Genomic DNA, 112,489 nt, shown 5'->3' on the forward strand with positions numbered 1-112,489 from the left:
TGCTTGGTTTAATATGTTCCAATATTGCTATGCTCTCTTTCATACAAACATTTAAAAACAAGAAGCTATTGCTGGACTATAATCAAGAGGTTCGACAAGCTACCCACGAAACAATGACTAATTTTGTCATTGCCATCGGGTTTGAACTTATTTTCCTTTTTATTTGCTAATGAATATTATTTTCATACCTTCTTGTGTTTGACTACTTAATGGATATGGTGTAGTGAAGGATATTAAATTATTAATCATAAAAGTTTGAACGAATGAAAGGTGAATGACATATAAGTTTTGGTCTTCTAGATGCTTATCGTGTGAACATATTTTGTTTGGTAATTTAGAAACAAATACAAATCTCAAACAACTAAGATATGTTAGTTCTCTTCATTAATGTTTTGAAAAATGATTTTCATGAAAGATTAGAAACTAATAAACATGTTATTTATTTTCAAAAATCGTACCTATTGAGTCAAAAGAAGTGAGAGGTAAGAAAGATGACTTCCTTTATGAGGAGAAGCAAAGTAAAATGAGCATGATGTTATTTTCCCTCATATTTCTTTGGTACAACACTTTCCTTATTTTTGTTATGCAATAAAAACTTGATTGTTGATCTCTTATATGTTTTCTCATAAGAGATTTGGCTCTGCACTTGAAATCTTTGATGGGACTATGATGGTTCTCCCAATTTGATCCAAGTTCTAAAGTTTCCCAAGCTGCAAAGCATTCATTACAAGTTTGAATCAAATTCATGTTTTCTAAAGGTTTATGCTTCTTGACATCTTTTAAGCTATTAAATAGAATTTTAATGTAGCCTATGCATGAGGTATAGTTAGAACCTTTTGAGAATTTTAATGAGTAAAGATGTAGGCTTTGGACAATTAGTTTTAATCAATTTAAGCATTCGATTGTGAACAACAGGCTGCCTTCCCTGCTAAGAAAAAGAGATTAAATGCTATAATCTTATACACAACTTAGATTTTTGTGTATTTGGAAGAAAATTTGAAGCTCACACCATAAAATTTATCTGATAATGCAGTTGGTTTAGATGAATTGTAAGAGATGCATCAGCAGGTATGCACCAAATGATCTATTTTAAAAATGGTTTGGTTAGGGAAAATAGTAGTAATCCATTTTTCTTAACCTTATCATTCTAAACAATCTCACATTCACTTTTTCCCTATTAATTGAATTGATAATAAGTTGCAATAATTATCTCATCCTGAACTATACAATTTTTTTCCTTAATTTTCCCACTTTGGCATTGCTCAGGTAAAAAAAATGAGCTATCACCTACTTTAATTTGTGTTTTTTTTTAATTTTTAATTTTCACTTTTTAATTTTTTGGGTTTTATTCTTGATTGAGTGGCTTCACTTATTTGTGAAGAACTATAACCATATAGTTTTTTGAGGCTACCCAGTGGAAAATAATAAGGTGTTTAATCTTTCTTCACCATTTTCATATGTTCCCAATCCCTAAAAATATCCAAGCAAACATCCACATTATATGGTTACATGTACATGAATGCTTGTATGATAATATCAAAGTCACACGTTTTAATATGAGTTATCACACATCTAATGAATATCAAATATCCTGTAGTCTTATATTCAAGTTGGACCCATCTACTTAATATTAATTGGTTTTAAGTTGAATGCTTAACAATACGCACAATTCATGCTAATGCATCCATGCATTTTCAAACATAAAAATGTACAAGGCTTGATTTATGTTGAAATCACTATTTGAAGAATGTAAACATTAGCAGATTTTTGATGTAGTATCTTGAGTTTTTTTGCTATGTGTCCATGAATTTTTTTTGCAAGATCCTTCTATGTCTTTAATTATAGGTGATGTCTTTTTCATTGTTGTCTTTGGCCACACTTTTTAATGTTTTGGTCTCTGTGCAAATAGAAAAACTTGCTTTTGAAATGTATTTACAGAACTAAAACATGCTTCTAAAGCTAAGGCGACTGCCATTTCTTTTGAGAAACTCTTTTATGCTTATAAATGTTTTCTGGAGTTTTTGAAGTCTTAAAGCCTTACTGTTTGGTCAGCTATTTACTCGGTGTTAAGAAGTTTCATTAAAAACATTCCTTAGGCTTTTAGTGGTGGAAATATGAAAACTCTTGCTACAGCAGTTCTTGGTGCTTTCCAAGAAAAAGATCATGCTTGTCATTCTTCTATGTGGGACATAATATTGCTATTTTGAAGAGGTTTTCGAACAGTTGGACACAATTTGTATTCAATCAATTTTGATTTTTTATTAGGAATTGATGCTTTTTATCTTGGCATTTCTCTTCTTAAATGCTAGTCCTTCTAAAGCATTTCTCTTTTTAGATGCTAATCCTTCTAAAGCATTGGGAGGCGATTTTTTTCTTGACTTTTACCATAAGCTATGGGCTTGAGTGAACCTAATTCATTCTTCAAACACACATCGACTAGAATTTTTTAGGGCATTTAGAAAGTGTTTTCTTTGAGGATTACATAATGCCTCTAAGTATGAGTTATAAATAAGGCCTAGTTATTATCTGACAGAGCCCAATTTCAATTTGATAGATTCTTGGTTTTACCTTTGGGCTGAATATTTAGGTCACTGATGTATCCAAAGCCCGATAAAAAATGTTAGGCCTGTCGTGAGTTTAACATAATTGTTACGTTAATTAGTGTATGTGTTTGTATATATATATATATATATATATATATATATATATTTAAAAATGTGAATCCAAGGATTAAATTTCAAGTAAAGATTTGCCATAGATTATATTATCAAAAAAAAATTTTAAGCCATTTTAGTGTTATATCTCAACTTCATATCTTTTTAAATTGCTTGGATATATTAACATAACTGATATCGATTAAAATTTATTTTCATCATTCTTGGCCAATTATTAATCAAAATCTAACTCTCACTGCAACAACTTCAAAAGATTGTTAATTATGCACAATTACTCAAATTTAACATTTTTTTCCTAAAATTCACCTCACTTTTACCATTTTAGCTCAATCCCAATTTTAAGCTAAACCCAATGACTATACTATTAGTGTTACTTATTATAACCCAATTCACTTCACTTGTCCAAATACCCAAAAAAAAAAAAAAAATCTTTTATTTGTTGACAAACCCAATGACCATTAATATCCAAACTCATCCCCAATAGGAGGACAACAAGAAAAACAGCCAAAGCCCAATTTATATAAGCCCAATAAGTGGCTAACAAGAGTTGGAGGCTCACCGAGCGCTTCATGCTGGCTAATCCTTGAACACATTTCCCCTCCTCGCAAATAATTGAAAATTTCCTTTCTTCTCGCTCTCGCTCTCTCATTGTTTACTTGATTGGGGCGAAGCCAGCGATAATGCTAACTGGAGATATACCTCCAAATCAAACTATTTATATCAAGAACCTCAACGAGAAGATCAAAAAAGAAGGTACCTCTCTCTCTCTCTCTCTCTCTCTCTCTCTCTCTCTTAATTATTTGTCTCACGTTTTGTTTCGTTGTTTTGAATCCGAGGCAAAATAAGACAAACTACAAGCTGCTTAACGCTCTACTGATCCTTAGCCCCGAGTACTTGTATTTGCTAGATGTAAGGCCTAGGTTGTTTTAGGGTTTAACTGAAAAAAAAAAAAAAAAAAGAAAGGGTTTTCCCCCTTTTTTAGGGTTTAATCCAAACGGTCTCCTTTTCCTTAAGACATTCAAGTTAACATTTTTTTTAGAAATATCCAACTGATTGTTATTGGTTTGAACTTTGGAATGGGATTGATTTGGAATTAACATTTTTCCTCTTCCTGTGTTAGAATTAAAGAGATCCCTTTATGCTTTATTCTCTCAATATGGAAGGATTTTGGATGTTGTTGCGTTGAAGACGCCCAAGCTTCGTGGACAGGCATGGCTTGTGTTTGATGAGTTGACTGCTGCCAGTAACGCCTTTCGTCAAATGCAAAATTTTCCATTTTATGATAAACCCATGGTGAGTATATTAATATGTGTGCGTTATTGCCTAAAAATCAAACTGAACATTGTCTCTTTTCTTTCAATTTTAATTGATTTAGGTTTGTTTTTGTTTTGAGGTTTCACAGTTTCTATGTTCCATTGTAGTGAAATTATTCTTGTTGGTTCATCCTAATGTTATTGGAATTATTCTGTCATTTACTGAGAATTTTCTGCTTCTCATTATTCCATTATGATATGATGCTCAATGGTGTATGTATACTTTTTATGATGTGTGGTTCTTCTGAAGTAAGCTTAAACCACCTGAAAATTGTAAATTTCAACTTAAATTGCTGACATTTTCAGACCCTTTTTATTTTTATTATAAATCAGGGCTATTGTTTCTGCTGCATCCATGGAAGACTTTTGCTATGTTTCTAATTGCAACTATACCTTATCTTCCTCCCCATGTTCATAAAATTTCCTTCATTCTCTAGGCATCACTTGTGATTGCAATAAAAAAATTTTCAGGGATCAATGTTTAGATTATATGTGTTTTTAGTTGCTAATGATGCTTAGATTTGACTGTCTATATGATTAATTTGGTGCAGCGGATACAATATGCAAAAACAAAGTCAGATTGTATTGCCAAAAATGATGGAAGCTTTGTTCCCAGAGAAAAGAAGAAGAAGCAAGAAGAAAAAGGTGACTACCTCATTTTTTTGCTCTTTAAATTTCCATACCTGTAATGGTTGGTCCTGATTTACTTAAGCAAAAAGATTTCACCTGTATTTCATTATTTCATCATGTGAAGGTACTTCATGCTATTATGCATTTATATATTTTAGCACTAATCTGCCCCTTTGACCAAAAGAAAAACAGAAAGAGTAACAGAATGATGGTTTTTAAATGAATTGTGCTTTTTTGGGGGTACAGTTAGACAAAATCCTCGGAGGAGGGGTTAGAACTTAGATGTTTCAGTTATCTTAACCAGTTTTAATTTCATATTTCTGTAATTGATGCATTTGTGGTGCAATGGGGCTGGAAAATATGAATTCCTTGCGTAATATCCTAATGTCCCGGACCTAAGGAGGAGTCCTGAATTCCATATCAAACATAAAATGAGGGTCATTGAGGTATATAAGGGTTCACACCACTTCTGCCTTGTGAGGTGCCTTTTATAGGACAAAACCGTGAGGCCAGAGGGGCTAGAGCAGATAATATCTCACAAGGGTGTGAATCGTGTCAGGTAGGCTGATCTAAGACGCCAGATGAGTGCATACTCTGGTCCTGGAGCCGCACAGGTCGAAATTTAAGTTTCGACTCGTGACAAGTGGTATCAGAGCCAGCCCTAAATTGTTTAATCTAAGCCAAGCGCCTCGAGGGAGGTAGGCAAGGTGGCCAACTTTTGTGACGAGGGCGTCACAAGGTTAGGTGAGAGAGAATATCACGGACCTAAGGAGGAGTCCTAAATCCCACATCGAACATAAAAGGAGGGTCACTAGGATATATAAGGGTTCAAACCACTTTTGTCTTGTGAGACGTCTTTTGTAGGACAAAACCGTGAGGTCAGAGGGGACAATACCTCACAAGGGTGTGAACCGTGGCAGGTAAGCTGATTTGAGACGCCGGATGAGTGTATGCTAGGGTCCTGGAGCCGCAAGGGTCGAAACTTAAGTTTTGATCCATAACACTAGCACCTTGTTAATTTCAGTGGGGAATAAATGCCTTTACCTAACTACGGGCTGCTTGTTTCATGGTGCTATTCAGGTACCAGATATTTGGACTTATGGATTTACTGTTTGTAAAGAAAATTGCTAAAAATGCAAAAAAAAAAGGCACAAGCTGTCTATGTAGTTGCCTTTTTGGGGCTGAGAATTTTAATTTTGCTTTTTTCTTTGGTTTTCCTGAATAATGTGCATCCAAGATGCAAACTTCTTTTGGTTTAGTTTAACTGCTCTCATATTTGTTGACATTCTTTGGATCCTATATGCTATTTTCAGCTGAAAGGAAGCGACGTGCAGAGGAAGGACAGCAACCTGCAATGTCAAATGGCACAGATTCTCAAAGTAATGGAGATCCAAAGGTAATTTGCAGGACTATTTTTGATTTGATAGTTGCTTCCTCTCTCTCTCTCTCTCCCTCTTAACCCTATACCTTTACCTATGTGAATGGCAGCTCTTGTAATATGATTGCAGTTCTTGGATAGTATATAAGATATACCTTTACACTGCTTCTGGCTGTTTCTTGACCTAGAGGGATCAAGTTTTGTGACATGCTATTTGTCTATGCCTTGGATAAATTTTGTCTGATCATGTGTAGGCTACTTTCCATCATGGAAACCTAGAGCAGGCTGCACCGAACAACATTCTGTTCATACAGAATTTACCTCATGAGACAACAAGCATGATGCTGCAGCTGCTTTTTGAACAGTACCCTGGATTCAGGGAAGTTAGAATGATTGAAGCAAAGCCAGGTATTGCTTTTGTAGAGTATGAAGATGAAGAGCAGTCTTCTACAGCCATGCAGCACCTTCAGGGATTCAAAATTGCCCCTCAATATCCCATGGCTATCACTTTTGCTAAGAAGTAACCCACCCTTTTGTCAGTGATGTTTTGTTTCTTTTCTTGTTATAACAATGTATGGATACATTGTTATGTAGATCTCAGAGAAACTAATCCCGGCAGCATTCTCTCATCTTTTTGATGTTTAAAAGTAGCCAAGGAATGAGATCGCATTTTGTGATAACTTATTCTATTCCTGCAAGTATTTTGGTTGAAGAGACATTTGAGATACGTTTCTAGTCATTTAAGCAGAAACCTGTAAAAAACTTTTGCCCTATCTGTAGCTTTAATATGGTTAATGATCATAACATGATAGTTAAGTCAACAGTAGATGCACCAATTCCCCCTTGATTTTTCCTGTGAGTTCCCTGGAGAGGCATTAACTTGTAAACTAATTATTTTCCCCATCGGGTATGTGCTTCTGCTTTCGGTTTTGGTTTTATGCACGCACGTTTTCACAGGTTGATTTAAGCATTGAAAGTTCATTTTTAGTTTAATACCTCACCAAATTTGACTTAAGACTAAAGCCCGTTACATTATGCCTATGCCAAAGGATTAATTTAACCCCCAAAAAAAAAAAAAAAAAAACCAAAGGAATTAAAATAAAAATAGGAGAAAAGAAGAGTAAGAGAGAGAGAGAGAGAATGGTTTAGATGGGATGTGCGGTTGGCATCCAGTGATTGCGATTTGCGAGGCTCTAGCCTTCATAATAATGATAATAATATATAAAAGTTAAAAAAGAAAAATGAGCCTGAAAATGAAAGACATGGAATGTACACGGCACTCGGTGACTAGACATGGAATGGGCTGGATAAGTTGTTGGACTACACATGAAAGCTTATAAAAAATGTATATTGCCAAAGCTTTTTAGAGTTATCTAAAACTCTATTCTCTGTTATTTATATTTAATAATCCAAATCTAGAAAAAAAAATTTATTTTTATTTAAATTAACTTTTTTAAATTTTTGGAATTTTTTATTTTATTAGATTTTTAAAATTTTTATTTTTTTAATTTTCATATATTTTCTAAAAATTCAGTGAATATATTAGTAAAATTAACAAAGATTAATTTATTGCATTAATATTTAGACGAATATTACCAAATCTAACTTGTATGAAAAAAAATTTACTAAAATGTAATTTTTTTATGAGTACAGGAATTATTTATTTAGTTTGATAATTAATTTCATTTATTTAAGTTATTATTTCAAATCAATATCATGTCAATAAAATTTCATCAAATCAGCGATACATTAATACTTTTAAAGGTAGAATTTTAATGAAATTAGTTATTAGACTTAAATTAAGACTATTAAAATAATATGATGATTAAATTTGTATGAATTATAATAAATGAGTTAAATTTTAAATTTTTATGAAATATAGGGATCATTGACATAATTTGAAAAAAAAGTGTTTCTTTCCTTTCTAAATTTTAGCCCACAAAATGATGTATAATTATCGAAGGCTTTTATTAAAAAATCAACAGAAAAGAAGGAAAACAAAAAAAAAAAAAGGGAAATACACACAATTGACAATGCAGTATGCTGTTCTCTATTATTGCATTGGCACACGAATTGATTTTTTATGTTACATTTACGACAATACATTTTCTAAATAAAAAAATTGTCAATTACATTCTGTTTAATTAGTTTGAAAATTCACCTGATCATTGCCACATTGACAAATTCATTGGTCATTTTCACGGATAAAACTTGAACACAGGTGTCAATGTCGGACTTGTGTTTACGTTTTCATCGCCAAAGAAAAACTAACAAATGCAAATCGACAATCAAATGCAGAAAGTTGACATGCAGTTAGTGGGAAAAAAAAAAAAACAAAAAAACAAAACAAAACATGTACCAGGATTTCTACGACCGTTTGGAAGATATTGCAAAGAATGAGGAAGGAAGTAGCCAAATTAATTCCAACGAAACAGTGAATCCCATAATTGGTTAGGAGACCGGTCTTCTAATCCTCAGACTCCCAAAAATGAGGTTATCCGTAGCAGATAGAGCTGCTAGCCCTACCACTAGGTTGATCTTGATGGCTTCGACGAAGATAGACAATGTCCCCCCGGCCTCTACACGTTAGAGTATGAGTGTGAGGCCGATGTTGATGCTTCTCCTAGATTGCAACTTGCAAAGCTTTTAAAAATTATTTTGGGCCGGTCACTGCAGGAAAACACATTTATCATTGTAAATGTTTTCCTCTTTTTCTTTTTCTTCTTCCATATAATTATATAAGAATATTTAAATGATTTTCATAAATTGATTGGAGATGGAAATCTGAAATTTAACTTTTTCAAAAAACAAAACTGATGCTTTGGGGATGACAGAGTTTTGAACATGATGATAACATATTGAAAATAGTAAGTAATTTATTCCCAATTCATATATACATACATATATATATATACATATATATGTATATATATAAATTATTTATTGTTTTTAATTTGATGGATTTATGTACACATATATTTCTTTAAGAAGTGGAAAGCAGTAGGCTAGTAGCTGTGAAGGGCTCATTTTAGTTTTTCTTTTAAGAAAATACATGAAAATGTAATGAACAATGAGAAGAAGTGAACTTGTTCTTGTTCAACTAATGATTTTCAATATAAATATATTAAACAAAAACCATCCAAATCCACACAACCCTAAGATCATTGAAGATATAATAATTAATTTCACACTCACATCATCATATTCCAGAAAAATATCATCGCACCTTCCTCACATTATCATTTTGCCTTGGGATGAAAACTTTCTTTTCAAATCTAAGCTCCCTTTTTCCATTTTAATTTGTCTCTCACACTTTTTAAGTTCATTATGGGTCAATCAGAGAGAGCAGAAGATCAGATGATGGATAAAACTGGAGAAAATATGGGCAAAAACAAGTGAAAGGAAGTGAAAACCCAAGAAGTTACTATAAGTGCACATATCCCAACTGCCAAACAAAGAAGAAGGTTGAGAGGTCTTTAGATGGGCAGATAACGGAGATAGTTTACAACGGTAGTCATAACCATCCCATACCTCAGTCCACTAGGAGATCATCATCATCATCTTCTTCTCTTCACCTTCTATTGCTATTCAGACTTCGACTACTGCTATCTCCGAAATTCCTAATCAGTCATTTGCAATTCATGGCATTGGAGAGATGGATTCTGCTGCAACACCAGAAAATTCCTCTATATCGGTCGGGGATGATGATTTAGGTCAGGGTTCCAGAAGAGTAAATCAGGAGGAGACGAGTTTGATGAAGACGAACCTGGGGCCAAAAGATGGTAAGTTTAATTTATTAAATTCTTGACTACTATCTTTCTATGGTCAAAGATTATTAACATGGATATAGTATATTGTTTTTTTCTGCTCAACTAACATTGATATTACTTGCTTCCGGAAGAAGTGAAGGTGAAAAAGAAGGAATTTCAGCACCTGGGAGTAGAACTGTGAGGGAACCTAGAGTTGCAGTTCAAACAACCAGTGACGTTGATATCTTGGAAGATGGATACAGACGGAGAAATATGGGCAAAAAGTGGTCAAGGGAAATCCAAATCCAAGGTAAATTTGAGCTTCATGAAACTGTTTATACCTTTTAAACTTTTGAAATGTGTGCTCTTTTCAAAGTTCTGGAAGTAGAATTATATTAGAACTTTGATTTTATATACGGTTTATTTTATTCAAGATTGTTACCTTTCGATCATCCGTTACACTTAAACACATCATCCATAGGATGTCCTAGGTTTTTTATGCCTTAAAAAGTGGGTTCTATCTCTCTGTCTGTCTTTCTCTCTCTCTCTTTTGGATACATTAATTTAGACTCGTTTAAAGAAAGATAAGTTCTAGCTTCAAAGTTTTTTTGGTGGGGGAATGCTTTAATTTAGCACTCATGTTCTTTGGTTAAATACTAAGTTTCAAGCTGCAATCCTTTTCTCTTTTTTGGTCTTAAACTTTGGAGTCTTCTGGCTCTTTATTGGTTTTCTAGTTAAAAGTGTTAGTCGTGCGTTTTAACTGCTGGTGCTGACAGGAGCTACTACAAGCGCACACATCCAGGATGTCCAGTGAGATTATGTCTTAAACACTCCAATTACAAAATATAGATGATCCATCATGCTTCATAAATGTCTTCAATAACATCTTCGCGAATCCATTAAACGTAGGTATTGGAGATATTTTCATCCAAGTTTTGTTCAGTAAAAAGATAACATTCAGTTCCATGTTTAACATCATCTTTGGTATCTAACCCCATATCAAATAAGTCTCTAAGTGTGTTTCGAAGAATAACAAACCAACCCAATTCTTTGAAATCTTCAAAATAAAAAACTTGTTTGACTTGAGATGAAAAAACATAAAGCTCATCGATGAGTTATTGTCTAGTATGAATTAATCAAGAAAAATTCACAAATGTAAATCCATACTGATTTTTCTTAATACCTCTTGCACTATTCACATTAGCCCAATCACACCAAAATAAGATAACTTTTCGCTTGCCATAATAATACAACTCAATGATGTCATTAATCATGCCACAATAGTCAACATTTTCTTCTAAAGGGTTTGTGTCCCTAGCACTAGCATAGCTAGTAGTTGATTAACAACTCTTGAATTTTGTATATTTCTAAATCTCTCATGGGATTTGGTGTGAAATCTAAATCCATTGATGATGAAATCTTTGTATCATTTTACAATCCTGCTCGAACCTTGTGAAAGACACTTCACCTCTTCACTAACAAGTCTTCCACTCCAAACCTATAAAAATGGAGTATAAATTATACTTAATGTAATGAATAATTTCCCTACTAAAAAACTTAATGCAAAACGATTCAATAGAGTCATGATGAAAAAGAAAATATCGATGTGCTTGTACCCAAAATTTATCATCTAACTTCACTATTTCAGCTTTGTCTATTGGTTGTCCAAAACTTTGAAAAAGATAATTATAGGCAGAGTCAGTATGCTGCATATCAACATTTCTTGATGGTCTATTAAATCTCATTTCAACATCTTTCAAATAACGAGAATAAGATGTCATACACTCTTCTGCTAAATATCCTTTAGCAATAAAACCTTTCGGATAGCGTTTATTGCGACAATAAGACTTTAACATCCCCAAAAACCAATTGCATGAAACATGAATCATATATCTTTTTAACTAGAGTGGCATGATCATCAACAAAAACCTAATCAATCTATTAAAATAATACATTTCGATAGGATACATCCATCGATAATAAATCGACCCACTAAGTAATCATGGCTCGATCTTGAAGTTTGTCAAGCTCTTCCACATTCATACATTTTTCACATAGAGATTTAAATATTTTACTCAATTCAATTACCACAAAAGTGACTTGCTTTAACATTGATAAATGTAAAACAATTAAAAGTAAGTCTTGCATCAAAATGTGATAATCATGTGACTTCAATGAAAAAAGTTTTTGCTCCTTCAGATTCACACATCTCGATATATTTGACACATAGTCATCCAAAACTTTGACATTTTTTAAAACCTTGCAAAACACATCTTTTCAGCTTTAGAAATCCCAAAACAAATAGTAAGCAATTGATATTTACCATTAGGAAGTAACTTCAAATGAAGATCAAGGTGAATCCCCATATCAACTAGGTCAAGCCGACTCTTTAAGTCATCTTTTGATCTTTTATTCACATTGGAAATTGTCCTGATAAAATTTTCGTAAATATTCTTCTCTATGTGCATCAAATCAAGATTATGGCATAATAAATTATATTCCTAATAAAACAACTTTAAAAAGATACTTCTTTTTTTTCACAACTCAGACTCATTGAAGTTATCTTTTTCATCATCCTTTTCATCACTTTGAATATTAAGATCACCAACTTAAGTATCAGTATCACCAACTTAAGTAATATGAGGCCAAACACCTTCAAATATGTCCATCACTCTTTTTCTTGATGAAGTCATTTTTTCATAAATGAAATTGATATCTTTTAACTTTGACAAGATATTAGACCCACTAATTGGTAACGACGATCTCTTCAACTTTTCAGTTCCATCAAAAAGATATTTTTGGAATCTAAATCAATGATTATCATTTAACCATCGATGATGTCCCATATAACAGAACTTCCTATCATTAGGTAATCACTCTGAACATGTCTGTGTAGCATAACATGCACAAGCATAATTACCTTTTGTACTCCAATCAGATAAATTTGTATAAGCAAAAAAATCATTGATAATCCATAATAAAGCAGCACGTATATTGAAGTTTTTTTTTATGCATCATAAGTCCCAACTCCTTCTTATAATTATTTTAACTCTTTAATAAGAGGTTGTAAGTAGATGTCTATATCATCACCCGAACCTTTTTCTCTGAAAATTATCATAGACAATATAAAAAACTGTTGCTTCATAGCAATCCATGGTAGCAAATTGGAATGAATCAATATAACTGGCCAAGCACTATAAAAAGTACTCATCATTTTGAATAGGTTGAATCCATCAGATGCTAGTCCAAGCATAACATTTCGAGGATCGGTTGCAAAGTCTAAAAACCTAAAATGAAATTATTTTCGTGCCAAAGAATCCGTAAGATGCCTCAATGATCCATCATCCATCCACTTCTTATGATGCCACCTCATTGAATCTGTAATTTTAGAAGATATGAAGAGTCGTTGAAGTCATGGTATTAATGAAAAATAGCGTAAAACCTTAACAGACTTTTTTTTGACACAGACTTCATCACCATCCTCATTCAACCTTTCATCAGGATTTTATCCACCCAATGAGAAATACCACACAAATGACAAAATTCTTGATTTTTTCTATCACCCTAATACAACATGCAATCATTGGGATAACTATGAATTTTCTCATATTTAATACCTAAATCCTTGATTATCTTCTTTGATTTCTTACAAGATTCAGATATCTTTGTAAAAGAAAATATTTCTTTTATAAACTCTAATAATAAAGTCAAAGAGTTTCTCATCCATCCACATAAGCATTTCAAGTGAAAAAGACGAACACAAAAAGAAAACCTTAAATGCTTCGATCTCTTATAAAGTTCTTCATTCATATCCTCAAGCAACCCATAAAACATTGATGCTTCTTCTCTAGGTTGTTGGTCATCTACACCTATCTCAAGTTCACCAAATTCATTCATTTCGACATTGGATTGATTAAATCCATCATTTTAGGGAGAAAGATTATGAAAATACTGGTTATAAATGTTAAAAGCATCTCGTAACATACTTTCAATGTCATCTGCTATAAAAGTATCATATTGGTGTTGGAAAGCTCTTGAAGTTGAAAGAACTCTAATGGAAGACCTTGACGGTACAAACTCTTTATGAAAATACTAATTAACATATCCCGAAAGAAATCCAATACAAATTAAATGTTCAAAATCAACTTTACGTAATTGTCAATCGATATTAACACACTTCACACATGTGCATAATATCATATTATCTTTATTTGTATTCTCAAATACAAAATTTAAAAAAAAATTTCACTCTATCTCTATACTCTTGAATTAATCTTAACTTTTACATCTAATTCTTATCCATTTAGTACTTGCTACATTATCAAACTAAATGTATATAAATAACTTATATGAAAACGAACATGTAAAATACTTAAGTTTACTATATTTTAAACAAAAGATACTATATTTTAAATAAAAGATAATAATAAGATAAGTACTTACAGAACACCAAAACTCCTTGTTGTGAAGTATTTTATTAACTACCTGATATTATGAATATTAAAACTTTGCTGCTAATGTAGACAATACCCAAGAGTATTTGTAGTTGGGGTTAAAATAAGGTACAATAGGTACAAAAAAAACCTAGAAAAAGAAAAAAATGAAAGGGAAAGGGAAGTGGATGATGGATTACAAATGGGTACTTAAAAAGGGTGGGTTTTGGAGAAAATTGTTTAAACTAAAAAGAAAATCGTGAATTGCAAAAGCTAAAGGAATAGTCGAATGAAGTAAAAGCTAAAGTAAATAACTAATGAATAGTCAAAATAGAGTTTTAAAAGACAATGCTTGAATACTAACAGTTGAAAGAAAGTGAAAGTAAATTCTAGTTGGTTTAAAAAGAGAAATAGTAAAATAATAAAGATGAAGCTTAAAGTTGGTGCTTGGATGCGCTAAGTTTGGGGACAATTTTATTAGACTGAATTATTGAAGGCATTTACTAAGAAAAACACCTTTAATAATTTCTTCCTAAATATTTTTTGAATATATTATAAGCACATTCAACAAAGTCGTACTAAAATTGTTTGAGATTATTAAAGGCATTTACGTCCCAAAAACACCTTCACTAATTTCATCTAATTTTTATGGTGTATTTATTGAAGAAATTTTTTGCATAATACACCTTCAATAATTCCCTCAATTTAATCTGTGAATATCAATGAAGGCGATTTTCTATTAAAAATACCTTCAATAATTTTTTTTTTAAAATTGTTTGAGATTATTAAAGGCGCCTTTTGTACAAAATGCCTTTAATATTATACTACTAAAATTTTAAAGGATTATTGAAGGCGTTTATTCCATAAAAATGCCTTGACTAATTCATTTTATTTTTTGAAAGAATTTATTAAAGGTATTTTTTGCATTAACTCCTTTAATAATTTTAAAAAAATTATTGAAGGCGTTTTCTAGTAAAAAATACCTTCAATGTTTCACTACTCAAATTTTAAGACGGTTAGGGAAGACGTTTATTATAGGAAAATGCCTTCAATAATTTTTGTTTAAAAATTTTTGAGATTATTAAATGAGTTTTCTAGTGAAAAATACATTTGATATTTCACTACTCAAATTTTAAAACGGTTAGTAAAGGCATTTATTCTAAAAAAAATGTCTTCACTATTTCCTTTTAATTTATGTACATAATTATTAAAGGTATTTTTTGAGAATAAATGCCTTCAATAATTTTCTTTTCAAAATTTTTGAGATTATTAAAGATGTCTTCTAGTGAAAAACACATTCAATATTTCACTACTCAAATTTAAATATGGTTAGCAAATGCATTTATTCTAGAAAAACGTCTTCAATAATTCTTTTTAATTTATGTACATAATTATTGAAGGTATTTTTTTATAACAAACGCCTTCAATAATTTTTTTTAAAAATTTTTGAGATTATTAAAGGCATCTTTTAGTAAAAATACCTTCAATATACCAGCACTCAAATTTTAAGACAGTTAGTGAAGGCATTTTATTTCAAAAAAATACCTTCAATAATTTCTTTTAATTTTTGTACATAATTATTGAAGGTATTTTTTTAGAACAAACACCTTCAATAACTTTTTTTAAAAAATTTTTAGGATTATTAAAGGCATTTTCTAATGAAAAATGCCTTCAATATTTCAATACTCAAATTTTAAGACGGTTAGTGAAGTTGTTTATTCTAAAAAAATACCTTCACTAATTCATTTTAGTTTATGTACATAATTATTACAAGTATTTTTTGAGAACAAATGCCTTCAATAATTTCTTTTTAAAAATTTTTAAGATTATTAAAAGCTTCTTATAATGAAAAACGCCTTCAATATTTTATTACTCAAATTTTAAAATGGTTAATAAAGGCATTTATTCTAGAAAAATACCTTCATTAATTCTTTTTAATTTATGTACATAATTATTGAAGGCATTTTTTTATAACAAATGCCTTCAATAATTTTCTTTTAAAAATTTTTGAGATTATTAAAGGCATCTTCTAATGAAAAACACCTTTAATATACTAGTACTCAAATTTTAAGATGGTTAGTAAAGGCGTTTATTCCACAAATATACCTTCAATAATTTTTTTAATTTTTGTACATAATTATTGAAGGCTTTTTTTTAGAACAAATGCCTTTAATAATTTTCTTTTAAAAATTTTTGAGATTATTAAAGGCGTCTTCTAGTAAAAAATGCCTTCAATATTTCAATACTCAAATTTTAAGATAGTTAGTGAAAGCATTTGTTCTAGAAAAATACATTCACTAATTCCTTTTAGTTTATGTACATAATTATTGCAGGTATTTTTTGAGAACAAACACCTTCAATAATTTTTTTTTTAAAATTTTTAGGATTATTAAAGGTGTTTTCTAATGAAAAATACCTTCAATATTTCACTACTCAAATTTTGAGACAATTAGTGAAGGTGTTTATTCTAGAAAAATGCCTTCATTAATTTCTTTTAATTTTTGTACATAATTATTGAAGGTATTTTTTGAGAACAAATGCCTTCAATAATTTTCTTTTAAAAATTTTTTAGATTATTAAAGGTATTTTTTAGTGAAAAATGGCTTCAATATTTCAATATTAAAATTTTAAGATGGTTAGTGAAGGTGTTTATTCTAGGAAAACACCTTCACTAATTCCTTTTAGTTTATGTTCATATTTATTGAAGGCATCTTTTTAGAACAAACGCCTTCAAAAATTTTTAGGATTATTAAAGGTGTTTTCTAGTAAAAAACACATTTAATACTCCACTACTCAAAATTTGAGATGGTTAATGAAGGCGTTTATTCTAGAAAAACACATTCTCTAATTCTTTTTAATTTTTGTACATAATTAGTGAAGGTAATTTTCTGCTAAAAATACCTTCAATCATTTTTGTTTAGAATTATCAAAGACATTTTTTGAGAAAAAATACCTTTAATAATTTCCTTTGAAAATTATTTTTTGGATTACTAAAGGTGTCTTTTAGTAAAAAACACCTTTAATAATCTTCAACTAAAATTTTAAGGGGATTATTAAAGGTATTTTTTCCAGAAAAATGCCTTCACTTATAATTTTTATATTCATTCCCCTATCTTGAACATCGAAATCACAAATTGTTAGTACAAAAAATGATTAAAAGCTGCATTAATCAATTAAACCAAACCCATAAACACATTTCTATCAAACTTTTGGTTTCTTTATCCCTATCGTCAACACTAACCTTTAACAAATCAACGGCATGCACCTCTCTATTTACCAATATGTATTTTTTTTGTTTATTATATTATTTATATTATTCGATAGAGGTTTTTTTTTTCGATTCTTTAGTATTTAAATATGCATATATTTTTTTATTAATTTCATCGTAAACATAGTCGTCCAAATACCTTACATTGCATGTATGCTGTTTTTATGTAGTTGTCTTTAAATATTGTGGTTTGATGAATCTTGTTATGTGATATTGTTTTGCTAAATGGTATTGTATGATATTGGCATGCTGAATCATATGCCGAATGGTTTGCTGAATGGTATTTTTGAATGGTTTGCTAAAGGGTGTGTCTGAACACATTGCTGATTGGTTTGCTGAATGGTGTTTCTGTATGTAGTATGGTATTAGTTGTTTTTAATTACATACAGTGTTAAATTTAGACAGTCATTTTGTGTAACTCATATAATTATGATCAAAATCATAGGTATTATGAACTCCAAACAACATCATTCTCCTTTTATTGAACATGCACAAAACATACCTATAGGTCAAAAAAGAAAGGAAAGGGGCTCAAATAAACAAATTAAAGTGAGTGACACAAAAATTCACATTGACTTCAATCAAAATGGGCAGCCAGTGTCTGAAAGAGTTGTCAAGTTAGCTACTCATATTCGAGCCATCTTTTGTAGTAGGATTTAAATTATGTACACCAATTGGCGATAAGTTTCTGATGACCTAAAAGATGATATATGGCAATTGGTTGTGGTATGTTTATTCAACTATTTTGTAAAATTTGTTAATTAATCATTTAATTAAAATTCAATGTGTTCATACTAAATGTGTTAAATTATTTAGGAACAGTTCGATGTCTCAATTATCTGTAAAAAGATTGTGTTGCAATTTATAGAAAAATCATTCAAAGACTTTAAAAGCAGATTGACAACCCAATATATTTTACCATTGGCTGATCAAGGTGATGTATTGGTTGTTCCACCTGTATCATATGCAGATGTAATAAGTATTGAAGATTGCATAAATTTTGTTTGATATTGGCTTTTAGAAGATTTCTCAATATGCAAACCCATTACTAAAAAATTATTTATAAGTCTTTATGCAATATGTCCTTTGATCTTCATATGTGATTGACGTAAGTTTTTTTTTTTTGTAGAAAATCAAAGAAAACCAACGGAACATTTAGGCTAAACAACAATATCACCATCGGACAGTGAGAAAATGATATACAAATGTGAAGTATAAACTTGTATGTATTCACACACTTGTTTTATACTTATTAATGAATATTTATGAACATTCATTTCATACATTCTGATTCTTATATTACGCTAATTTAATAAGAATTAACGAGCTTTGGCACCAAAGTTTTCAGATGGGATGTTTAGAAATAAAGACATCTACAGAAGGATAGATCCTTTACAGATGAAGCAACTGAATAAATGGTAAAAAAGAGTATATGATTGGCATTATGTATAACTATTTTTTTAATATCATATATGATTGGCATTATGGTTGTAAGCATGACTATATATTAGCTTGTATAGATTTGTTGTTACAGCCTATCTTATTATTATATTTCAGGATGATTATGTTGTCAAAGTCAAATCTGATGAATTGGCAACCCAGTATGGTGAAGATCCATTGTCTTTAGCATTAGACGCTAAAGAAAGGCTTACTCGGATTCGTGGGGTTGGTAAATTTGTCTTGCCATCAAAGTTTTTTAGTAATCAACCCAAAACCTCGCAAATGACAAATGCACAATATAAAGCAATTATTAAGCAACAATAGCAACGACTTGATGACTAAAATCAATGCCTCAATGACCAACAGTAAAGACTCACTGCTTTGGAGGCCATATTTACAACAATGCAACCTAGCATGCCAGTAAGCCAGTCGAATAGCATTGTCCACATAGGACAAGCTTCCGTTGCAAGTCAAGCAGTGAACCCAACCTCCGTTACCACCCATGAAGTATGATTTTGTTTATAAGTTTAATATTAGTTTGTTTATTATATTTATTGATTTGGTTTTAATACTTATATTTCATTAAATATTGTAGCAAGATGTTGGGACTCAGAATAAGACCTTTGCTCAGGCTACCATGGATAAGTAATCTAATTATTCACTGAAACATTTATCCGAAGGAAACTTCATAACCATTAAGTCTGAGGAAGGGTTATTTGATAAACCATCATTTTCTTTTATTAGTGTGGAGGAGGTTAAAGAATTTTGTGAACTTGATGAATTATCAGCTGTTGATATTATTGCTTATATGAGATTAGCTTATAAATACAAATATACACACTCAATATGTATTAATCTATATTACGGTGTAATAGTAACTAGTATCGTTGATTGTTATCGTGCAGCTTCTTATATAGAGAGCTCAAGAGGAAACAGTTGACCAACATATTTAGATTCATTGACCCCAACTTCATTAGTGAACATAGTTACACAGTCGCTTATCATGCTAATCATATGATTGAATGCATAAAAAGATCGACTGATTATTATTTGCTCTCGTATAATATGCAGTAAGTTATATTCATACAAATAATTATTTCAACTTTACCCAAATCTGATATGATGCATAATCTGAGTATATCATTGTTATTATTTTGCAATCGTCATTAGGTGCTTATTGTGATTAACACCAAATCTTTAACGCCATACTTACTTAATTTAGTTAATCCAACGGTGATGCCTAACCCTGATATTCAAACTTTTATAAAGAGATATTACATTTTATTATATTATATATCTTATGTTTCTTCATAAGTAATTTTATTTATGTATTAAGTAATTTTTTTTTATTTAGGATAATATCTACATTCGATAAGAAGGCAAAGAAATTGAAATAGGAGTCATTACCGATAAATGTGAAATTTATTCTTTTATGCCAAGTTTGTGCAGATAAATGTTTCCTAAACCCACTCAATTTAATTTTTAGGTACCTCGTCAACCTGGTAATACGAAATGTGGTTATTATGTCCTTTGTTTTATGCGGGAAATAGTTTTATATGATTTTATGACCACACCATTCAAGGTTAGTATAAATTTCATAAACTCATTATATCTTCAAAAAAATAAAAAGTTAAATTATGTTCTTATTTATTAACATTTACTTCTTTTTTTTTTTAGTGGAAGAGTAAAAAAAGTTTCATGATAAAAGAATTGGATGAAGTCCGTAAAGAATGGTGTGAGATGTATTATTATTTTTCAATATTGATAAACTTTGAGGTTAGACATTGTTAGTTGAATGTAAATATATGAGGAACAAATTGTCATAATATTTTTAACATGCCATGTTAAATGAAAATTTTAAGTTTGTAGATTGGGGTATTAGTTTAATATTATTGGTATATATTTGTTTTATATGAATACACTATGTGTACTTAATATATTATTGAGTACAATTATTTCATTAAAGTATATTAATATGGCAACGTTATCAATTTTAAATTCGGATGTGTGGTCAATTTATTAAAATACAAAAATGTTCATTATGTAAATTTCAAAATGTAATTTATATCACATATATAAACCAAATGTTTTCTGGGCATAAATATACAATTGACTTTAAATGTTTTATGAGCATAAACCTACAACTGACTTGACATATACAATATCAAAAATATTTTTTTGATGGGATTAATGAAGGTATTTTTATCAAGAAAATGCCTTGAATCATCCCTAACAAAATGTTATTGAAGGCATTTTTAATTGAAAGTCCCTTCAATAATCCTACCTAAAAATATACTATGTGGAATATTAAAGGTGTTTTGAGACAAAAATCCCTTTTCAAATAATTTGTATGGATTATTGAAGGTATTTTTGACAAAAATTACCTTCAATAATGTCTGTTAAAAATTTATTGATTGGATTATTGAAGGTGCTTTCACCAAAAAATGCCTTTAAGAATCCATTTCATATTTTTTCTATAGATTATTAAAGGCATATTTAGCAAGAAAACACCTTGAATTATCCCTAAAAAAATGTTAATAAAGGCATTTTTTATCAAAACTGCCTTCAATAATTTTATCCAAAAATTTATTGTGTGGAATATTAAAGGCATTTTTGGCTAAAAACGCCTTTAAGAATCCATTTCAACTTTTTTGTATAGATTATTGATGGTATTTTTTAAAAAAATTACCGTCAATAATACCAACTAAAAATTAATTGAATTGATTATTGAATGTGCTTTCAGCCAAAAATGCCTTCAAGAATCCGTTTCATATTTTTCCTATGAATTATTAAGGATGTTTTTCTACCGAAAATACCTTGAATAATCCTTAATAAAATGTTATTGAAGGCGTTTTTTATAAAAAATCACCTTCAATAATCCTGTCATTCAAATTTATCGTGTGAAATATTAAAAGCGTTTTGAGCCAAAAACACCTTCGAGAATCCATTATAACTTTTGTGTATGAATTATTGAAGGCATTTTTGAAAAAAACTACCTTTAATAATCCAAACTAAAAATTTATTGATTGAATTATTGAAGGCAAGTTTGGCCAAAAACACTTTCAAGAATCAGTTTCATATTTTTTCTGTGGATTATTAAAGGTGTTTCTCTACCAAAGACGCCTTCAATATTTTCTCCAAAATTTTTAAAATCGATTAGTGAAGGTGTTTTTGCCTAGAAAATATCTAGAATAATCAATTACAAATAATCTCTATAAAAATTCAAAAAAGGCTAAATTGAGGGATTGAACCTACAACTTTATGGTTAACATCTGTACGATCCTAAAATTTTGATAGGATATTTATTGAAGGTATTTTTTAGCAAAAACGCCTTCAATAAGCCTGTGAAATTTGTTTGTGTAATTATTAAAGGCGTTTCTTATAGAAAATGCCTTCAATAATCGTATACATTTTTTTATGAGGGGATTATTGAAGGTATTATGTGTCAAAAACGCCTTCAGTAATTCCCTATCAATTTTTTTAATGGAATTATTCAAGTCATTTTCTATCAAAAATACCTTTAGTATTTACTCAAATTTTTAAAACAGAATTATTCAAGGCGTTTTAGTTGATAAACACTGCTAATATCAAGTTTTTAGTGGCATTTATAAATAATAATGCCTTATTTGAATATTTAGTGGCGTTTTGATAATAAATGCATTAAGTTTTATAAAAATACAGAAGTTAGAGGCATTTGTAAATGAAATACCATTATAAAATTATCACTAATCTTTCATTTTCTTGTAGTATCCGTTCTAAGGCAGTCAAAATTGCTCTGTCATCCCTTGTCGACATTATCATAAAAATGAATCAAAGCATTTGAGGAAGGGCAAATTAGTATAAATATCAAAAGCTCTTATAAAACTTCTGTGTATTTTATATCCACGAACAACCAGGCAAAGAGGTGGTGGGACATTGCCGTGGTGCACACGGTCCATTTAAAGAAAAGTGATGGCGAATGGCCCCCTAACAACACAACAATGTCTATCTATTTAGTGTCCTGTTCCTTAATTCATTTCTTATGCTTTGTTAATTAGGTGTGTACTGCGCTGTTTTCTTCCTTAATTTAGTATTAATCATCTCGAAATAGTTTAAGCTTCCCAACTTTCAAGTTAAGCCTATGATCACAATTGTAAAAAAAAAAAAAAAAAAGTTCAGAATATGATATCATAATTTTGGAAAATGTTTGGTTGAAGTTAATTTTAGTCCTTAATTGTCATCTGCAATATATATATATATATATATATATATATATATATATATATATATATATTCTGAACATTGTAAGAAGCCTTCAAAATATTTTTTTTCCAATAATGTTCATGGAAAGAAATCAAATCACAGTATAGGTTAACAAAATTAGAAATAAGGTTAGAGCATGTGACTGTGGTAAATATATATCATGCAATAAGTTTAATAAAGTAATTTGAATATTGATTTCTTATCTGTGTTGAGTTAAAATTTTAAAATGTGAGTGAGTAATGCATTCATTCAAGCATCTTGCACAGATTAATTAAACCTGACATTAAAAGGAAGAGAGAACATTTTAAGCAATGCATACGTCAAGAATTAATTGTGGATATATTGGTATAGCTAGAGTAATGTGGTGAATATAATAACATTTTTAGTAATTAATCATAACAAAAAATTAGCACATAAATAATAGTTATACGGAAAAGTGATTGAAACTGTGGCTGATAAATGGCAACTAAGACCTTTTTTAATAAAGGTCTTTTAAGGATTAGCGTAGAAAAAAGTGGGTGAACGAGAAACATTATAGGTTATTGCAACCCCGCACGATTCTGTTGTACGTCCATTCAGCTTTTATCAACCTTAATTCCAAAGCCTTTCTCTCAGCCATGCAAGCCTAAACTTTAATCTCCCTAGCTAGCGATCGAAGAAACATATTTTTCTCCGCTGGATTAATTGGCCATAACTCATTCTGACCTAATTGCAAGTTTCTTCTGCTGCCTGCTACAATAATGGCTAATGTAACAGTTATTGATGGCCTCTTATGCCAGGGAAAACACGATGTAAGTTCAAGAGGTCTCTTCCTTGGGGATAATCCACTCCACTTTACGACTCCTGTCTTCTGTTGCAACTCTATTTGTGGAGGCTCGCACCCAACTTATGAGATATTATTCGTTTTGATCTGAAAATCTCATGGTTTTATTTCACAAAAAACGTCTCACAAGTTAAGATTAAATCTCTACATATATATCATTCCTTATCCACACATCATCTTGATAACGTTCCTGTCAAGCCGAATCCATCCACATGACCAAGATCACACCAGACCATCATGTAACATTTAATGACTCTCATGACTGCAAACTAGTGATCACTTTGATACCATTTGTGGAGACCCGCATTCAACTTGTAAAATATTGTCTACTTTAACCCGAAAGTCTCACGGTTTTATCTCACAAAAGACACCTCACAAGTTGAAATTAAGTCTCTACATATATATCATTCTTTATGCACACATCATCCTGATATGAGATCGGGGGCGTTACACTATCCACCGCCACATTCCAATTATTTCTCAATCCTCTCGGTGAGCTCACAGATGTTGATGAGCATTAATTCTTTTTTTTTTTTTTTGTCATTTTCCATCCAATTCATAATTTCTTGTTTTATATATATATATATATATATATATATATATATATATATATATATTATATGCGAGAGAAAGTGTTTTAAATAATTTAATTTCTAAAGTTTTGTTATTGTTTAATACTGCAATAACCTGCATGCAGACCGGTATTGTAATGGGACCAACATTTTGGGGAGAGAACAATCCTATCATGAAAGCGATTTATCCCTACAAGTATTTATGTCAACCGAACATTCGCCCTTTTTGGGTGCACACTGTTCCTGTTTTTAGTTGGAGTAAAAACAGATTTAAGCATGGTTAAGAGAACAGGAAAGAAAGCAGTGATCATTGGCTTTCTATCTTTTGCGGTGCCCATTACTCCGAACACAATCGTTGCAGCCATTTTAAAGAATAATGTTAAATTGGATCTAGAACTACAGAAATCCATATTTTTCATCACAATGTTTCTTGCTTTAAATTCCTTTCATGACTTAGTCTGCCTTCTAGCTGATCTGAATCTACTCAGTGCTCGGCCGGTTAGCCACGTCTTCTTCTTTGGTTAGAGGGATGCTTTCTTGGTGTTCGGCAATTGTAATGTTCACAATTATACAAGGTACCGTAGGAAAACAGGATACTGTGATATGGATGTTCCTATCTCTTTGCTGCCTGCTGATGATCATAATATACATCTTGCGGCCTGTGATGTTGATGATGGTTAGGCATACAACTGAAGGAAAATCTGTGAAAGAGGGTTATATCTTGACTATCTTCATGATGGTTTTAGGGTGTTTATTTGCTAGCGTATTATTGGTCATCATATGATCTTGAGGCCAACGTTTCTGGGCATGGCAACTCCAGAGCGACCGCCATTAGGATCAGCACTGGTTAACAAACTTGATTCTTACGTTTCCTCTATTCTCCTACCAAGCTATTTTACATTAGCCGGAAAAAACAGAAACCTCCTAAATGTACCTTCGAAGTCTGTGGTTATCATCGAGTTTATGTCTTTTTGTAACTTTCTCGAGAAACTTTTGGAACTGTCTTGCCTCCACTCTACTACAAACGCCACTTGTTGATGCTATTTCCTTAGGCCTTATCATGACTGCCCAGGGCATCACGGATGTCTTGGTTCTACAGCAGGCATTGCTCTTTAGGGTAAATAATACACATCTTTTCCATCATTTAGTTATTTGTTCAACTGTTATGTTCTTTTTTGCTCCCATGAGTTTATTTCCGACCAAAATGCAATCAAATTACTGCGCCAAGCCAATATGCCTTTTTTTTTTGGCAGCTCATTGATGATGAATTATTTACCATCATGTCGATTTCATTAGTTTTGATGACTGGTATCACTACTCCCCTCGTGAAATTTCTCTACAAGCCATCCAAGAGAAACATTTCCCCTAAGAAAAGGACCATTCAACACGCACATCCAGAGACAGAGCTCCGATCTACTGTAAATATCAGACTCCTTCTATCATCAATCTTCTCGAATTATCAAATCCAACAGCAAAAAGCCCCATTTGCTTCTACGTGGTTCACCTCCTAGAGCTCATTGGTCGATCAGCTCCACTTCTCATATCTCACCGGCCAGACGGAAAGAGTTCAGTTCAAATGCAGGATTCCGAGCACATGATAAACGCATTCAGATTATACGAGGAGAGTAATGAGGGTGCTGTACGTTGTTGTCAACTTATTCACAGCCGTTTCACCTTATGTCACAATGCATGATGAAATTTGCGGTCTTGCCTCGGAAAAAAGAGTTTCGTTGGTGATTATCCCATTCCACAAGCGATGGAGCGCTCAACCACTCAAATGGAAGAATTGCCTAGCCCTATCAGATCAGTCAATCAACAAATCCTCCGAAACGCCACCTGTTCCATCGGGATCCCGGTCGACCGTGGGACATTAACCGGCACAAGTTCCATGTCAAAAAGAAGTTTATACAGCATTGGAATGATCTTTGTGGTAGGCCCAGATGATCGGGAAACGTTAACATACGTCATGCGCATGGGAGAACACCCCAACGTAAGCATCACGGTTACCCTTTTGGTCGATTCTAACAAGAAAGGGAAAGAAGGCAACACAAGTCAGGAACTGGATGAGCGCATTGTCAACGACTTCAGGACCGCACATGTGGGGAAAAAACACCACGTCTACAAGGAGGAATTCGTGTGTGATAGCGTGGATACGGTTGGAATAATGCGAACAATGGAGAAATGTTATGATCTCATTTTGGTGGGAAGACGCCATGACAACAATTCGCCATTGTTCATGGGGCTTATTACTGAGTGGAATCAGTTTCCGGATTCTTGGGGGATATGTTAGCCTCATTAGACTCCGGATGTCATGTATCTGTTCTGGTGATGCGACAACAAACATTTGGAAAGTCCAAAAAGACTAAATTTGGCGGCTCTTGGTGCTGGATGAAGGATTCAAATATAGTTTTAGATATACCCCGCAAGTGTACTAGAGTGTGCCCAGAATCTTAATTAGAAAAATTAATACTAATTACTTAATCAATTTATAAGTGTTTCATTTTTTCTTTGTATGACATTGCATTTTTCACAATTCCAATATATGGTTCTGTGCTGTAGAATTAATATAGGGTTTTCCCCCTTTTGTTCTAATTTTACTTATTTACTACTACATCATTTTTTAGAAAAGAATAAAAAAACCAAAAGAATTGTACTCATGAAAGATTATTGGTTTTAGCGACTTCTTGCATGGATATATATAGTTTCTGCTGATTTTGGTGGAATTAAATTCTATTTCTTTCAAAAAAAAATGTTGAAAAACTGACACCAGCACACAAAATGGAAGAACATATTATTTATATATATATATGTGTGTGTGTGTGTGTGTGTGTTGTAAACTGAACAAATTAAACATTGAAAAATTAAGTATTACATTTATGATATAAAATTTGTTTGGTATGATATTGAAAACTAAATGTTGAGTGTTATTAATATTTTGCAAAAAAAAAAAAAAAAAGATAAATTTTATATTTATTTTTAATTATAAAAGTTACAAAAGAAAGAATAAATACTTAAAAGGAATTAATATATGATTAAATTAATTAAATAATATTATTTCTCAAATAAAATTAACTTAATGTATTAAGTAGCTAAAAGCTACTTCCACTGAAAATTTTAAATTAAATGGTTTCTAAAATTAATTTCTCAAATGCATTGAAAAAATAAAATCATTAAAAATTTTAGGGGTTGTTTGGTATTATTGTGTGTTTTATGTTTTATATTTTACATTTTTGAAAATTTTATTCTGTTTTATTTTTAATTTATTAAATTTAAAAACATGTTTGGATAGAATATGTTTAGTTTAGAACTGTGAAAACAAAAATATGTAAGAGAAAGTGGTTAAAGTTTTTAAGCTCCATTTGTTATTAATAATATAATAATATTATTATATTATTTATTTATTAATATAAATAATATACTATTTTATTAATATAATAATTGTAAAGACACTGTAGCAGTTTAATTGTAATGTCTGTGAATAGTATATATATGATAGCAATGTCAAATTGTTTTCAAAAAATTGAAAATACCATTATTCTGTTTTCAATAATTTTTAAAACTTTCTAAAATTTTATTTTCAATTTTCAAAAACAAAAAATAAAAATAACCTACCAAATATATTTTTATTTTCAATCTTCAAAAAAACTAAAAACAAAAACGAAAAACACAAAATGAAAACAAAAACAAACCACCCCCTTAATTTTCAATCATTTATTAGTACGCTCTTAATCAATATTGAGTAATGTTTTGTCTTCGATAGAGCCCAATAATCAATGGTCATATATCGAAAGCTATAGGCCCTTTTGGTTAGGCCCACCGATTGCAGACTATTTGTATTGGGCTAACACGGGCAGAGGCCTAGAGGAGAAGAAAATATCAAAATACGAAAAGAATGCACCAAAACATTTGTATAAGGTTTCTAAATATAAAATGTTTTATATAAAACGTTCGTATAAGGTTTCTAAATATAAAACGTTTTATATAAAATTTACAGAAATTACAGAAATTGGAATGGATAAAATTTAAAGCACTTTAAATACAACTTTTTTAAAAATATTTTTTTATTTTTTAAGATATACACTAAAAGGTATAAATCACCTTATTAATATCACTTGTAAAATTAAAAAAACTCTATTATTAATTTATTTGATAATTTTTTTGGGTAGAATTGATCATAGCATTTTATAGGCGATAGTACATTTAACATAAGAAATGGCATTTCCTTAAAATATTAGTTTAATCATGTATGATGTACAAATAACATAGATTTATAAAATAAGTTTATATTTAATACATTATCAATATATAAATTTTATATACTGTTAATGAATCAAATAATAACTCATTTATAAAGTGAATCAAGTTATAACATCTCATTATTAGTAAGTTATTTTAATTTATATATATTTATTTTAAAAATTGATATTTACTCATTAATAAATTATCATTATTTAATTCATTAATAATATATAAAACTTATATACTAATAATATATCAAATATAAATTCTTATAACATTATCAAATTAAACCAGTATGTATACGTACTAAGATTAGGACTTCCATTTAACTAGCCATTGAAATATATTATTAAAACTCAATATATAGCTCCCCTACAGGCTCTAGTCAGTAAGTTCCTGTGTTTATATATATATAATGAATGACCTTTTACGTCTCCAATTTAGAGAAAATCCGCCAAGTTCTCCTCCGGAAATTTAAGAGTGAGCCCATGAACTCAGTCTTGGTTACCAGCAATTTTGTCGTGGCCAACGTTGCACAAGGCTCGAAGCAGAGTTCATGGGGATCTGATCTCCCAACTTAATTAATATTATATAGTAATATTAATTAATCAGGCAACCATATCATGTGAATTATGTTAATGCATATTTGATCATGATTACCTAAAAAAACAGCAATAAGATAACTTTATACATATGGCTTGAGCATGTACCTAGGACAATCTGTATACATGAATCCATGTGATTCTCTCTTTTTTTTTTTAAATAATGTTTATAAAGCAAACAGAAGCAGTTAATAAATCATAAAGTCGAAGAAAGGGAAATCCATTATCAGAAAAAGCTAAAGCCAAGGAAGTCTTTCATCTTTGTGTGGTCCAAAAACATTTAAATTAAAAAATTGAAGTAGTGTAGAGTTTGAGAAAGAGATGTGTATGTTTTTTCTAATATAATTATAATATTAAAAATTGAGCAATTAGTTGGATGGATGATTAACTTCGGTGATTAATTAGGCTCACGCTCAAATTTTGGTATAACTAATTTTAAGCTTGTTGTCATCGAAAAAAGGCAAAACAAAAAAAAAAAAAAAAAAAAAAGGTAAGCTTACTCTCTGATGTATATCATTGTGATTAACCCGACAATTCTGGACACTAATTGAATTATAATGCGAAGTCAATCAATACTTTATTAATCCTTTTGCAAATGATAATCAAACAAGTTGAAGTGTTTTCATCTTCTGAAAATTATTAAAAAATCAATAAAAGGTACACACAAAAAGAAACGGTGGTTATAATCAGCTTCATAACAACAATAAATCAAGCAACAAATTATTAATTTGAGAAAATAGCACTACCTAAAGAATGAAAAAAAAATCTTTGTTTACATCTTCCGGTTGTAAATACATTACCATTCATGCAAACAAGTATCTCTCTCTCTCTCTCTCCAGCGATTCCATCACGAACAAAATGGTGGAATTCCAAATCTGCCATTATTATAGGCAGACCGAAAAACAAAAAGATCATAAGTTAGCAAATTATATCCACATAACCAATACCCCACGTGTAACAATAAAAAATAAAAAAATGTCCCATTGCATGATTGAACCATTGTGATTATTGTTGATAGTTTAAAATATGATGTATCTCATATTGAGTAAAAAAATCACTTATATATTGTTTAAAAGAAATTACTTATGATATTTAAGTAATTGAACTAAATGTTAGAATGTGTTAAATCATTTAGACTTACTAAAAAATTTTTTAGTGGGTCAGACAATTTTATAAAAATAAAAAATAGGTACTTGAACACTTAGGACATTTGGACTTGTTTGATAAATATATTTAATTTTTAAATCTTTTTTTATTATTATTATTTTTTATTTATTTTGAAATATTACTGATTCTGAATAAACATGTTTAAACAGTGAAAAAATATGATAGTATGAATAAACATATATGAACAAAAAAATATGATTATTTAAATAAAATTTATTTAAATAATAAAACATGACTATACAGAATGTCATAATTTTTTGAATTGGCTTGATTGGTGACTGTTCATTTATTATAAATAGATCTTTTTACCTGACCAATTTCACTACTTATGATTTAGAGAGTTTTAAGACTTGGTTATATTCTATAGGTATAATTACCCTTAAGATAATGTTCTTCATACCTCAAAGTCATATTTTCTTTTTTTTTACTATTTCTGTTTTCTTAAATTTTTAACAATGATCTATAGAGATGTGATAAGATCCCGACACATAAGGAAAAAATTGTTAGTTTTCAGAGTTGCTTGCCAGATAAGGCCGTCATACTCTGGAGTCCATTTTGGCGATCCCTACGTAAGGAATAATTATGTAATTTCTTCTCTGAAATACTGACATTTGCTAGGTAATGATCACAATCTTAAATGTCATGATTGTCGTGTTTTTTGCTCGTTTTGAAGGCCTTTTTGTGGTGCATACCCCTCTTTTTCTGCTCTAGTAACGAAGATGCTGGGATCAAGAAGTATATATTGCCTATTTTAAGCTCGAATTTCGAGAAAAAGATCAAAATGTTTACATACAACACCTTGAGAGCATGGTTTGCTCAAGACATGATGAGGGTTGGCCTTGAGGATCTCACTTGCAGCCCTAGCTGGACGTATAATTTCTTCTATGTAGCCATTCAAATGGACTACACGGTTCAAGTCTAAAGCTCCGTAAGAAAGAATACAAGCCAAATTGCCCATGTCTTTGGAGTCAACTACTCTCAAGTTTTCAAGTTCTTTTTTTTTCTTTCTTGGAATGAATTAATGTGACCAAGGGTGGACAATGTTATACAACAACAACCGTACTCATATGCACTAAGTATAAAATATTGCTATATTTTATGCCTTATTCAAAATTATAAAAATGTCCTACTTCTATAGATATATGCATAGGTTTTATCAAGTTAATTAATCTTTCAAGTTTGGCCTTCGAAATGGTGCCCATTTAATTGACGTATACATATATATTGCAGTTAACTTAAGCCGCCATGTGTAGTAATAATTGTAATAATAGGGAAAGCTACTATTAGGCCTTTATCTTGTCGTAAGAAAAGCAAAAAGGGTATTTCCCATGACATTAGCGCTATGTTTGGATAAATATTAATAAAGAAAAAAAAAGAAAAGGAAAGTAAAAGAAAGTTTGTTAAAAGTAAAAAAAAAAAGGATACATGTACCCTTTATTTGGATAATTAAAATTAATAAGAAAAAAGAAAAAAAAGTAATTCTAAAAACTATTGTTTGGATAAAAAGTGAAAAAGAAAGGAAATGATTCATTATAATAATTTTTTTCAATTATAACCTTTTATTGTTTGTGATTTTAGAGCACTTTTAGACCATAACATGTTTGATATGTTGTCTAGCTTCACAATTACTACTATATAGTGGTTTTTAATCAAGTAAAATAAAAAGATGTTTTACAAACATACATTGGTGGATTTGTTGGCCATTATCAAAATTTAAACACATTATCACTTTGGCGATATATTCATATAAAAGCTATTAAATATAAAAAATGCAATCACATAAAAACATTACATATGAGTGAATTATATGTACTTTTTGCACCAAACAAAAAGTAATAACATATCACCATATAGTTGTCTAACATAAATATATTTTACTAAAATAAAAAATAAATATTTCTATCCTAAGAAAAATAAACTTATTTCAACGAATTAAAAACTTATGAAGCAAAGAAATTTTTGACATCTTTAATGACTAGATGAACCAAACACCAATCTTTCAACAACCTCTTTTCTTTTTTCCCATGGGCATCCAAGTACTGCTTTTACTTTCTCAGGATTATCAATAAAATATAGGTAGCAGTAGTGATTCGTTATGAGTCAATTCCTATCTCCTCTAATAATCATAGCCAAGTTAATTGTATTTCAATGAAACATCTCCCTTTTCCCATTCTTCTTTATATAATGTCTTAGAATTGCTGACATCTCAAACTATAATATATTAAATATAAAAATAAAAAATTTTGAGTTAGTTTGACATCTCATAAACCTAAAAAATATATCTATTCATATTCAATCATTTATCAAGATCAAATCATTAAAAAATTATAAAAAATTTTTATATTAGAAGAGATATGTGAAACTTACTTGAAAAAAGAGATGACTTTAAAAAAATTATAGGAAGATTGTGATGTGGTTACATTTTTTTTTACTAGGCTTTTGATATTAATAAATAGTTGGATATAATATTCTCTTTACAAAAATAAAAAGTTGGTTTGTGGTTGGCTTGGCCATTTTATTTCAAGTTTGTTATTACTATTGGAAAAATAGAGAGCAGTGGTGTGAGTGTGCTGTAAGTTCAAAAACCTCGAAATGTAGCTGTCGCCATTGTTGGGTAGCTTAAGAAGAGTACGGGTATTGGACAAACCATTCAGTTATGAGAAATACAATCAATTTTCTCTCCCCTAGAATTTTTCTTCCTCTATTCTGTTCTTTTACCCTCTTTTCTCCTTTAATTTTTGAAATTTTCATTTACTTTTTTTAAGGATCATATCAATTTGTTTACAGGTAAGGAACTATACAATTAGGTTGTCGCACAATAGCAATAGCAGGGCTTCTTTCAGTTCTAATCACGAAAAGACTCAAACACCCCTTTGATCGAACATGTTTGAAAGATGAGATTGAAGACGCTCGATCTTACAATTAAAAGCTTGGCCAGGGAGCGAAATTGTATATATTGGTGTTGTATAAACATCATTAATCCACATGGTTAATAACCCAGAAAAAAAATATGGTAAAACTATTGGACTTAAAATAATAAACACAACAACGCAGAAGCAATATATCGTAACAAACCCACAATAATAAACAACAATCAACAATTAACAATGCTAGAAAAATAAAGTACATCAAGATTTACATGAAAAATCTTCCAGTATAGAGGAAAAAAATCAGGGATCACCAAAAAAGACTTTGCTATCAAATAATAGATATTCAAAGTTATTCTCTAGTTAAAACTTAAAGTTTTTCTCTAGCTAAAACTAGAGCTAATCAATAACTAGAAAGATAATTGAAAAAATCTCACCAAATAGTTAACTCAACAAATACACCTTAAATTTATTTCTAAAGAGCTTCAAACTTGATATTCACTGTTCAAAATGTAAAACTCTGAATCATAAATCTGCTGACAAAATTTTAGCTCAATCGAATCATGTATTGATTTTCGTTCAACCAACTTTTCTTTTTTTTTTTTTTGGCCTTTTTTTCCCTTTCTTTTTTTTTAGTTTTCGGTGCCAACTTGTTTTTCACCTTAAAACAATTCCACCTCTTTTTATTAAGTAGCTAGGGCTCTATGTAAAAAAAAAATACCAAGGCCCATAGCCTTTGATTTGTCCAAACCCAATTACATGGGGCTGGACCTCACTTTTCTAACAATCTTCCCTTTCAGTCGCATTAATAGGAGATTCATCACCATAACAGTTTCATTTAGAATTAACCTTGGCCAAGAAACCTATTCTGACTAAGTTACTATAGAGCTCAAACTTATCTTTAAGAAGTATCTTAGTTAATATATCTGCTACATTCTCATTAATATAAACTTTCTTCAACAACATCTGTTGTTCCTTAATCATCGAATGTAATCAGTGATATTTAACATCAATGTGTTTTGTTCTAGCATGGTACATGGAATTCTTAAATCTAAAGCACTTTAGCTATCACAGTTACATGACATTCTTACTCAAATCTAAAGCACTCTGACTATCACAAAATATCACGTACTCTTTTTTATTCAACCTTAATTCAAAAAAAAAAATTTCATCCAAAGCATTTCTTTACCTGTTTCGGTTGCTACAATATATTCAACCTTTGTAGTGATAAAGCAACACACTTTTGTAACTTAGACTATCAAGACACAGCTCTTTCTGTAAAAGTGAATAAATACCTTGAAGTAAATTTTTTATCATCAAGATCACATGCCATGTAAGCATCAGTAAACCCTTCTAGAATTGGTTGTAAAACTCTATAACTCAAGCATATTTTTGAAGTGCCCCTTAAATATATAAAAATCTATTTCATCACTTTTCAATGAACATTTCCTGGATTAAAAAGAAATCTGCTAACTACACTAACTGCATGAGCAATGTTAGCCCGTATACAAATCATAAGATACATTAAAAATTGACTGCAGAAGAAAGGAATACTATACATAACTAGTTGATCTTCTTTAGTAATTGGATAAAATTTTTTACTCAGATGAAAATGGTTGGCAAATGGACTACTAACTGATTTAGCATGTTGCATGTTGCATGTTGAATCTACTAAGCACTTGTGCAACATACTTTTCTTATGATAACCATAGCTTTCTAGCTCTCTTATCTCAAATAATGTCTATACCGATAATCTACTTTGCTGGACTTAAATATTTCATATCAAAGAACTTAGACAATTGTTCTTTTAACTTGCAAACCATAACGGTATCTTATCTCACAATCAACATATCATCAATATATAATAAAAGAATAATGAAGTTACTATCAAAAAATTTTTTTACATACACACAACGATTCACTATCATTTTTTCATAGCTGAAGCTCACCATAAAAGAATCAAATTTTTTGTATCACTACCACGAAACTTGTTTCAAGCCATACAAGCTTTTTTTTAGTTTGTAACCTAAATATTCTTTTTCTTTCACTTCAAAACCTTCAGACCGATTCATATAAATGTCCTCTTGTAAGTCACCATGCAAAAATGCAATCTTGACATTAAGTTACTAAAGCTCAAGATTCAAATTAACTACTAATTCTAGTACCACTCATATGGAACTCATCTTCACAACTAGAGAGAATATCTCACCAAAATCGATGTCTGATTTTTGAAAAAAAAATTTCACCACCAATCGAGCTTTGTACCTCACTAGCTTATCACCATCATTTTTTAACTTGAACATCCATTTATTCTTTAACAGTCTTATTCCTTTCGAAAGTTTAATAAGATCATATGTACTATTTTTTGTAATGACTCTGTCTCTTCTTTTATTACTTTTAATCAGTGCTCTTTCTTCGGAGTAGTTTACATATCTTAGAAGCTTTCTAGCTTCTCTTTATTGGTAACTAAAATAAAATTTAAACTTGGATATTTGGTATATAACTTGTGCTATCTAGTAGATCTCCTAGGCTGAGACTCTACACCATAAGATGCTAAAAATAGCTCTTCTTGTTCAACATTCTTTAGTAAAAAGGATTGCTCACCTTGCTTAACACTTTCAGGTAGAAAGGATTGCTCTCTTTGCTTAAAATTAATTGCATTTGACTTATCACTAATTATGGCTATCTCATTCGTATCTCTAAGTTCTGTTTTTTGCTCATTTTCACCATCTGTGGCTCTTTCTTATGAAACTTCTGTCAATGTTGAAATATCACACTCAACAATAACTCATATAATCTTCTCATTTTTTTTAGGTTGTCATGGTTTCTTTTTCATGAAAAATCACATCTTTGCTAACTGTTTTTCTTTTCACTAGATCTCATATCCTGTAACCAAATTTCTTATCACCATATCACAAACACACACTATGTGACTTTATTATCAAGTTTTGATCTTTGCTCTTTGGGCACATGTATGAATGCTTTACACTTGAAAACTTTCAAGTGAGAGTATGAAGCATCTTTTTCTATCCACATTCTTTCTGGAATATTAAAGCTCAAAGAAACTGATGATGATTTGTTAAGCAAATAACAAGCTATATTGACTGTTTCACCACAAAACAGCTTTGGTAATTTTGCTATCCTCAACATGCATTTGACTTTTTTCATAATAGTGTGATTCATCCTTTCAACTACACCATTATGCTGCTTTGTTTTAGGTTCTATCATCTCATGCCTGATCTCATACTTTGAACAGTATTTTTCAAAGTCTTTAGATGTGTATTCCCCACCATTATTAGTCTAAATACATTTCAAGGGCACCTCTGTCATTCTTTCTACCATGGCGCGAAATTTTTAAAAATACTGTAATACTTAGCTTTTGTTTTTCAACATATACACTTAAGGTTTATGTGAAGCATCATCAATAAAAGTAATAAAATACCTACTATCATCCAATAACTCAACTTCAATGGGACCACATACATTAAAATAAATCAATTCCAATATATTTTCTTTTTTCTAGGAATTTTTACGAAATGAAACTTTACGATGTTTATCAAACAAACAATGATTACATGAATCGAGAAACATACCTTTGGTTAAAGGAATAAGAGACTTCTTTGTCAAAACCTATAACCCTTTCTCACTCATGTGTGCCAACCTCTTGTACATTATACAGCATAGTTTTTTCCTTGTAACTATCATAGATCCTTTAAAAAGCTTTCACTGCCCATTATTTTATTGACTCTCATATCCCTTCTTATCAAAGAGATTAATAGCAAGCAAGTTCATTCTCATGTCCAAAATATATTTAACATCTTTTAAAGTTAACATGCAACCCTTACTAGTTTGTACAATAATATCATCAATTTTAATAATCTATGATACACTCTTGTTTCTCATCTTAGTGTAATCAAAGTCTCATGCTTTGTAAGTTGTAAATAACTCTCTCTTAAGAACACAATGATATGTCGCTCATGTATCAACTATTCACTCAATGTCAGGATCATCAACATGATTACAATCAACATGTGTATAAATCAAAATAATTGAATCACTATCTAAATTTATTGTTGTAACATTACCATCATTTGAACTCTTACTTTTCTCATCTTTTTCACTTTTGCTTCAAGATTTTGCAGTATCATTTGATATGACCTGTTTTACCACAATAGAAACACTTCACTTTATCTCTGAACTTGGATCTATGTTTAGACTTACTACGACCTTTTTAAGTTCTGACCTCTATCTATGTTTCTACCTCTGCTCTCTGTGACTAAAGCTTGATTTCCAATGTATAAATATTTTCGTCTTGCTTCTTCATTAAGCATACTATCTTTTATCATCTCCAATGTTACTTTATAATCAGGAGTTGAATTAAGAACAGTCACAACTAAAATATTTTAGCTATCTATTAATGAATCCAAAAAAAATAACGCTTTCATTTCATCATCCATCTTAAGCTTCATAGTAGTCATCTAATTAAATATATCTTGAAAATCACTCAAGTATTCTATAATCGATCGTCTATCCCTATACTGTAAAATTATAAGCTTTTTAACAAGTATAACTTTATTTATACCTATTTTTTTTCATACAATGTTGTCAATTTTTTTCAAACAGTGTGAACATCTGTCTCTTTAATTACATGATGAAACACTTTGATATCAATCTATTTTTTTTATTGTAGCCAGCATCTTTTTACCTAACTTTTTTTAATGTTCATCTTTCATATATGTTGGTTTAGCCGAATCACCAATACCGATTCATACAAATCTTTGTAATATAAATTATCTTTCATCATAGGCTTCCAAATTTAATAATTTGATATTGTTAATTTTATCATAGAACTTGTATCACCCCTCATGGTTTAAATATAATTTACTTCTATCTTAAGCTACTTTTGTATCGATGTCTCAAAATAATACTTACTCTAATATCTCTTATTAGGCCTGAAGCAATAAACACAACAACGCAAAAGTAATATATCGCAATAAACCAACAATAATAGATAACAATCAACAACGTAAGAAAAATAAAGCATACCAAGATTTACGTGAAAAATCTTTCGATGTAGAGAAAAAAAATCATGAACCACTAGAAAAAGCTTTACTATCAAATAATGGATATACAAAGTTCTTTTTTAGCTAAAATTAAAACTAATCAACAACTAGAGAAATAATTGAAGAAATTTCATTAAATAGATGACTCAACAAATACACCTTAGATTTGTTTCTAAAGAGTTTCAAACCCGATCTTCACCATTCAAAATGTAAAACTCTAAATTATAAATCTGTTGATAAAATTTCAGCTCAATCGGATCATGAATCAACTTTCATTTAACTAGCTCTTCTTTTTTCTTTTTCTCTATTTTTCTAACTTTTTTTCCCTTTATTTTCTTTAGTTTTCCACACCATCTTGTTTTTCACATTAAAATAACTTTATTTCTTTTTATTAAGTAGATAGCACTCTGTATAAAAAAAAAAAAGACTAAGACTTATAGTTTTTGATTAATCTAAACTCAATTAGATAAGGCTGGACCTTTTTCTTAACAAAAACAATATGCCCTTTTATCTGTCGACTTGGTATTTTCATGGAAAGGGAACTGATGGGATGATTTCTTAGAGGTTTGACGAAGGTTTCGCAAACACGAACAGATTATATATGCTGCGGGACTTGATAATTACTGGAAGCTGCAGCATTCTTGTGCAATCCGAAGACTCCTGCATGTGGAACGCCTTCTCAGTTCTTATTTTAGGATAGCATTCATCGAAGACAGCAGCTTACAAAGCCCTGGTTGGCTTCTTGGAAAACCAGCTCGTTCAAAGTATCCAGTGATCAAAGTTTTTAGTGGAACAAATTACGTAACCCATATCCTTCGTTCTTTCTTTTTTCTTTAATCCTTTCAGTCGCTGAATAACCCATCCCCACACCATAGCTTTGACCTAGATTTATTCGCGCTAGTTGGATTGGACCAGGTCATGAGGAAGGAAAATAGAGTTTTTTTTTTTTTTTTTGTGCTATATGCTTTTCTCTATTTCTAATTAATTTTTGCTTGTCAAAAATCTTTTTCAATTGAAAGAGAAAGAAATTAGACCCACAAAACCAAATTACACACAAGGCATAGCATTCCTACTCAAGGAACCTGAAAAAGCAGAAACCACCCTGGTAGGTTCTTCGCTTCTTTTGCCGCCTGATCCGGATATATTCAGATCCACATATATCGTGCTTTGGTATTTCTTTTCTTTTCTTTTCTTTTCTTTTTTATCCATTTATCCAAAAAAAAATTTTCGATGTCATCCTTTTCTACACCATAGTTATCGTTCCTAAGTTGATACAGCCACAAGTCAATTGAATTAATGTCAACCTAGCTCAATCAGGGATGAGAATAATATCAACTCACAACCATAAAAGGAATGTTGCTTAGATAGGCGCAAGACGCTGGCATTAAATGGCTTCACTGAGGATGCTTGAAAGTGTAAAACAGAATGGATGAAGAAAGACGGAAAGGAAAGGACTCATTCCTTCTTCCAATGGGATAATATGCTCCTTCTCGGAAGAAAATTTTCCTGTGTCGGCCCTTCCGAGCATGATCGGCAAAGGAGTGATTTAGAAAGGACATATCCTTCCTTAGCATATATGCAAAAAATAGTCAATTCAAAACTTTATTTATTGGCCCAGGATCCTCCCCTGAATAGTGACTCCTATTTTTATAGGCTAAGCCATATAAATGAATCTCGTACCAATAAGCACTAGCATCTATCATTTACATAGAATCATGAACAGGACTACTAGCAATTCCTGAAATTAATTAGTATGCCCAAATGCCATCTTGATCTTCATAACAAAATTGCCTACAGCAGAATGTCCAAACGGTTTGTGTTGACAGCCCGTAACTTTCCCATTAAATACATCCTACCTAAGAAAACAACACCTATGGATTAGCTTTTACAATTTGAATATTAGATGTGTAAATCATAAAGCTGCTGTATTCAATCATCCATCCAACTAACTAAAAACTGAAACTTGGACTTAATTTGATCCAAGTTATTCCAAAGCAGTGCAGTTAAGAAAAATAATGTGCTATCATAAGAAAAATATCAGTAACAAGAACTCTTCATTTTATAACATCTGTTGTATGATTAGATTTGCTATATACAGAACGAAGAAAACACTACAAGATTACAATTCACCTTGAGACCAGAATACCATTCAGATTAATACAGGCAAACTATCCTTAATTCACAAATACAAGATGAAAATTTGCGCTAAATAATTATAACAAACACCTAGTACCAGACTGCAAATCATTTTAGACTACCATTCACTCAACACACACACACACCAAAAAAAGAAAAATAAAAAAAAAGAATCCTTGAACTTGCACTATCAGCAGCTGACCTTTACTTCCTGCCACCAGATGATCCAGTGCCTCCCTCAAACAACTCATTAATCCTAACCTCAATATCCTCTGGGCCATACCTAATAAGCCTGTCAGCATTCCTCCCAATTTCAGGAATACATTGGAGCCTGCCAATGAAGCTTCTATAGGCTGGTGACAAAAGTCTAGACACTGAAATCCTCAACTCTTCTCTCAGCTGCTCATCGAATAAAACCCATGTAGACTGAGTTCTACATACCTCCTCAAATTGTGAATTGAATGAGTTGATCTTCTCTTTCAAAGACTTGGCAATGGCATTCGAATCCAAGGATGAATTGTCAAGCTTTAGTGTTCCCAAAATCTTATTCCATGAACTTCTTTGATAATTCGTACAATATTGCCTGACTTTTGCAGTGTGTTTTCGGATCCAATCATCACCCAAAAGTGACCCCAACTCACTATCCTTCACTTTTTGTACAATATATCTTCCATTATTCATCATAAAAACAGAGCACAAAGCAGCGTCTCTATAAATCTTGGACTTCACCTCCAAATTACTCACCAAAAGCTCCATAATCCATGCCATCTGAACCAACACAGAAGACGTAGATGACCCTCTATCATCAAGCTTATTAGATGGAATAAACACATTACTTTCGTTGAAAACTTGTTCTAATGTCTGTCGTGAACGACACGCCGCACGGAGATAATTCATTACATAGCGTGTGATTGGATGAAGTCCGCCACCAGGAACAGCCGCTTTAGCTGGGTCCCGCCGAATCAAATTCTCTAATTCCATGAATATCCCTCTAATTGCTTCTCCTAATCTCTTCCAAATGATAAGCGCTTCGTTTCTAAGAACCAAACAGTACTGATCCGAAAAAACAGAATCAAATTCAGGCATCAGGTCTCTTAAAGTCTCGAACACGTCGAGAACTTTGAAAAGTCTCTCAGGTGACCGGCTTCCAATAGCTATGGCGTCAGCGAAATTAAGTAACTGAATGGTGGAGCCACGGCAGACTTCCATGAAGGAAAGATCAGCAGCGGTGGAGAATCCAAAAAAGACGCGATCACATAACCGGCGTTCGCTCGGGAAGAGGATGCGAAGGGCGACGTTTGCGGCTTTGATCCAGCGTTCAATCTCATCTTGGACCTCTTGCCATGGCATTTTTTGGATTTCGTCTATGCTCAGCTTTTGTAACCCTAGCCTGGAGATGCTCTCTTCGAGGAACTCTCTTCGGCACGTGCTGTAAACATGAGAGCATTCTTTTCCAAACCCTACGGCTACCATGCGCTTGGCGATCTCGTAAAGGTCGTTTATAGTTCCCGACGGAAGCGCGTCGATTACGATGTCGTAGTCTGTTATCGGTTGAGCTATGGGGATCCGGTGATCCAGATCCGCACCGTTTTGAAGAAATCCTTCTTCGTTTTCTTCACTTTCGTCCTCCGAATCGAATGATAAGTTCCCTGTTGACTTATGGTTGTCTCCACTCAGTTCAAACGACTCAGCACCTGGCTCCATCAGAGACCTGAACTCATCCTCGACGCGGAACATGGCCTGTTGCATCAAGTCGTCGGCGCGCACAAGACAAGCGCCGACGGATTTCTCAGGGGCCATGGGGCTCCAGTCCCTGATCGTCCCAATCAACTGGTCGATAGCGTCAAGGAAAGCAGAAGAATCAGCTATGTCAGCCCAGATGGGATGATCAACTGCCACGAATTGGGAGATCTGACGGTCCAAGGAATTGAGGGTTCGCTGGAGCATGGCGCATCCACAGGGATCCTCGTCGAGCATTTTTTCAGACAACTTCTCGCGAGAAAATCTGCCGTCGAAGTTTGAAAAGAAGTGCAAAATATCGTCCGCCATGGTGTCGTTTTGGCCAAACGTCTTGGCTATGTGCCTCGCCACCGCTAACAGCTTCTCTTCGCCGTTCTCAACCATCGTTCGGAACAGTAATACCCTTCTTCTTCTTCTTCTTCTTCTTCTTCTTCTTCTTCTTCTTCTCTCTAACTCTGCCTGCTTCTAGTTTAGCTCAATGAAAACGCTATCATGAGCGGCGTTGTTCTCTTCTTTGAATATAATTTAATAAGTAAGGGTTTTTAGAAGTTTGAGGGAAAGAGGAGAGGAGAAGAAGGGAGTTTGGCTTTTGAGAGGGAATGGAGGGAAAGTGAAAGTGATAGGACGGGGAAACGTAACTTGAGAGACGCAGAGCAGATAAAACGAGAGATGAACGGGAAAAAAGAGGCGAGAGATTGGTAGTTCTGGTAAATATATGGGAAGATAAATGGGGTTTTGAAGGTGGTGGGATAATATATCTTTGGAGTTTAGTTTGGATTTGGAAAAGAGAGTCTACTGTTGTCTTTCCACCAAATGAACTGTTGTTGGATCATAAGTGTTGTCTAACTCTCACTCTAAAGACAAGAACCAATTAAAGAAGTATAGGTTCTTAGTTAGTTAGCTAAGTTCATACTAATTACCATAATAATAATAATAATGAGTTTAGTTGAGTTGACGATAATGCCTCGGAGGAGTTGACAAATACCCACCGTTTAGAAACGTGCGGTCGCCTAGTTGTTTCGAAGATTGTCCAAAATTTAGTTTGGACAAAAACTTTTAGTTCCAACGGGCCTCGCTGTTAATATAGTTCCCCACTTGCCGATCTTTTGACCTGCGTAATTACTCTTTGCAATTTGAATTTTAGGAAAAAAAGAAAAAAGCCATAATCAGAATGTTTAAGTTGATTCGTAAAACTTCAATACCTTTGTGATTCAGACAAAAGGAATTTCTAAATTCCGTTACACCAAAAGGCATACAGTGGTTTCTTCTAAACCCCTAATTAATTAAGACATGAAAGAACGTTCATTTTTAAGGAAGCTTAGCTATAATAATGTGAAATAAAGAAAGAAGGTAATCCCATCATCTTCCCAATCGCACCCATGTTAAATCTGGAATTATGATCACACGCCAGTATATCAAACAATTTACATCATCAAATGTAACAAATTAAAGTGGGAAAATATTATACTCTAAAAAGCAAAGGAAAAACAAAACTAACCAAAGTACTCCATTTTTCTTCATTATTACCAATGTAAAATCTATCTCCTAATAGGGACAATAACCAACAATATAAAAAGAAAAAGAGACAGTGAAGGCTGAGGATTTGAATATACATCCAAACATTTAAAAGCTATATTTTGCGTATCCACTTGTCTCCTCTGCAACCTTTGCCCACACATTTGAAATTTTCTCAAAATAACCCACCTGTTATATTTTCACAAGAAATGTGAGCTAAGAAACAAATGATGTTAAATGCATATATAATTAAGATGTTGACAGATTCAACTGCATTCTTTCTCTGCATTGTCTAAATCGGAGCTTGCTTTTTTTTTTTTTTTTTTCAAATTCATAAGAACACGATCCAGTACGTAGCAATATTTTGATAGCAGAAATTGAATAACCCACTATAGACAAGCAAGCAGCCTTAACACACAGGAATCTTTCGCCTTTTGCCAATTACCATGCACATGCCTTTTTTTAGGGGGGAAAGGAAAAGTGCTCAATTGATATTAAAAGGACGGGGAAGTAGGTTTCATACATTAGTAAAATCTTTTATGGCCATATCCCACAGGAAAGTAGAAAGAGGGAAAATTAAAATGGTTCACATCGCAGTTTGAGAACAAAATCAAACACAATCCACAAGGACCTCTTGTAAGATGGGGAACGAAGAAAGTCTCATTATCACTAGGTGACTATAAAGAGACGTGGGACCATCTTTTACTGGAGATCTTGAAACTGACAAAAAATACATATAAAAGCAAATCAACAAAATTGGTTTATAATGCAAAGACAATAGCTATCAGGCTTGATTAGATAAAGCTCAGTGATTAATGAAGCTCCAAGTTCAATGAGTAACGAAGCCTTCAACAAAGATAACACAAGTTTTACCAAATCAATTTCAGGTACAGGACACTGCATTTTCAATCAGACAAGTTTAAGAATGGATAGACTCCACCACTGAACCTCAAACCATGTTAATTGAGCTTCATTCATACAATAAGATCATCAATATAGACAGCAAAACAAAGATCAAATTACCTGATTTACAACAAACCCCTTCATCATGTTCAAGAAGTCAGCACATCTTTCATTGTCAAGCCTTTCAAGTTCGCACCTGTTGTTTTCCTGTAATTGCATCATCATGAACCAACTTACACAATGATGAAGTTAACAATAACAATGCAGACAATGTACTTGCAAATAAAATACACAAATCAAACCATAGCAATACCTAAAAGATCCACAATAAAAGGACCCAACAATGTACATTTGTTTGATGAAGCAGACACAGCTCACAGCCACATGAGCATCTTTGTAAAGCAAATTAACTGGGTGCAGCGGTGCACTCCTCTTTTCTTTTAATTTACCACATGAAGCAGAAGAGAGAAAGAGAGAGAGTACTGGCAGTAAGGGACAATATAATTTACTAAAACCATTATTTTCCTTTAAATTAATCCTATCACATCCTGTCTTAGTAGCTTTACTTCAGATTTAACAAAGGCTGTGACCTAAGAGCTATTTAAAAAGAAGAAATGCTTATTATTATAGCAACACATAACACTGAAATATCAATAAGGGTCAACTGAAAAGTATAAGAAGAACAACAGGAAACTGAAATAGTCAAAACAGTGGGACAACCACATATGACATGACCGAACAAGAGCTACTGTCTAATAATAGCTGAATGGTCGAATAAGTTCACTAAACTAGTTATATAACTCAATCTGTTTGGTTAGAAGCCTTTGTTCATATAGGGGAAACTCAACTAATTAGGAGTGGACTATCTTTATCACATACAACTTCTTGGATCTCTAGCATTGAGCAAATCGTCTATGTGATACAAACATGCAATGAACATACAAAGGATATATATTAACAATAATAGCATGAGCACAAGAAAATTTCAACATATCAACAACAAAGGGGAGAAAATTATCCTCAAATTCGGATAAACGGAAAGGATATTATGAAAATTACTCACCTTGATCCGCTCATATTCTCTTATGGCAACATTTTTAGCATCTTCAGTAACCCTTATAGTATCTTTTAACTCCTCTATCTTCCGAATCCTTGATTTGTCGCCACCAAATATTTTTGATGATGCAGCTTCAAGTTTTTCAGCCCTTGAATGCAATGTAGATAGTTCTGATAGGAGAGTTTGCACCGTCAACAAAGCACTTGATCGGTCCGAAAATGCACCATGCACAGCTAACATAAGCCCAAGATATTCATGAAGTGTATCCTGAAGTGCACAAAAAACAAAATACATTATAAATAAATGCAAACTTCCCTTTACAAATATAGAAACTTCAAATGAAATTGTAATCACCAGCATAATTGCTCAAATTTTGATTAATGCAGGTACAAACAACAATAATTAGCTTCTCAGGCAATCCATAAGCCAGCCATTCCACATAGCTTCAGACCTTTTAAAGTTGTTGATTGCCAAACTTAATGATTACTAGAGATTTCACACATTGCAAACTCTTATTCTTGTTCAAAATAAATTGTTCCAACAAATGAATACTTGTGAACATCTCAATCCCACGTTTTAAGTTGAAAGAATAAAATGAGGTATCGAATTTTGCACATTACCAAATGCTTGACAGTCTGCGAGTTCAGTTCTCGATAAAATCTGCTAGCTTTGACTGCGGCAGTTGCTAAACACTTCATGTCAGCAGCCCGTACTCTTTGAGAATTGAACATAGCCTCCTCATTCTCAAACTTAGTCAGCTTAATAAATGCCAATCCTAATTCTCCCATTGTCTCTCCCATATCTTGCTGTGCTTTAACAAGTGCCTCAGCCTAAAAGAAAATTAACAACATCCCAAACAAAACCCATCATCAAAAACTTTATCCCACAAGATTCAAATGTACATGTCAAAGTCAGAAAACCCAATAAAATTACCTGCTGAGAAGCATTGCTGAGTTGCTGCTCAAGATCATGAATCCATTCTTTTTTCTCCATAAACACCTTATCCTCCTCTACTACAGGCGGTTTCGAACCACCCCAATCATTTGCTACAGACTGTCTCAATTCCTTAAACAACCGCAACAAATCCGTCCCGCCTTTTGCAGGCAGCAGCACCTCGTGTGGCTCCACCACTGCAGTACTTTCCCCAAACAACTGCTTCGGTAACTTCACAGCACCATCAAGCATCCGTGAAGCCACATCAGTGCTCGTCGGCAATGGAAGCCTCCCTTCCACTTGCAAAAACACCTTCAATTCATCGCTTAGTCTAATCACCGGATGCTCCACCAGCCTCTGCAAATATTTCTCCAATGCAATCCTCCTTTGCTCCATGAATTCTTGCTTCTGCATCACTTGAGATTCCACCACATTTTTATCTGGCCTCGGCGGAATAAAATATCCACGGTAAGCTTCCGCTAACCGATCCGATAACGTGACTACATCCCTAAACCTTCTCCTAACACTAAATTCAGAGGAGCCGAGTTCTGGACTATTCGTTCTCGTCGTAATTAAATAAGTGTAATATGTATTACCTCCTGGCACGAGTGAATTGGTGGTGTCTTGCTCCTTTTGGGGGTTGGAAACCGTAATTTTGATATAATATGTGCTGGACGATGGCGATCTGGAGAGAGCCAATGACGATTCTGGGTTCTGAGAAGTCGATTCGAGGCCGTTGAATGAGTTCTCATCGAAAGGACTGAAGATGACATCAGCGTAGGAAGGAGGCTCGATGTAGGAGTTGTTATCAGGTGCGTTAGGGTTAAGATAGAGTGGAGGGGAGAGCAAGGGATCGGAGTCGGCTGGAGTCGCGAGGATCGGCAGAGACATTGGGTGGTGCGTCGTATTGGAGAGTGATGAGATGGCGCTTCGATAACTCGAGTAGGAGTTACTGTTCTGGTGGTCGTTGAGGTTGCTAAGAGGCTCGTCGAGAACGAGATTTTCCATTTCTTCACGGGAAGCGAAAAGGTGGGCTTCTTGGAAGCCCTGGTTCTCAGAGCCCATCATCTTCCGATTTGAATAAAATCTTTCTCAAGACAACAAGAAACAAAAAAGAATTAAATGAATTCGAATCTGCTTACCGAGGAGAAAGCATTAGGGTTGTCGATATTTTCGACAGGGGAGGGAAGTGTTGGTGTGCGCTGTGAGGGAGAAGAAGATCGAGGGAAGGGTTGCATGTAGCTTGTGCGCCGGGGCATGGAATGGAGAAAACGTGAAAAAGCTGTGGACAAACAGAAACGATGGGAAACGAAAACCGGATTCTCATTTTTGATTTTTTATGTTCTTCGGGGCCTGTTTTCGGGTTTGCAATGGATATGGATATGGGTTTCTTCCAACCGGACTTAGGAATGTTGGTTGGATCTGTTTGCAGTGATACGGTGCGTTCAAGATCATTAATATGGGTTTTTTCTTAATCTTTTATTATTATTATTGTTGTTGTAGCTTGTTTATGCTTTGCTTGATTTGGCTGGCTTAACAAAGTCAAGGGATAGCTGCCTTGGCTTCACAAATAGAATGCCCTATTTGCTTGATCTGTCTGTGTTTTTGGCTTATGAAGGGCCGTACAGCTTAAATATTTGCTTTTTAAACATTGATAGTCACGTTGGTGGCTACTCCGATTACGACAGGCTTAACGCTTGAAAATACATTTAAATGTTCGAATCAACAAAAGTATGTAAAAAATGATGAAATGAGAAGGAGAATATGTACAGTATAATATTTATCCTATGTAATTTTAATTTTTATATTTTATAAGTGATGTCATGATCTAATATATTATAAAATATTTTTTATAATTTTAATTATAAAATGTTTTAAGTTATTAAAATTATAAAAAAATACTTTATAATTTATTCGATCATGGCATCACTTATAAAATATAAAAGTTAAAATTACATAGGATAAGTATTGCATGAAAATGTTTTCCTTCTCATTGCATCATTTTTCACGTACTTTTGTTGATTCAAACATTTAAATGCATTTTGAATTACTATTTTTGGCATCTCCTTTTTTTAAAACAATTACATCCCTTGTTTTACTTAATTTTCAGCAAGCTTCTTTATATAAAAAATTTCACTAAAATTTTTTAAATGTGAAATAATTAACTTAATAATTTGAATAAAAATTACAGAATTTTGAAGAAAAAAAAACTATAGTATGACTTAACTTTTTTTTTTATTTTTTTATAACAAAATAAAACAATTTATTTTTAAGTGAATAATAACGTTGAGGTTTTTTAATTAGAATGAATCTTTATATAAGTTATTGAACGATTTTTAATTGAATGTAATGTAGTGGTATTTTTTAATGAACAAATCCTTTAATGAAAAGATTAAAAATTTTTAAATGATGTTAAAGGATGGTTCGATCTTAGAAGGATAAAATTAACTTTAAGTACTTATTTATTATTGATTTTTTTCAAAAGAGTTAATTATATATTTTATGTCTAAATTTAAAAAATATATAAGTTGATATTTAAAAAAATAAAATGTATAATTTACACTATAAATTTTCAAGTAATATATAATTTGCATTATAAATTTTCAAATTATATATTATATTAACTCAAATTTTAATCTTACTAATTATATTAGTTTATATATATATGATATTTGATAAATATTATCAAATTATGTATTTACTAAATATATTATCAACATTTTTTTTCAAATTAAATTAAATATATATTTTTAATTTATCTAAATCATAAAAAATTTCTAGGACCGATCAAATTTTTTTATCATGTAACATCCATATAAAACTTTTTATAAAATATTTAATACTTTTATTAATAAAATAATATACATATAATAAAATTATATTAATTAAATATCATATATACAAGTTAAATTAGTAATATTATAATTTAGATGAAAATGATATATTATTTAAAAGTTTAAGGTGAAAAATATATTTTTTATTTTTAAATAATAATTTATATTTTTTTTAAAATAAAAATAATTAAATATTTTAAAAAATACTTAAGTAATTAATATAGAAAGAAAAAAGTCAAAAAAGAGGTAAAAGTGAAACTCCGTTGGGTGGGTCTAACGCCTAAACGGCTAAAAGAAACGCAAAGGGCGGAGTCCAAACTCCCAAACGCAAGTCTTAGATCCAAAGGCAGGTGATCTGGTAAAACCCAACATCTAAATTAAACCTGCATCCAACCACTCTGATTAGGTTTCCCACATTTCACTTCAATTTCATTCCTTCTATGCTGACAACAAAGCCAGGAATAGAGTGAGAGATAGAGGTAACGAATCTTTGACTCCAATCCGAAGACTCAAACTCCATAATTAAACCACAAAATGGCTTCCAAGTTTGGCTTAGCTGGTGGAATTCCGGAGCGGCGGGTCCGACCAATTTGGGACGCCATCGATTCTCGACAGTTCAAAAATGCTCTTAAGATCACTACCGCTCTACTTTCTAAACATTCCCATTCTCCTTATGTTCTTGTTAGTAGTCATTCGATTTTAAGTTTTTTTTTTAGATAACTAGTCTTAAATTATTTATGTTATTTTGTATTTTGATTATTTGCAGGCTCTCAAGGCTTTGATATTGGAAAGGATGGGAAAATCCGACGAAGCACTATCGGTTTTGCGAAAGAAATTTTATACAAGAATGAGACTCTGTTAATGGATGATCTCACTCTTAGCACGCTTCAAATTGTTTTCCAGCGACTCGATCACCGTTAGTTTTTTCTTTTTGGCTAAACTGATTGTCGCTTCAGTTTTGTCTATAGTCGATAGGTATCTTGTTCTATGAGTTTTTTCTTTGTTAATTGTCAGTGGAGTTGGCTACTAGCTGTTACGAACATGCTTGTGGGAAATTCCCAAACAATTTGGAACTAATGATGGGGCTCTTCAACTGTTATGTTCGAGAGTATTCGTTTGTCAAGCCGCAACAGGTTAGTGTTTTCTGATCCTTTATTTTGTTTTTAAATTACAGGAATTTTATGGGCATTTATTTTTATGCGGACTAACTCCATAATTATTGTAACTTATTCTGGCTTTTATTTTCTGCCAGACAGCCATCAAAATGTATAAGCTTGCTGGTGAAGAAAGGTTTTTGCTCTGGGCAGTTTGCAGCATCCAGTTGCAGGTTCTGCCAGTTTTCCTTGCTGCTTATTTGTAAATTTGTTTATCATGTCATTGATTGGTAGTGGTCATAAAAAAATCGATTTGATGCTAGAGTGGTCTTCATAAATAGAATGGAAAAGTTGTAACAAGCTGGCAGTTTGGAACTAACAAGTTACAGTGGAAGATAACTGTTTCCAATTTATGGAATTGAATGCAACTACCTTCTCTTCTTGGTTGATCCTGGCTGAAGCTTTTCAGCGTTTCTGCTAAGCATGGCCATGACTAACATGTAAAAAAAAATATATACTGAAAATAATCTAATAAATTCAAATGTTTTAAATAAAGCATATTTTTCTAATAAAACTATCTTGAAAGAAAATATTTTATATGCAGTTGGGTTGCTCCAAAAACTTGCTGTCTCCAAACCCAAGATCGAATCTGTTGATGGTTGCAGCGGCTCAACAGTCCAGTCTTGTTTAAGGTTTGAAAAATGTCAAAGTCCTTTCTGTAAAGGGGATGCTAAGAACATTGTCATTGTAGGGAAATGAGATTTACCTCTTGAGATTCCAGTTGCTACAAAATATATAGTGTTGGTCTAGGGTTTTGAGACATATAAAATTTGTACTGAAAGTGCTAAGGTGGTCTTGAGCTTCAAAAAGTAGCTGGCTTTTTTTTTTCACAAAAGTTTTACAAAAATTGTATTTCTTCAGTTCCCTTTGATAAGTTTGTCTAGGTGCACTATAAAAACGATCTGTGCTTTGACTGTGCCACTTGTTTGTAGAACAATATAAGACTATTGATTAACGTTTCTTCTAAAGAGATCTATAGTTTATAACATGTTACAATAGCAAGAAATGTGCATAGGAGATAGATGTTGAATACTCTTGCCCTTTCTCCTTTATGTATTAATTCATAGTATTTAGTATTGCCAGAAGGGTTGGTGTTGTTGGCATAATTAAAGGTTTTCATGGAACTAATTGCATTTAATGCAGACATAAATTGGTTTATCCTGTTTTAAGAGTGACTTTATAGTCTACTTGATGGTCTCATGGAATTTTATACTGGAATGCTCTCTACAAGAGTGATGTAGATGTTTCTTTCATCATTTTCAAGGAGAATAACTAATTTCTTATAATGTAGAAATGAGTGGTGCAAGAAGATTCAAAAGTACGACCTAACATGATTCCCCTTTTTAGCTTTCATACAGCCAACCCCAGAGTTATGGGATATAAGGCTTAATTTGTTGTTGTCGTTGTAAAAAATGTCTTCTTTAACCGCTTACTTTGTGGGGTCTGAACTTCAGGTACTTTGTGGCAGTGGTGGAGAGAAGCTGTTACTCTTAGCTGAGGGTTTACTTAAGAAGCACATTGCTTCCCTCAATTTGCACGAGCCAGAAGGTATATTTCTGTTTCCATCTCTTTTCCTTTGCAGGCCACCTGGAGAGCAGCTCTTGTGTTCTCATTTACATATGATATCCAATCCTACATCTGCGCAGCTCTTGTCATCTACTTTTCAATATTGGAGCAACAAGCAAAATATGATGATGCTTTGGAAATTCTCTCTGGGAAATTAGGATCCCTTCTGATGATTGAAGTTGATAAGCTACAAATACAGGTACTTTCTGAAGCTTATATTTCCTACTCGTTAATAGTATATAAATGTTGATATTGGAAATATCTTGTGCACATGCACGTTACTTATTCAAATTGCATGTTCATATATCCTGGACTTGGATGGAAATACCTGGAATTCATCATTAAAATTCATTGTGATATGTAAGATTACACATTGTTTTCACAGGGAGTTGTTCTTCCACTTTTCATTTCTTATCAAAGTATGTTCTTTGACTTTAAGTTGACAGGGGAAGCTTCTTGCTCGGGCAGGTGACTATGCCGGATGTCTACCAGAAAATTTTAGAACTGTGGTATGCTTGTGGACGTTACAGAAATTTATAGCAAAACTTTGATTCAGCAACTATGGCAACTTACTAGCGCGCACTTAGGTTCTGAGTTGAATTATTTACTCCTGAACATACCATCTCTAACAGTCTGGTCTTTCTTTCCTTTTGTTGTTAACTGACAGTGCAGATGATTGGGAGGCTTTCGTACATTATCTAGGCTGTTTATTTGAGGATGACAGCAGTTGGTCCAGTGAAATCATCAATGCTCCAATTCATCCCCCAAAATTTGTGGAATGCAAGCTTAGACACTTAACAGATGAATTGGTATATTATTATAACTTTCGAATATTACTCACTAGATTTTATAATTGTTAGTTCCCATCTATTGCTTTGCAAAAACATTTTACTGAAAATTCAATCTGGTCAATCCACAGTTTGATTCTCATGTATCAAATGCATCAGCATCTGTACAAAAGTTACAAGCAGAAGCTAGTAATAATTCTTTAAGAAATCCATACTTGGCTCATCTTGAAATTGAACGGAGGAAATGCCTATTTGGAAAGAACAACAATGATGATCTTATAGAAGCTCTTTTGCAATATTATTCAAGGTATGCCTTGACCTTCGATTATTCCTCTAAAGTTTTTTACTGAATTATCATGTACAGGTTAGTCTTTCATGTATTTGTTGAATTATTTAACCTGAACTTTGGGATTATCTTATTGTGGTCTGTTCGTCCAACATCTTTTTCCAGCTAATTGGTTGCTTTTCAATTGTTTTTTATCAATTTTGAGAGGGTTGCGACTATATTAACTTACTAATACTCCTGTTTCTGGTGCTGTCTTTTCCTGCTGTTTGATTGATTAAGTTTGTTGTTGCAAAAGTTATCTAGAGTATTGGTGCTGTGAAATTTTTGCTATTTTTATTGGTTGCACCTTCAGTTCTAAGAAGAAGAAAAATACATATGATAACTTTTTATTAATAATATATAGAGCTTTTGGTTTGCTGAGTACAGGTTTGGTCACCTGGCTTGCTTCACTTCTGATGTTGAGACCTTTCTTCAAGTATTATCACCAGAAAAGAAGATGGAGTTTCTGGATAAGTTGATGAAAAACTCAAACTCCCTTTCAGCAGTGCCAACTAAAGCTCTGGGGCAGTCAATAACACTTGTGAAAACTCAAGAACTGATTGGAAACATTTTCAGGCTTTCTGTGGGTGGTGAGTCTTGATCCTTCATTTAATGACTTCTAAAAGGATTGTGCAGTGGTGTATTACATTGCTTTTCCTTTTCAACTATTGGGCTGTTATTCTTTCATTTAAAGACCTATTATATAACTCAGCTGTTCATTCCCAGAACTTGAAGGCTTTGCTGTACAAATGGCTGAGTTATACTGTAAAAACCTTCCACTTTCCAAGGATTTGGATCCACAAGAGACTATGCATGGTGAAGAGCTGTTATCAATTATTTTCAATGTGTTGGTTCAGGTGCATTTGCTTTATTTATTTTTTCTTTCTTTCACCATTCAAGTCTGCTACCTATGTCTTCCCTCTTATGTTTCCTCTGCTTGCTGATATCTGCATAACTGGACAGAAGAATGTACATTTTACTTTGTGAGTGCAAGTTTGCCTGTTATGTCATGTTGTTTTTGGTTCTTGATTTGCTACAAAAGATTTTACTTGACAAGTTATTGAGATGTATTTTCTTATCCTGGCAACTACCATATTTATATCTCTAAGGTTAATATTCATGGAAAACAAATTTCTTTTTGGATTCAGCTATTTTGGCGCACAAGAAATCTTGGCTATTTTGTTGAAGCCATTATGGTTTTGGAATTCGGGTTAACCATCCGATGGTCAGGAAATGTTTAATTTTCTCACTTTGTCTTGCAGCATCTAATGAATAATTAATTTGAATTGAAAAATCACTGTTTGCTTAGTTTGATTTTTTCTATAAATTAATCTTTGTTAATGAGAAGACACTGTGTGGTGGCTGCTTGATAGTGTTTATGACATTAAAATAACTTTTGGGTGAAATTTTCTGCTTTCTGTTTGAAAGCTCTTTGTTTTGCTAGGAGATTCTTACTCTTGTATGTAACATCTGTCTTTCCGCTCATTTTGGCAGAAATGTGTGGCAGTACAAAATTTACTGTTGCATCTGTTTTCACACTTTGGTGCCCTTTCATTGGCGCATGAAAGGTAAGTGGATTATGGTTAATACCAAAAAGCATTATTTTCTAAAGCCAAGAATTCCAATCACTTTTCTAACAATTTTCTATTTACTCTATAGTCTATATGCACCTCATCCTCTTTCTATTTACTCTATAGTCTATATGCACCTCATCCTTTGTTTTAGGTATGAAATTTACTCGTTTTCTGTTTTTCTAGGTATAAATCGTTGGATGTGAAGAATATCTTGATGGAAACTATTTCACATCACATCTTGGCCCAGATTTTGGTATCTCCACTTTGGACAGATTTAAGCAATCTGCTAAAAGATTACCTCAAGTTTATGGATGAGCACTCCAGAGAATCTGCAGATCTTACATTTCTTTCTTATCGCCATAGAAATTACTCTAAAGTATGAATTTATCTTTGTATGTACTCCTTTCAAATCTGCATTAGTTCCTGTTTTTCACTTTTATCCACAAAAACACGAAACAAAGAAGTGTGGCTTTTTATAATCTCTCTCTCTGAGGAATAATTCAAGTTGGTTTTATATTTAAAATTAGAAACAGAAAAACAAGACATACAGAAAGATGCATGGTATCATCCGTTGCAAGAGTAACATGGTAAAATAAAGAAAAACATTATGTGTGCAGGATGAAGGAAATCCTATTTACTTGCTCTCTCCAAAAGAAAACACTAGGTTCTATACCTTTGTTGTCTTAATTGAACTTTCTGGTCAGCTTTTCAATCAGCTCATCTAATCCATTTGTAGCTGCCTTCTTGCTTGAAAAGCCAATTAAGGAATCTTTACACGATGAGTATATATGAGAATTTGTTTTGATTAGATTTTGGAGGAGATATAGTTAAGGGTGCAATGCAGTACTATTTTCCTCTCTCTGCTGTTATTAAACCTGTTAAAAGTGCTTGTATTTTAGGATTTTATGATATTTTGGATACTTGATGAGAGGGGATGACAACAATGAACTTAATGGAAAGGATTTTTGAAGATTGTATTGGCCAGCTTAATTGGAGCCACTCATGGAGCTGTTTTTTTTGCAGAATATAAAATATTAGCAAATTGTTATTTCCCTTGAAAATTCTCTTTGCCTCTTAATGCCATGTGTCAACTGTTTCGGTTCAAGAGTGATGGCTTCCATATCGTGGTGCTGAAACATGCTTGACTATTCACTCTTGAAATTTAAGTGAATTCTGAGTTTGATTTGCTTGCTTGGTGAGCAGGCTTCTTGATTTCGCCTTCATAATCTGCTTATTCGATTGCAACAATATCTGAATTTCTTGTTGCTTCATTGTCCTGTCTACATTCCATATATAAAATTTTACAGTTTAAAACTGATTGTTGGGCTCTGCTTGTGGCTAGTAGATGTTATAGGCTAAAAGGAAAAAAAAAGATAAATAAATTGTTGGAATGAGATTTAGGTCCTGATTATGTGAACTGAGGAGTAATTGTTACCTTGTACTCCAGGTAATAGAATTTGTTCAGTTCAAAGAGCAGTTACAACATTCCAATCAATATTTGGTGGCAAGGGTAGAAGCACCAATTCTACAGCTAAAACAGAATGCAGACAACATTGAAGAAGAAGAGGTAGTGTCTTTGAAATTCTCAAGTAATTAACACCTATGATGTTTTGCTGTATTGTAGAATGCATATAACATTAATATTTACTCTTCTAGCATATTCTCGAGAGCTTGAAATGTGGGATTGACTTTGTAGAGCTCTCTAATGAGATTGGATCGAAACTGCTGACCTTCAATGAAGATTTCCAGTCACAACCTTGGTGGACACCATCTACAGAGAAAAACTACCTTTTAGGTCCGTATAACATTCAGCATGGTACCTGGTTGGTTTATTGTGAATTATCTTGTCTAGATTTTTTGAGGTCTTCCTTTTTAATCCCTGATCTATTCCCCTCGTTATATCCCATGAACCATTTTGAAACTTTTGCTGCTTCAGGTCCATTTGAAGGAATCTCCTACTATCCTAAAGAAAACTTGGTACTAAACTCTGCTCCCAATTTCTTGTAGATTCGTAGTTTGTGTATAATATTTGTTGTAGAAAGAATTTATTTTCCATGGTTTTCTCATGTCTATTATGCCTGTCATCTTCTGCCTTTCTCATTGGTAATCTAATTTTGAGTTTCTTTATTGTTGATCAAATTTAGACAAAAGAAAGGGAAGCAAATGTACGGGGAATCATTGAGAGGAAGTCTCTTCTTCCTCGGATGATATATTTGTCTATTCAAAGTGCATCAGTCTTACACAAGGATAACAGTGAAATCGATGGTTCTTGAGCTGATCCTAAATTGTCCTCAGAACTTAAGACTTTGCTTGAACGCTATGCAAAAATATTGGGATTTTCCTTAAATGATGCAATTGATGTGGTTGTGGGAGTTTCCTGTGGTCTAAAATCTTATGAGGTACCTACATGACTGTATGCATATCCTCAATTAATTTATAGTCATGCATTTTAATTGTTGCAAGGTCTTGTATTTGGTTATACAGTTTAATATGCTGGTTGATGAGATCATGTACTGAGTATTGTTGTGCTTGTCAAGCTATGTTTTGATCGTACAGATGTAAAGATTTAAGCATTGTTCCACAGAAGTCAATACATGTTAGGAAGTAGGTAAAATTAGGTAATTTGAATATTTAATCACATTGTCTTTTGTTTGCATGTTGCTGAAAGTGTGACAATTGGGGGCGTGTTAGGGTTTACATTTTTCTCCTTACTAGTACAACATATTCCTATATGCCTTTATTGATATTACCAAAAGGTTGGTGATTGCTCTTTTCCTAGATTTGCTTGGTAGATATTGATGCAAACACTGCTTAAGTATCATATGATGTTAATTACCTTCTGCAAAATTAATTCTTAGGTTTATACAGGCTTTGGTTCAGAAGTGATTTGACTGGATGAACTTTGCTGTATTTTTTAACGCATGGAACTTGAATTCTTACGAGTTTGGACAACATGGAGGTGAATGTACTCCTGGTAGTTGTCATCTTGTAAATTCTCTGCTGGAAAACTACATTTTGGGAAAGGTCAGATCCATGGGGCCTCTGATTCACTCTCCGCAGGGTGATTTACCTATATTGGTTCAACTGGTTACTGAACCATTGGCTTGGCATGGCTTGTGTCAGATCGTGTCTTCCATCTGGAAAGAAGAAGAAGAAGAGTGGATCTATAGATCAGTCTATCTCTTCGTTATCTCATGCTATTCGGGATGCTATACAGTCTTTATGTGGCATAATAGATGAGGTTGCAAAATGGTCACAAGATCAAATCGACAGCGCAGAGGACAATAAGATGGAAATTTTGTTGTCCTCTCTTCAGAGAAATGGACAGGATGAAGGACCTGGACGGGTTTTCCATCGTTTGGAAACATTGGTATGTTCCACAAATGAGACAAAACTTGGAAATCGGATCTCCCAAGCATTAAGGTCTTGGAGTCCTGTTGATGTTGCAAGAAAAATAGTAACCGGACAGTGTACAGTACTCTCTGCATTTGGTGTATTTGTGAATCAAAAATAAAGTCATTACAAACTTTGAAGCAGCAGATGGCTCAGGTGTGAAGACGTTGCATTGGCATGTTGCAGCCTACATCTTCCTTGCCGTGAATACGAACAACACAAAGAATACAACCAAAATTTTTTGAATCGTTTTTTCTTTATGACTAGGTTCTGACTGGGGACAAATTACATGACTGGGAACTTATAGTTGGCAATTAATTCTTCAACTGCTTTGACTTATAAAGAGAATTTAGCTCCTCTCTTGATTTAACTTTTATCTCTTTTTATTGTTGATCAGCAGTATGATGCACTGAGAAGCAACCTAAGCAACCTGGCCTGGACACACGCCGTCGGGATCTGAGTACAACAAGAGAATCAATCTTGAACAGGACAGAAAAGGTTTCTTCCTCTTATTTCACCTTTGCCCTTGCTTTACAAACTCTACCAAGAAACAGTGGCACAGAAAGCCTTCATTTGTTAAGACTACATTTGAAAATTTTGTAACAGTATCTACATAGAATACTTTTGGCATATGATGAGTTTTGCCACATGAACAATTTTCTGGTTCCTTTCTCATCACTCAAGTAACAAATTTCATGCATCGAGTATCGATATGTACATTTTGGCAACGGCATGAACAAAAGCGCATCCCACACGTGACACATGTATAGCTTGCAGTAAACCCACAAACGCTGCAGAAATGCCGGCGGGAGGTAGAGCTTGGAGGTCCCACTGCTGCCCTCAAATAGGATGGAACATTAGGAGGCAAAGACTCCAAGTTTGCCTTCGGAAGAGGAATTATTTAGTTCCTCAAGTGAGGCAATAAAATCAGGATGAATAGAAACAACATTACCCTTTTTTACCTCATTTAAGAGCTCAAGAAACGTTCTCGGAGCCTTCCTAGCATTTTCAAGCGCTTTTGCCTGTCGAGTTTTGCGCTTGGTGCCCTTGGACTTCTTTTGCATGTACGCTGCAATTACAAGTTAAAAAATGGAAAAGAGAAAGAAAAAACCAAGTTTTAAAACAAGAAAAACAAGGTAACAAAAATGTTTTGAAGCTAATAAACCAGCTACCTAAAACTAGCGTAAGAAGAGAAATTTGAAAGATGGTTAGATTTCCTACTGCGCTTTTTTTGATTGGTTGAATAAAGCAGGTCTTGAAGGTAGAAAACATATGAGATACTGCCAAACTACTGTGAAGCAACAAATATATAGTAGTCTTTTCTTTTATGCTTATAGTAGTTCAAAATTCACAATGAAGAAACCATAAAAGAATTAGCACAAGAAATAAGTATATCGAAAAAGTTGATATAGAAAACCAAGGCAGAAAGATTAGTCATGCTGTAACTTCTAGCCAAAAACCCTCTTGAGAAAAGCTATTATATCTATGACTATAAGTATGAGTCACGATCACCATGGATATCATAAGGCTATGAACAAACGCAATCTCTGAAAATATATGCATAGACCAGGATGTTATCAGTGACATCATAAATCTTACTCTAAAACAGTTTAAGACCCAAACATAATTCATATTTTCATTTTCTCTGGTAGTTTTATGATCTTTAAACAAAGTTCTTCCTAATTAACATTGCTTAACCTCATCAATAAGAAATTCAATTACCAAAGCACTGAACTTTTTGTTTGCAATGTCAAGCGTTAGATATTATCAATACCCTTTTGTCCTAAATAGATATGATTCCATAAACTTCTACATAAAAGGAAAAAGAGATAAAATAAAAGAAAAAAAAACCTTGATCTTCGTCATCAAGAGAAGCTTCATCATCATCGTTCATTTCAATTGTTTCAATCCCTGCGTTATCATTCTCCAAAGCTTCAAGACGAGCCAAAGCTGCCTTTTTTTTTCCACAATTTAAAAATCCCACAAATTAATTCCCAATGTTTCACGGCAAAAATATAAAAATACAAAAAGATAATTAAAATTTTAAAGAAGAAGAAGAAACCTGAGTTCGATTATCAGAACTGCCAAGTGCTGCAGCCATTTTAGGAGCCACTTTACGAGTACGGCTGGACATTCTCCGAACCGCGTTGGAATTGTCGTCATCCATAGCTGAAAAGGTAATTAAGACAAAATCCTTTTTAAGGCAAGAAAACCTTATTTCGGTAAAAGAAAGAGAAAGAGTGAGCCAGAGGGGAAGTGGTAGCCAACGACGGAAACAAGAGATGAGGAGGAGTGATAGTTTGTGGATTCAATTGGATGGGTTTAGATATCATAAATAGGGGTGGAGCAGAAAAGCCTAGTAAAGAATCATGGGCTGAAGCCATTTGTTATTTTAACGGGCTCAAACTCCACTGAAGAAGTATTTTTAATTCTAAATTTAATGATTTATGTACATATGCCAATGGAGCCTTAACATTCTCCTCTCCAACATTTATCCAAAGAAAGAAAGAAAGAAGGTAGAGGCAGCTCCTATTCCTATATAAGTAATTATTATTAATGGCAGAAAAGATGAGTTTGTGTGGAGTTGAGTTGATAGCTATTTCAGCCCATTAATTATTAATTATGCTTAAAGTGGGGTAAACTGCATTGGTACATACATACATACATACATACATACATACATACATACATGTTCCATGAATTCATATTCAATATGCATACATGGTTAATCTACCTACCTACAACTCACCACAAATCACAATGCCGGTGTGTAAAGCTAGACATATATAAATCTCAACAAAAATGCATGTACTGATTCAAGTTGTATGTAATTGATTATATCAAATGCAAGCTTATACTTACATTAATATTTTCTCAAGTAAAGTCCGTCACTCATTATTAGTACGAAATGGGAATTATATATGGGGAAACACTCCATTATTATTGGCAAAGCTCTTGCTCTGGCCCAAAGTGACGGTTCGCCCTTGAAATGATTTAATCATCAAAGGAGACGAAAAAATAATTTAGTAGTAAACTAGTAATATTAATCATCATGAAGAAGAAAATATAATCCCAAAACCAAAAATAAGAAAGAAGGAAATATGGAAAAGATACTCACAATTGACTCAGAAACCACCTTAGGCTGTATGAGAGGATTGAAAAGAAAGCCAACAGTCCGGGTGATCAAAATGGTCACCAACAAAGCCCACATTGAAGGAGAACACCAAAGGGTTTTGGCCATAGAAACTCCCAAGGAATGAGATTCATGTGCTCTTACACATACCACTGGCACTGCTGGAGGTCTGGAACTTGGCGACTCTAATTTCCACTAATGTGGTTGGTCGCCTTTTCAAATGCCTCGCCATCCATGAGGCGTGCGTGAAGGGTTAACGAGCTGGGAAAACCCTAGCCATGCAAAAATAGTACCTAGGAAACCTAGTCGTACTATAACGCAACAAAATGGAGAGGGACGCAGAGATCAGGAGAGATGTGGACGCGCACCTAAACGAAGCTGTAAAAAGGAGATCGATTTTGTGTTCAGATTCATGGTTTTCCCTTTTTTTTTTCTTTTTGTGTTTGAATAAAGATTCATGGTTTTTCTTAACAAGCATTAATATGAGGTTAATGTCTTTTATTTCTTTTCTTCTTCTAAACAAAGTTAAATAAAAAAAATATATGTTACTCCATAAATAATTTCCAATTCATCCATGAGCGCTATTATTATATTTTGTTTTGAACAAGGCAATTCCTTTGGCATGTTACAAAATATAAATGGTCAAAATATATTATACCAATTGTATACTATAAACAAGCTGGTCATGGTTTTTATTAAAAAAAGGAAAACAAAGTAAGGTCGTGGTTAAATGTATGGAGAGAGAGAGAGAGAGCAAAATAATACTTTCCATAAATTTTATTTCTTGCTTTTGGCTATCAAAATCATTACGAGTTTCAATTCATGAACTGATATTTTTGTTTTTTTGTCGAGGATGGGTCCTATGTTATACCACAAGAACAAGCAATTAATGGCTCTTGGCTCATACTTGAATTTAGAGGGGGCGAGAATTAAAGACGGGCAGAGCAGCTAAAAGTAAGGCGTCTGTTATGCTTCTATCTGCTTTGTGAATTAAGAGGATTCAATATGGATCAGCTGCAACATAGCCGCCACTTGTCAGGGTACAAAGCTGAGAGAAGAAGAAAACGCCCATGGAGCTACCCCATATATCCCCCTTCCCATCTCCCGCTTTGAAACTTGAAATTGCCTCGGAAACTTGACCTTTTTGTTGGATTGGTCTTTTCCTCTGAAACTAATTTCTACATTGAATTATTTGCAAAGATTAAAAAAAAAAATTGTGGTCTTGTGGCTTTTATACTTTGTAGCAACGTGTACGGATCTCGCATTTGAAAGAGTAAGATGGGTAAGTGTTGGGCATATAACTAAATAAGAGTTATTAGGGTTGAGGTATGTCTAGACCAAAGTGGATTTCTTTATTCTATGAAAGAAAGAGTTGATACAAGAGTCGTACAATTGGATATTGAAGAATGTCACAAATCTTACATCAAAAGGGGATGAGGTGGATCTTTGACTCATAAGTAAGGGTCATATTTTACCTAATAAGATTTTCCTTTTTTTTTTTTTTTTTTGGATTGAAGGTATAAATCGGTGACTTATTGCACCAATTGTCCTATGGTTATTAGAAATTAGATCCAACAAACATAACCTACAACATTATATTAAAGTTGAGTTCAAATTAAACTGTAATAATTTGTTGCAAATGAAAGACATGACTCTCAATTAAGTTTAGTTTAGTTTAGTTTTTTTTAATTTAAATAAAAATATGAAAGTTAATTATTAAGTGTCAAGAAATAAGCAAATTAACCTGAAATTAGAAATTTTAACTGATTGTGTAGATATAAATATGCTAGTATATTGTTTCTGAAGCAATATTCAAATTAAGAGGCAAATCATTTTTCATCCGTCGGACATATATTCCTCTAAGGTGTGTCCAAAATTCAGAGAATAAGAATGAAATAAATGGGAGATTAAAGTCATCCCTGTGGTTGGTCTGATGCCTATATATGTCATCGAAAACCATCCTCTGATCTATGAGGTCCACTGTCACGACAAGGAAATTCAAGTCCTGCCAGGTTCTCCGGACCTACTATATATATATAGCTTTGAAAGATATGTCCATGTAACTGTGATTATATAATTAATCTATCTAAAATCTTACTCCCAACCCATCTAACTTTAAACTACTACTACTTCCCACATGTTTCCATATCTAAAATGTTACCGTACATAGGAATTAGGAATAAAAGTATTTTTTCCCTCAATTCTCCACCTCTCCAGCTGCCATACATACACACACACACACACATATATATATATTGAAAGCCCCAAAAACTCCACCTTCTACCTTCTATTTGACCTAACTAAGTTAAGCTTACACCTTTTGTTTTTGGTAATATAGCTTAGCTTACTATAAATAATTCCAATATTGCATCGAGGTAAGACCTTTCGGGAGTCCAGCGTGGATTTGGGAACCCTCTACACACCACTCAAGTGTGAGACAAAAACAAATATGATTGGATAATTAACGTTATTCTCCAACAATTAATCAATATGATTATTATTTTTTATAAATTAATTCCTGGGATCCCTCCAATCCATATGCGTGTGTTCCACTGCATCACGACATTTCCATCACACATTCAGAAATTCCAAACAGAAATCGATCCCCCCCCCCCCCCCCACCCCAAAAAAAAGGTTTATTTAAAATAAATAAATGACAAAGACGAACCTTGGATATATGGCAAATGGATTAATAGAGCTTTGCGTAAACAATTAATGAAGCATACTGAATTCACTTAACCATGGGGCATGCAATAGAACTTACTTTATTTTTTTTATTTTCTTCCGCCCTCCCTCCTCCTTCCTATGCCAACATGCTAATTCTATTCAATTACAAGGGGAGAAAAAAAAAAAAAAAAAAAAAAAAGACAAAATTGTTGATCAAGATTAATCTGTCATCTTCATCTCTCAAAAATAAGAATACATGGCTAACTTGAAAAGTTTGAAATCAAAATATTCATGAATATTAACTTTCTTATTGTTGTCTATTAAGTAAGTTTTAAACTTCTCTCAACATATTTAAATATAAAAAAAAATGATCCGAAATTACCTCTTGCCAAAATGACTTTGGATTGAAATATCTATTCACATAAAAGAAAATTGTGGTGGAAAATAGAAATATCTATATTGCAAAGAAGACTGTATATATTTTTTATATACAAAACAAGATCTTTTACACAAGATGATGAAATGAAGTGATTAAACTCCAAAAACCTGTAGAGAGGTGGGTGTTTCTGTTGAAGCACATTGTCCGCCTTGTTGTGAAGATGATTATTTATATTAGATATGTAATAATATCATGAGGATGATAACAGATGATTTGGTTCCTTTGTTCCCATAAAGTTTAGACACGCCCTGTACCCTAAAGTTAGATCAAATTTCTTAACACTCGCACTCAACCCTAAATCAATTCATCCCAACCCTACATTTGACCAGTAATGGCCAACCGCATGATCATCTCTATTGCATCTCGACAGAGAAGGGATAGCTACATTTCAATTTTTTATGTCAACCTCACCATCATAATCCATTCGAATTGAAAATTTTAATTAATTAATTACTTAAATTGCATTTGCATGAAAATATTAGAATTATTAATTGCATCACATTTGCTTTTGTTAGAGAGATAACGATGATGATGATGATGATGATGAAGAAATAATTGAAAAACACAGAACTGAGGGAAAGAAAGCGACGAGACCGTGACTTGAACGAAGTCGGAAAGGAGTCAATATCCACAGAAACTTGAAGCCTGCAAACAATTTATGTCAAAGTATAAAACCCTAGCCAGCCTCCATCACGGATCGGCTTCCTGGAAATCGAGACTATATAGAGCTTCTCGGTATCCGAGTTTTGGCTTGAATATTGCTACGGCCAGAACAACATGAATACTCCAACACCAGAAAAGAAAAGCCCTGAAAGCCTGTTGTGTTCTCTATTAAAACTTGGTTGCAAATAAACAAATAAATATGAAAGGGTAGGAGGAGTAGGATGAAGAAGCAGCAGCAGTGGAGAATCATGGATCAGGTTTTACTTATTTAGCCATCATTATTTCACTACGGACAAATAAATAAATTAAAAAACCATAGATCAGTCTTGGTTTTGTCTTTCACAAAAACTCGTGCGCAGATACTTATACTAAACATTATATACCAAGTACTAGTTATACTAAGCTTGCTTAAGTTTTTCAAGAGAACTCAAAAGCGTAATTTTTTTTTAATAAATTAAAAAATTAAAAAGAAAACAAGCTCTTAGTATATGTAAAATACATAATCGAATATTCATGACCTCGAAAACGAAGTTCCTAAAATCTTACCAGACAATATATTTAGTAGGGTGAAATGAGAAGAGGGGTAAGAAAAAGTAGAAGTGAGGCAAATTGAAAGCAACGAAGGAGATCAGAAAGAATCAAATACTAGTATCCACGATAAATTACAAGTTACTCTAGCCAAAACTGTCTTTGGGAATAAACAAGATCGATCATTGGAAATAGTTTGATTTTGTCTTTACAAAGATGTCATGGTGTAACTTAGAAAGAAAACATAGCATATAGTACAAAATCTCCAGTTGCTGATAAAAGAAAACAAGAGCAGCTTTTGATAAAACAAAATCCGTCTGAGAAATTCTAAGAGAGATGAGGATAAATTAGAAAAAAAATCCATGATCAACACTCTTTTTTTTTAATTAATAATAATCATCATCAGCTTTGTACTTTGCAGAGGATTCCAAAGATCACTTATATCCTTCTTATCCAAAAAGGAAAGAAAAAGATCGAATTTTTCCCTTCCATTCTGGTAATTTCCCTTGGATAAGTGAATAATATTTCCTCAATCCCATATATAGAGCAAGGTAACCCCTGCAGCTAAGTACTCCATCTACAACCAAAGGATACGAGCCAGATGCCAGGAAATTAAGAACAAAGAAGCTTACAACGCAAACTACAAAGCATAGAAGATTAGTTACCTTGTTATGTACTTATGATTTTGCTACTCAAATTAAAGAAAAAACCCTTAGAACTTAATCAAGAATACTACTTGGTTTTTTGCCCATCTATTAAAAAGAATCAGAGAAGTAACCTAGAAAGAATCAACTTATGGCAGAATTTAAATAAAAAAAAAAAACCCAAAATTAGCAAATAGATTATAGATACCAACTATGCATCATTCTTGAAGCTGAAACTGCACCACAAATATATAGCAGGAAGAAACCATCAAACTCAGGATAGATAGCGCCACAGATGATATTTTAAAAACAACTAGGGATGGCGCTATCCCTCCTGAGCTTTACAGATTCTCCCATACTTGGTTTATAAGCCTCCATGAGAATAACCTGTCAAGATACTCAACAAGCTCTCTTCAATACGTCTCCAGAGCTCAGGAAAGCTGTGTACCTAAGCTCTGAAATATATCTCAGGGCTCACCTGGTGAGGAAGGAAAGAAGTGGGGTTGGCAGTACTTATAAGGGGAAGAGGACGTGGGGCATGAGTCATCTACCTTCCATTGGAGCATGAAATTAACAAACAATCTTTTTAAGTATAAAATTAGGGCCCGTGGAGGGACGGTTTTTACTGTACTCTTAATTAGTTGCCATTTGGTAAGAGCTAAATTTAAGTATATTTTTTTAATTATGCATTCATTTTTCTAAGTTTATACGCTGCCGACTACGTCATGTATTACAGCGTTAAGCAGTCCAGTAAAGGATTTTTTTTTACAAGATGAATTATAAATTATAATCATCAACTAATTAATTAAAACTAAATAATCAAAATTATATATAATGAAACTTAAATCTAAATGTTCAAAATAAAAAAAAAATTATCTTTAAGTCAAAATTTCATTCACGAGCAAAGGATTATACGTTGACCAAAACAAAAACCACGATTTTCTCCCACTATTGCAGCTTTGGCGGTGGGGCAAACCTTTATAGAATAAAAGTTACCAGGAGGAAAGTCTTGATGGACCTATCTTCTTCAAAAAAAAAATGATGGGCATATCTGCATTAAGAGAGAGAGAGAGAGAGAAATGTGTTGCAAAAGTCTTGAACTTGAAGGAAAGTGATTACTTTAGATTTAATTAAACATTAAACATTGGTGGGTCAATCATCATTGCCCCAAAGGTCCACGAATTGCCCTTCACCCTCCCAACATCACTTTGTGAGTTTACCATTTTGGAATCCCCCATTCCTCCATTCTTCTATAAAATCATCATTAGTTAATAATCCCCATTGCAGTCGGCAAAATGTGAATCGCCACCATCTCATCTCGTCTTTCATTTCACTAAACAATTTTGTAACACCCAACCAAATTTTAACCCAATTTTGAGTGTTTAAAAATAACTTAGTTTTTCTTTTCTCAACCTTTCTCTGTCAATCTGACCTTAAGCCATTTTTCTGGTTCATGATAATGTGCATTTGAATTTAATCAAGCTAATCAATCTAGAATTTACCTAAAGTAAAGTTCTCGTATGAACTATGAACACATTTACACGTAAAAGCTACAAAAGCACTGATTCTAATATATGCTTATGCTAGGAGTTTCGGTATCATAGTAGTATAAACTTTTCATAAGCAAGTACAACAATTAAAAATGTTAGCTTAAACAAGAAATATTTTCTACTTTATTATATATAAGCAGTAAAGAAGAAATATTTTCTACTTTATTGTATATAAGTAGAAATTAGTCTTGGTCAAGAGTTGTACACAGTACTAAGTAATAAATAACTAGAGAAATCCAAAGAAAAGCTGTCAAATACTATAAGAATAGTGGTGAATGAGTTGAGAGCCATTGATGTGTGGAAGAACGGAAAATGTGCCTTGGGCCCTGGTCAGTCTTTGCCATCTTTCTCTGACTCAGAGGGAGGGATGCCTCGGCAGTTGCGTCATGCATTCTTCAACAATCAACACCCTTCGACCCTTTTCTAGACTTTTTTTTTTTTATATTAGATTTCATAGCTTAGAGTTTAGACTTTTAAAGCCTATAGCTATAGGCAGACTCCATCTCATTTCTTTTTACTTCTCTCTTTTTGTGTGTATCAGTACAGTGTACAGAGAAGGTGACAGAGTCTCAGGTCCCCAGATTCAGGCTTCAGGTCCAGCTCCGGACTCTCAATGTCTCCATTCTCCATCTTCGAGGAGGGGACCTCTGGCTTTGTCCTTTCTTTCTTTCTTTTTCAATCTGTGGATTCATTTATTAAAATTTGGGACGACATTAAAGGACATTAATGCCCCCACAGCTTCTGACTTCTCTAAGCAGCACATCAATTCCCTGTTGGTTTTTATTATTATTATTTTTTTATTGTACATTGAGAAAAACCAAAATCTGGTCATTTTGGTCCTATTTCCTCCTTTAATTCCTTTTTTTCAACTTCTTCTCCTGCCTTCCCAGTCTGACTCTGACGAAAAGGTCAAATCTGCCTTTGATTCTTTTCGGCCTGTTATGGAGATCAAGGGTCCTACTTGCTTTCATGTGCTAATACTAAAAATTTATGCCATAACTCATTGCTTAATTTGATAAAATTTGCCCTTTTCATTTATTTTTTAGATATTTCAATTCGAAATCATGTCATATTTTCGTCGTTTTTGAAAAGTACGAGTTAGTCTATAAAAAAAAAAAATGAGACTAAACACTCCTTGAATTAGAAAAATAAATGGTGTAAATTTGAAATCCTCTTTAAATAGTAGTAGGATATTGTCCCAAACCAAACGCGCCCTCCCCAAAAAAAGGATGGCAGTGGAATTTCCACTTTAACATACTTTATTTGAAATTCAACAAGAAAGAAAAATTTTTTTTTTAAATCATTCAAATAGATGATTAAGTTTAGATAAAATTTAAAAGTACTTTTGATCGTAGTACATAAAAAATTACTTACTATAAAAAAAATACTATAAAAAAAATGATAATTCACCTCCGAAAATGCTAGAAAACTATATTACATTTTGCATCTGCAATTCTTTAGGTTGAACAACAGTCGCAAGGCAAGAAGAAAAAGATGGTTAGTGTTAATTTGAATTTTTTTTTTTTTAAATTGAAAATTTGTCAAATAATAACAAAGAATAAAGAAAAACGTGAATGGGTGAGTGGTGGTAAGCTATTGAGGCATGGGTGTAGGGCAGAAAAGCCCAATGGGCATTTATCCACAAGTAAAATAGGTTATAGAGGGCCCAGTGATGAGCCATCAAGCTTAGCCTGCCGGCACTCCCAACAAGTACCCATCATTTGGTATTGGACACCATTTTATTTCACTGTCACATCATAACAACATTTACACGTGGAGCCAGTGGCTTCACTCCTTAATGTGGCCCCCCTTCCACGTAGTATTGGCATTACCATACGTCCATTTCAACTACATCCATTTAATTTTAACTGTTAATCTTTTTACATGCATGCACATTGAAATTATTTGGTGGTCAGGATTATCACGCCCTTGTAATTTAATTTAATAAAATTATAATGCATAAACTATTTATCCGTAAGTAATTAAGTATTAATTTAGTTAGTAAAAAAGGAAATTATTTTTGTCCATTAAATTTTGATTTTTATAATAATATTTTAAAAGTAAAACTTTGAAATCAATCAAATTAATAAAAAAATATATATTATTTTAGAAAGAAAGTTTAAATGTAAATAAAATCTAAAATACCTCTATCATAAATTTTTTAAAAAATGCACAAACTTTTTTTATTTTTAGAAAAGAACAAAGTAAGATTAGGTTTAAAAACTAGAGAAATAGATAAACTACTGTCGGTACACAGCTATAGCTCGCGACGGAAAGAAATTATCGGATGATCCTTGTTCTCGGATGCTTCAAACAAAAAGGAATTGATATTACCCTAATGCCCCTAAAGTTATAAAATATTATGACTTGTTAGTGTTTCATTAAAAAATAATAATAAAGTAGGACTTTTTGTGGGGACCAGCCCGACAGTGTCCTCACATTTGCTCCCCAACTTGTCCGACTTTTAGCAAAACAACAAACGGCAGAGCCGGATCAGGCGAGCCTCGTTGTCATGGACATGGTGGCAAATGTGGCAATTTGTAAATTGTTGCAGCATGCATCTCATCACCTCGATCAACCCTAGGTTATGTACACACCACCCTTGTCATCATTGACCGCTGAGATTTATGTCTTTTTTATACCTGAATTTTTGTGAAACATCAAAAGGAACGATGCTGTTCTATTTAGTAAAACTTAAAAGGGTACCTCCTCGTAACTCCAACTCTAGTAATCATAATCAAAGGAAGACTTGTTCTATACAAAGAATGATGTCTGAATTGTTCCATTGAATGTGTTTTGCTAATATAACATTAATTGTTGTTAAATATGATGAATATTTGACATCCAATAGCTTGGTAATTATATAGAGTAGGATTAAAAAAAAAATTAACAATAAAGGAAGCATTATTTGTTCTATTGTTCAATTATCTCATAAAGAAAAAATACATATATATATATAAACTTATTGCAACTAATCTATTGACTTTTTTTTTTTTATAGATAAAATGGTTAGAAATTGAATTACTTTATAATAAATCACACTGGTATTAACTAATATATTGATTTAGCTAATAACATTGTTTGAACTTAATAAACGAGTAAATTAAAATAGCTAATAAAATGGTTATTATTCAAATTCTAGTTCAAAGTCAAAGTACATAATTATCTTGAATTTCTCAAAATGAATTCTCGACTTCCTATGGGAGAGGTTTAGATTAGAAAAACTTTGCTTGTTCCTTCGAGTTTGAGAGAGTTAAAGAGAAAGGAGAAGAATATGAAATATATTCTAGTTCTTAATGCCCAACCCAACCAACAAACCTAGCTAATTATGAAAAATAGATTCAAATGGGTTGAGAAATAATTCTTTTAGAGCTCATTTACCTGTCTCAATCTCACGAACTTAACGGAGGATCTATCTCAAGTCCCAATCTTCATGAAATGTAAATGGGTTTGGTTTTATCATCCGGATAAAACAAAATAAGGGCCGTTGGCTGGCTATAGTGCCGTTTAGGCTTTCAATGAGCTCCACTACATACGAGGAGATGGTTCTCCACCGCACTAGACCCCTAAAAAGCCGAATAAGAAAAAGTATTAGTTAGTAATTTAATGATAAATGTTTTTTGTTTAGATTTGAAGTACTTGTTGCATAGTTGTCCTTGATCATAAACAAAAGCTAATAACGCTTTCCAAAGTCGATATTTGGGAGGATAATATGAATGCTGGTCATGGGAGAATCCCTGGAGGAAGCATTGGCCTCCCATTGCCATCATTTGACTAAATATAAGGAAGAAAAAACTGATACTACATATTATATTAGAAGACTCAAACTCCTTCAAAAGCTTTCATCATTCCAGCGGTGTACAAGTAAAAGATGGAAACATGAAATTGAGCAAAATAATTTCCCACGTTCAACAAAGTAAGAACAACTTTATGATAGTTATTCTTTTCATCACTGACACACCTTCCCGCCCCCCGATAGTTGATATATGAGCACGTTCTGAACATATAGAAAGATTTAACGTAGACAAGTTTTTGCTGTAATTTTGGAGCTACAAATATTGACAAATGTAAGAAAGATAATCAAAATGCTGGAACGGGACTCGAATTAATGTCGCATGTCTTCCCTTCAACGAGCGGCAATCTATGTTTTGGCCTGCAACGCAAGCTAGCCTATTGTCCCCAAGGTCTCATCCTTCTCTCTTTGAGTCTTGACACCTTTTGCCGCCTCCTTTAAGCCTTCCATTGCGCTTCCACTACTACTCTACATCTATAAATAGCTCATTCATTTCAACTTCATTAATTGCCTAGACCTTAGCTTCCATGTGCTGATGTATCTCTTTTCTTCTTATTCTTGTACTAGTCCAGCTCTGGTTTGTTATGGACTGGCTAGTCATGCATGATAATCTTATTACATTTACAATTATATATCATTTTAATTAGAAGAAAGATAATATATCTTGATCTAATTAATCTCTATTTCCAATAATTTTGAAACAGTGCAAAAAAAACTCTCAAATTGTAAAATCTAGATGATGGCCGGCCCCATCCAAAGGTTTTCAAAGACTTGTCATTAGAGACAAGAACCGCAGTTCTCCCAAGTCCCAACTATCAAAATGGACCACAGCTTTTTGATCTAGCTAGTGACGTCCTTTGATGTTTTCAGAGAGATTGCAGATTATGGATTTCACCATCCTCCAACTAAATCTAATTTCCTATTGGTAATGTAATAAATTATTCATTCAAAGATTATTTTTTTAATAAAAAATGGAAATCAGTTCTAGCTTTTATGCACAAGAATGATTGCTACAATGAACAAAGAGAGAATATATATATCTCTATATATATATATATATATATATATATATATATATATATATATACATAAAACAGCTGATTAAAGGATATCAGTAGAATCTCCTTTAAGAGTTGAAAACTCTACCATCGAATAAGTTGAGACCCTACAATGCAATTTGTATATCCCCCAAAATTGATTTGATACAAATATACATTGGACAATATCTAATGCTGATTTGATGCTAAAAATTTTGAGATAAAAGGTAATTTGCACATTTTTTTTTAGTTCATATATATTTTGTTTAGGAACAACAAAAGAAGATGCGACATGGTTTGGTGGTTAGTCACAAATTGCTGACCCGAGTTTGACATTGATTTGGGTGGGAGGCATGAGGTTTCTATCTACTAACGTATTTCTAATTGGCAAATGATGCCCTTTTTTTTCATGGTGGAAATGGAATAAGGATACTGGAATTCTCTTAAAAAACAAAAGGAATGTTGGAATTGAGGTTAGTGATGAACTGATGGTCAGGTAGAACAGCAAGGGGCCCAATTTGGAAGGGCTAGTCATACTCTTGGACAAGGGCCCATAGTTCTTAAGAAGAAAATTAGCCCGTGAAGTGGTTTGTATGCTGTAACCCAATTTTGGAAGGGATTTCTTAAGAAGGCCTCACTCGGGCTAATTGGGTTTGTTGAGTTCAGTCAGCTGAAGCAGTCCATTGTTTTTTTTTTGTAAAATTAAAGAAGTTAGATTCTAATTTTATCCAAAAACTGCATTAGATCTTCGAATATTTGGTTTCCAAGAAAACTATGAGTTTGTGAATATAACAGTAATATATCAATAAAATTTATATTTGATATATTATAAATGAAAAAATCAGATGATAATTCTTCATTAGTGAATAAATTATTTTAATTTGTATATATTTATTTTAAGAGTTATATTTATTTATTAATAAATTATTATCATTTAATTTATTGATAATGTATAAAATTTATATAAACCATACAAATTTTATATAAGTATCACCACCATTTTCATCGTAACAAAAGATAACAATAAAAGGAAATGGACGTTTTTGAGATCTCCAACTTCTTCTTTCTTTTTTTTTTCTGTTATTTGAATTGACATAATTACTGGCACTATATGATCAAAGCACGAAAAATGAATGTGTTGAAGCTTCCCCTAAATGAACGGCCAATGTGGCCGGTTTCGTTGGTTTTCAAGACAATCTCCAACGTTCACCTTTGTAATCTCCTCCAGTACAGCTAAGTAAAATTCCATGTCGTCTCCAAAGTAGAACTATTTTTGAGAAAAGTTAAAACTGCCCCTCTCTGTAATGAATTTAACATGTCGTCTTGTTGCTATTTCTTTACAGGGTCTGGATGTTCCTTTTTCGCGCGTTTTCTTTTATTTTTCTTGCGATAATGGTTTAATTTCTATTTATCCACAGTTGACATGATTTTTGTTTTATTACGATTAATTTTTTTTTAACAGGTGGAAAGCTTGATGATATCACTGTGATTGTGGGTCAGGTGGTAACCACACCTAGCTCTGGTATCTTGGATGACGTTCCGAAAACGGAGGAGGTTCAGGGCACAGAAAGTGTTGGTATCCTGGATGAGGTTCAGAGGATGGAGAAGATCGAGGGGAACAGAAGGCATTGGTGTATCGAACAAGGCTCAGGTAAAAGAAGGGGTTTGGAAAAAAAACCTGCCATATTGGTTATGATATATGTTTTTCCTTCGCAACTTCTATGATAGCTGCAGTACAAAAATCTCATGTCAATCTGTATCCTGCCAAATGGCTTAGTCCTTTCCACTGCGGACTATACAACTAAACCTTGAAAGAGAGACCCCTTATTTTATCCATGCTCAGGATTCTTCTACAGTATTTTATATAGAACAAAATACACTTAAAAGTGTTGAAAATGGTACCGAGTAAACATTTTGGCCTTAAAACAGAATTGAAGGCGGGGATTCTAGTTTCAACAAATCTCCCCTTTTTTTATTTTAAATAAATACTTTCTCCTTACATTGAACAATTTAATAATAAATTCTAGGATATAATTGCATTCCATCTGAATATTCCTTTTAAATGGTTACCAAAACCAACTAAAATGCTAAATACTTGAGAGGTTGGAGCTTTTTCCATGCTCACCTCATAAAACACAGCTCAGGAAAGAAAAATCAGTACAATAGAACGCGGTTGAAATGACCACAATCTTTGCACGAGGTATATCGAGGAAACTTCTCTGAACTAGCGATCTACAATCCCAAATCTGACAGTTAAGAACAATTAACGAAAACCAATCAACAAACAGTAGCACATAATCTTTGAAAATTGCACTAGGAAATCAAAACTTTCTGATGCAATTTTACCTCACATTGTCATGAAAAACAAAAAAAATTATCACAGAAGACCATTTTATAGGATCCTGGCTAGGAAATGACTCCTAACATTTATTATTCAATTGATTATGGCAAATAGCTATGTATACACTCTTTGAATGCCAGTTAACTATACTGTTGAAATGCCTGATAATATGTGCCTTGCTTACCCATTGCTCATCCAGCTGCAGAATGTATTGGCCACATTCTTTATGGTACTTCAGGTGACAGTGCTACTTTCAGTGCTAGCATTAAGTTCTTGGAAGAAAGTTTTTCCTGCTTCATATGTAGACCAGCAGATTGCAGCAGCAGGAGCATGGAAAAGCATTCGAGGAATCCATCCCCTCATGAGGCCCTTGTAGCCGTCTTTTGTCACTATTGTTTTAATTACGTCCCTAATAGAACTACTCTTAAATCTATCACATCCGCATACACCCTGTGATACAATTTTTAATAACAATACTACAACAATCAGAGAAGCTAAATGCATAATTAGTCAAAGTAAATAATCAGCTCATTAAGCGTTAAACATAAGTCTTAATGAACACGAACATACGTACATCATTTTTTTTTCTTTTTAAACCCAACAATGTGAAGTAAGGAAAAGCAGGATGGACCACGATAACGACTCTATGATCAAGCACTTAAGTGCAAATGTATCAAATAGAAGGCAAGAATGCACATGACACTAAACCATGCTTCAGAAAAATACTGCAAACATTCAGTTAAAGGGAAATGGTTTATCTCAACCATCTGTGGTAGTTTTATGGAGAACGGTTGACAGGACAAAACAACAACAACAACAACAACATCATCTAAAACAACCAGAAATTAGACTATGAAAGCAAGAAAGCAAGTATAGAACTATAAAAAGATTTACTTTCAGTATTATGCTGCTCTCAAGGCATTGAAATTAAAGGTTTTACAGTAACTAAGACTAGATACTGCAACTTCTCACTCGTAGCATTATATTCAAGATGTTGGTTCATTTAACCAGATACAAGATGATATAGCAGACAAAGGAATCAAGATAATATGTCCTAGAAAAAGAAACATGAAAGGCAGGATATGATTGTCAGCTACAACCATCCAAACCATTTAAGCTATAGCTTTGGATATATTCAATTCATTTGAGAATATTCAACAAGTACTCAGTGGTGAATAACAATTTTGTCAAAGATTGATCCCCTTTCCTAAAAGGGACAGTAGCAGCAAACTCAAAATGATAATGGAAGATTTGACCTAAAAGAAAAAATACTTAATTACATTATCTGTCTGGAAACACAGAAAAGTCAGCATTAGTAAGCTTTCAATCAGGATAACAAAGGATTAACTATGTTCATATGGAAAACATTAAGATATGAGGGCTTCCTTTTACTATCAATGCATAGAAGTTTCCAATTACTAAATCCACTAAACAAAATTTCCTGATATAGCTAGCATAAACTGATTAAAGCTTCAGCTCACTGCAGGAAGATCCAACAAGCAAGAAAAAAAGAGGCAAAGCTTGAATTACCTGACACTGCAACTGAGTTTTGACCACATCAAGCGGCGTAGTGACAACCGCAGCAGAAGCTCCAGCAAGGGCACCAGCCGTAGCGTGGACAATCACCCGCTCATCACTTGCACTCTCTGGTGAAATCTCAATCAAACCCCTTTTCGCCGCCTCATATGTTGCAAAATGAACCGCCGTAAAAGGCGCATTCATAAGCACCGTCGTCCTGTAGGAAGCATAAAACGCCCCAAAACCTTCCTCTTTCAGAACTTTCTTAACACAATCAAACACCCCTCTACAAGCAGCATTATTACCCAACTGTAACCTCTGTTTCACCATATCCATAGGCGTAAAAACGGCGTCGCTCGCTACCGTCGCGAAAACACCGGACACCGCGTGAGCCCCCGAGTTATTCGGGTTCCCACCCGAAAAATACTTCTTGCAAACTTCGTATACAGAAAAGTAAACGGCATGGGCCGGGCCAGCCCCAAGTCCCATGGCCCCGATTCCCCTGTATAAGCCTGGGAGGCCTTCGGATTGGAGGATGGAACGGAGGGCGTGACGTACACCCACCGATTTGATGGGGCAAGAGCCGAGAGCTTGCATATGGGTCTTGACGGTGTCAACAGGGAACATAGCCATATGCTCAACGCAGCCGGCGATGGAGCCAGCAATCATGAACTGCCAAAAGTAAAGCCCGTCATGGGGACTCACCGTCACTTCCGGATGGAAATCCGGCGGCAGTGGCACCGGCCGGAAGTCTGAATTTTGGAACTTTGTTGTGGTAGCTTCTGTCGCCATGAAGAATAAAGAATTTGGGAAATTTTGGGTTTTCTTGGAATGAAGAATTGGGATAATTAGGGTTTTTTAATGGTTTTAGCGGCGGATTTATAGCCATAAAAAGTTTTACTCTTCTAAATAGGAAGATTAAGATCGAATTGCATATGTGAACTTTGATGATAAAAGAAAATATAAAAGGAAAGGCCTTATTTTCTTCATTTCTTGCTAGTCCTTTTTGTGCTTTTCTTTATTGTGAGTTTTGCTAGGTTATAATAATAGATTTTGAAGCTTTAACAAAGTCAGAGACGAAGTTGGACTTGTCTAGTTTCCTTAGGGTTCCAAGAATAGCAATTTTATAATGTTTTTTTTAATATTTTGATAGAACGAATTAAATAAAAAAAAAAAATTTTGCGTTTGAAATTTTGGAATCCATCACAATCTATAACGTGTAATGACTTTGACCGGACAATTTAAGGGGCTACTCTGTAGGCCTAGGCTGGAAGCATCGATTGACAGCCTTAAATCCCAAAAATGGGCCTATGGACGGCCCACTCTTCTATTTATTTTTGGTCAAGTCTTTTCAGTTTGTTTCTCAGGATACTACCTTGAAATTCCCCCTTATTGTCGCCTGTTAAGCTGGCACTCAGACCGCAAAGCTTCATACTAATTTCACATTCTTTGGATGGTAATGCTTCCTGCTACATCACTTGTTCGTGTTTTTTTTTCTTTTGAATTTACCTGTAATTTTACTATGAATGATCTTGAAATTTGATTGTGAGAGACCAAATTAAGCCTTGTCAAGTGGAGTCATTTTCTAAACTAGTTACCAACATAAATTTACATATCAATTTAATAATATAGGTAACTGATGATAAAAATATTTAGTTGATCTTTGTGTCACGGATCTAAAAAAAAGTCTTGAATCTCACATTAAACATAATAAGAGAGTCACTGAGATATATAAAGGTTCACAACATCTTTTTTTTGTAAGATATTTTTTGTAAGATAAAACCGTGAGATCAAGAAGACCAAAGCGAATGTTTTGGTAGACGGAGACGGAATTGTTAGAGCGGATGTTCCTTTTAGAAGGGCAGAATCAAAGTATAGTGTCGAACAAGTAGGTGTAACTGTTGAGTTCTATGGTGGCGAACTCAATGGAGTGAGTTATAGTGATCCTGCTACTGTGAAAAAATATGCTAGACGTGCTCAATTGGGTGAAATTTTTGAATTAGATCGTGCTACTTTAAAATCTGATGGTGTTTTTCGTAGCAGTATGAACCGTGCCAAAAAGGTTGATCTGAGACGCTAAAAGGGTGAATGCTCGGGTCTCGGAGTCGCGCGGGTTCGGAGCTTAAATGTCGACCCATGACAAGTGGTATCAGAGCCAACCTTAAACCGTTCAATCCACGTTAAGCACCTCGAGAGAGGTAAGCAGAATAACCAGTTTACGTGACAAAGGCGTCACGAGGTTGAATGCAGGAGAATGTCACTAACTTAAAAAAGAGTCTTGAATCCCACATCGAACATAATAGGAGGATCACTGAAATATATAAGGATTCACATCATTCGGAGCTTAAATCTCGACCCGTGACAACTGGTATCAGAACCAACCCTAAACCGTTCGATCCACGTCAAGCACCTCGAGGAAGGTAGGTAGGATGGCCAACCTACGTGACGAAGACATCACGAGATTGAATGAGAGAGAATGTCACGGACCTAAAAAGGAATTTTGAATCTCACATCGAACATAATAAGAAGATCATTGAAGTATATAAAGGTTCACACCATCTCTTTCTTATGAGACGTTTTTTGTAAGACAAAATCGTGAGGTCAAGAAGGCCAAAGCGAACAATACCTCACAAGGATGTGAACCGTGATAAGAAAACTGATCTGAGACGCCAAAAGAATGAATGTCCGAATCTCAAAATCGCGCGAATTCAGTGCTTAAATCTCGACCCGTGACACTTATACATGTATAAGTCATAAGATACCGATACAAGCATCCATGAAATTAATCAAGCCACGGCTTTCAAAAAGATAAGGCTCTATATATCAACCCCCAGTTCAGGCAAAATATTAGTGGCCATCAACAGATTGTCGGTTATTCAAGCCGTGCCTTTGAACTCAAAATTCTTTTTATCAGCCTGAACTTGCGGGGTTGAACTCGAAAGATAAAAAAAAAAAAAAAAGTACCTAACAATGTCAACACTCATTCCATCTGCTGCTACGTATTGGTTGTGGCATTCGAAATGTCATGAACAAAGGCTTGAAGATCAGTATCTGAGGATCCTCCTTTTTGAACTGCTTTTCGACAAATCTCGCTTAGTTTCTCTGCTCTTCTCTTCATTTCTTTCCCCTCTTCGCTTCTTAAATCCATAAACCTCCGGATCTTCCAATCTTCTACAATTTGCTTACTATTTGGAGTTCGATCCCAATAAATGGGAAAAGTAGGCATAGGAACTCCGGCAAAAATGGCTTCTGAAGTGGAATTCCACCCCCAATGTGACCAAAACCCCCCGATGGAAGGATGACACAACACTTTTACTTGTTCACACCAAGGAACTATTAAACCCATCTCACCACGTTCATCTTTGAAACGAGGAGTCTCCTTACGTGCAACCCAAAATTACCTAACACCGCTGATGCACAACCCAGCTGCAATCTCATCCAATTGGGCACTCGTAGCTGAATGCAAACTTCCTTGTGAAACATACACGACAGATCCTGGTGGTTGTAAATCTAGCCAGCCGAAGTAACTGTTATCACTAGGATCCACCCCGGAATTGTCTTCCAATTTGAAGTAGGGAATAGGCGGGCCAATATGGTAAATTGGAGTTGAGATTGTTTCTTTCAAAGTGTCCATGATTTGAGATTCCAGCTCGTACACTGAAACAAGCAGGAGATACTGCACTTTGGACACGCCCGAAACTGCTTCAAGACCTCGATGCAATACGTCTAGACCTTTTCCATACAGGCAAGTAGGAAGGTCTGCTTTCCGAATTGAACTCCAGGGATACAATCAACAATCTCCTCTCCTTGTTCTGTCAGGACAATAATTAAAATTAAAAAAAAAAAGAGAGAAAAAACATTGCATGAAAATCCGAAAGGAAAGAAAGACAGTTGTCTTTATCATACTATTACTTAACAAATTAATGGGGAAATGTCGGTTCTGGACAAGGAGATCAAAATGATGGCAAACGGAATATACCAAAGCCGGCATGGTCCAAAACGATGCTAATGGAATATTCCTTCGATTGCCTACCCTGACGGCAAACGTCAGATAAGTATCATAAATGATGGTGGTAACAGGGGGATCAAACCAATCGATAAGCTTCTCCAGTGGAGCCTCCATCTTCCTCAAAACTTCAAAACTTCCTCGAAGAAGTCAGGGGAGTAGTTTCGGAGCGGTCCAGCTCGGAGGTGAAGTCATTGGGGATCGTTCCGAAGCGAATGTTTTCAGGTTTGGGCTCGGAGCCGATAAAGCCGAACCACTCCTCGCTGACAACAAAGGTTACTTCGATGTCGTTGTTTTGGAGAGTAATGACTTGCAGAGGTTCATCATGGAGTTGATATGGCCCTGAGAGGGGAAAGGGACGGCCAAGACGTGGCATAGGGCGGCCGGTTCCTTGACGACGTGATCCATCTCCGGTGAATTGAACGGTTCAGGAAAAATTATATAGAACCTGGAGCCTGGAGTAGAACAGAGCTACATAGAAAATGAAAAATGAAACTTCTGTGTTTTCCACAGTGTATAAGGAGAATACGAAATTAATTTCTTCTTTCCAATTTAATGCAAGATTTTATTAAAGGGGACAAAAGACAGTGCCTACCCACTGCCTGGGATTTTTTCATGCTTCAGGCGACAAGCGGACGTCACAAAGCACATTTGCCAGTCTGCCAATTTACGAATTGTAGAAAGGTTGAGTTGTTGGCAGATGACGGAAGAAGAACCGGCACAATCATAGTGTTATTTTCCTACTTACTTATAAAAGTAAAATTGTGTTTATCCTTTTATTCCATTTCTTCATTGATTGGTTTTTTACTTCAATGATTGTTTGCTTAATGCTTGATGCTTTTTTTTTCTTAAATTTCGTTTTTGAAAACACTGATGCTTATTACTTAATTTCAGGGTTATTTATAAATTGCCTCCACAAGAAAATTTCAAGAGATTGCATTATCGATCACCCCTATTTGCATTTGCAGTAATTTCGCCTCTATTTTCAAAATCAGGTGATGCCTTATCAAACCACTTTGGGCTCACCTTGTATAATAGGAGAAAAAAAAAAAAAAAAACAGAAGCAGTTCAATTGATACCATTGAAATATTTCCCTCAACAAACCAATGGAGCTAAAAGCATCCATCAAGAATGGTTTAACATAAATTTTCTTGGCAGAATACAAAGAGAAAAAAATGTAAAGGGAAAAATTGCCGAAGTGCAAAAGCAAATAAAACTATAAGCACTACAGAAAATAAGACCATAAGACAGGATCAAAGTTTCACATACCATGTCTTCAGCTTCTTGGCCTAGTGGCAAGAAAGCCTTAAAAAAGACACAAAGGCTAAGGTTCAAACCCAGCCTCCCCCCCTCCCCCTTGTTGTAGGCCTCTGCCCCTTGAAACCAAAAAAGAAAAGTTTCTCACACCACATTACTCATTGGAAAAGCAAACAAGCAGAATTTAAGCGCCATCCCATGGCAACCTAATGCTTCAGCTCACAACTTCAACCAGATTACGAGGTTTAGCAAACTCTCAACAACTCTCTTCTCATACTTGAGGAATGTGACAGCATGTGTAGTCCATCATCAAATGCCATTTTCAACCACTTACCATACCCAACCTTGTATTTAGTAAATCAACTATGTATACACAATTGCATTCAGCATATACGGCTATTACCCTTTTTTGGTTAGCAACACATGTGATAACAACAATTCAAGCCTAAATTGAAACCAATTTGCAACATTAAAACATAGAACCTTAATATTGTGAAATAGTTTAGGATAGATATGCTGCCACAGAAGGATACAAATCTAATTCTTCAATTGTCCAACAGATTAATGCATGTATATTATTCATGCACTTGTTCCTCCACAGTGAATGATATGCAGACAGGCAACAAAATCAAATCCACCACTAAAGGTTAATTGCCAAACAAAAGAGTAAATGTGTGATTTGAAAGAGCAGCACTCACCTGAAATTATCAACCTACCTTAGCAGCAAGAAATTTGGAGTTAATCCACTTGCCTCTATAAAAAGATTCACACAAATTCAATCAATCCAACGCCTAGAATAGAAACCCCTCCAGCTAACAATAGACGAAGGAGGAAAGAGAAAGGGGTATTGCCCAGACAAGCTAACAACCTACCTCTTTGTCTCCTGTTCAAGAACAACCCTGTAAAGGGAACACAACTACAACCCTCAGACCACATTTCTTAGTACAGAAAATACTCTGATGCTGAAAGTCTCTCAGTATGGGCGTGAACGGTTTCCACCATAGTGATGTCTATCTGGCCCAGAACCTCCATCTCGTTGATTATCCCTGCGCCTGTCCCCACCACCTCCATAGCCACCTTTACCACCTCTGTCAAATAACAAAACAGTCAAATGCAGCTTCAACGAAAACAAAATTTATTTAAGCAAAGAACAATTTTATTTGTTAAAAGAAAAAGGTGAAATAATTTCAGGTAACCTTTTCTATTGTTTACTTCCACAGTGACAAGCATTAGGCGCATCCTACCGCTATCATAAGCAGACCACACAAAAATTTTCAGACAAGACCAGCAAAATAATAAGATGTTTACAGTAACTAGAGGTGATGATTTGAGAATTTGGTTTCAAAAGTAAATTAAAGCAAGCAAAACCATATAAAAAGGATTTCAGCAGGGCAACATTAAATACAGACAAAAAAATGCTATGTAGGCATCATCTCTTCAGAGATTACATGTTGAAACAAAGCATCTAAATGCAATATAGATGAACTCAATTAAACCCAAGGGAACATCTGATTAACACCTGTCAGGAAAAAGCATCTAAATGAAACACGCTATAATTCCAAGGGTTAAAATGATACCCATGATTATATACTTTAGGTGCAGTCTTCTCTGCCATAGCCACACTGATTGTATAGCCTCTCATGACGTGATCTGAGAGAAAAGATTGCACAAGGGTGAGGAGAAATATTTAAGGCAATAAACTAAATGAAGAAAGTTTGTATGTAAGTACTGTGAAAGAAACCGCCAGCAGAGTGAGCAGCCTGAGGATCTTCATAAGACAAAACTGCATCGCCTTTCTGGTTTCCTTTCTCATCTGCGTATACTTTAATATTCCAAGGCCACTGATCTTTATAGCCACGCTTCTGCTTAATTCTTCCAACCTAAACCAGAAGTGAATTGTTAGAACACTAGTGAGGATACCAAAATATATGGAAAAATAATAAACAGAACTTGTCAATACAGCTCCTTAGGTAAAAACGCCCTCCACTCCATCAAAACATGGAACTAGAGGATAAAATATATTTCAAAGAACAATTATCATAAACAAACAGATAGCAGCTCCAGAAATCAAACAGAACCACCAGCATGAAGTAGATGACATAATTCCCATTAGCCAGCACAATGATTTAAAAGAAAATACTTGGTCATTACTTGTCCAATGCCGCCAAAAAGTTCTCTTAATTCTTCAATAGTAACATCAGGTGGCAAATTTGACATGTATATTCTTGTGTTGTCACAAGAATCCCCACAGTTGCCATCACACTGCTTGATCTTAGCTGGTGCATCAACATGACGACCACCATAACAACCTCCCTGATGTCGAGGATCGCCAGACCCATACCCATTGTCATATCCACCAGAATGTCCACTCCGACCACCAGTCCTCACATCACACAAACCCTCACCACCATAACCAGCAGGAGGACCAACTGAATCCTTTCCATAATTTGCATTCCCACCATATGCATTAGGAGCAGGTGGATAATAGCCAGCAGCAGCACCACCATAAGTATTGGACGGTGGAGGAAGTACTTGACCATACCCACCATCTTTGCCCTCTTGACTACCTCCATAAGAACCACCTCTACTACCACCACTTCTATTATCATAATTTCCACCTTTGCCTCCATCATAGCTGTTATTCCTCCCACTATCATAACCACCTCTACTCCCATCTCTACCTCCACGATTACCGCCATATCCCCCATCACTACCTCCTCTGTTATAACCACCACTACCACGATCACCAGCACCCGCGGGAGATGGTGCACCGCATTTGTTACACTCAACTCTTCTTGCAAAGTTCAAGTTCCCACAGCTACATAGACATATACCAGTTTAAATTTCACAAATCCAGAGTCCATACAACTAACAGTAATATGGAAATATCAGCAAACCAAAACTTAGATGTTTAAGACTAGGTAACTGTACAAATCCATAACAGGGGAAAACCTCCCCCAATAGCAAATCAAAAGCAGAGAAAAGATAATTTACCTGGGGTTAGGGCAAAGCCAATCACCACCTCTGCCACTTCCACCACGGTCTCCTCCTTGATAGCCTCCACCGCCTCCTGAAGAACCCAGATCCAAGTTATTGAAAATAAGAAAAATGCTAAAAAGCTGATCGCTCTTAAAAAAAAAAAAAAAACCCAATAAGACAACTCCGAGAAAACTACAATCAACAACATCAACCCACAAATACAAAAGAAAAAAATAAATCATTAAAAACAAAGAAATTTACCTCGATTTTGAGAACTACCACCATATCCTCCACCACCTCCTCTGCCTCCACCGCGGCCGCTGTGACCTCCCCCACGTCCACCTCCGCCTCCACCATAACCACTGTTCCCTTTATAGCCACTGCCAACACCAACACCACCACCTCCTCCTGCGTAACCTCCACTGCCACTACTATAGCTTCCAGCACCTCCATATCCACCACCGTATGAAGGCGGAGCAGCTTCACCTCCGCCTTGACCGTACATCCTTAAAGATGTATCTAGGGTTTTTTGTTTTTCATATACCTCGCAAGGAGGGAGAGACAGAGAGAGTTAAGAGTGATAGACAAATTGCTTTATATGGAGTGAGTCGAAACGGTTGTGACATCTGCGTGGAAAAACGGTGGGCCTACACTTAGAGCAAGATCCAGATTTTAGAAGGCCTAAAATGAAGAATCCTCTGATCTGACCCATTGAATTTGACCAACCCGGATCAGCTTTGGGCTTTTGGCTGTTTTTTCATAAGCAGTGGATTTTTTTAGATAAGTAATTAATTTTTATTTTTATTTATCCAGAAGCAGTTAAACTGCTACATGTACACTGTTTTCACCCATTACAAGGATCAACTTAATCAAACATAGAAGAGCCAAGAATTACAAAGGCTCAAATTAATAGGATGTGCTGCTGCAATGTTCTTTAATCGTGCAACAGGCAAGCAAACTGCCTCCATGATGTAGCCAAGCACCTGCCTCCATCCTTGTTGCTCGAGTACGAGTAAACTGCATGCCTGCTGTTCCTCTCCCTCCAAAACTGATAAATGAGAATGCATTCCATGGAGTATAGTGGATATTAAAGCCTTCCCTTTGAGTCTGCTTACAGCCCAATGAAGTTCTTTGTCCCAGGTTGCAACGTCTCTATTCAACCGGCCTGCCTTGGATTGTAGATTCTTTGAAAGAGAAATTTTGTTTACAATTTTTCTTGCACTTAGAAAATTGGAAAGTCTTATGTATTAAGTGTTCTTTTTTTGTTGAATAACTTTTGGTTTTAGATTTTAATTGTTAGAAGCAATTGATGGAAATTCCTTGATGTTTCAGTTCTTTGCCTTTTTAGCAATAAAAAAGTTGCATTCTGATAGGAGTAAGAAATTTTCTTTTTCAAAGGTTCTTTTGAATATAAATGAGAAGGAATTTGAAATGAAAGTAAATTCTTGGGTTATTTCTGGTGCCTACGGATTTCATACTTGGAAATGAGATATTTGAATGTAACACCTCTTAACTCTTAGGCTTTGCTAGTTTTGGTAGAAAAAGATGAAAAAAGATGAGTATGATAAACTTGCTAATTTAAAGGAAAAAGCAACAAAGTAAGAAAGTGATTCTGAATTTTAACCATTAAATTAAAAAGTTTTTTATGCTCATCCATTTCCATCCTTCCTACCAAACAAAGCCTTAAGGTCTAATCCTATCATATATCACTAGATAAAATTTCAATGACATTTATGCAAATCTTCTGTCTAAAATTCTCTGTTTGCAAAACTGTGAAACAGACTAAAAAGGATACATAATACATGGTTGATCCCACAGATCAGCTAAAAAAGGGAATGTTCAATGTTCCAATCTTTGATGTCACTTTGATGCTATACTTTGACTAGAAAATTTGATGCTATACTTTGACTAGAAAATTTTGAAATCAAAGGAACTAACATTTCGAACAGAAAGAACCTCGAAGGTCCAAAATGAACTGCCAATAGACAAAATTGGAGGTCAATTTAATTTCCATCCATCCTCCTCTTTCAACTGAAAATTAGCAACAATCAAAGTTTTGCTGCTAATATAATCCATGCACAACAAATACCACAGCAATAAGCCCGTTGAATTTAAAAGCCTCTCTAGCTACTGCATGAAACCCAATAAGCATGAAAAAAAGTAGGCCATCAGCAATATTATCCACAGAAAGAGATACGCCTCATGAACAGAAGTTGAATGAGAGGTTTGAAGTTCAATAAAAAATCTGCAGTTATCAACCGACGGATCAACAGTGGTGATGAGACCCAATCCCCCAAAATCACAGCTATCTGCCCTTTGATCATGCTGCTGATAGTAGCTATTAAATGCATATGATATATTACCAGGCCAACCGATATTGGAACAGGAACCACCAGGAGACAGTGCAGTACAATCAGATATAGAACACGCCTCCAAAGCACTTGCAGTTGCATTTGACATATCTTTGTTGTTGTTCATGACACACCATTTTGAAGGAAGGTATTCAACAAATTGAGCATTCACAAGGTTTTTTGAGCCCTGGCCAAAGTTAAAATGGTACTTGGCTTGGCCATCAAAAGTGAACACGCCCCAATGTCGCTCAAAATTTCCAGAGGTTATGCTTCTTTGGTCCTCATCTAAGAAGCTAAATATAAATGTTTCTATTGGTGGATTCCGAGGTCTAAGAGGAGTTCCTGTTTTGCTATGAAGGTGATCAACGAGGCCCTTCATAAACGTTTCAGCAATAGATGAGGTGGCATTGGGTGCTCCATCAGTAGGCCAACCAATGCGTGCAACAACTATGCCCATTTCTGGAAACCCAATCTTTGATAATGCAGTAACAAGGGTATCATAGCTTAAGTCGAAGCTGTTTTTGTAAGTTCTATGACTGTCATTATGAGGACGCACATTTTCTTTGAAAAGAGTAAAGTCAAGGGATATGTTCTTGTTCTGTTGGAAACTTATAAATGGAGAAATAGTCACGAAGAAAGGAGAATGATGCTTGCTGAGAAATGTAAGTAGTTGAATCATGGTTTTATTGAGGTCAGTCCTGAAGTGTCCTTTTGAAGGCAGGCTGGACTCTGACACAAAGGTATCAAAACTACATGGAACAACAACTTTCACTTCGCTAGCCAAGTTTGCTTTTGTTAAAGCTGCTTGGATGTTCATCGCTGCTCCAATGACAAAAGGGTGAAACTGCTCACCATAACTTTGGAGAAATGGTTCATCTCCAACAGCAACATACCTATAAAAGGCCTACTCAGCCATAGACATAGAAAAAAAAAAAAAAACTCTAAAGCGTAACTTATTATATTAAAAGAAAAGACGAAAACTTTACTCAGTAAACTATGATCAATATTCATAAGGATTGGACAAAGTTTTACATTAGCTATGAGAAGGAAATGCTCAACAAAGGTACACTTGCTCTTGACTTGAAGACAATATGATTAAGAACACATAATTAGAAATATTTTGCATCACTGTGGTGTTTGTGAAGGTTATTATCCATGAAATCATCCAACTGAACTGATATATTGGGTTGCCCTTACCTTTCATAGCTTTTTTACCTTCTAACAGGAAAAAGAAAATCCCAATGTCACACTATAGAAATCTGATAGAACTTGTTTGGAAGGAAAAAGAGATTTTCGATGCTAAAGACATAGATATTTGGTGAGCAATCCAATAGGAAAATCTTAATCATCAAAGACAAATGCGATGATCAAATTTCAGCCACACGGCAGAATCTGTAGTTCTTCTGTAGTTTTCTTCAGACCAAGTATCTGGCTTCCATAAAGCTAGCTCACAATACGACTAATGCCTAAGAGAATACCAAATGAACATTCACAAAAATGGAAAGAAAGCAGTTAAAACTTAGTACCACTAGTTTATTATCTTCAAATTGATCGTTATGCGAGCTTTCCTCTTGCTTTGATGGATTACAGCATCTTACTCAAGTAAGTAATAAAAAAAAAAATCAAACTTAGTAACTCACCCACCCACATTTTCCATTCCAAACCCTAACATCAAAATTAAATGAAGATCCTAATGCCCATGAAAATAGGTTCCCCGTAATTAAAAATAAATAAACAAAAAGAAAGAAAGTTTATGCCTCAAAACCAAACACCAAGTAAGATCAATCCCCAAAGCAAAACAACAAAAAGGAAGAGCAAGTAACATACTCAATTCGAACTCCAGCTCCACCATGAGAAAAGTAGCGGGTGACATTATCATGGACCCAACTCTCCGCAGCTTTCCTGGAGGAGTTAAAAGTTTTGAGCATGGAGTTGGGGATGCCCACGGTGACAACAAGGTTGGAGCCAGAGAGAGCTTGTAGCACAAGTGGGTCAGCATCGAAGAGCTTGACCTTGGAAACGTTGTTGGACTTCAAGAGTTCAACAACCTTGGAAGGTGGGAGAGGGTGGGAAGACATGGTACCCCAGATGACGCCTATGGCTCCAGCTGTAGAGCCAAGGAGGCATGGAATGGTGAGGAAGAGAAAGAATACGAAGAGATTTGGAGGCATGTGAGAGGTTGGTTTTGGTGCAGAAAGTGAAGAAGAAATGAGTGCGCTCTGTTTTTTCCTGGTGGCCTTTTTAAACTTTCAACAAAAACAAAAGGGGGGAATTAATAAAGCTGTTGTGCTTGTTCAAGCATGAATGCTGCTACTCTGCTTCGGGTTTGTGTGGGGGGCTTCCCTTTTTTGGTTAACATATTTTTTCTGTATATAATGTGATAATTAATATATATATATATACCTATAATTTTTATCTTTTCTTTTAACCAACAAAATTTATAATGTCTTCATCTGTTCCTTTTTCTTTTGAAAGCCTTAAACCACTCTTTTTTTTTTTTTTAATCAATTTTCCCTGTTTTTATTTTCTTATCAAAATTCAATGTGTTTCAACAAACTTGGTTTGAATGCATTAATTTCAATACTTTAGGAGGGAAACGAGTTTACTTGATTGGCCCAAAATTCACAGTTTAAAGGTACTTCTTTTTAGCTTTTATTTTTATACATTCACATAGTTAGCGGATAGAATAAATGGCATTTGTTGGGGGCAAAAATGGCAAAAGAAAAAAAAACGCATTAAGCATCTTTTTACTAATTGTAGTGCACCTTTTAGCAAAGAAAAATTATGTGTCTGCTAAGATTTGCCAAATTATTATAATAAACAATGAAACATGTGAAAATATTTCAATTATGCCAATAACATTTAAAGCATAGTGAGAGAATTTAACTTAAATTGGCATAATATCAAATTTATCTTTTTTTAGCATTAGAAATTGTTTAATATGGTACAGTACCTTTATTAACAAAAAACTCAATACAATATCTTAAGTTTTATTTCATTTATCAATGTAATTCAATCTCTAAATATTAAAAAACATATATGTTTACACATGATAAAAATAATTATATCAATTTTGTTGATGTGATATTATTTAGTAATAAAATTTTAAAAGAAATAAAATAAATTTGATTCTAGCGCTAAAAAATTTGGATTTGAGACATTTATAGATAGAATTAGATTTTAACCATTGCTCAAAGGTTTCTTTTGAATTCATAATAATGACTTTGATTCTAAAACTAGGTAAATGAACAAAAAGTTCAACTCATATCACAATCAATGGCAAATGTCAATTTGTATAGTATATATTATGATATGTTCAAAACAAAAACATTTAAATTTGAAATGGGAGAAAATTAATTTAAGTTATTATCTGTTCAAAAAACAAACCTAAATTGATAAAATCACTAACTTCATGGCAGCCAATTCTGAAAATCAGGAAATGCTGACTTTTGGTCACGGGTCGCACGAATTACCCTATATATATATATATATCTATATATATATATATATATATATATATATATATATAGTAAGATTAGATATTCACGGGTACGACGAGCCAGACACGCGCCCTCCCCATTTCAATCAATCCTAACCATCCACGTGTTCTATCATGAACGGTCAAGAATCCCACCAAGCCACCTAGATATATCCCACAATTCGGTATTAACCTCGCCACCTTCCTCGTTTCATCTCCATTTCCCTCTCTGCTCACTCTCTCTCTCTCTCTCTCTCCCACTCTCTGTAAAATGCTTGTAAACAAGTATTGCACTTCTTTTTCTTCTTCAATTTTGCAAAGAGAGAATGTTGGTTTCTCTCTTTCATTTTCTCCATTTAAGAACTCAAATGGGTTGATGTCTGCCGTGACTGTGAGGTATCCCAAAGGGAAAGCAGCAGACCTTGGGGATGTCGTTTCGGCTTCAAAAGAGGCCAACAATCGACCCGTTTTGAATGTTTTGTTTGAGCCCTTTGAGGAAGTGAAAAAGGAGCTTTTTCTTCTCTCTTCTCTCCCACAAGCCTCTCTTGCGCGCCATAAGTACACAGACCAGTGTGAGGCTGCCATCAACGAACAGATCAAGTCAGTCTAATTTCCTTTGATCTATACTCCTTTTTTTCTTATTTTAATCCTTTGGGCATGAAGGCACATAGATTGTTTTTATCTGCCGCATGCATTCTTTTTTATGAATCCCTTTGGAATTTATGTTAGATGCATCTCTGTATATACAAATTGCTTTGAATCTGTCGATCTTTTTTATTAGTTAAAAAATTATCCATTTGTTGGTGTGGGGGTCTCTTTGATTAGTAACGAATTTTTTTCATCTATATATATATATATATATATATATATGTATGTATATACACACACACAAAGAATCTGCTGGCACTCACGAAAAGATTCTGTTTTCTGTATCAGTGTGGAGTACAATGTCTCGTATGTGTATCACGCCATGTACGCCTATTTCGACAGGGACAATGTTGCGCTCAAGGGCTTTGCCAAGTAATGTCTTGTAAACCCAAAATCTTCCGAAATTTGTTGACTGTTACATTTGTTTAGTCTTAATAAACAATTTAAGCGATTATAGATTTTTCAAGGATTCAAGTGCTGAAGAAAGGCAACATGCCGAGAAGTTGATGGATTACCAGGTGAAATATTACTGCACAATATTCGTTTAATTTTAAAAACATCTAATCTGATTCTATGCTCTCCTTTTAATTCATTCCCTGTTTTCTCTCGTTATCAGAACAAACGAGGAGGAAAAGTTGTGCTGCAGTCCATGCTGATGCCTTTATCAGAATTTGATCATGCTGAGAAGGGCGATGCACTTTATGGTTCGTTTTGTTTTGGCATTGATATATAAATGCAAAATCATAATTGAAACTTGTTGTGATGTAACTGTGCTTGCTTGAATTGAATACTTATAAATTTCATTTCTACGGATGATATATATCCTGAAGATAGCGTGAAAAAAATCATTTCTTTTCAAGATGTTTATCTCTCTCCTCTTTGGTGTTAATGTCCTACAATAAATTTCATTTCTACGGATGATATATATCATATAGATAGCGTGAATAAAATCAGTTCTTTTCAAGGTGTTTGTCTCTCTCCTCCTTGATGTTAATGTCTTAGAATTTTTGTTTCAGCAATGGAACTTGCATTGTCTCTGGAAAAGCTGAACAATGAGAAGCTTCTGAATTTACACAAAGTATATATCTCTTTTCTGTATTGAACCCAAAATAAAATTCCTTTTGGCTTTGTAACTCTCATAAATGGTGTTTTACCTGATCACATGGACCTTATATAAATTACATTTTTAATCTTCCAGATGGCTGACAAAGTCAATGACGTGCATTTGGAAGACTTCATTGAAACTGAATTCTTGACTGAGCAGGTTAAGCAACTCGTACATCTGATTCTCTGTTGTATTCTGTTAGTTGATTACTTTAGTTTTACCCCTTGAAGAATTACATTTGTTTATGTTAATTTACTTTTACACATTGAACAATCACATCGAATCCATGTCTATCTTCTTCATTTAGGTTGAATCCATTAGAAAACTCTCAGAATATGTTGCTCAATTGAGGAGGGTGGGCAGAGGACACGGTAACCCTTAATTGCATTATTTCAGATCATAATATATACTGATGAAGTTGTTCAAATCAAATGCTAAGCACATAAATATGGTGAATTTAGAGTTCCGTTTTTCATTGACTTCAAATTCTTCTGTATTTACGATCTTGCAGGTGTTTGGCACTTTGATCAGATGCTAATCAATGATCCGATAGCTGCATGATGAAGAATTACATAATAAACTTTAGTACTATCAAGTTTCCCTCCCCACCCACACCTTACCTCATCCTTTCCCCAACTTTTCCCATATGAGAGTTTACTTCCTTAAGTATTTTTATATTGGTTATATGTATGGTAGTGGTTGGTAATTTTTATAATGCTTTCCCATATCATATATTTCATGGGATTTTCCTACTTGTTAAAGGCGACTATTTTTGTTGAGAAAACGGATGGTAATGTGTAGAGAAATTATGAAACACCCATGAGTTTAAAAGTCATAAGATCATGACTATTATTAATTCCTTTGTTTCGCAACTCTACTTTTTTTTTTTATTAAACTTTTTCGAGATTAGCAAAATAAATGTTTTGCCCTGTATTTTCTTTTTTACATATTTTAATGTTTAAAAATCTTAAAAAATAATATTGAAAAATAAAAATAACTAGAGGTTTCAAAATATTTAAAATAATGTAACAGTTTTTTAATTTTAATTTCATTTACCAACAGTCGTCTCTAACCAATGGAAAAGCCAAAAAGAAGAAAGAATAAACAAAATACCGAACTCCAACACTCAAAAGCAACTTAATCTCCAGTGTCAGAGCAGCGAAAAGAATCAGTTTAGAGATGTCAAAGCAAGGAACCAGGGGAAAGTTGGCATTAACTTTACATGTTGTTAAAAAGAATAGGCTGTTATCCCGCGTCAAGCAACCATGGGAAAGTTTAAGGCCAACGTGCAGTTTAGTAGTTTGCCTTACAAAATGGTGTTTAAGAGAGAGCATTTCAGTTTTGTGTTAAAAGTCTTTGCCAATTCCGATCACGTGATCGATGCATTTAAATCGTTTCTTTTCTCTGGTACTTTTTCCTGTTCTTCAAAGCATGAACATAAGAAGTGTTTCTGGTTCCAGGCTGCACAGAGATGTTGCCTTGTGAGAACACATCAGCAACTGGAAGACACTTGTGTGTTGAAGCTATATCTCATCAATTATGGCGATTTTGTGGCCAAGGTTGCTGAACTTTTACCCTGGATATAATGTCTTTACAATTTCATACTATTTGATTATTTTTCACAGAAAAGTCTGTTGCAGCCGTCAAATATTGTCTTCCATTCTTCTCTATTGCGTTAATATAGGTGCAATACACTCTACTGATTGTGTCAATATTACTTTATGTGCATCCTTATTTTGATTGCCGATCGAGGGATGCTCAACCTGTATCGTTAAGGGCTAACAATGGATCTCAGCAGCTGATGGTCTTGGGCTTGGAATTTATATATTCCTATGGAGCATATGATCAAAGATGGTGTTGAGAGCTTAAAAAGCAAGGGCTTTTATTTCAGGAATGCATGCAGCAGCTTCCGCAGTGTAATCTGGGACGAGTGAAGACGTATATTTGATGCAAAAGATAGTCACTTCTTCTACATTAAATCCTGAAAATCTAATGGATTTATGATTAAGAATTTTTATCCTTTTTTTTTTTTTTTTTTGTGGCTACGAGGATGGGCACAAAAATTGAAGTTGTTTCCCCTTAGGTCACTCAAGCTAAAACCCATACAATTTGACAACATTGACGACATTTGAATATTGTCCTAAACCTAAATTTGACCTTATAAAAAAAATACATTTTCTTAAATAAAAATAGCATTTCATTTATTTTCAATAGGAAAATTACATGTTTTAGAACATGCTTGGAAAAAAAAGTAATTCTTTAGGAGTTAGGAGAGGGAATTACGAATAAACTTGAATCAAATTGTAAAGAGATTATCTTGTGAGGGGTCTTTTTGTAATTTAGCTAACAAAAAAATCACAGTCGTTTTAACTGGTGGCGAGAGCAAATGACATCTGTAGCTACGGTGTTTTCATTATCTAAAACCAATCCGTTGAATGCCTTGGCTCTCAGCTACATTTGCTGAATTAATTAAAAAGAAAAACCAATTAACCCCGAAAAGAAGAAGAAAAAAAAAGTTCAATCTCTGCAAATTCCCCCATCTTTGATCTTTGCTTTCCTCAATGGCAGCTTTTCGACCAGCGGTTGCCCTTTCAATTTTGTATTGCCTGCTCGGCCCCTTTTCTTCAGCTTCCAAAAATATCCTTCCTTCCGATTCAAATAAAGTCTCCTTGGCTTTATTCTACGAATCCCTGTGCCCCTACAGTGCCAATTTCATAGTCAATTACCTACCTAAGCTCTTCCAAGATGATCTGATCTCGATCGTCGATCTCCGCCTCGTTCCTTGGGGAAACGCCCGGCTCAAAGGCAACGACACCTTTGATTGCCAGGTCTTCTTATTAGATTCGGCTGTGTTTTAGTTCAACAAAGTTTTCAACTGGGCTTTAATTTAAGTCTTTATTTTTCCCAAAAAGGCCGTGACTTGTTTGCCTGCTTTTATATATTTATTTATTTTTTTGCAGCATGGCCCTGCTGAATGCTTGTTGAACACCGTGGAAGCTTGTGCAATTAATGCCTGGCCACAACTGGTGAAATTTTCACATTTGCACTGTGTTTTATTGTTGATTTGGCCTCAAAGTTTAATTTTTTGGGGACAGAACATGTCACAACTGAAATATATGTTCAAATAATTGGAAATTTGCTTCTGCCTTATTCCAAGTTCCAATCTGCTAAATATATAATAAGGGTTATGTTGAAGGCAAGCTGTTTTGAATTTTTTATGCAGAATGACCATTTCCCCTTTATCTATTGCGTTGAGGCTTTGGTATTTGAGCGCAAGTACCTTGAGTGGGAATCGTGCTTTGAGAAGTTAGGGTTGGATTCAAAGCCTATTACCGATTGCTATGGCAGTGGCCTTGGGAAAGAGGTCAGTCTCTACTCTCTATGCTACAATTTTACTATGTTCGTTCATGTGATATGATATGAGTTTTATTTGTTAGCCCTCTCAGTTGAAGATTCTGTCAAGAATATGTTTATATTCACTTTTTTTTTTCAACTAAACAATTGAGATGTATGAATATTCTGAAGAATATCCTGTTGTATAAGTTACAAACTGGAAGAAACCCGAGGTGTATGCATTTATTAGCACTTAAACAAGTTTAGCATGTTACCACAACTTTGACTTGTAATCTTGTGATGCTTTTATTTGAGATTTATGGTGCACGAGAAATTTGCATCATCATGATGCCAGTACCTATAATAGATAGACATTCTCAATTCTTTTGTTCTCCAACTGATTTTAGCTAAGGGGATGTAACAAGCTGTTGTGTTATGTCCTACTGTGATTTCAACTGCCTGAAGAAACTCTACCAAAAGAAAAGCGTTTATACTTTACTGATTCTTATGAGGAACTCTGCTCATTGTTATGTGATTTGTACAAGTCACTATAGGGAAAAAAAATGAGGAAAGCATCAAAGCAATAAATGAAACTTCGCCTGCTAGACTGGCTGAAAGTGGAAAGAGAAAATAGAAAGGACTAAGCACTGCTTAGCTGTATAATTGTTACTATAATTTTACTGTTACTGTCTCTTCATATAATTTGCTTTAATGTATTAACTCTTGGATTATGGTTGTTATCACTGTGAATGTGGTAAGTGTATAACTTTACAAGCACCTGCAATTCGTGTGTACAAAATTACCTCTGATAGAACTGGACTATTATTGTTCTTAGAAGATCTTATTCCAATTTTTGGAGATTTACTTGCCTGTCAGTTTCTATCATTCTGTCATTTGGTGATCCTTCATTGGTATTTAAAGTACTCTAAATGGGTAGGTTGTTTGTATTCTTTAGGGACAATAGTTTGCTCCTGTTCATGAATTTAGGTCTGTCCTATCATAGTTTATGTCATGTTGGCCAACTTTATTATTGTTATTATTATTATTATTATTATTTTATGTTCTTTCACCTCTTTCTTTTGTTTTTTTTTATATCATGTCAGAACATTATTCCATCATTCATAATTGAATGGCTTAATAGGGAATTTTTATCTTTATTCAGCTTGACCTACAATATGCAGCCGAAACTAATGCCCTCAAACCTCCTCATACATATGTGCCTTGGGTTGTTGTTGATGGTCAGCCACTTTATGAGGTTTGTTCCTTGAGTATCAGAACGATTGAAATTTTCACAACTGCATCCCAACTTCGTTTTATTGCACCTGGGCAATAGAAGATCCCAAACACTTGTTCATTAATCCCAATCACTTGAACAGTTTCAATATCGATGGTATTCAATAAAAGGATGTTATATCTCTGATTGCAGGACTATGAAAACTATATAAGCTATGTGTGCAAGGCTTATAAAGGTGCTGCTCTGCCCAAGGCTTGCAGTGGACTATCCAACAATCAAATCTATGAGAAAAAATTTATCCATCCAGTTTGCTATAAGGAGATACCAGTACTAACATTATCATCAAGAATCATATCAACTGTGATGTCATGGATACAGAAGATGGCAACTTCTATGTAATTGTTTTCAGTCTTATACATGCATAAATGTCCTGGTATACTATGTTATTTGGTTGGATTCTAGTTAGCTTGTTAATATGTATATAATATAGTCAGTGCATTGTGTAGCACTAGGACTGAAATGCATGTAATTTGAATCAGAATATAGACTTTGATAACTACTTGTCAAGACAAATGGCCTGAAAAATGTGCGCTTTGCTGATGGAAAAGTTCCTATCACTCATAGGCTGGAAGCGGAATAGGTGAAATTGTGCTAGTCTTACTACTTGAGGAAGCGGGTATTATATACATCTCGCATTTCCCAGTCATAGTTTTGATGGAAGCACGATGAAATGATTACCTAGTTGAGCTCCTCAGATGAAGTGGTCGATATAGTCCGAGTGGCTACGAAATCTATTGGGCCATGCCTGCCCAGGTTCTTGCTGTCGACGACTCAAATCCCGTTGGTTTAAAGGCATTTGGCGGCTGCTGTGTAAAGTATGGGTCATGCTGGCCCAACGTAGTTGATCATTGGCTTGTATTCCCGGAGAAACCTTTTGGACCTCAGATAAAACCAAGACAGGCCAACCCAAACCTTCCAATGGCCTACACTTTAACTTTAATGGGCTGATTCATCGTGCAAATTGTGCCGCTAAATTAACCTTAAGTCAATTGTGAAAGGATTCCAGTTCCAGAGTGAGATGTCCTTTGTCCATACCATATATAGTTCAAAAACAAAGGAAAACAATCTTCACTACGGTGTGACTCGCTCTCTTTGCAACCCGTTCCACAAAAAAGAGAGAAAGATTACAGATTAATCTTAGAGATAAACCAATCTGGGGTACCATATATATATATTTTTTTTATTATTATTATTATTATTATTATTGAGGATAAATCACGGGTACAAAATTGTTGATTGTAATTCGTAATAATTAGGTTAGGCCACATGGAATTTTGTGGAGTCAAAATGATGATATAATCATGTGGGAGCCATTATTAGTCATTCGATCCCCTTTCCTAGTTTTGTCTACTTGTTTATATTTTCGTAAAATCTTTTTGCAGACTAATCCTTCCAATCCATTTCCATTTTCCATGACCTACCATTCCCTTGTTTTCCTTCCTTCCTTCCCTTGGAAGAATAGGGATAGGTTAAAGGCAAAGGAGTCGGTAATTGAAATTTACAAGAGGATATAAGGAAAAAGGGAGGTCGAAGTGGAAGGAAGATGAAAGAGCGAGCAATAGCATATACAATCATGGGGCTGGGGCACCGTTTTGTCAGAGAAATGTACGCCCCTGATATGCTGTCGGCGACCGAAACAACAGTTTTTCAAACCAGCAGGGAGGGACCCACTGTCATACTAACATGCATTTCATTCATTTTTCCTCTTTCAATCTTTCTTGGCTTTTGGCTTTTACAGCTTTGCTTCTCTGTTCATCATCCCCTCTCCCTCTCTCTCTGCTAGCTGCGACCTGCAATGGCACCAACTTCACTTGTTACTTGTTACCTTCAATTCAAATTAAGTTCAGACCCCCTCTTCTTTTGGGGGGTTAAAACCTTTGCGTATGTATGATTCTTCTCCAAACAAGGCCCCATTTGCCTAGCCGTATACTTCTTGTGAAAAAGATTACCACTTAATTTACATTAATTGGAGATACTGATGAGGTATAACTTACTAGTATAAACTACTGACAGAATTAATTTGTAGTAATAAATGAAAATTTCTGGCTGTGAGAAAACGAGGTTCAAAACCATCTCAAGGATTTTTTTTTTTTTTTGTCAAACTTAAAAGATGTAGTAGTATCAATATTTAAATCTTTCGCCAACTGGAGTAATTTTAGAGAGAAATACAAAAAAGAAGCGGAAAATATAAAACGAGTGGTGGGTCACAAATCTTGTGCATTAAAAATGTTTCTTTCAAGAAGGATCAATATTACTGTATTATTTTCTCCTAGGCCCTGGAAAAGGAAAAACAAGCGCTCATTGAAACGCATGCCGTGACATCAACGACGGTTTTCATTAATTAATTGGCCACTCACATTTTGTGCAAAAAAAAAAAAAAAAAGAGAAAAAGCGTGAAATAATATTAAGGCAGAGCTAACAAATAACTTTGATTACTGAAATATGCTTAACTAATCTTCTAGAAACAAATGCGTCATCAATCAATCAATTATAATTGTTTTCGCAGTTTGCCATCAAAACTTGGGAGCTGGGATTACTTTTCCTACATTTTTTTTTTTATCTCTCTTGGTATGTATTAACTGATTAATTTTTCTATTATTGCCAAAAATTCATCAAATAGCATATTATTTCATAACTAAATTATAATTCATGCTATACATGACATAATTTTATTTATTTAATATAAATATAAATATTAGTTTTTTCTTCAAAATTATATTCAAATCTTTAAAACTTATAACATATATAAATTATATATATATATTAATTTGTTATTAAAAAATAAATTTTTTGAAAACAATAAAAATTATATATTTTTTTGATATTTTTGTTTATAATAATATTTATATACCTGTAAGATTATATCAAATAAAAATAAAATATGCATTTCTTAAAAAAATAAAAATATATATTATTGAATAATAAATTAAATAATAAAAAATATTAATATACTTTCTCTTTAATAATCTTGACTAAATTATTATGTAAAATATGAAAAATGTTAAAAAATATGTGAAAGAAGAAAAAATAATTTGAAAAAAAATATTATTTTCCATAAAAATGAAACTATAATAATAATAATAATAAAATATATCCTAAAAAAATTATAAACAAAAAAAAAATTGCAATAGTAATAGAATATACCTTGAAAAAAATTCCTCAAAAATAAAAAAAAATTATATATACCACATTACATTTTTAGTCTTACATTTACAGAAAAATTTGTTGGTGGCAATTAAAATTAAATAGATAATTTTTAAATTAATTTTTTAAAATTTAAAATGGATATAATAAGTGATAAAGATAATATTAAATTTTTTGCATTTATTTGACATATAAATTTGATAATTAGAGTTCAAATGGATATAATTGTTTTGATGATCTTATTATTTAAAATTTAAGATGAAAAATTTTAGAATTTTCAAAATTTTATATAAACTTGAATTTTTAGTGTCTTACATAATTTTTTTTTTTAAATAATTTTTTAAATCAAGTTAAAAAATATTGCTAAAACATTTAGATATACTTAATCTTTGTAATTTTTAAATATGTTTGAAAGATTTTGATAATTAAATAATTTTTTTAAAAAGATTATTTGGGAAACAACTAAAATTATTTATTAAAAATAAAATTCATTTTTTATATTTTTAATTTTAAAAAATATATATCTAAATTGATTTAATTTTTAATTATAATTTGAATAATTTTGATATTTGAATAAATTAAAAATTATATAATTTGTTATTAAAAGAAATTATCTTATTATTTAAAAAAACTATTTTATATATAATTTAATAAAATTATTCACATAAACATTTATATGATAAATTTATTTATGTATATTGTTATATAACATATATATATTATATTCTAGGTTCCTTACTATAGCATTATTATATATCAATAGTGTGGCAGCTATTGATTCGAAGTGCCCCGAATTTAGTTAGGATTTAGTGAATTCTCGGCCAAAAAGAGATAAAAAGGTACTTGGGGGGGGGGGGGGCAAACAACAACAGTTACAATAATAAAGGAATTATAAGAATCCAAGACATTTATAGGTCTTAATTAGGCAATTTGCTTTCTAACAACTTCCTAAATGAATTCATATCAAACCCCCCTTTCTTTTTTTTTTTTTTTTCTCATTTCATCCAACAATTAACACCAAGCGATCTCTGCTACTTTTCATGCATCCCAATACTAGAGAGATCATATGACACTCTCCAAGTTGATCATCAGAAATGATTGCCAAGAGCCTGCAACAGCCAGGGCAGGAAAGGGGTTCGTAGGGCCCCTTTTAAATTTGGTCTGTGAACCATAACATGGCCAAGTTCATGTAAAATGTATATGTGGTAAAAACGGTGGCGAGTACAGACTATGGCATTCCCCCACGTGTTAAGGAGCTGTCCGTTTAAAATTTTGTGCATACAAAAAAGGGCATGTGATTCCTTCTTTGGATGCAAATTGAGAGCTAAAATAAATTAACCATATATTCTTTTCGACCCATACGTCAGTCAATACCAACATTAGCCGGTGGTGCTAGACAAGACTAGTCGAGGCAGGTGCCTTTAGAGACTTCTCTTTCCCTTTGTTTCTATTCCGAGTCACCCCATATCTTAAATTAAATGAAAGTTCCATTGGGCGTTGCCGCATTGGCCCCCTAACAAGAGAAACTATGAATGCCCTAGGTAGCGACAAAAGAAACAAGTAAATCAGCAGCTATTACGATGAATCTTGTAACATTTCTCCTTCTGCGCTTTCACTCACTCGATCGGAAACCTGCTGCCCCACTTAATGTATTGACATGTAGAGATACAAAGTTGATCAAACAAGAGATTTAATTGGACTTCTCTTATTGTGTTTATCTTCTATATATTACTAGTCTTTTAACATTCTTGGTTTTGAACCAACGAGAATGATGAAAACCTTTGGTTTTCTATATGATGAAATCATGATCATCAGTTATAGAAACATGAATTAAATAATAATAAAATAATTATTATTATTATTTTTTGATAAAAAAATTTAAAGATAAATAAATTTTTTAATTTTTTAAATTAAAATAAAATATTTAATATTTAATAATTTAAAATAAATTATTATAAATCATATATTTGAGATTACCTTAATAAATAATCATCGATAAAATTTAAATTCAATATTTTTTTATGAATCATAATTGGTTGAGTTAACTATCTATTAATATAATATTATTATTATTAATAATATGAGGGGGTGATTAGATCTAGAGACACATGGGATCTACTAGCTTTTTCTTTTGACTTTTTGTGAAACCAATAGGGTACTTAAAGTTACAAACACTAGTAAATTAAGGAAAAAAAAGGTTACTATTTTATAAAGAAAAGATATTATAGCAAATAAATTTATTTATACCAAGTGATACTACAAAAAAGCTTAAGCCATGGAAAGAAAGAATAAAGTTTCCTGCAATTATGAGGGGATAAAAATGGATGCTGAAAAGAAGAAAAAGAATAAAAAGCCATAAAATGGGTGAACAAGAACAAAAAAGCAACACCAGAAACAATTTAAGATTACATATGATCATGAGAAGAGAGCAATAAATGAAGAAATGATCTAATTGGATATGGGTCTACAAATGACGATAAGAAATGGGGTTTTGTTGGGAGTGACTGGTGGGTCTATGTTATTATAGCAAATTAGAATATTATATACCATAAAATAATATATATACTTATGCAATAAAATGGAAGAAAGGGTTGGCTACTGGTCCTTTTCACACTGAGCTGGTGGTTATCCTAACAATATAAGCGCAGCGATCACAAGTATTATTTTAAATATTCATTGAAGCTTGTAGCACTAACTCTTTTTGGTGGTGTTGTTATCACAGAAAGAAATGTTGTTTTCATAGGTATCAGAGAGAGCGAGAATATGAGAGCCTCAAGAGGAGAGAAACAGATAAATAGAGGGTTAATATCCTTAAATCCAAAAAAAAGGAAAAAAAATTTCAAAACCCAAAATCCTTGGATGAAGATATAATGGAGAGCACCTGAAACCAGAGAAACTAAAAGTACTAAGTATAAATTCAAAGAGGCGCACGTGTGCATATATCACTGCAGAATTACTATTGCCCTTTGGAGTTAGCCCAGCCAAACAAGGAAGACGGGACCAGATGCACAGTTGTTTAGAGAAATTTTATTGTAGTAAAATATTTTGCCAACAAGTGTTAAAAGTTCTGTTCAGTGTTGCCCTCTTTCCCAACAAGCCTCTTCTTGTCTCTCCGCTCCCCACACCAAGTACTTTGTCTAGCTACAAACAAATTTTAACCCAACCGTGATAGTAAAAGAAAACAAGAAAAAGATGCTGAATGAAATAAATTAAAAAAAAAACAGATATGAAACAGTTCAAAATTTAATGGTCAATTCCTTCTACATTGTGTATGACCATAATGGGAAGGGAGAAGAATAAACCAAGGCGTGGAATTTTCTTCTTTGTAAGGAATTCCATACAAATGCATACATCTGACTGGAGATTAACAGGTCAAAAAAATGAAAGAAACAGAAAACCAATAGCAATCATCAGTTTCCTTGATGACATTATAGGAATTCAAATTAAAGTGACCCATTTGCTCGTTGAGAAAAAAGATAATACATATAGAAGCAAAAAGGGTTCTTCTTTTTCAAGGCTAATTGTGTGTACTTCCTACGTTCTACCATCATAACAACTCCAACAAAAACATACAAGAAGGAGTAGAAGGGAAAAGAAAAAAGAAACAATAGATTGAAACTTCATATATATCTTCTTGTTTTTTTATTTCAATTTTACATGTATGTTTTTATATGTAGTCGTAATCATGTTCATTCATATGTAACAAGAAATGAAGAAACTAGAGAAGATAGAAGTCTTATCAAATAGAAAAAAGAGAGAGATTGTTCGAAAGAGATTAAAACTAGATTTCTAACTAAATTTGGTTCATGGGATAGCTATCCACTTTTCAGACAGAACCGTCAAATATATATATAACTCGTAATCATATTCAAAACAGCCGTTAAAAAAACAAAACTATACGGTAGTTGTGGTCGCAGCAGCAGCAGCAGTGACAGTAACAACATTAGCCGCAGTTCCACCACCAACGCCGCCGCCACGCCCTCCACCATCGACCGCTTGAGTGAAAGCCGCCGACACATTGATCCCCACAGCCGTAGTTGTGACAGGAGTAGGCCTTTTTCGCTTCTTCTTCTCGTAAGGAATCCCTCTAGCTTTAGCCTGCCCTTCTCTGACTTCCCTCAAATAAATCCTCACAGCCTTTGCGCCAAAAGGGTTTGATTCTGGACATCCACCGCTTTCTTCATAAGCAGCTCTCAGCCGTCCGATTAGCGCGTCTAGGCTACCCCACGCTTGTTTGAGTGGGCAAGAGCATGGATCAGGTGGGTTTGGATGTCCGAAATAAGGACAACCGGTTATGTGAACCTTAGTTTTGCCAAACTGGTCAAGGTAGTTCAAGAACTCAATTACGTGTGCGCCACTGCAACGAGCTAGTGTTAATGGGGGCTTATAGTTCTTCAAGTACTGCAAGAAAGTGTTCCAGTCTCGACGCTTTTGTGACTCGTAGCGACTCGGTGGAGCTGGGGAAGAAGATGACTCACCAGCTCCTTCTTGTGAAGCCGTGGGCGGCGGTGCTGTAGCTGATGGTTGAACCTCGTTGATGCTATTCAGGTTGGTTGCAGCAGCCCCTCCAGAAGCAGAATCCATTGACTTTTAAAAAAAAAAAAAAAAGTAAAGTGTCGGGTTTTGGTGATAATCGGCTGTGATTAATTTTCCGACCTTTTTTTTTTATCAACTTGGATTTTGTTTTTGTCTGAATTCCAAGTGTTGGAACGAAGGGTGGGCTTTTCTTTTCCTGTTGTCTATCAACTCTATAGAAGAAGACTATCTAAACTCTAAGCTATCCATCAGTCACAAACTCTTTGTTAGCTGGTTCTGTTTGATTAGGTTAAAAATAGTAATCGACAGAGGGTCCACCGCTGGCTCTCCCCGGCCCCCGTGGGATCTTTTCACGGGTAAGATTTGCTTGTTTTTTTCTTTATTCGTGAGAGAGAAGATGATTTTGAAAGAACGAAAGAAAATTCAAATGAGAAAAGGGCTAGAGACAGAGAGAAAAAAAAAAAAAAAAAGAACGAATAACGCTGGTTGATGGGACGTTCAAATGCTACGCGTAAGTATTTTATAATTAAGATTGTGAGAATTGAAAATTGGAGGTAACGAATTAACTCGTTTTCCTTAATAATACTATGAAAAAACTAATATAAAATTTTTGAAGGAAAGTCTTTGAGATTTTTTAATATAAATTATTTAATTAAAATTTTAATATATAATTTAAATAAACAAATAAATAAAATTTAATGAAAAGATTAAATTTAAAATATATTTATAATTTAAATTTGATTTATATTTATTTATTCATATAAACTATGTTAAAATTTTTATTAAAAATAATTATTTAAAAATATTTTTTAAAATTTTTAAAAAAATTTATACATTTAATATATATAACACAAAAAATTTAAATTATTAATTTTAAATAATTAATTTTAATAAAAAAAACCTTCACGCATTAATCTAACAACTTTATCTAAGTTTTTTTCAATAAATTTTTTTTTGGTAAGAAACAAAAATAACTTATATAAAATTTTTGAAGGAAAGTCTTTGAGAATTTTTAATATAAATTATTTAATTAAATGTTTAATATATAATTTAAATCAACAAATAAATAAAATTTAATGAAAAGATTAATAATATATAAAAAATTTTAAATTTTAAATTTATAATTTAAATTTGATTTATATTTATTTATTGATATAAACTATGTTAAAATTTTTATTAAAAATAATTATTTAAAAAATATATATTTTAAAATTTTTATATATTTAATATATATAACAAAATTTTTAAAATTTTAAATTTATTTAATTAATTTTAATAAAAAAAAACCTTCACGCATTAATCTAATAATTTTATCTAAATTTTTTTCAATAATTTTTTTTTTATAAGAAGTAAAAATAGATAAATTATTCAATCTTTTGAATCAAAATAAGATGTATCATATTTAATAATTAAGATAAATTATTATAAATCTTACATTCGATATGAGTTAGATAAATAATCATATGTAAGACTTGAATCTAAAATTTTTTCATAAAAAAAAATAAACCACCAATCACTTATTAATTTTTTTTCAATAGTATTAATAATTCGTTATTTTGCGTTTGTTGGCGTATATTTTTTTTAGGTCACATGGTGGCCCCGATGGACGTGACATGGTTCTCTATTGACCCCCCGGCGGCCCCTCCACTCTCCCATCTTTCTATTCATGATCGCCCCTGTATCGTCGATCACTCGCAAGGTTTCTGTAACTCGTCCTGCTCCTGCCTGCCTTGTCCCTCCCATACAAACAAAAACAAAAGGGGGGTTACCTAGTTGCGTGTGGAACACTTTGGGTATTTGAGAGTGCGGGACGTTTAGGCTGCAGTGAATGGGGGTCTCACTTAGGTCAAACTTTTCTTGACCATTTATGTAAGTGACCGCTGGGCGCTTACAGTCGCCGGTTTAAAATGGTTTCCTGTGTCTTTTGCATGCTAGTGTATCTGTTTCTGTGCAACGTTATTTCTGACTTGCCACCTGTACTCTGATCCAATTTTCAAATACAATTTTTTTTAGTATTTTCTTTTTCTCTACCTTAATTTGTTTATGAAATTATAATTTTATATATATATATATGCAAGTAATGCAAGTAGCTATTAGTTGAATTATTAATGTCGACATGAATAGGACTATATATAAGTGTATAGGCTTTAGACAATGTCTGCCATGCATCCATTTTAATTCTTTCTTCAAATACTCAATCAATAATTTTCAGATGTTGACTCTTCTCTCTCTTCATATTTTGGTATGTACAAATTAATGATACAATTGTATTAAAAACTAGAAATCAATAAATCAAAGTAATTTTCAACTAATCAATCAAAGCAATCTTGAAATACTTTTTAAACTGCTCATCAGTTCACTTGTAAAATTATCTTGCTTCCTTCTTCTATTATAATATATATTATATTTTTTAATTATGTTTGTCTTGTTATCATCTCACATTAATTATATTTTAAAGTTTTTATGATCATAAGTAGAATTTCTCCAATTATTATTAACATAAATTGTTTCACCCAGATACTTAATATAGTATCAAGTCGATGTTTTAACATAGATGAAAAGTCTTTCCAGGTTATTCAAACAAGTTAAATTGAAGGCATTCAAATGAACAATGTTGGCCCTAACCAGGAGAGCTTGTAGAGCAAACTCCCCCAATAAACCGCTGTGCCTAACCAGAAAATCGAAGATGTTTGTGGCATACCATGTCAGGGAAGTCTTGCTTCGTATGATAATATAATATTCTAACAAATGACCTCTCACTTTGACATGATTGCCAGATTTGACTTGATGAAATGATGAGGCAGTGCTGCAAAAACCCATGTCAAAATAATAATAATTATGATCACTAATCTATTTAATTTTGTTGCCAATCCAAATACAGCAAAACTGCAAATGTAGAACGCCAGGGCTTTCTACTTTTGGATTAATTGATGGATTAAAAGATTTTATTTTTTGGTGTTATAAAAGTCACCAAAGCTTTCAAAGAGAGGGTGGGTCCAATATAATAATTTCCATTTTTTTATTTACTAAATTATTTTTATATTTGGTGAAATGGTGGTTTTGTTTTCCTTTTATGTAATTTGTGGACAAAGTTTTATGATACTGACCAATATTTAAAAGTTGAGTTTATAAATAAATAAACAAACATGTTTTATATATAATTATTATCACAAATAGTAGTGTTCCATGACCAAAAAAGTTTTTCTTTCTTTTTATTCGAATTAAACAACGAAGATTCGGTTCATAGATGAGGAGTGAAGGGCTCCGTTATTCCCGTGATTTTTTTTTTTATTTTATTTTTTCATAATACAGAGACAAAACGTAACATTAAAAAAGAAAAAAAAAAAGAAAAAAAACAAAGAGACAAGCAAACTGATTAATTAGGTAGGTTATCCAGTTCCGTGATACGTATTTATGCACAAAATGAAAACCCTTCTCCATAACCAAACAAGTTAGAGTTGCTTGGTTACAAATAAAAAATTAAAAATTAAAAAAAAACCCAACATTTAACAAATTCAAATCTAAAAAAATTATTGAATTGCATACGTTATAAAATATTATCTGCTCTGAAGTTCAAATGTCTATTATCATGATTGTCTTTTAAAAGAAATTGAATAGGAAACAATGGTTTATGCTTATAAAGCCAAGGCGCAGTCCTTAATTAAAATATATTCCTTATGCTTTCGCATGTCGAATAAATTTTTTTAAACTAATTAAGAACTTGCTTTATTTAGTTTTGAGTTTTGACAGACGGGTGAAAAATATTGTAGTTTTGGTTGAGGTCCCAATGGGGCAATGGAAGGGAAGGGAGGGGGGGGGGGGGGGGCAGTGGGTTTCTAAATGTCAGTGGAAATGAGAAAGTCAATGTGGTGGGGAAATAGTCAGCCATGCAAGCGGAGAAGGGAAATGGAATGGGGTAAGTAACGCGTGAAACTGATTAAACCTCTGCTCCATTTTTGAGTCACTGCAGAAGGGTTCCTCTTCCATCTCCTTTTACCTTGCTACCATGCATGCATGGTTTCACCGTCTTGGCTGCCTAATTTAGGCCATTTGGGTTCACAAATTTTTAAAAATAACCTTGAGATTATGTACTAATGTTTTAATTAACTCTTTCTCTCTTTTTTTGTTTTTGTTTTTTTCATTCCCTTCAAAACATATACTTTGCACTTTTTACATGAAAATCATTTTGTCTATTATGTGTACATAGACCTGGATGTCAATGTTGAAATTAAGCACGATAGTACAGTGTTTTAGGTAATTATATAAGAATAAGAGGAGAAGAGGGAGAAGGATAATTTTCCTAATCGGAGAGGTAAAAAAAGTCTAAGAGATAGAAATGAAAGATAATTAAATTGATGATTAACAAAACAAATACACTTTTATATAATTAATATAAGCTTGAAATGACAACACAATAAGAAAGAACATCCAGCTAGCTAGCCACAGTAATTGACGTTTCATTTTACAAAGGAATCTGACTCCTCAATTAACTTTGTACAATCATGCCAGATAGTGCTACCAAAACCAATAACTCTTGTCACCATTAACTTCTCCAATAAAAAAATGTAAAAAAAAAAAAAAACTATTCTAAATTGAAAAAAAAAAAGAAAAGGAGATATTTGAGCTTATTCTTGCATTTTGCATTGAGTGCACGTCAAGGCAATGTATATGAATTACCAATATCTATGTTGAAATTAGACAATCATGACTGTATGAATGTTTTATGAGTAAGTATCTTTTCTTTCTTTTGGCATAATGCAAAGTTTTCTCAAGAAATGAAAAATGAACTATTAGTATAGCTGACAAGATAACTGGTAGATTAGTATTCAAATTTGATCATTTTCTCATAGTAGACTGATCTCATTAGCAAATCAATTCATCCTTTTCGTACCTTACATATATGCGGGGGGAATTCCTTCTAGCTAACAATGGATAATGAAAAGGATTGGTTTTAGAGCAAGCACCAAGCTAACCTAGCTAGAAGGATAAAAACATCTTTAATTTTCATGATTTAATTTTGTTAAACATTTAACTTAAAATCAATTGACGATAAATAAAGTGGTCTAACTTGAATATAAGATTATAAGATATGAAAATTTTATTAGATATAAAATAATTCACTTTAACAAATTTAAATTTAAGATCCAATGAAAAAAAAATGAAAGTGAAAACTCATGAAGGAATAGAATGGCTAAATCCTATATTGTAAGCAATCTTTAGGAAAATAATTTCTTAAAATGGAATTTTCTTTTTATGCAAAAAAAAAAAAGCGCATCCATTAATGCTTCTTTTTCTCAAAATTTCTCCAATGGTAGACACTAAATTCAAGACAAAAAAAAAATGTCAATAACTTGATAACCCCACACCACAAACAATTCCCTTTCTATTTTTAACAGTTAATCATTAGGATACGAATTTATAATGTTGATTTAAAATGTATATATATAGCTTTGGATCCATAATATACCCCACCAACCACCAACGATTCCTTGTAATCATTCAATATTTTGATCAACTCCTCAACCCAACACCTCAAACAATCAAAGCTACGCTTAGCTAAGAATACCAAAACCCAACTAGCTCATCCTTGTTTGAATTATTCTTCTTTTTTTATTAGCAAGAACTCCATTATCATTTATAAATAATAATTCTTAATTTATTAGGAACCAATCTCTAAGATGCCCTCTCTCATAATGCTTAGAAATCGAAAAGCATATTAAAAGTATGGTGATCATATCTAATTGCCAAGATTATTGATTTATTTGAGAGCTTCAAAGCTAAATCTGTTATGCAATATGAAATAGTCAAATAGCCACTGGAAAACTGTGTTTTATTGAGTTTTAGAAAGACAAGAGAATCCTTGTTTTGAAAACTCTAAAAAAGGATTTTAGCTAAGCTAATATTGTCAAATTTAAAGAATAAGAAATGGGTATTTTGATATTAATTGCTTAAATTTTCCATGTTGCCGAGTTTTACAGTGGAGAGTCAACTAAGAAATGATCAAAAGATGTAATGCTTCTCCGGGGCTCACAGGCAGTACAAAATTTAAGTGAAAAAAAGATTTTAATGCAAAGCACTATGATTGTGCATGATCTTTGTCGAAAGCATTGATGGTTGTATATCTTGAGGGTATCTATTCTCCTCTACCATATATTTCGGACAGAGGCCTTTGTTTTATTTATTACACCCTCACACACCATTCATACTCTAGTACTGTCCCCATTCTGAAGTAGGGTCTATTTCCTTGTGATGTTGACCCCAAAGTTATGAATGCTTTGAAATGTCTGACTTTTTGGACAGTCATATATATATATATATATATATATATAACCCTAGGATTCTAAATGCCATTTTTATATAATGGTTAACTGATAATTTATATATAATTATCAATGCAAAGAAACTATGGAGGTTTTGACATGCATGGACCAAATCAGCATCTACAATTAATTAATAAACTTATTATTACGTATTCTAAAGATGAAAGAATAGTGAGATCATGGGCTTAAAACAAAATTTAATTTAAGTATCATAAATGAAGCATGGTTATTTTATATTAAGAAAGTCAATCAAATCAAATCAAATCTAATTAAAACATCATTATTATTATTTAGGGTAAGCTAAAAAAAAAAAACAATTGTTAATACATAACCATTGCCAAACAATTTATTCACTATGCTTATTTGATTTGATAATAGTAGAGATCATTACCTAAGAAAACAATGGAATAACTTTTTTTTTCCTTTTTTATGTTATTCAAAATTATAATAACAAGTTTTCCATAGTAAATTTCTGTAGAGTTCGAGCCTAGATAGACTCCAAGAATCAAAGATTGTATAAAAAATTTCATGACTTGGATTTGGAGTAGACTTCAGCTTTCGTTGTTTCTCCTTGACTGAAATGGGAAATTTTTACTCAAATGGGACGATTACGGCCCCACCCTTCCATAGCTTACGTATAAATGTCGTGAGCATCACGCATACGGTAACATAAGGCCCTAAAAAGTTAAATTTGGACCGTCCTTTGATGGGCCTCCCATGTAATAATAACCCCTCTTTTTTTTTTTCACAAAAAATGAGTTTTTTTTAACAAGAAAATAGATTTTTTTTTTATTTATTGCGGATGTTGAAATTTATTTTTGTTTATTTTGAATTCAATGGATTAATCTAAATCAATTCTTTAGACTTTTCAAGACATTAGAGATTTTAGTTTTGACAAAAATAAAATAATAATAAAAAAAAAGCTCAGAACAAGTTTGTCAAACTAACATGCTTTGCAGATTAAAGGAAAAGAGAGTTGACAAGCTGTCCAATCCTACGCCATGCATAATGCATTTTCAAGTCTCCTCAATCAAATTTGTGATGTTTACGCAAATCATGAATCCTAAGTTTAGCCATTCGTCAAATCTATAAGGAAAGATAAATCACTCTTAAAATTCATACATACATGTTAAATATCACTTAAGTTTAAAAATTTAAATTATTAGGTTCTAATTTGTGATATTTACGCAAATCATGAATCCTAAATTTAGCCAAACATCAAATTTGTAAGGGAGATAAACCATTCTTGGAATTCATAAGAACACATCAAAGAACTCATACATACATGTTAAACACTGATGGAAGCACACCAAAACACTCATACATAAATAATGGACATCACTTAA

At 33.2% G+C, this 112,489-nt stretch overlaps 8 protein-coding genes and 6 pseudogenes across 19 annotated transcripts; 5 read left to right on the forward strand and 9 right to left on the reverse strand.

Annotated features, from left to right (window-relative positions):
• The first annotated feature begins 3,229 nt into the window (after positions 1-3,229).
• On the forward strand, positions 3,230-6,747 carry LOC111303487 (U2 small nuclear ribonucleoprotein B'' 2-like). The gene is made up of 5 exons (XM_089742503.1): positions 3,230-3,428; positions 3,796-3,968; positions 4,540-4,633; positions 5,932-6,014; positions 6,251-6,747. The coding sequence occupies exons 1-5, from the start codon at positions 3,356-3,358 to the stop codon at positions 6,518-6,520; spliced, it is 693 nt and encodes a 230-aa protein (XP_089598629.1). The 5' UTR covers positions 3,230-3,355; the 3' UTR covers positions 6,521-6,747.
• Positions 6,748-23,868: 17,121 nt separating this feature from the next.
• Positions 23,869-26,977, forward strand: LOC111302638 (cation/H(+) antiporter 15-like; annotated as a pseudogene).
• A 4,057-nt stretch (positions 26,978-31,034) lies between these two features.
• Positions 31,035-31,666, reverse strand: LOC149515202 (uncharacterized; annotated as a pseudogene).
• An 8,832-nt stretch (positions 31,667-40,498) lies between these two features.
• On the reverse strand, positions 40,499-43,687 carry LOC111303489 (exocyst complex component EXO70B1 pseudogene; annotated as a pseudogene). The gene has a single exon (XR_016326915.1). The product of XR_016326915.1 is annotated as an exocyst complex component EXO70B1 pseudogene (transcript).
• Positions 43,688-43,701: 14 nt separating this feature from the next.
• On the reverse strand, positions 43,702-48,055 carry LOC111303490 (sorting nexin 2A-like). 2 transcript variants are annotated; one of them, XM_022899796.2, is made up of 5 exons: positions 46,746-48,055; positions 46,433-46,642; positions 45,819-46,079; positions 44,876-44,962; positions 43,702-44,041 (listed from the first exon to the last, which is right to left on the reverse strand). In XM_022899796.2, exons 1-5 carry the CDS (start codon positions 47,811-47,813, stop codon positions 43,961-43,963), a joined length of 1,707 nt encoding a protein of 568 aa, XP_022755531.2. In that variant the 5' UTR covers positions 47,814-48,055; the 3' UTR covers positions 43,702-43,960. The 2 variants fall into 2 exon arrangements, with proteins under 2 accessions (XP_022755531.2, XP_022755532.2); XM_022899797.2 differs by lacking the exon at positions 43,702-44,041 and adding an exon at positions 44,346-44,572.
• A 1,928-nt stretch (positions 48,056-49,983) lies between these two features.
• Positions 49,984-58,736, forward strand: LOC111303491 (N-terminal acetyltransferase B complex auxiliary subunit NAA25-like; annotated as a pseudogene). Its single transcript, XR_016326916.1, has 18 exons — positions 49,984-50,260; positions 50,346-50,495; positions 50,594-50,712; positions 50,832-50,906; positions 52,188-52,281; positions 52,380-52,498; positions 52,746-52,808; positions 52,967-53,108; positions 53,219-53,394; positions 53,800-54,002; positions 54,139-54,269; positions 54,907-54,980; positions 55,170-55,362; positions 56,434-56,553; positions 56,643-56,781; positions 56,923-56,963; positions 57,131-57,385; positions 57,855-58,736. The product of XR_016326916.1 is annotated as an N-terminal acetyltransferase B complex auxiliary subunit NAA25-like (transcript).
• A 123-nt stretch (positions 58,737-58,859) lies between these two features.
• Positions 58,860-60,684, reverse strand: LOC111303492 (SWR1 complex subunit 6-like). Its single transcript, XM_022899798.2, has 4 exons — positions 60,442-60,684; positions 60,231-60,333; positions 59,342-59,448; positions 58,860-59,262 (listed from the first exon to the last, which is right to left on the reverse strand). The coding sequence occupies exons 1-4, from the start codon at positions 60,544-60,546 to the stop codon at positions 59,059-59,061; spliced, it is 519 nt and encodes a 172-aa protein (XP_022755533.1). The 5' UTR covers positions 60,547-60,684; the 3' UTR covers positions 58,860-59,058.
• A 14,099-nt stretch (positions 60,685-74,783) lies between these two features.
• Positions 74,784-77,792, reverse strand: LOC111303493 (uncharacterized). 3 transcript variants are annotated; one of them, XR_016326917.1, is made up of 3 exons: positions 76,705-77,788; positions 75,359-75,624; positions 74,784-75,079 (listed from the first exon to the last, which is right to left on the reverse strand). XR_016326917.1 is itself a non-coding variant. In XM_022899802.2 (2 exons), the coding sequence occupies exons 1-2, from the start codon at positions 77,482-77,484 to the stop codon at positions 74,960-74,962; spliced, it is 900 nt and encodes a 299-aa protein (XP_022755537.2). In that variant the 5' UTR covers positions 77,485-77,792; the 3' UTR covers positions 74,784-74,959. The 3 variants fall into 3 exon arrangements, 2 of the variants coding, with proteins under 2 accessions (XP_022755537.2, XP_089598631.1); XM_022899802.2 differs by lacking the exon at positions 75,359-75,624 and having other exon boundaries at positions 76,705-77,792; XM_089742505.1 differs by lacking the exon at positions 74,784-75,079 and having other exon boundaries at positions 75,122-75,624; positions 76,705-77,784.
• A 1,419-nt stretch (positions 77,793-79,211) lies between these two features.
• On the reverse strand, positions 79,212-82,269 carry LOC111303495 (UDP-glycosyltransferase 87A1-like; annotated as a pseudogene). The gene is made up of 3 exons (XR_016326919.1): positions 80,870-82,269; positions 80,605-80,838; positions 79,212-80,504 (listed from the first exon to the last, which is right to left on the reverse strand). The product of XR_016326919.1 is annotated as a UDP-glycosyltransferase 87A1-like (transcript).
• A 311-nt stretch (positions 82,270-82,580) lies between these two features.
• Positions 82,581-85,550, reverse strand: LOC111303494 (transcription initiation factor TFIID subunit 15b-like). 4 transcript variants are annotated; one of them, XR_016326918.1, is made up of 8 exons: positions 85,196-85,505; positions 84,950-85,025; positions 84,107-84,773; positions 83,685-83,835; positions 83,533-83,605; positions 83,152-83,201; positions 82,828-83,043; positions 82,581-82,708 (listed from the first exon to the last, which is right to left on the reverse strand). XR_016326918.1 is itself a non-coding variant. In XM_089742506.1 (7 exons), exons 1-7 carry the CDS (start codon positions 85,437-85,439, stop codon positions 82,895-82,897), a joined length of 1,410 nt encoding a protein of 469 aa, XP_089598632.1. In that variant the 5' UTR covers positions 85,440-85,505; the 3' UTR covers positions 82,581-82,894. The 4 variants fall into 4 exon arrangements, 2 of the variants coding, with proteins under 2 accessions (XP_089598632.1, XP_022755538.2); XR_002691765.2 differs by lacking the exon at positions 83,152-83,201 and having other exon boundaries at positions 85,196-85,550; XM_089742506.1 differs by having other exon boundaries at positions 82,581-83,043.
• A 107-nt stretch (positions 85,551-85,657) lies between these two features.
• LOC111304287 (O-Glycosyl hydrolases family 17 protein) lies at positions 85,658-89,830 on the reverse strand. The gene is made up of 2 exons (XM_022900831.2): positions 89,113-89,830; positions 85,658-88,178 (listed from the first exon to the last, which is right to left on the reverse strand). Exons 1-2 carry the CDS (start codon positions 89,454-89,456, stop codon positions 87,062-87,064), a joined length of 1,461 nt encoding a protein of 486 aa, XP_022756566.2. The 5' UTR covers positions 89,457-89,830; the 3' UTR covers positions 85,658-87,061.
• A 1,135-nt stretch (positions 89,831-90,965) lies between these two features.
• On the forward strand, positions 90,966-93,371 carry LOC111303497 (ferritin-3, chloroplastic-like). Of its 2 annotated transcripts, XM_022899804.2 has the most exons (8): positions 90,966-91,363; positions 91,700-91,783; positions 91,869-91,929; positions 92,028-92,115; positions 92,428-92,489; positions 92,610-92,675; positions 92,824-92,887; positions 93,028-93,371. In XM_022899804.2, exons 1-8 carry the CDS (start codon positions 91,035-91,037, stop codon positions 93,075-93,077), a joined length of 804 nt encoding a protein of 267 aa, XP_022755539.1. In that variant the 5' UTR covers positions 90,966-91,034; the 3' UTR covers positions 93,078-93,371. The 2 variants fall into 2 exon arrangements, with proteins under 2 accessions (XP_022755539.1, XP_089598633.1); XM_089742507.1 differs by lacking the exon at positions 92,824-92,887 and having other exon boundaries at positions 90,978-91,363; positions 93,028-93,193.
• Positions 93,372-94,911: 1,540 nt separating this feature from the next.
• Positions 94,912-97,656, forward strand: LOC111303498 (Thioredoxin superfamily protein). The gene is made up of 5 exons (XM_022899805.2): positions 94,912-95,344; positions 95,477-95,542; positions 95,740-95,880; positions 97,012-97,104; positions 97,276-97,656. Exons 1-5 carry the CDS (start codon positions 95,078-95,080, stop codon positions 97,480-97,482), a joined length of 774 nt encoding a protein of 257 aa, XP_022755540.2. The 5' UTR covers positions 94,912-95,077; the 3' UTR covers positions 97,483-97,656.
• A 6,233-nt stretch (positions 97,657-103,889) lies between these two features.
• On the reverse strand, positions 103,890-105,082 carry LOC111304288 (protein LIGHT-DEPENDENT SHORT HYPOCOTYLS 5 pseudogene; annotated as a pseudogene). The gene has a single exon (XR_016326920.1). The product of XR_016326920.1 is annotated as a protein LIGHT-DEPENDENT SHORT HYPOCOTYLS 5 pseudogene (transcript).
• Between the last annotated feature and the right edge of the window lie 7,407 nt (positions 105,083-112,489).

This window comes from Durio zibethinus, chromosome 13 (assembly GCF_047325235.1).
Source record: "Durio zibethinus cultivar Kanyao isolate XHJ-2024 chromosome 13, ASM4732523v1, whole genome shotgun sequence".
NCBI lineage: Eukaryota > Viridiplantae > Streptophyta > Magnoliopsida > Malvales > Malvaceae > Durio > Durio zibethinus.

What these genes read in the sequence shown, in the direction of transcription:
- LOC111303490 (XM_022899796.2), bottom strand. Translation starts at nt 47,813, where the DNA reads ATGATGGGCTCTGAGAACCAGGGCTTCCAAGAAGCCCACCTTTTCGCT. An exon ending in TCAGCAATGCTTCTCAGCAG is followed by an intron (nt 46,643 to 46,745) that starts GTAATTTTATTG and finishes ATTTTCTTTTAG; the next exon opens with GCTGAGGCACTTGTTAAAGC. An exon ending in CGCAGACTGTCAAGCATTTG is followed by an intron (nt 46,080 to 46,432) that starts GTAATGTGCAAA and finishes TGTGCACTTCAG; the next exon opens with GATACACTTCATGAATATCT.
- LOC111303487 (XM_089742503.1), top strand. Translation starts at nt 3,356, where the DNA reads ATGCTAACTGGAGATATACCTCCAAATCAAACTATTTATATCAAGAAC. An exon ending in CGAGAAGATCAAAAAAGAAG is followed by an intron (nt 3,429 to 3,795) that starts GTACCTCTCTCT and finishes TTCCTGTGTTAG; the next exon opens with AATTAAAGAGATCCCTTTAT. An exon ending in AAAGTAATGGAGATCCAAAG is followed by an intron (nt 6,015 to 6,250) that starts GTAATTTGCAGG and finishes GATCATGTGTAG; the next exon opens with GCTACTTTCCATCATGGAAA.
- LOC111303497 (XM_022899804.2), top strand. Translation starts at nt 91,035, where the DNA reads ATGCTTGTAAACAAGTATTGCACTTCTTTTTCTTCTTCAATTTTGCAA. An exon ending in GAAGGGCGATGCACTTTATG is followed by an intron (nt 92,116 to 92,427) that starts GTTCGTTTTGTT and finishes TTTTTGTTTCAG; the next exon opens with CAATGGAACTTGCATTGTCT. An exon ending in GAGGGTGGGCAGAGGACACG is followed by an intron (nt 92,888 to 93,027) that starts GTAACCCTTAAT and finishes ACGATCTTGCAG; the next exon opens with GTGTTTGGCACTTTGATCAG.
- LOC111303493 (XM_089742505.1), bottom strand. Translation starts at nt 77,484, where the DNA reads ATGGCGACAGAAGCTACCACAACAAAGTTCCAAAATTCAGACTTCCGG. An exon ending in AAACTCAGTTGCAGTGTCAG is followed by an intron (nt 75,625 to 76,704) that starts GTAATTCAAGCT and finishes ATTGTATCACAG; the next exon opens with GGTGTATGCGGATGTGATAG.
- LOC111303494 (XM_089742506.1), bottom strand. Translation starts at nt 85,439, where the DNA reads ATGTACGGTCAAGGCGGAGGTGAAGCTGCTCCGCCTTCATACGGTGGT. An exon ending in TGGCTTTGCCCTAACCCCAG is followed by an intron (nt 84,774 to 84,949) that starts GTAAATTATCTT and finishes ATGTCTATGTAG; the next exon opens with CTGTGGGAACTTGAACTTTG. An exon ending in CCTAAAGTATATAATCATGG is followed by an intron (nt 83,202 to 83,532) that starts GTATCATTTTAA and finishes TGCTTATGATAG; the next exon opens with CGGTAGGATGCGCCTAATGC.
- LOC111303492 (XM_022899798.2), bottom strand. Translation starts at nt 60,546, where the DNA reads ATGGATGACGACAATTCCAACGCGGTTCGGAGAATGTCCAGCCGTACT. An exon ending in TCTTGATGACGAAGATCAAG is followed by an intron (nt 59,449 to 60,230) that starts GTTTTTTTTTCT and finishes TTGTAATTGCAG; the next exon opens with CGTACATGCAAAAGAAGTCC. An exon ending in TTCTTGAGCTCTTAAATGAG is followed by an intron (nt 59,263 to 59,341) that starts GTAAAAAAGGGT and finishes CCTCTTCCGAAG; the next exon opens with GCAAACTTGGAGTCTTTGCC.
- LOC111304287 (XM_022900831.2), bottom strand. Translation starts at nt 89,456, where the DNA reads ATGCCTCCAAATCTCTTCGTATTCTTTCTCTTCCTCACCATTCCATGC. An exon ending in GGAGCTGGAGTTCGAATTGA is followed by an intron (nt 88,179 to 89,112) that starts GTATGTTACTTG and finishes GGCCTTTTATAG; the next exon opens with GTATGTTGCTGTTGGAGATG.
- LOC111303498 (XM_022899805.2), top strand. Translation starts at nt 95,078, where the DNA reads ATGGCAGCTTTTCGACCAGCGGTTGCCCTTTCAATTTTGTATTGCCTG. An exon ending in ACGACACCTTTGATTGCCAG is followed by an intron (nt 95,345 to 95,476) that starts GTCTTCTTATTA and finishes ATTTTTTTGCAG; the next exon opens with CATGGCCCTGCTGAATGCTT. An exon ending in TTAATGCCTGGCCACAACTG is followed by an intron (nt 95,543 to 95,739) that starts GTGAAATTTTCA and finishes TTTTTTATGCAG; the next exon opens with AATGACCATTTCCCCTTTAT.